A 139,097-nucleotide genomic window follows, 5' to 3' on the forward strand; every position below is an offset into this window, starting at 1 on the left:
CTTTTTGGAGATGATCGCCATATCTTTAGGGGTTGAAATGGACAAAGAAACTGCAAAATTGTCAGCAGGTCGTAATTATCGCCCGATCCTCACGCACATTTGAATGGGGGTTACCGGACATTACAAAAGCCAAGCAGTTTTGGATGGCCATCCAAAAATATTCAATGTGTGAAATAGTTTGCCAACTTTTTTAGACAAAATACGAAAATGTCCATTCCAGTGACTTTTTGGAGAATTCACAAACACAGGAAAGGTGCACTTCTGACTATTTCGTTAGCGCTGATTTCGTGGAAGAATATAGTCAAATGTCTGTATCTCATATAGATGCGTTTCAGTCAAAAACCAATAATAAATGTTAATTTTTTGCCACTTCTGAGAGATTTTAGGTCTTTGGGACCTATAAACATAATCTACCAATAAATTGGAAATGAGCAAATTCGTTTAAGTTGCAATTATTCGAAAATTAGAGAACGAAATCTGATGGTTTTCTTTTATTATTTGTCACAATATCTTGTGGAATTCTTTCGAGTATCTCGCCCATATAAAAAGTATCGTTTATTATAGTGTTGTAGGGTATTCAACGGTCGGCCCCGCTCGACTGTAGCCTTTGCTAACGAATTATTCTTCATAAAATTTCACTATAAGTCACCAAAAAAAGGAAACACTTAAAACACTAAAATATTGCCTAATTTCGTAATGTTTTTTTTTTTTTCTCCGGTACTTTTCGAGTTTACTCAAAAAAAAATTACATAGAACTTCGTTCTATACAGAAAGTCTCAAAGGAGATAATAATCTACACCAAATTTTAGTATAAGTCTCAGAAAAAACTCTACAACAAGGCACAATGCGTTTCTACGAAATTTATATTTTAACAAGTTAAGAAGAAGAAGTTCTTTTGGAAGGTACCGCCTCCACCATTTGGAAGGAACTTGAAAAATTAAAAAACAAAAAATTAAAAATAAAATCCGATAACTACCACTTAAATGAAAATCGTTATATCGGGACTATACAAAGACGTGGAATTGCTTACGAAATTTTTTTTCATAGGCTGTAGTACCCCTTACGAACTTCAAATAGGAAATTTGAAACAGTTCCCGTGAATAATGTAGCTAAAATCATGAAAATACCTAGTATCGGGAGGTACCGTCATATGGGTGATATACGAAGAAATGGACCTGCATGCGAAATTTTTTGCCAGAGGTTGTAGTACCCACTAACAACTTCCAATACGAAATTTGAAATAATTCTGGTGAATAATGTAGCTAAAATCATGAAAATACCTAGTATCGGGACGTACCGTCATATGGGGGCTATACGAAGACATGGACCTGCATGCGAAATTTTTTGCCAGAGGTTGTAGTATCCACTAAGATCTTCCAATACGAACTTTGAAATAATTATTTTGAATAATGTGGCTACAATCAGGAAAATACCGAAAATCGAGAGGCACCGTCATATGGGTGCTACACCAAAACGTGGACCTGTACAGACAATTTTCTGTCATAGGCTGTAGTATCCATTACAAAATTAAAATACCAAATTTAAAACAATTCCGGTGAATAGTGTCGCTAAAATCGTCAAAATGCAGAATATCGGGATGTACCGTTAATGGGGGCTATACCAAAATGTGGACCTGTACAGACAATTTTCTGTCGTACGCTGTAATATCCATTCCGAACTTCAAATACCACATTCGAAACAATTGCAGTGCATAATATCGTTAAAATCGTCAAAATACCTAATACCGTTTTATGCACAGACAATTTTCTTTATAGCTTGTAGTATCCATTGCGAACTTCAAATGACAAATTTGAAACGATTCCAGTGAATAGTGTCGCTGAAATCATCAAAATGCCGAATATCGGGAGGTGACGTTATATTGGGGTCTATACGATGGCGTGGACCTGAACAGACAATTTTCTCTCTTAGGCTGTAATATCAATTACGAACTTCAAATCCCAAATTTGAGACAATTACGGTGAATAATGTCGCATAAATTGCCAAAATACCGAAAATAGGGAGGTACCATTATATGGGGGCTATATGGCCCATTTTCAATACCAAAAGACCTGCAGACATAATATACATTTGAGTAAAATTCTATCAACCTACTTCCATTCGCTCGGAAGCTAGAGTTATTTCTGCAGACGGATAGACGGACAGATGGATGGACATTGTTGGGTCTAAAATGTACAGGGTGAGATGAAAAAATACAACAAAGTCAAAAGACATAATTTTCACTTTTTTTTTTTAATTTCTTTGAATGAAAGCAGAAAATGTCGGAAATAGCATAAAATTTTAGAATAAGTTTAGAATTGGTCAACTTTAGCACGAACTATGGCCTTCAAACGGTCAATGAAACCGTCACACGCTGCCCGAATGTTGCACTACGGTATTTTGCCCCATTCCGGGCGAAGCGCTTGTTTGAGGTATTCGACACTGTGGTATTTTTCAGTGCCAACCTTGCTTTCCAAAATATTGCAGACACAATAGTCCAACGGATTGGTATCCGTAGATTTTGGTGGCCATTGTGCGCTGGAAATGAAGCGAGGAACCTCATATTGTAACCATTCTTGGGTGGCGTGTGCTGAGTGTGACCAAGGCCCAAGGTCTGCGGCCAAAATTTTTGCCCAAAGCCTTAATACACCCTCCAGAATATTTTCGCGATAATATTCAGCATTTATTCTGATGCCACGGCCGATTAATACAAGCGGAGAGCGACCATCTGCTGTTATGGCGGCCCATACCATCACCATGGCCGGCTCTTGAGTTCTGGTGGCCAACCAAAGGTGCACATTTTCAACTGACCTCTTTGGCATGTAAACACGATCATTTTGTTTGTTTACAAACTGCTGGACAACGAATGTTTTCTCATCGGAGAAAACCAAATTCGGCAGTTCACCACTTCCGGCCAAGCGAAGCAACTCTTTAGCTCTTTTGAGGTGTAAGTTCTTTTGGAATTTCAATGACCTTAGCCCGAGCTCATTTTTTAATATTTGCCGAATAGAATACTGCGATATGTTCAGCTCATGAGCCATTTTTTCGGCCACTGCGACGTTGGTTTTGATCAAGTAGCTTTTTTACTTTTCGAACCATTTTCTTCCGTCCACTACCTTGACGTCGGGCTACCAGTATCACGGTAACGTAAATGCTGGAGTGCTCTAACAATAGCCACTTGTGTTTTCCCAGCCAAATATAAAGAAATCACACTATCACGCTTGAATTCCATCACGATCAACTTTTTTTCTGGAAAATGTTCACCTAAATGCTTTTGTACGCTTGTAAACAATATAATCAGCTGTCACTGGAATAATTTTAATAGATGTCGGACGAGTGGCTTAGAAGTGGCAGCTGTTTTTTCATCTCACCCTGTGCCAAATTTCAAAGCTCTAGATTGGATTAACCTGACTCTATCCTGATTTCAACAAGCAGACGGACATCGCTAAATCGTTTTATAATTTTATTATGATCAGGAATATGTATCCTTTTTGTCGTCTCCGACGAATATTTCGAAATGCGGCAAATGAAATGGCAAATTAAATTTATGGTGAACGGGTATACAAAGGTCGTAAATCACGATGAATATAGACAATATTGATCCATTCTTTGCTGTACCTCCCCACACAAGAAGTCAACATTTTAAATAATAATAACTCCCCTGAAGTGGAAATCAATATCCGATTTTCTTCACATTTTTCTCATCGCATTATTTCTGTCTATTTTGGAGATGTAAAAACGGGAAATAATGATCTTCGGTCTTTGTTGTTATCAATTTTACCACATTTTTAAAGTCATTTCCCTTTAATACTTATTTTATTGAGATTCCATTAATTAGATTTAATTTCATTTAAATATCATAATTTCGAATTAACTTAATCTCTTTGAATTAAAAAAAATACAATATTTATTTCATTTGTAACAATCAAATCAGTGAATGTAAATTTCCCCATCAAAACATTTGCATTGCAGAGTAGTAGCACCCCACACCCACACCGAATATTTACTCACCTAACACAAACCAGCCTATCACCACAAAATCAGTCATTCAGCCAGGCAGCCAGGCAGCCACTCAGTCAGTCAATAAATAAATATTTACACAATTCTCTCTATGATTACATTTATTTTTTTCTGTTTTCTATTTCCAATCTCAACTTGAGACTACTTACGCTGAATATGATTTCTTACGATTTCGAATTTTTTTTTCAATTTCCATATCATTCGTTGCAGGCGCAAGGACAGCAGTGCTCTACAACGTTCCGCTAGCATTGACTCCTTTGCCGAAGTGGTGTGGAGCGATTCGCCACGACCATCGCTGGAAATACCCCGACCCGTGGTGGCACCCTTCAGCAAGCGTCCCTCGGCCAGCAGTTTGTACAGCAATTGCAGTGCTTCGTCACAAAGTGCCCAATTGAATATCAATGAGCTGAGTGTGGGCGGAGGCATGATGGGTGGCAGTGGCGGTGGTGGTGCAGGGAGTTGTGGCATGACATCAGGTGCTGGGCTTGGGAGTAGTGGTAATATTGGTGTTGGTGGTGCCATGGTTGGCATCACCACCAGTGCCAATAATCGGCGTGAGAGTTTATTAAGTCCATCGTCGACCCGCCGCAACAAGCTGACAAGAATTATAAATGGTAAGTCAGAAGAAATGTTAGATTTAAATCGTAACCTTTGTGGGGAAAAGGTGTGTTCGTTGGTTATGAAAGGTAAGGAAAAATTCTATGGAAAGTGAAGGCGATGGAAAATGAAAAAAAAGAAGTCATATTTTAATAATAAGCTTACTAAACAAAGTAAGAAAGGGCTAAGGTCAACCACATCCGTTTAAGTGAGCTGTTATCTCAGTGGACAAAAATCCAAACGTACGAGGTTGACTATTATATATTTTTATACCTTCCACCATAGTATGGAGGGTATATTCAATTTGTCATTCCGTTTGTTATACCTCGAAATATACATTTTAGACCCCTCAAAGTATTTATATTCTTGATCAGCATAAAATCTTATGTCGATTTAGCGATGTCCGTCCGTCTGTGGAAATCACTCTAGCTTCCGAACGAAATGAAGTAGATTGATAAAATTTTACACAAATGTACATTATGTCTGCAGAACTTCTGGTATTGAAAATGGGCCAAGTAGGTCTACGTTTTGGTATAGCCCCCATATAACGATACCTCCCGATATTCGGTATTTCGATGATTTTAGCGACTTTATTTGCCAGAATTGATTCAAATTTGGTATTTGAAGTTCGTAATGGATACTACAGCCTAAGCTTGTCTGTGTAGGTCCACGTCTTCGTAAAGCCCCCCTATAACGGTACCTCCCGATATTCGGTACTTTGTCGATTTTAGCGACATTATTCACCAGAATTGTTTCAAATTGGTATTTGATATTCGTAATGGATGCTTCAGCCTATGAGGCCTTTTTAGTCCTCAAAATGCACAATTCATTCTGTTTGACAAATTTATTTAATCAAAACTTCAGACTTTTAAGGTTTTATAAATTGTTAAAACTTTTCCTCTTTTTTTAAGTTTACTGAGAAGGATAGAAATAAAACCATGCCATAATAGACCCACATCTTATTTTAATGTCCTAAACTATGTCAACGTCTCCATATGTAAACCCTAGAAGCCAACAGAGACCTCAATATCAAATTTCGGGATTCCAGGTCAATCCTCAATACTAAATTTCCAAAACCCCCTCTATATCTCAATTCCAGATGCCAAGAGAAATTTGAGGACTTCAGACCTATCCCTTCACCCCATACCAAATTTAGTACTACTTAGTACTTATCGTACAAATATAGAAGAATTTCTCAAGAAACAAGATATCTCAATCCCAGAAACCAACACCCAATCGCAAATTTCGAGATTTCAACTCTCTCCCTTCACCCAATAAATTTTAGTACTATTCAGTACTATTCGTACAAATATAGGACGCATTTCCAAATCACCAACAAATCTGAAACACAGATAATCTAAATATCAAATTTCAAAGTTTTATCTCTATCCCTTCACCCAATACCAAATGACCACAACATTAGTACATATTTTCAAAACAACCTCAACCATAACCCCAGACACCAATAGTGAAATCCATATCAAATTTCAGGATTTCACCTCTATTCCTTCACCCAATACCAAATTTAGTACTATTTAGTACTTTTCATACAGTTAAAGTACACATTTCCAAAACCACATCCATAAATCAATTCAAAGATACTAACAGAGACCAAATATCAAATTTGGGGATTCCAGCCCTATCTCTTAACCCAATACCAAATTTAGTACTATTTAGTAATTTAGGGCTGATATAATTTATATCTGCTCACCCAATACCAAATTGTACCAAATATAGTACTATTTAATACTTTTCATGCACTTATAGTACACATTTCCGAAACCATCTCCATATATCAATCACAGATGTTAACAGAGACCTCAAAATCAAATTTGGGATTCCAGCCCTTTATCTTAAGCCAATAACAAATTTTGTATCATTTAGTAATTTTCGTACAAATATAGGTCGCATTTCCAAATCACTACCAAATCTCAAAAACACATGAGATCAGTCGTCTAAATATCAAATTTCTGAATTTTATCTGTGTCCCTTCACCCAATACCAAATTTTGTACCATTTACACATTACAAAATTACAACCAGAGACACCAAATGTGACATTCATATCAAAATTCACAATTTCAGCTCCATTCCTTCACCTTATACCAAATATAGTACTATTCGTTTAGTTATAGCACAAATTTTCAAAACCCCAATATCAAATATGAGGCTTTCAGCCCTATCTCTTCACGAAGCAATAAATTTAGTACCATTTAGTACTTTTCGTACAAATAGGGTACGCATTTCCAAACCACTGCCAAATTTCACACACAGATACCATAGTTTTAATTTTTGAGTTTTATCTTTATCCCTTCAAACAACACCAAATATAGTACCATTCAGTTCAGTACAATTGTGGGACACATTTCCAAGACCACCTTCTTATTTCAATTCCAGATGCCAAGAGATATCTCGGTATCAAATTTGGGGACTCCAACTCTAATACCAAATTTAACACCATTTAGTACGATAATAGTACGCATATCCAAAACCAGCAGCTTCTCTTAACCAGAGACACCAACAATGACATTCATATCAAATTTTAGGATTTCAAATCTTTTATTTCCAAATTTAGTACTACTTGGTACTTTTCGTACAATTATAGTACACATTTCCAAAACCACCTCTTTATCTGGATACCTCAGTATAAAATTTGAGGATTTCAGCCGTATCACTTCATCCAACAAATAATTTAGTACCATTTAGTACTTTTCGTAGAAATATGGGACGCATTTCCAAACCACCTCCAAATCTAACACACACAGATACTATAGTAATCTCAATATCATATTTTAGAATTTTATCTCTATCCCTTCACGCAACACCAAATATAGTACCATTCAGTACTCTTCGTACAATTATAGTACACATTTAAAGCCTGACTACACATGAAGATCGACCCTAATACCAAATATCAAGTTTTACGCACAATCTGTTCACCCAATATCAAATAGTCCCAAATATAGTACTTTTCGTCCACTTGTAGTACACTTATCGAAGACCCCCCCCCCCCCTTTACCACAAGCTTACCACCAATAGATACCCCAATACAAATATCCATATTTCCAGCTTCATCCGTTCTCACTAAACCAAAATTTTCCAAATTTAGTACACCTTGATTCTGATATTAAAATTCAAGCTTTTAGATCTTTCCATTCCATTCCATATTTAATTCAAATTAGTGACTTTTAGTAGGAATTGGCAAAAACTCCCTCTGATCATACGCCTATTCCTTTAGAATCCATCTCTAAGGTTGTTTTTGTAAACAAGTAAAACAGCTGTAAGTTCGTCCGGGCAGAACTTTGAGTACCATCCACCATTTTGGTAGAAATTTGGCCATTTTCAAAACCTGGACCTGCACAGACAATTTTTTGACATAGGCTGTAGTATCCATTACGAACGTCTAATACAAAATTTAAAATAATTCCGGTAAATAATGTCGCTAAAATCATCAAAATACCGAATATCGGGGCGTACCGTTATATGGCGGCTATACGAAGACGTGGACCTGCACAGACAATTTTCTGTCATAGGCTGAAGTAATCATTACGAAATTCAAATACCAAATTTGAAATAGTTCCGTCAAATAATGTCTCTAAAATCTTCAAAATACCCAATATCGGGAGGTACCGTTATATGGGGGGGGGGGGGGGCTATAGGAAGACGTGGACCTACATTTTCTGTTTTATGCTGTAGTATCTATTACGAACTTAAAATACTTAATTTGAAACAATTCCGGTAAATAATATCGCTAAATTCATCAAAATACCGCATATCGAGAGGTACCGTTATATGGGGGCTATACGAAGACGTGGATCTACATGGCCCATTTTCAATACCAAAAGTCCTGCTGACATAATACACATTTGAGTAAAATTTTATCAACCTACTTCCTACTTTCGTTCGGAAGCTGGAGTGATTTCCACAGACGGATAGACGGACAGACGGACGGACATGGCTAAATCGACATAGAATTGTATGCTGATCAAGAATATATATACTTTGTGGTGTCTAAAATGTATATTTCGAGGTGTTACAAACGGAATGACAAACTTAATTTACCCTCCATATTATGGTGGAGGGTATAAAAAGGCAATCCTGTGATTCACCATTGCTCTTCACACTATCCATTGCCGTATATTGCTATATCTCTCTTTCTCTCTCTCGTCCATATCTGGGTCAATACTAATAAAATTAACTAGCAATTGAGCAACCAGAATGAAACTCTTTCGAAACTATGTCAACAAAATAAAAAAGTTGTCAAAGTAAGTTTCCCTATTTTTGTGGAAAATACTAAAGAAGGGGTGCAAACTAAAGTTCTTACAAAAGAAAATTCTGCATTCATCGATAATAAGTAGCTACGTGATGATTGCAAGAAAAGTGCATTGGCGTGGCAGAGAGTGGCTGATACCATCCATGAATATATCTATATTCCCCTTTAAAAAGTTCTTTAGATTCAAAAAAAAAAGACTAATTTGTTGTTATTATTATTTGATGTTAATGTATGTATGTGCTATTAGCCCCCTTCTCGCCACGCCTCTGTAGCCACGCAAATGATAAGACCACAGCTCAACGCATAATAAACATAAAACATAAGTAGTACCTAACAACTTTAGGTAAGTGGATGAATGAATGAATACCCAAAGTGTACTCTGTACAACATAAGCGTACTCACAAAGTATGAATAGAATATTTATTATTCTTGACTCTATCTTTCGTACTCCCCCCCCCCCTTCTTTCTTTTCGTTGTGCTCCTTGAATAGTTTATGAATAATTCAATTCACTTAATGTTAATATAACTTCTTCTCAATATTGGAACAAAACTTCTATACGATTATTGTGTGTTAATGTGTAGATATCGTTGCAGTTATGATTGATGTTTGGTCACATTGCTGAGGAAGGGGGCGGAGTGGGAAAAAGGATATGTGTATTACATGATTTCTGATTTTGTATTTGTATATCAATAATAATTCAGCTGTAATACAAATACTCTGCAACCCAAAAAATAATTACAGGAAAAATCCAGCAGATTACGAAAGTAGAGTTGAAAAAAAGAAAACACGTGTATCGGCCTTTTCAAGTTTACATCGCAAAGTAACCTAAATAGAGGGGGCAAGAAGTGTGGTCCCCACTTTTGGAAATTTTCCGATTATGATTTCTCGGAATCCGTAGATTTTAGCTACATATAGCCTGTTCAGCTAACTTATTTTTCTTCTAATTGCAAGGCAAATGGAAAATAGAAATTTTGGTTTCCATACGTAAATAAAACAAGTTAAAAAGCAATAAGTTCGGCCGGGCTGAACTTTGAATACCCTCCACCCTTTGAACGAATTTGGAAATTTTCAAAAAAAATCCGTTAAAAATTCTGTTAAAATCTTAAAAATACCGAATATAGCCGTTATATTGGGGTCTATACGACGTAGACCTACGTAGGCATTGTTGCCATAAGCCATTAGCATATTCAAATTCGAAACTTGAAATAAACGGTGAAGAATGTAGCTAAAATCATCAAAATACCGTACCCAGGTAGGTACCGTTATATCTGAGGTATACGGAAACCTGGACTTGCATAGACAATTATCTGATGCAGCCTGTAGCATCCATTACGAACTTCAAATACGACATCTCAAACAATTTCGGTGAGTATTGTACCTAAAATCGTCAAAATACCTACTATAGGGAAGTACTAATATATGTGGCCTATACGAAGACCTGGACCTGCATAGAAAACTTTCTGACATAGGCTGTAGTATCTACTACGAACTTTAAACAACAAATTTGAAACGATTCCGGTGAATAATGTCGCTAAAATCATCAAAGTACCAAAGATCGGGAGGTACCGTTATATGGGGGCTATACGAATACGTTAAATTGCACAAACAATTTTCTGTCTTAGGTTGTAGTATCCATTATCAACTTCAAATACTAAATGTGAAACAATTCCGGTGAATAAATTCGCTAAAATCAATAAAATACCGACTACATCTCATAAAACGCGAAATTAACATCCGATTCCATTCGGACTTGGTATATCTCAATATTTCCATCAACACAAAGTCTGTTTTAAAGATTTTAGAGATCAGACCATTATTATATATTATTATATTATATTATATATATATATATATATATATATATATATATATATATATATACAGATAACTGCCTGTAGTCGATGTTTTCACTTTCAAGTCTAAGTTTTTCATGGGAAAAACATTAAAAAATATTACACTTCAAAGCTCCAAAAACAATTTTCTTCCTTCTTCCTTCGGGGGGTGCCGTTATATACGTGGCTATACGAAGACGTGCACCTACACTGCTCATTTTCAATACCAAAAGTCCTGCAAACATAATAAACATTTGAGTAAAATGTTATCAATTGTTAATTTCGTTCGGAAGCTAGAGTTATTTCCACAGACGGACTGACGCACGGACATTGTTAAATCGACATAGAATTTTATGCTGATAAAGAATATACATATACTTTGTGGGGTCAAAAATGTATATTTCGAGGTATTACATGACAAACTTAATATACCCTCCATACTATGGTGGAGGGTATAAAAAAAATTTAACGGACCATCTAGGTTTTCGGGGAATAGGTACCATTTAACATAAACTTATTTTATTTATCGTGGTTGGGTAAAAAAGTGACCACCCACGACCTCTCTCCAGCAACTTTACTTTTATCTAATACCTACGACCAAAGTATGAACACGTCGCAGATACGAAAGATTTAACTTGACATTCTGTTTCACTTTTGTGATTCATAGACTACTTTTGTTTGGCTCCGCAATTAGGGGATGCGAACAACCCTTTCGGCGGCGAGAGATGAGCCACGTAGAATCGTGTTCTCACATTTGTATATAAGCTAGAAATGTAAAAAAAATGCTTATGTGAATTATTAGCATTTAGTCTTTTAGAAATAAACACCGAATGGTCAAACACTTCTTTAAATTTCAAACAAACTCATAAAAGCTTTTGCCAAACACGTTTTAAAATTCTCTTGCCACACATATGTATACATATTCCAATATTCGCTGCCTGCTCAGGATCATGATTTGAAGTTGTAAAAACTTTTTGAAAGAATACCCAAGGAAAGCTTTTTTGTTGATTGGTACGATTTAATTTAAGAGGGTTGCCAAATAAAATTCTACCCTTCTTCGCAATTGTGGATTTATGGTATTCAATGGCAAAGCAGAATTCCCTTTTAAATTGAAAGATGGATTGGAATGTTCAAGATTGTAGAGAAAAAAAACCTAACTCGTGCTCTTCAATAGTATTATTATAAAATCTATAATTGTATTACTGTAGCAAAAAAACAATGCATATGGTTCCAAAACAAAATAGGCATATCAAAATATATAAGGCATACAAGGAGATATCTTTAAAAAAATTAGATTTTGTATGCACATATCCATTAATCGGTTATAGATACAGTCTTCAAATTTGGAATGTTTAACGGAATTTGGTACCAAAAATTTGCTAAATTATAGTGAAATTGGTTAAGGTTTGGATATAGCTTTCGTATGTACGACCAATTAAGTCTGAAAATAAGTATGCCAAATTTGATCGAAATCGGTTCAGATATAGCTATAGCGTCCATATATATTGATCATCCAATTATTTAGTTTTGTCCTCCGCAGCTGTAATATGCACTCTGTAACAAGGATATTTGGCGAAATATATAAAATACATCTCAGAAATACTTTTGCCAAATTTTATCGAGACCTGTTCAGATCTGCATATAAATCTCATATATATCTTCGTCCGCCTTTTATTGTGCACCAAACGTGTAATATTAGCCCAAATGGAATGGAATTTGGCACATACAACCAAATTGAAACAAGTATGTAAAATTTGGTAAAAATCGGTTCAGATATAGCTATAGTTTCCATATATGTTGTTGACCCGAATTGTTATATTTGTTCTCCACAGCCGTAATATGCACTCCGTAAACACGATTTGCGGGGAAATATATCAAAGACAACTTAGAAATACCTTTGCCACATTTATCGAGTTCAGATTTGGATATAGCTCCCATATATATTTTTATCCGATTTCAATTTAATTGTGCCCGGATTTAAAAAGGCAGAAATGCCGCGGAAACTTCAGCAGAAATTGATTCAGAGGAGGATATTCCTCTCATATATTAGTTCCTTTGGACTTTAAATTATAATTATAGTCGGTAGTATGATTTAATTGTTATGTGAAGTTCTACTAAATATGCAAAGTAGTGTGGGGTAACATAAAGTCGGCCTCGCCCGACTTGAAGACTTTCCTTACTGGTTTAGATAATGGCTTAGTTCACCGTTCGGTTCATTTACAGAAATAGCGGTTTGGTTCAGAACCCGTTAAACTAAAACACCTAAAATCGGTTAAATATCAAAACGTCGAACATTTCAATACCAGCAAATAAAAACGCGTTAATATACTCAAAGATGAAGTAAACTTTAAAAATAAAAGAATCTGGTTTGAATATTAGGTTCACTTCCATTTTTGCCAGCGAAATCGGTTAGTAAAAAGTCTAAGTGGCTGTTATGAATTGCGAGCTTCAAATCCCAAATAAAAAAAAAAATCCGTTAAAAATGTGGCTAAAATCGCCAACATGCCAAATATTTGGAGGTACTGCCTTATGAGTGTTAAAAATATAGTGAGCCAGTTTTCAGCCACAGAAGAAAGAACCCATTACAAACTTTTCATACCGAAGTACCCATACCTTGAACCCATGTAGGCAATGCCCTGTCACAGGAGCTAGATCCCGTTAAAAACTTAAAAAAAAATCTGTTAGAAAATCATTTTCAAAATACTAATTGTCAGGAGGGAGGCTATAGGAAAACGAGAACTCACGAACTAAAACTTCCTAATGAAAACAAGTAAAAAGCAGAATACACTCCACCATTTGGAACGAATTTGGAAATTTTCCAAAAATAAAATCCTTAAAAAATTCTCATATAATTTTAAAGGCATTGTTTGTCATAAGCCATTACCATATTCAAATTCGAAACTTTAAATAATAATCGAAACTTTATATATATATATATATATATATATATATATATATATATATATATATATATATATATATATATATATATATATATATATATATATACATATATATATAGGAAAAAGTTATATGATACAAATGCCGATTATTTCGATTTTTTCCTGAAAAATTTATTATTTTCCTTGGGATTGTGTTGGCAGCCCTGGATATAACTCCAACACAGTAAGCTTTTGTTTACTTCTTCTTCAGACATTCATGTTGAGGATTGAAAGCTTTCCGTTTGCAATTTACTTTAAACAAAGCTCTGCATTGTGATCATGAGCAGGTTACTAACAATCAGCCTTTTAAAAACTTTTGTACATGAACTTTAAGTTCAAATACAAAAAGCTTTAACAATGCACATGAAATAATCTACTACCTCAGAAACAACAACAATTTTATAAAATCGAAATACAAAAAGGCAGCAACAAGAAAATATGCAGCGCAAGTTGTTAATGTTGTTGTTGGGCTCTCATTCTTTATGCAACTTCATACAAAGTCCGCGTGAAGTTTAATTATTCTCTAACTATACGGAAAGAATAAAGAAAAACAAAACAAATAGCGGGAGTTTTTTAATTATGCTTTTCTACTTCACACTCTTTTGCGAGTTGTGCATTCATGGATCGTTTATCATTAATGACATTTATTACTTGAATATTGTGGAACGTAGACGGGGACGGTTGGCAAACTGTGGCTGGCTTGACTCGGAGATTTTTTTCTTATAAAATAATAATGGAAATCAACACTTGCCGATACTTCTTCAAAATGCAAATGCCACAACAATAACAAAATTCAAATTGTATTTTAATAACCTTTCCACACAATTTTTTTTGGGAATGCCTACCTGCCTTCTTAAGCTCAGGGGTAAAAAGTTAAGGTGCGTCAGGTTTGTGTCCATAAAAATGCATTAATTGATTGAAATGTTTTCTTAAGTTTTCTTAGATTGCTGTTGTTGCTGATGTTCATTAACAAACATAATGCCTACGGTACCTGAGAAAATGTTGCAGACATTTTTTTATTAAACAATAAAAAAAGCGGCGAATACTTCCTAAACTTGCAATGAATGAATCAATTAGTATATTCATGGATGAATGAAAATTTAATCGGTTGAGGAGGAAACCAAATAACATTTCTGAATAGTGCATGATATGATGAATAAATCTATCAATTTTGGGCTGATATTACATATATGCAGGACAAAAACCGTAAAATTGGATGCAGATGTACAGGGTTGCCCATATTCGACGGACCCATCTGGCAACGCCATAACTTTTGACAGAGATGTCACATCGCTTAATGACATACCGCGTTTGAAGCGTCAGTCCAAGCAGATTTTTACCATGAACCAATAAACGCCACGCGAGCGCTCTGAAATAGTTGAAATTTACAAGAAGTCAATTGTGAAAACTCAACGTGCTTTTAAAACATTAAAAAATGTGAGAAGTGAGCCTTCTAAGAACACCATTGAGCGTTTATACGAAAAATTTTCGACTGGTAAGGCTCTTTCTAATCCGAAGAGGCCATATAAAAGTCGACCAAGGCGATCGGCCGAGAATATCGCTGCCGTACGAGCCAGTGTTGAGAGGTCCCCAAGAACATCCCAAAAACGCCGTTCTCAGCAGTTGGGCATGGCTCGATCCACTTTACAACGGATTATTCGCATTGATTTGCATTTGTTCCCGTACAAAATTCAATTGACGCAAAGAATGTTGCCTACGGGTCCGTCGAATATGGGCAACCCTGTATGTCCAAGGTATATACAAATCTGAACCGATCTCGGTAAAATTTGGTACAAAATATCATTCTTGTGGAGTGCATACTACGCATGTGAGGGACATATCGGATGAAACATATACAGGGTGAGCTGAAAAAATGCAACCAACTTCAGGCTGCTGTCATTTCTAAGCCACTCGTCCGACAGCTATTACAATTATTCCAGTGACAGTTCATTATATTGTTTACAAGCGTACAAAAGCATTTTGATGAGATTTTTCCAGAAAAAAGTTATTCGTGATGGAATTCAAGCGTGATAATGTGATTTCTTTATATTTGGCTGGAAAACGACAAGTGGCTATCGTTGGAGGACTCCAGCATTTAAATGTGAATAAATCTTCTGTGTCTCGTAATATCGCTCGTTACCGTGATACTTGTAGCGTAGCCTGACGTCAAGGAAGTGGACCGAAGAAAACAGCAACATCAGCAGAAATGGTTCGAAAATTAAAGGAGCGACTGGATCGAAACCCACGTCGCAGTGGCCAAAAAATGGCTCGTGAGCTGAACATATCGCAATATTCCATTCGGCAGATATTGAAAAATGAGCTCGCGGTAAAGCCATTGAAATTCCAAAAAGGGCAAGAACTTACACCGCAACAGAAAGAAAATAGACTCAAAAGAGCTAAAGAGTTGCTTCGCTTGGCCGAATGATGCTATTTCCGAAATTGTTTGCATCCATTCAATAAAATTAAAAAAAGAAATTAAAAAATTATGGCATTAGACTTTGCTGCAGTTTTTTTTTTTTATCTCTTGATCAGCTTAGAATTCTAAGTTTTTTTTAGCAATGTATGTACGAATAGAGATATACGGCTAAAATTTTGCACACATTTGCATTTTGTCAGTAAGCAGGTTAAGTAGGTAGGCCATGTTGGTCCAGGTTTTCGTATAGCCCCCACATAAGGATATCTCACTACATTAGGTATTTTAATGATTTTAGCGGAACTGTTTCAAATTTCGTATTTGAAAGTTCTAATGGAAACTACAGCCTATGTCAAACAAAATAACACATGCAGGTCCAGGTCTTCGTATAGCCCCTATGTTACGGTACCTCCCAATATTCGATATTTTGATGATTTTAGCGACATTATTAACCGAAATTGTTTCAAATTTGGTATTTGAAGTTCGTAATGGATACTACAGCCTGAGACAGAAAATTGTCTGTGCAGGTCCACGTACCTCCCGATATTCGGTATTTTGATGATTTTAGCGTCATTATTCACCAGAATTGTTTCAAATTTACGTATTTAGAGTTCCTAATAAGAACTACAGTCTGTGACAGAAAATTGTCTATGCAGGTCCAGGTCTTCGTATAGGCCCCATATATCAGTACCAACCTATATTCGGTATTTTGACGATTTTAGGTACAATACTCGCCTAAATTGTTTGGGATGTTGTATTTGAAGTTCGTAATGGGTGCTACAGCCTGTGACAGAAAATTGTCAAGGCTGGCCCAGGTCTTCGCACAGCTCCGATATAACGGTACCTCCCTATATACGATAATTTAATTATTTTAGCTACATTATTGACCGTTTATTTCAAGTTTCGAATTTGAATATGGTAATGGCTTATGACAAACAATGCCTTTAAAATTATAACAGAACTTTTTAAGGATTTTATTTTTTGATAATTTCTAAATTCGTTCCAAATGGCGGAGGGTATGCAAAGTTCGGCCTGGCCGAACTTACTGCTTTTTTACTTGTTTTCAATAGGAAGGTTTAGTTCGTGAGTTCTCGTTTTCCAATAGCCCCCCTCCTGACATTTAGTATTTTGAAAATGATTTTCTAACAGATTTTTTAAAAGTTTTTAACGTGTTCTAGCTCCTGTGACAGGCCATTGCCTATATGGGTTCACGGTATGGGTAAGGTATGAAAAGTTTGTAATGGGTTCTTTCTTCTGTGGCTGCAAACTGGCTCACTATATTTTTAACACTCATAAGGCAGTACCTCCAAATATTTGACATTTTAGCGATTTTAGCCACATTTTTAACGGATTTTTTTTTTAATTTGAGATTTGAAGCTCGCAATTCATAACAGCTACTTAGACTTTTTACCAACCAATTTCGCTGGCAAAAATGGAAGTGAACCTAATATTCAAACCAGATTCTTTTATTTTCAAAGTTTACATCATCTCGAAGTGTATTAACGCGTTTTTGTTTGCTGGTATTGAAATGTTCGACGTTTTGGTATTTAAACGATTTAAGGTGTTTTAGTTTAACCGGTTCCGAACAAAACCGCTATTTCTGTAAATGAACCGAACGGTGAACTAAGTCATTATCTAAACCAGTAAGGAAAGTCTTAAATTCGAGCGAGGCCGACTTTATGTTACCCTACACTTCTTTACATATTTAGTAGAACTTCACTAATAAATGAACTAACTAATATATGAGAGGAATATCCTCCTCTGAATCTCTGATTTCTGCTGAAGTTTCCGAGGCATTTCTGCCTTTTTAAATCCGGTCCCAATTAACTTGAAATCGGATAAAAATATATATGGGAACTATATCCAAATCTGAACCGATCTCGATAAAATGTGGCAAAGGTATTTCTAAGCTGATTTTGATATATTTCCCCGCAAATTGTGGTTACGGAGTGCATATTACGACTGTGGAGAACAAATATAACAAATCGGCTGAACAATATATATGGAAACTATAGCTATATCTAAACCGATTTTTACCAAATTTTACATACTTGTTTCAATTTGGTTGTATGTGCCAAATTCCAATTCATTTGGGCTAATATTACTCGTTTGGTGCACAATAAATGGCGGACGAAGATATATGTATGGGAGCTATATGCAGATCTGAACCGGTCTCGATAAAATTTAGCAAAAGTATTTCTGAGATGTATTTGATATATTTCCCCAAATATCCTTGTTACAGAGTGCATATTACGGCTGCGGAGGACAAAAAGAAAAAAATCGGATGATCAATATATATGGAAGCTATAGCAATATCTGAACCGATTTCGATCAAATTTGGAATACTTATTTCCAGGCCTAATTGGTCGTACATACGAAAGCTATATCTAAACCTTAACCAATTTCAACATAATTTGCCATTGAATCCCTTAAATCCCCAATTGCGAAGAAGGGTAGTATTTTATTTGCAAAGCATTTGGCAACCCTCTTAAATTAAATCATAACATTCAACAAAAAAAGCTTTTCTTGGGTATTCTTTCAAAAAGCTTTTTCAACTTCTAATCATGATCCTGAGCAGGCAGCGATTACTGGAATATGTATACATATGTGTGGCAAGAGAATTTTAAAACGTGTTTGGCAAAAGCTTTTATGAGTTTGTTTGAAACATAAAGAAGTGTTTGAACATTAGGTAAATGCTAATAATTCGCATAAGCATTTTTTTACATTTCAAGCTTATATACAAATGTGACAACACGGCACTCTGTGGCTCATCTCTCGCCGCCGAAAGGGTTGTTCGCATCCCCTAATTGCGAAGCCAAACAAAAGTAGTCTATGAATCACAAAAGTGAAACACAATGTCAAGTTAAATCTTTCGTATCTGCGACGTGTTCATACTTTGGTCGTAGGTATTAGATAAAAGTAAAGTTGCTGGAGAGAGGTCGTGAGTGGTCACTTTTTTACCCCACCCACAATGAATACAAATAGTTTATGTTAAATGGTACCTATTCCCCGAAAACCTTTATGGTCCGTTTAATTTTTTTTATACCCCCCACCATAGTATGGAGGTTATATTAAGTTTGTCATTCCGTTTGTAATACCTCGAAATATACATTTTTGACCCCACAAAGTATATGTATAGTCATGATTAGCATAAAATTCTATGTCGATTTAACAATGTCCGTGCGTCAGTCCGTCTGTGGAAATCACTCTAGCTTCCAAACGAAATGATAAAAATTTACTCAAATGTGTATTATGTCTGCAGGACTTTTGGTATTGAAAATGGGTCATGTAGGTCCACGTCTTCGTATAGTCCCCATATAACGGTACCTCCAGATATTCGGTATTTTCATGAATTTAGAGGCATTATTTACCGGAATTGTTTTAAATTTGGTATTTGAAGTTCGTAACAGATACTACAGCATAAAAGAGAAAATGGACCATATAGGTCCACTTCTTCGTATAGCCCCCATATAACGGCACCCCCCATATTCAGTATTCTGATGATTTTAGCGACATTATTTACCGGGATTATTTCAAATTTGATATTTGTAGGAATTGTCAAATTGTTTCAAATTTGATATTTGAAGTTCGTAATGGATACTACAGCATAAAACAGAAAATGGGCCATGTAGGTTCCCTTCTTCGTATAGCCCCCATATAACGGTACCCAACGATACTCGGTATTTTGTTGATTTTAGAGACATTATTTACAGGAATTGTTTCAATTTTTGTATTTGAAGTTCGTAATGGATACTACATCCTAAGACAGAAAATGGGCCATGTAGGTCTACGTCTTCGTATAGCCCCCATATAACGGTACCTCCCGATATTGGGTATTTTCATGAATTTAGAGGCATTATTTAACGGATCTATTTCAAATTTAGTGTTTGAAGTTCGTAATGAATACTACAGCCTATAACAGAAAATTGTCTGTGCAGGTCCACGTCTTCGTATAGCCCTCATATAGACGTTTTAGCGACATTATTCACAGGAATAGTTTTAAATTTGGTATTTGAAGATCGTAATGGATACTACAGCCAAGGACAGAAAATTTTTTTCTTACAGGTCCACGTTTTGGTATAGCCCCCATAATGGCTTATGACAAAACTTGGCTCTACAGGTCCACGTCGTCGTATAGACCCTAATATAACGGCAACATTCGGTAATTTTAAAATTTTAACGGATTTTTTTTTTTTTTTTTTTTTTTTTTGAAATAGCCTAATTTGTTAAAAATGGTGGAGGATATTCAAAGTTCGACCCAAGAAATATAAATTTCCAAATAAATTTGACCCTTTTATAAATAGAAGTTGGTACTATTTTGTAAAAAATTACTACATATCGGATTTTACCCTCATATGGGAATTATTGCAAAAAGCTTATCAACATGATCCATTTGTAAAACAAATGATTCCTGAAGTAATCTAAATCCCTCTATAATTTTTCAAAGTTCTATGTTAAATGGTGCGAAAAATATCCCAAAATATTTTTAGCCCTTTGTATATGGCCAAGGCTATATAAAGACTCTAAGAAATTGGGTCTTTTTTATGGCATTTTTTTGTATCAACTCGAAAAAAGGCCAAGGAAGAATTGATCAAAAAATCAAGAAATATTTTTGAGTTTTGCCTTGTTAAGGCGAAGATCATATGTTTTATGATTTATGTGTTTGTTTTCTCTTTCGAGACGAGCTTAATGATCTGAAATTTGCAGTGAAAAGGAAAGCCAGATAGACACTATCACACACTCACCACTATGCGACGCGTTTCGCCGTTGGTTAAGCGGCTCATCAGGCATATTTGGTGTGGATGATGGCTTACAAGGGCCGTTCTCTGGAAAGTAGTATATATTTCGAACATATTGCAAATTAGCATATGCGAATTATACACTAGAAACTCTCCAGGTTCGACTCAAGTTCTATTGGCAGATCTTTTTCACAGCAAAGTTTTTTTGTTTTTGTAGTGATGGATTTTTTGTCCACAACAACTACATTGCTTCCAATGCATACACTTGTTTTAGTGCTGCTTTAGGAAAACGGGTTAATGGCTCTGAACGTAGAGACGGCAACTTCTAGTTGGCTGCACACCGAGGTCCGCGGTTCAAATCCCACAGCCAGGCTCGGCTGAATTTTTGAGTTTTGCCTTGTTAAGGCGAAGATCAGGCATATTTGCCTGATGAGCCGCTTAACCAACGGCGAAACGCGTCGCATAGTGGTGAGTGTGTGATAGTGTCTATCTGGCTTTCCTTTTCACTGCAAATTTCAGATCATTAAGCTCGTCTCGAAAGAGAAAACAAACAAGAAATATTTTTTTTTTTTTTTTTTTTTGAATTTGACGGAAATAAATTTGTGTTCAACGTTTTCCTTCTAAAATGATGCTTTATAGGATAATTTTGCATAAACTCACATAAAGTACGGCCTCAAACCTAAAATGTATTTTATAATATTTATGAATTCCCGGCGATGAAAAATATCCCAAAATATTGTTAGCGCTTTCTATATGGCCAAGGCTATATAAAGACTCTAAGAAATTGGGTCTTTTTTATTGTTCTTTTTTGTATCAACTCGAAAAAAAAGGCCGAGGAAGAATTTATCAAAAAATCAAGAAATATTTTTTTTTTTTGAATTTGACGAAAATAAATTTGTGTTCAACGTTTTCCTTCTAAAATGATGCTTTTTAGGATAATTTTGCATAAACTCACATAAAGTACGGCCTTAACCCTAAAATGTATTTTATAATATTTATGAATTCCCGGCGACTAAAAACAGAATACCGTCTGTTTACTTTTCGCAATTTCCTTGCAAAAGAGAATAAAACTACATTACTTTCTCAGAAAGAAGTTGCTGGACAATTCTTGCTGGAAAAGTAACCAGACACACCTAATATTACTTCAATACTGTTATTCTTTTCATTTTCAAAAGTGGCTATGTTCCACATGTTACTAGTTACGCTATTAATATCTATGTATTTATTTATTCGGCATATAACTAATTAAATATATTCAGAGTTTTTTTTGCAAGGCAAAATATAATTTTCAAATAATTCTGGGGAATTGTAGTGAAGAACATTGTATCTCCGTGTACATCACATATTCCCCCAAGAGCCAAACTGATATTGTGCCTGTGTTACATTGTGATGCAACACAAAATAAGCTAGTTAGTCATTAAGTTAGTTCCATTGTCCAATGGGGATATCTTTTTTTCCAATATCTTGTTCTTCATTTGTAATGCACTCTTAAATATTTTATACAAATCTATTTTTTTTAATAATTCACATATGCATTTTTCTCTTCACGTTTAGTATATATAATGCATTTGAGCGCCGTCCTGCCAGCGGTCGGTCCAGTTCTCCCAGCTGGAAAGGTTGATCACATCCCTTCATTGTGGTGTCAAACGCCTTCTGCGTTATCGATGGCCGGCCATCTCATCCCCAAATGTCTAACAGCAAAGTGTTGTTCGTTCCAACGTTTGCGAGGCAGCTACGCTCCTCTTGTGTTAGCACATATCATCGGTAAAGAAAGGCCGCTTTCCCGACGCGTTAAGCCTCGGTTGGGATTGCATCTAGCGCTACCAAGCTGTTGGGGAGAACGGTGCAAATCTTTGTGATGGGTTTGTGCGTGATCGGCTGCGACTGTTTTTTTTCGCCAAAATGAAAAAGAAAATCCACACTTTTAAATTTGAGAATAAAATTTTTCTTAGCAATTTTTTTTTATTCTGAAAATATTAATTTCTTCACATTTATAGATATTATATTAAATTTCTGAAATGAAAAACCTTTTTTCAGAAATGTTATTATTTTTCTGAATTCTCCCTTTTATACATACCCATTTGCCATGGATTGAGAGGTTAATATAAATAAATTTCCGAGGTTGTGAGTTCAAATCCCGACAGTGTTAATTTTGATGAAATATTTTATTTTTTATTTTGATAAAATATGGATAATTCCCTTTTTGTTTAAAATTTTTATGAAAAAATAGGGGTTTCCGCCAAAGGGGAAAATATTTCAGAATGCGGCACAAGTAAAAAAAATACATAAGAAGAAATATTTCACAATGAAATGTATGTCTTAAAAGTTCTTTTGACAATTATTAAATACCAGCCCACCCGATTCGCTTTGTTGGCCTCTGGTTTTATCTTTTAATTCTTCGCTTTAAACTTTGCTAAAAAAACGGCTGGAGTCAATCAAATTGCCTGCTATCATGGTTTAAAGTTATTAATGATTTCCTTGTTTTGTGGGTTATTTATTTAGTCTTTTGATTCCATTTCTTTATGGGACTCATTATATATATATGGTAAATGAATGATAGTTTGAATGACACCTGTATAACACCATCTACATGCATTAAAGCTGCGAATCGGTAGTAATTTCTGAATAGAATACCTATCTCAAAAAATGTTGGTACCTGCCTCCTTAAATGCTTTGAAGAAACAAAACGCATTTTCTGGCCACAAAGCTGTTACTAAATCTATAATAAAATATATATAACCCCAACCATATGAAGGGAGCAAATTATTTTGCCATCAGTTTTTATACCCTCCACCATAGTATGGAGGAATATACATTTTACACGCCACAAAGTACATATATTGTTGAACAGCATAAAATTCTATGTCGATTTGGCGATTTCCGACCGTCTGTCCGTCTGTGGAAATCACTCTAACTTCCGAGCAAAATGAAGTAGATTGATAAAATTTTACTCAAATGTAAATAATTTCTGCAGAACTTTTGGTATTGAAAATGGGCCATGTAGGTCCACGGTTTGGTATAGCCCCCATTTAACGTTACCTCCCGATATTCGGTATTTTAATGATTTTTGCAACATTTTCACGGCTTTGTCTAAAAGTTTAAAGTGAAATTCGGATACTTTTATGTTAAAATGTTTTCTTTACCCTAAGGATACCTTAATGTGTGTCCGTCTGTTGTAATCACGCTACAGTCTAAACGAATTAAGGTAGGAAGCTAAAATTTTGCACAGATCTGTCTTTTGTCTGCAGGCAGGTCAAGTTCGAAGATGGGCTATATTGGTCCACGATATCGTATAGCCCCCATATAACGGTACCCCCGATATTCGGTATTTTGACGATGTTTGCCACATTTTTCAATGGATTTGTCTGAAAATCTACACAAGTAGTTCCTTGTGGGTACTTTATACCTCGCAGAGAATTATCTATATGGGTCCACAATATCGTATAGCCTCCATATAACGGTAACCCCGCGGTATTCGGTATTTTGATGATTTTAGCCACATTTTTCAATGGAATTGTCTGAAATTCCACAAAAGGAGTCCCTTGTGGGCATTTTACCCCCTCAAAAAGAATTGTCTATATAGGTCCACGATATCGTATATCTCCCATATAACTGTACCCCCCGATATTCGGTATTTTGATGATGTTAGCCACATTTTTCAATGGAATGGTCACAAGGGGTTCGTTGTGGGCACTTTACCCCCCGACAGAGAATTCTCTATATAGGTTAACGATAACGTATAGCTCCCATATGGGTACCCGCGATTTCCGGTATTTTGATGATTTTAGCCACATTTTCAATCGTATTGTCTGAAAGTCCACACACGGAGTTCTTTGTGAGCACTTTACCCCCTGAAACGGAATTGTCTATATAGGTCCACAATATCGTATATCCCCCATATAACGGTACTCCCCTATATTCGGTATTTTGATGATTCTAGCCACCTTTTTCCAATATGATTATCTGAAAATCCACACAAGGAATTCCTTGTGAGTACTTTACACCCAGACATAGATTTGTCTTTATAGGTCCACAATATCGTATATCCACCCATATATCGGCAACTTCCTATATTAGATATTTTAAAGATTTTAAAAGAATTTTTAATGGATTTTATTTTTTTGAAAATTTTCTAAAAATTTGGTTATAGGTGAAGGGATAGAGCTGGAATCCCGAAAGTTGATGTAGATGTAACTGTTTGTGTCTGTATTTAAGATATGATGGTGCTTTTCGAAATGTGTGCAATAATTGTGCGAATCCTCAAATTTAATATTAAGGTGTCTTTTGGTATCTGGAATTGAATGGTACTAAATTTGGTATTGGGTGAAGTAAAAGAGCTGAAATCCTGAGATTTGATACTGATGTAAATGTTTGTGTGTCTGTGTTTAAGACATGATGGTGGTTTTGGAAATGTGTATTATAGTTGCTCGAAAAGTACTAAGTGGTACTAAATTGGGTATTGGATGAAGGGATAAGACTGGAATCCCGAAATTTGGTAATGATGTCTCTGTTGGTATGTGGAATTGATATATGAAGGTCATTTTGGAAATGTGCACTAAAGTTTTACGAAAGTACTAAATGGTACTTTATTTGGTATTGGGTGAAGGAATAGGTCTCGCTTGTTATCTGGGATTGAGGTATGGAGGTAGTTATGGAAATGTGTACCATAATTGTTGGAAAAGTACTGAAGTGTACTATATTTTTTGTATTATGCGAAGGGATAGAGATAAAATTCTGAGATTTGATATTAGATTATTGATGGTATCCGATGGTTTGGAAATGTGTACTATAATTGTACGAAAAGTACTAAATCGTACTAAAATTGGTATCGGGTGAAGAGAATTCTGAAATTTGATTTGATTTAGATGCGGAGGTAGTTTTGGAAATGTGTACTATATTTGTACGAAAAGTACTACATAGTACTACATTTTGTATTGCGTGAAGGGGTAGATATGAAATCCTCATGATTTTGGAAATGCTTACCATATTTGCACGAAAAGTACTAACTAGTACTAAATTTGGTATTGGGTGAAGGGAAAGAACTGTTATGTCCGTGTGTAAGATGTGAAGGTGTTTGTGTCTGTGTTTAAGATATGAAGGTGGTTTTGGAAATGTGTATCACAGTTGCCCCAAAAATACTAATTGGTACTAAATTTGGTATCGGGTGAAGGGATAGGGTTGAAATCCCTAAATTTGTTGGAATCTTGGATTGAAATATGAAGGTGGTTTTGAAAATATATCCTACAATTGTATGATAAGTGGTATTGAGTGAAGGTATAGAGCTGAAATGCTGAGGAGAAGTTGAAATAGTTTTGAACAAAAAATTGTATGTAGGGCCATTGTGTAATTGTTTAACTAATATCCTCCTCGGTAAACTCCATCTTTCTATGAGCTTTTCCGTAAGAGGAACAACTTAATAATGTGTAAAACTTTGAAAGTCTGAAAACTTAAAGTCTGAATCAAAAAATTTCGTCAAACCGAACTTATTGCGCATTTTGAGTACTAACAAGTAAAAAAGATGTAAGTTCGGCCGGGCCGAACTCTAAATACCCTCCACCATTTGACACAAATTTGGCAATTTTCAAACAAATAAAATCCGTTAAAAATTCTGTTAAAATCTTAAAAATACCGAAAGTAGCCGTGTATTACGTACGACCACGTGGACCTGCATAGGTAACTTTTGTCATAAGCTATTACAATATTCAAATGCGAATCTTAAAAGAAAAATTTGTTCATAATGTAGCTGAAATCATCAAAATACGGAATATAGGGAGATACCATGTTGGTTATAAAAAGTGGACCTGCACACACAATTTTCTGTCATAGGCTGTAGTATCCATTACGAACTTCAAATGCGAAATTTGTAACATTTCCTTTAAATAATGTCGCTAAAAGCATCAAAATACTGAATATCGGGAGGTACCGTTGTATGGGGGCTATGCGAAGACGTGGGCCTGCACAGATAATTTTCTTTCATAGGTAGTAGTATCCATTACGAACTTCAAATACTAAATTTGAAACAATTCCGGTAAATAATGTCACTAAAATCATCAAAATACCGAATATCGGGAGGTACCGTAATGGGGGTATACGAAGACAAGGACCTGCACAGACAATTTTCCGTCGTAGGCTGTAGTAACCATTATGAACTTCAAATGCCAAATTTGAAACAATTCTGGTAAATAATATCGGTAAAATCGTCAAAATACCGAATATCGGGAGGTACCGTTATATGGGGGCTATGCGAAGACGTGGACCTGCACAGATAATTTTCTGTCATAGGCTGTAGTACTCATTACGAACTATCATATCGAAATTTGAAACAATTTCGGTGAACAATGTTGCCAAAAACATTAAAATACCGAATATAGGGAGGTGCAGTTATATGGCGTCTAAAGTTAAATGTGGACCTATGTAGCCCATTTTCAATTCCAAATAAACACACACTTGAGTAAAATTTTATCAACCTACTCCAATTCGTTCGAAAGCTGGAGTGATTTCCACAGACGGACGGACGGTCATCGTAAAATCGACATAGAATTGTATGCTGATTAAGAATATACATATACTATGTGGGAACTAAAATGTATATTTCGAGGTGTTAGAAACTGAATGAAAATTTAATATACCCTCTATACTATGGTGGAGGGTATAAAAAGGCCTATCACGAACTGTTAGACAAAATCTAAAATTTTTAAGTGGACTTTACGCTGAAGAAGTAGCGGGCACTTGCTAATAATAGATAAGGCCTAAAGTTGGAATATTTACTTTCAATTTTTATGGCACATCTGTATATATGTGGCGAAACACTGTCTGCCACTTTCAAACTTGTTAACTTGTTGATTTCATATATAGGTCACTTTCTCGATCTGCCTTTCCACCTTTGCGCAATGAAATTGACTTTACATTGTAAGAAGACAATCTTTTTTAATTCAGCCAGAAGTTACCCATTTTGTATAACCAGTTTTGTGAAAAATACAATAATTACAAGTAATTTAAAGTTCAACCATATGTTAAATTGGCCCCATCGACAAAGAATGATGGAGTATCCCATATGTTAGTAGCAATGTAAAATACAATTAAGACACCGAAAGATGGATAAATGACACCAGCAATAAAAAATGATACTTTTAGATATTAAATGGCAAAATTACCCCTCTGCCAAGACGCCGACCGGCAACGCCAACGCCGACGCCAACAACGTAAAGAGTGACGTCTCTCTCTCCAAAATAGAGCCCAGCCACAGTTGTGAATTTACTAACTGTTGTGTGGAGAGTGTCAGAGCATCTGCGTTGGCGTAGACATTGCCGTCAACGTCATGCCATAATGATCATACACTCTTGTGTGAGCCGTAGAACAACGACAGTTACGTTGCCGGACATCAAACTACTGCTGGATGGCTGACTTAACTGAGTGATCTCAACTTTGGTCGTTTAAACAAAAAGTCAGTTGACGAAAAATGTTGCTCGCAGCAACAACAAAAGGCGGTTAAGTGCGAGAAAATACGGAAAACACCTACCTAAAATTGAAAACCAAACAAAAAAATTTAAAACAAGAAATTGGCCAATTAATATTGGAGAGCAAAAAAAAATATCAACTACATAATGTATTTGTGAATTTCCTGGAATTGGTGAAAATTATGTGAAATTTCGTTCAAAGTGAATTTTCATTTTCAAAGAAAATCTGTAAATAATACCTACTTTGAAGTTAATGAATTAAAAAAGTGAATTTAAGCAACAAAATTGCATTAGTTTTTTTGAGTGGTAAATTTTAGTTTTTTTTGTTCTTCTTCTTCATTATTTCCAAGTTTTACTTAATTTTTTGTGTTATTGTTGTTGTTGGTGGTGGTAGCTGGCCGACAGGCGATCTTGTTTTTGTGTGTAAAAATTGCTATACTACAAATGCCGATTGTTTGACAGTTTTTGGCTTGCTACCTGTTTGAATTTAACTGCCAGTGTATGAGTGTGGTTTTACCTGTTCGCACCGTGCTCTCTGACTCTGTGGCAAAAAGAGATCCATGAGATACAAAACAAAAAAAAAAATAACTACCCACAAAACCATATGCTTTTCGTTCCCTACAAAGGGAGAGAGTTTAAAATCCACATCGGCGTTACTGTGTCTGTGTGATGCCATGAGAGAGCAAGAGAATGAGTATCAATTGATTTCAATTAACAAAACAGAGTTCAATTTCAATTAAAATGCATGAGTGCGAAAAAGGGAGAGAGAGATCGACTATAATTAAAGAGAACAAAAAAATAAATACAATTGTTGAATACAATTAGCACGTAGTGAGTGAGAGTGTTCAGTGAGTGTAATTTCTGTGTAAATTCAACGAATACAACAACTCCAGTTGATATTTAAAATGTTGTAGCTACAATGCAACAAGTATGGCAAGATCATAAAATGGCTTTAAAAAGGAGTAACAACGAATTAATAACACCCTACTATATGAACAAAAAAACCAAATGCTTCACAAACAAAGCGAAAAGGGTAGCTATTCAGAGGAATGGATTTTTTTGTACTAGGTTTTTGAATCCAAAAATGCGAAGAAAAGATTAATGAAAAAATACATTTTATGTTCTAAGCAACCACAAACAATACAAGTAAAAAATATTATGTTCGGCCGTGCCGAAATTTCGATACCATAAGGTTATAAATATTTTTAAATAAAAGCAACTGGATACAAACGTATTCCACTATTATCTGCAGTGAGATCGGTTGAAGGAAGCAGTTAAAGTTTTGAAATGGATTGGAGTGGACGGTTTATGGAGTCGGTGGGTCAGTTATATAGAAATCTTGGAATAACTCCAATTTAGGTAAAACCCTTGGGTATTTTTTTAGAATTTCTCCAGGGCTAGGCATTTGCATCCAGATTCCAGGAAAGTATTTTTTGCTTGGGCTAGGGATATTTGACTCAATAGTCTCGAACCAAAATAGATATATTTACCAAAATAGATATATAAATAGATAATATTAAAAATCAAACAGAACAGAACTGGGTCATCCAGGTTCAAAGACTCATATCTCTGGATCCAAGAAAGATAATAACAACAACATTGTAGCATTTTGGAAATGTTATAGTGTAAACTGTAATATGGCGGATATGTCTTTTGAGGGATTTTTTAAATATGGGTCCAAAAATCGATAATATTTAAACATTCCCCGAATAACGTTTTGAACAACCCCATCATGTGATCATTGTTGGAAAGGTATTTTAGCTTTTAAATGATGCCTACATCAGTTTAGTGGATCCGGGTCTCAAATATCAGGGCTTCCGGCTCCCGAAAAAAAAAAACTTTCTCGGAATCAGGGTACGAATAGTATTTTAGCTTTCAAATGATACCTATATTGACCATATCAGTTTAGTGGATCCGGATATAACCCATGTCTTAGATATCAGATCAGAAAAATATACTTTCCCGGAATTGGGGTATGAATACCTTCCTCTAGAAAATTAAAAAATAGATATGAGAGTTTTTATTAAACTAGAGTTAGATCTCGAAATCTTGGATCGATGTGGTCAATGCTTTGGCAACAGTTGTAGAAGCTATTATGATCTACAAATACAATATTTGGACAAATTCGTTAGAAAATTTGGCTTAAATCGTCAAAATAGTGCTAGTTTATGAGTGCTATAGTAAAAAGTGGACCTATACACACTATGTTCAGACGCTAGAGGTAGAATCTTCTACGAACTCTTAATATCAAATGTATAACAATTTCGTTGAAAAATGAGGCTAAAATGATTAAAATACTGAACATCACGAGGAACTGTTATATAAGCGCTGCAGGAAAACGTGGACCTGTTCTTCCTATTCATTTTCATTATTTCCAAGTTATACTTAATTTTTGTGTTATTGTTGTTGTTGATGGTGGTGGTAGCTGGCCGATATGCTATACTACAAATGCCGATTGTTTGATAGTTTTTGACTTGCTACCAGGAAAACGTGAACCTGTACAGACAATATTCTGTCACAGGAGGTAGGACCCGGTGCAAACTCTCAATACCAAATAAATACGTTGACCGATATTTATTTAGAGGTGCTACAAAGAGAATGACAAATTTAATATTCTCTTCTTTCCAAGGTGGAGGGTATACAAATGAGTGATGTTCGCTTATAAAGCTGCAGTTTGATCACCAGTGCAAGTGTCTTCAAAGTGCATGTTTTCGCATGAAGGATTATTTCATGTGTGAGCTCCGGTTATGAACCTGTCGGATATGCTTTACCAGCCTATATATTGGTTTATTATGTAAATAGATTCAAGGTGTAGTTATGAACAATCGTAGACGTGCCATTTTTACATACATGATCCTGGCTATGATGTTTTTAAAATAATTCCTTCTAATGTTTTGTAAATTGTCAAATTAACAAATGAAAAGGAAATACATTCGGCCAGGCAGAACTATGAAAAGTACTGCTTAAATTACAAAATACGTTCAGATTTGGATATAGCTCCCATATATATCTTCATCCGATTTCGGGGTAATTGACCACCAAATGGCCAATATCAGCCCAAATGGCCCGAATTTTGGCACATGTGACCGAAATTAGCCTTAAAGCAAATACAACAAATTTGGAGAAAATCGGATCAGAAACAGCTATAGCTCCAATATATATGTTTTATCCGATTTGGTGTTTAAGCCTCTCACATTCGTAATATGCACTCCACAAGAATGATATTTGGTACCAGATATAAGATACAGCCCAGAAATAGCTGTTTGTAATTTTATCGAAATCGGTTCAGATTTGAATATAGCTCCCATATATATCTTCATCCGATTTCGGGTTAATTGTGCATCAAATGGCCAATATCAGCCCAAATGGCATGAATTTTGGCAAATTCAACCGAAACCAGCCTATAGGCAAGTACACCAATTTTAGTAAAAATCGGTTCAGATATAGCTATAGCTCCCATATATATCTTTCATCCGATTTAGTCGTTAAGTCCCTCACATTCGTAATATGCACTCCACAGGAATGATATTTGGTACCAGAAATCAGATAAAGCCCAAAAATAGTTGATTTTAATTTTATTAAAATCTGTTTCGATTTGGATATGCCTCCCATATATATCTTCATCCGATTTCGTGTTAATTGTGCATCAAATGGCCAATATCAGCCCAAATCACCTGAATTTTCGTACATAAGACCGAATTCAGTCTGGAAGCCAATACGTCAAATTTGGAGAAACCCGGTTCAGAGATAGCTATAGTTCGTAAAATGCACGATAGAATTACATAGATTTTGATTTTGTACCAAATATCTCATAGAGCTCTGAAATGCCCTGTATAAACCTTTTTACGAGAGCTCTACTAAATATGCATAGTGGTGTAGGGTATCATATAGTCGGCCCCGCCCGACTTTTGAGCTTTCCTTACTGGTTTTTATTTGCAGTCAGGTCAAAATCGACGATTTAAGCTGATATCAAAAAACCGCCTCTGAAACTGACAACTGGTATTAAGTACCATTATTGGGTATTTATAGAATACTGTAATTGATTGAACTATTAATTAGATAGTTTGCAATTATTCATGGCATTCTTAACATTCAATACTCTTTTTTTCGAACCACAATTACTTGTAATATTCAATAAAAAAAAATCAAATTACACATTACCATGTGAATGAAATCCAATCCCAATTCTTAATGACTGCATTTTGTTTTGTTCAATGCTATGGCTTTGGATTGAATAACCTTGACTAACTAAGAATTCCTATCGATCTAAAAATGACAAAGATTTATTCTATAGAATTATTCAAGCCAGAATGAGAACTGAAACAATTTTTATTTCAAATACAAATAAACAATTTTTCACGTCAAATCAAACTTGAAATCTGAAACCGCCACACAAGTCAAGACTTGGTGGTGCTGCTGGTTTGGTGTCTGTCCAAGGGAATGTTGTTTATCTTTTGGATACTGAGCTTTGTTTCTGTTTCAATTTTAATGTTGTTTGCAATTACTATTTTGCTGATTACATTTTAAATGTTTGTTGTTGTCGTTGGTTTTTTTTTTTTGTTTTTGATTTGCGGATGTGCAGAGTTTCACTCCCGCCCAGAGCAGTCAATTGTTGTATAGATGGTAAATCTTGAAGTTTCGCTTTTTGTTTCAAAGACATCTCAGATTGAGAGATCTCGAAGATGTGTGACCTCCATACGGTCAGTTCGTCCGTCCGTCCGTCCGTCCGTCCGTCAGTCGGTTGCATAAACAATGACTTGGAGCTTAACATTTAAAATTGCAGCGTACAAATGTTATCACTTTGTGGTTGCTGGAGCGGCGGCGAGAGCTCATCAAAACAAAAACAAAAAAAAAAAACATCAATAAACCGCAAAGTTCTCAGATTGTTATGGAGTATTGTTATTAAGCTTATTACTGTCGTTGTTGTTGTTGCTGCTGCTGTTGGCCTGTACCCGAATCTATTGTCAAATGGTGTTTTTTGTTTAGCTGTGAGAATAATAAGCTACCGCCACTTTTGTTGTTGGAAACGTAATTCATCGTCATGCTTACCACCAGCACCTTGCATAGTACCCTCTGCTCTCTACCACAAAGCAAAAGCGTATATAAAGTTTCGCCGTTGCCATTGTAATCATTCGAAATTAAAAAAAAAGATCGCTGTACAAAGTTTACGAAAAAAGTGACGTGCGAGAAATTTAATCTCTGTTGATTCAATCTGGTAACCTTAGTCGTAAATAAGCACCTCTGCTGTCATTAATTGACATACAGTGGTTTGGATGGTGCGAAATCATGACATTTCATGTTCTATGAGAAAAAAAGGGATATTTTTGGGAGATCTATTTTTTGAACGACTTTTAAGAAGTTTTGTAAGCGACTCTTCATAAATGACTTTTAAGGAGTCTCCATAGACGACTCAACAGAGTATTTGTTGACGACTTTTTAAAGAGCCTTTATGGACAACAGTTGAGGCTTTTTATACCCTCCACCATACTATGGAGGGTATATTAACTTTGTCATTGCGTTTGTAACTCCTCGAAATACTCATGTCAGACCCAACAAAGAATATATATTCTTGATCAGCGTAAAATTCTAAGTCGATTTAGCCATGTCCGTCTGCCTGTCTGTCCGTCTGTCTGTCTGTCTGTCTGTCTGTCTGTCTGTCCGTCTGGCTGTCTGTTGTAATCACGTTATCTTTCGAACGAATTGAGATAGAAGGCTAAAATTTTGCACACCTGTTTATTTTTCTAGTAGGCAGGTTAAGTTCGTAAATGGACCATGTAGGTCCACGTTTTCATATAGCCCCCATATAACGGTACCTCCCGATATTCGGTATTTTGATGATTTTAGCGACATTATTCACCGGAATTGTTTCCAAATTGGTATTTGAAGTTCGAAATGGATACTACAGCCTATGACAGAAAATTATCTGGGCAGGTCTACGTCTTCGTATAGCCGCCATATAACGGTATCTCCCTATATTCGGTATTTTGATGGTTTTAGCGACATTATTCACCGAAATTGTTTCAAATTTGGTGTTTGAGATTCGTAATGAATAATACAGCCTATGACAGAAAATTGTCTGTGCAGGTCCACGTCTTCGTATAGCTCCCATATAACTGTACCTCCCAAAATTCGGTATTTTGATGATTTTAGCGTCATTATTCACCAGAATTGTTTCAAATTACGTATTTGGCGTTCGTTATGGGAACTACAGTCTATGACAGAAAATTGTCTATGCAGGTCCAGGTCTTCGTATAGGCCCCATATATCAGTACCTCCATATATTCGGTATTTTGACGATTTTAGGTACAATACCCATCGAAATTGCTTGAGATGTGATATTTGAAGTTCGTAATGGATGCTACAGCCTGTGACAGAAAATTGTCAATGCTGGCCCAGGTCTTCGCACAGCTCCGATATAATGGTACCTCCCTATATACGATAATTTGATGATTTTAGCTACATTATTAACCGTTTATTTCAAGTTTCGAATTTGAATATGGTAATGGCTTAAGACAAACAATGCCTATGTAGACCCACGTCGTATAGACCCCATTATAATGGCTATATTTGGTATTTTTAAAATTTTAACAGAATGTTTTAATGATTTTATTTTTTGAAAATTTCCAAATTCGTTCCAAATGGTGGAGGGTTTTCAAAGTTCGACCCGGTCGAACTTACTGCTTTTTTAACTTGTTTAATCTCATATCGGGAGGTAATATACGCTTTTTTACAGTAGAAGCCACATTTGCCAACGAATCTCTCTGAAGTCGGTGTTTGTAGTTCCTAATGGGTTCCAGATCCGGCGGCAGAACATATATAGCACTACGTTTTCCTATACCGATCTTATAACGGTACCGGTTGATATTCGGTATATTGGTAATGTAGCTAATTTTTTAAGACTTTTTTAATTTGGGCCCACATGTCCTATCTAACGGAACCTGTTGAACTTTTACCTAATGGTGGAGGGTATGGTAAGTGTAAGGGAAAGTCTCGGCCGAACTTTATGTGTTTTTTTTACTTGGTGCTTATATTAGAGAGGTGTGGAAATGAAATATGTCGGTCCACTCTTTCTTGTACATCCTCACAAAACCTCCTCAATAAAGTTTGCAATACAGACATCTTAATCTCACAGCGATGTAGTTCAAAGACGGTATATCATAACATTTAGGCAGGGGCTTTGGGCGGGTATGAAAATAGACAATATTAGCCAAACCATCATGCACCTCTCCACAAAAGGGTAACATTTTTATACCCTCCTGTCTGTCTGTTGAATTCACGATACAGCCCACATTTTTTGACATAGAGCGACAAAATTTAGCCGAACAATTGTGTATAGGATGGTTGGTATGGAAAATGAGATATATCGGTCAACGTTTTGGTATAGTCCCCATGTAACGGTACCTCTTGGTATTAGGTTATTCTGATGATTTTTGGCACATTTTTTACGGATTTGCCTGAAAATTGGTATTTGTAGGTCATAGTGGGTCCTAGTTCTTGCGGCGAGACATTATGTATAGGTCCACTTTTTGGTATAGCCCCCATATAACGGTACCTCCCGATATTCGGTATTTTGAGGATTTTTGCCACATTTCTTCGTTGATTTTTCAAAAAATTGGTACTTGTAGGTCCTAATGGGTTCTAGTTCCGTTGGCGAAACCTTGTATGAATGGGTACACGTTTTTGTATAGCCCATATAGCGGTACCTATCGATATTTGGTATTTTAATCATTTTCGCCATATTTCTCCACGAAGATGTCTAAAAATTGGTATTTGTGGGCCATAATGGGTTCTAATGTTTCCTCTACTCTAAGGTGGAGGGTATTATAAGATCGAACTTAATGTTTATACCCTACACCACAAGGTGGTCAGGATATTATGTCTTTGTGCATTTGTTTGTAACAGGCAAAAGGAAACGAGATAGACCCATAGTTCCTTTTGATGATCTGCATAGAATCACATTCTGAGTCGATTTATGCATGTCCGTCCGTTCGTCCGTCTGTCCATGTATTTTTGTAAACAAAGTACAGGTCGCATTTATTGCCCGATCCAGATGAAATTTTGCACATATCATTTGTTTGGTCCAAGGACGAACCCTATTGAAATTGGAGATAATCGGTCAAAATTTAGATATAGCTCCCATATATATCTTCGTCCGATTTGCCTCTTATTATGCACCAAACGTGTAATATCAGCCTGAATTGTATGGAATTTTGCATATACACCCAAATTAGGCCTGAAAATAAGTATGCCAAATTCGATCGAAATCGGTTCAGGTATAGCCATAGCTCCCATATATATTGTTCATCCGATTTGTTATTTTTGCCCTCCGCAGCCATAATATGCACTCTGCAACAACAATATTTGGGGAAATTCATCAAATACATCTCAGAAAAACATTTGCTAAATTTTATCGAGATCGGTTCAGATTTGGATATAGCTCCATATATAACTTCGTCCGATTTACCTTGGATTGTGCACCAAACGTCTAATATTTGTCTAAATGATACGGAATTTGGCACTTACGACCGAATTGAGTGTAGAAGCTAGTATGTCAAATTTGGTGAAGATCGGTTCAGATATAGCTATAGCTTCCATATATATTATACATCCGATTTGTTATATTTGTTACCCACAACCGTAATATGCACTCCGTAACATATATTTCCCGTCAGGGAAATATATCAAATACAGCTCAGAAATATCTTTGCCAAATTTTATCGAGATCGGTTCAGATTTGGATATAGCTCCTATATATATCTTTTTCCGATTTCAAATTAATTGTGCACCAAATGGACAATACATTTCCGAATTTAAAAGATACAAATGCCTCGGCATATTTAGTCCTATGAACTTTAAATTATAGTTATAATCATAGCATGTATGATTGAATACTCCCATAAAAACTTTTAATTGTTATGCGGAGCTCTTCTAAATTAGCAAAGTGGTGTAGGGTATCATAAAGTCGGCCCCGCCCTACTTTAAGACTTTCTTTACTGGTTTTTACTTGTTAATGATAATATAGCTCCAATAAGTTGGAAAACAATGTCTGACTTTCTTGAAATTTTTCACATCCCAATATCTTTGCATATATTTTGGAGCTAGTGTGAAATTGGAATATATCGGTCCCCTCTTCTGGGCACATTCTACACAAAAGTTCGAAAAAAATAACATCAGGCATATATCTCAATACATATATATATTTATAACGTAATGCCCGAATATGTCGAAACTTAGTCCGTGGTAATATTCATATCAAACTTACTTATTGGCGATCAAGGTATAGATTCTTGATTCCCATTATTCTTCTGATATCTTACCGAAAAAGTATACTCATAAGGTGTGTCCAAATAAGGGTATGTATCTATCGAAACACCCACTGAAAGTTGCTAACTTGTTTAGACGTGTTTTGGACATTTATTTTATATATATTTATATATATATATATATATATATATATATATATATATATATATATATATATATATATATATATATATATATATATATATATATATATATATATATATATATATATATATATATATATATATATATAAAAATACTCATACAAATACAAAATAAAAAATTTCGTCTCAAAAATTAAAAAAAAAACTATAGTTTCTAAAATTTTTTGATGAGAGCGTGACGAATGTTTTTATTTTTGTCCATTCCATTCAAATCAATATCGTTTCACTTTCATTTTTTTCTCGGTTGTTATGTAGTTTCCTCAGAGTCGATATTGTTCTTTGATTTATTGAAAAATTGAATAGACGACAGCCGCGTCAATGGTTTGTCATTTTGTATTGTCTTGATTAAATTGCTTTCATTTGGTTTTATGATTTATTTTGATATTTTTGTTTTCGGCATTGATGATTTGTAGAAATGATTTCTGGGATGGGACAATACATTGTGAATTTGCAGATATGAGCTAAACATACATACATATGTAAATAAACAAAATTATAATAAAAAAATAGCAAGCTGATAAACAAAATAACATTTTGATGTTCTCCAGCATGTGAAAAACTCTAAATTTCAAAAATTTAGGGATAACGTTATAGGATCCATATGTCGATCCCTGTAAATACAGACTTTTTTGAGAAGGTACTTTTCTACTTGTTACTAACCCAAAGTATCGGATTTAAGTCGAAAGGAAAACTCCCAGTTTTGTTTAAGACTAGATGGTCCTGCAATTTTTTATACCCTCCCATGATTGTTTTTAGCGACATTATTCACCGAAATTGTTTCAAATTTGGTATTCGAAGTTCGAAATGTATTCTACACGCTGAGACAGAAAATTCTCTGTGAAGGTCCACGTCTTCGTATAGCCCCCATATAACGGTACCTCCCTATATTCGGTATTTTGACGATTTTAGCGTCATTATTCACCAGAATTGTTTCAAATTATGGATTTAGAGTGAAGTACCCATACAGTCTGTGACAGAAATTGTCTATACAGGTCTAGGTCTTCGTATAGGCCCCATATATCTGTACCTCCCTATATTCGGTATTTTGACGATTGTAGGTACAATACCCAGCGAAAAAGTTTGAGATGTGGTATTTGAAGCTCATATTGAATACTACAGCCTAAGGCAGAAAATTTTCTATGCAGGTCCTCGTCTTCGTATAGCCCCCATATAACGGTATCTCCCAATATTCGGTATTTTAACGATTTAAGATACAAGAAATTGTTTGAGAAGTCGTATTTGAAGTTAGTAATAGAAGCTACAGCATGTGACAGAAAGTTATCTATGCAGCTCCAGGAATAGCCCCGATATAACTTTACATCCCTATATACGGTATTTTGATGATCTTGACTACATTATTCACTGTTTATTTTAAGTTTCGAATTTGAATATGGTAATGGCTTATGACAAACAATGCCTACGTCGATAGACCACAATATGACGGCTATATTTTGTATTTATAAAATTTTAACAGAATTTTTTAAGGATCTTTTTTTTGAAAATTTCCAGATTCGTTCCAAATGGTGGTGGGTATTCAAAGTTCGGCCCGGCCGAACTTACTGCTTTTCCACTTGTTTCTTGATAAAGCGCCCAATTTTGCTTGCTTCAGGGTGAGATAAAAGAACTGCAACAAAGTCAAACCCCATAATTTTTACATTTTTTTTTTTTTAATTCGGATGAAGGCAAAAAATGTCGGAAAAGGCATCAAATTTTAGAATATGTTTAGATTTGCTCGAATTGGTCATCTTTGGCACGAATTATGTCCTTCAAACGGCCAATGAAACCGTCACTCGCTGCCCGAATGTTGCTCTGCGGTATTTTGGCCCATTCCCGGCGAAGCGCTTGCTTGAGGTGATCGAAACTTTGGTATTTTTTAGTGCCAACCTTGCTTTCCAAAATACTTCAGATACAATAGTCCAACGGATTGGTATCCGGAGATTTTGGTGGTCATTGTGAGCTGGAAATGAAGCGAGGAACATCATTTTGTAACCATTCTTGGGTGGCGCGTGCTGAGTGCGATGGTGCTGAGTCCTGTTGCAATGTCCAAGGCCAAATGTCTGCGGCCAAAATGTTTGCGTGCCCTAGGCTTTAATACACCCTCCAGAATATTTTCGCGATAATATTCGGCATTTATTCTGATGCCACGTTCGATTAATACGAGCAGAGAGCGATCATCGGCTGTTATGGCGGCCACACCATCACCATGGCCGGCGCTTGAGTTCTGGTGGCCAACCGAAGGTGCACATTTTCAGCTGACCTCTTGGCAAGAAAACACGATCATTTTGTTTGCTTACAAATTGCTGGACAACGAATGTTTTCTCATCGGAGAAAACCAAATTCGGCAGTTTACCACTTTCGCCCAAGCGAAGGAACTCTTTAGGTCTTTTGAGTCTTTTTTCTTTCTGTTGCGGTATAAGTTCTTGCACTTTTTGGAATTTCAATGGCTTTACCCAGATCTCATTTTTCAATATTTGGCGAATGGAATATTGGGATATGTTCAGCTCACGAGCCATTTTTCGGCCACTGGGGCGTTGATTTCGATCAAGTCGCTTCTTTACTTTTCGAACCATTTCTGCTGATGTTGCTGTTTTCTTCCGTCCACTTCCTTGACGTCGGGATACGCTACCAGTACCACGGTAACGAGCGATGGTACGAGACACAAAAAATTTATTCACATTTAAACGCTGGAGTGCTCTAACGATAGCCAGCCAAATATAAAGAAATCACACTGCCACGCTTAAATTCCATCACGAATAACTTTTCTTCTGGAAAATTCTCACCAAAATGCTTTTGTACGTTTGCAAACAATACAATGAGCTGTAACTGGAATAATTTTAACAGCTGTCGGCCGAGTGGCTTAGAAATGACAGCAGTCTGAAGTTGGTTGCAGTTTTTTTTATCTCACCCTGTATATCTTAAGTCAGATTTGAATCTCATACCATTGAGAATGCCGAATTTTCCCTATAAGCCACTGTGCAAACTCGATCTACCCGACAACTTATTTAAGGCACTCATGCATGGAGCATATGCACCTCGGTTTTCAGAAGTGAAGTTGAATATAATCTTTTATTATTTAATGTTTTGGTTTTATTATTCGTTATTATGTTTTGCTATTCTTACGAAATGAAAGTAAAATTTGTTGTTGTTTTTAAAGTTTCTTTTTTTGTTTCGAAAAAAAAAGAAGAAATAAGTCACAACACCCCCTCCCTACCTCTCTCTCGCACTCTCTCACGGCGTCACACTTAAGAAAATTTGAAAATTTTCCACATTACCATGAAAAAATTTTCTCCATAGAAAACAAAAGGAAAAACAGCAATGAATGACAAGATAATTTGTATGTAAAGAAGAAAAGCTTAAGAAAACATGAAAAAATCCCAAAAACACACAACAAATGAAAACAAGAGTTTTTGTGCCAAAGATTACAACGATGTGTAGGAGATGTGTAGCCGCCAAAACGCCGATGAAGCAGTAGTAAACAAACGAGTACATTAACCATACAACTATAGTAATTAACTTGGCTAAAAAGCGCCAACGCAAGCGGAGAAACAAAGTAATAAAATACAAAAAAAAAAAAAATAAATAAATAAATAAAAGAAAATAAAATAAAACAACAACACAATAAGAAAAAAGAAAACAAAACAGCTCAACCATAATACAACAAAAAAAAAATAAATAACAACAACATTTGTTCAATTGCCCGCTGCATGGCCATATACATAACTACATACATCAGTAACATTTATGGCTAAAACAATTGGCACCTTAAGCTACTTAGGTAACAAGGGGAACCGCCACTTTACAGTGAATGAAAGCTAACAACACACTATAGAAAACTTGTGCCGGATTTTCTCGACATCAACCCCCGCTCGCCCCCTCCCTCTTTTGCTATTGCCTGTGCGTATTGCCATGGCCTTAGTTCAATAGAGAGACGAGCGCCAGCGACTTCACGGATCAAGCTTCCGTTTTCCATTCCACTCCATTGTTGTTAAGTTTTTCCATCGCAGAGCCCATTATTGTCCGACATGAACAGGTAAGCGTAGATGCACCATCATCCGCTAGTAATGCTACAACAAACAACAACACCAACAAACATTTGCTCATCAAAACAATTTTTTTATTATTATTTTTATTTTTCTTTTTTCATTCACATCATTTCAATGTTTTTTTTTTAAGTTTTCCCCCGCTCCATTAAGTGGGCTATGAGGGGGACTTTCAAATATATGTTATGTGTAATTTTATTATTATTTATTTTAGTTTTTAATTTATAAAGTTTATTGACCGGCATAAGCTTAGCAATAAATTGAAAATGGAATCTTGTGGTTATTTACAAGATCCGGGTTCAACCAATAAAGAAAGTCCTAAAGTCGGGCGGGGTCGATTTTATGATACCCTACACCACTTTGCTAATTTAGTTGAGCTCCACTTAATAATTAAAAGTATTTATGGGAGAATTCAATCATACACGCTATGATTATAATTATAATTTAAAATTCAAAGGACTAAATATGCCGAAGCATTTGTATCTATAACTATATCTGAACCGATCTTCACCAAATTTGGCCTACTACCTTTTAGACTAAATTCGGTCGTGTGTGCCAAATTCCATTCCATTTGGACAAATATTAGACGTTTGGTGCACAATAAATGGTAAATCGGACGAAGTTATATATGGGAGCTATATCCAAATCTGAACCGATCTCGATAAAATTTAGCAAAGGTATATCTGAGCTGCATTTCCCCAAATATTGTTGTTACAGAGTGCATATTACGGCTGCGGAGGACAAAAATAACAAATCGGATGAACAATATATATGGGAGCTATAGCTATTTCTGAACCGATTTCGATAAAATTTGGCATACTTATTTTCAGGCCTAATTTGGTTGTATGTGCAAAATTCCATACTATTCGGGCTGATATTACACGTTTGGTGCACAATAAAAGGCAAATCGGACGAAGATATATATGGGAGCTATATCTAAATTTTTACCGATTATCTCCAATTTCAATAGGGTTCGTCCTTGGGCCAAACAAATGTTGTTTGCATAATTTCATCTCAATCGGATAATAAATGCGACCTGCAATTTGTTCGCAAGAATACATGGACAGACGGACGGACGGACGGACTGACATGCATAAATCAACTCAGAAAGTGATTCTATGCAGATCATCAAAAGGAACTATGGGTCTACCTCGTTTCCCTTTGCCTGTTACAAACAAATGCACAAAGATAAATACCCTGACCACCTTGTGGTGTAGGGTATAAAATGACCACCTTGTGGTGTAGGGTATAAAAAAACACATTAGCAAAATATTTGAACACTTTAAACAAGTAAGCAAAGGCTATAGTCGTGCGGGGGGAGGCGACCATGTGATACCCTACAACACTACAATATGTTAGAAGTCCCCTTATGTCCACATCCATTTTGGAAGATTTCGCTTTTGAAATTATGTCACAGAGCACTGCCCAGATATTACCCTCAGGATTTTGGCCAGGGACATTTGCCCAATATTTACGCACTCCGTCGTGCTATTAGTTGTTGTGGTCCATTTCGCAGTTAAATATAATCCAATGGTCATCCTAAATTCTGGAATTCTTCCCTCTCCTTAACTCTCTTCTCAGGAGTGTCGATTGGCTTCAATTGTGTAATCAGGATTTTTTTTCTTTTTTTGGTTCATTTGAATCCCTAAATATTTTGCGATCATCTTCAAATGCAGGAGGACCCTCTGTATCTCTATATTTATACGCATCTATATGCTTTATCTTGTCTACGATACTTGGCTATATTCGTCAACGAAATCAGCATAAAAAGCCAGAAGTTCGCCTTTTTTGCATTTTGTATATCGCCTGTAATTTATGTTTAGCATTTCGGTAGAATAGTACTGGTCCATTCTACCCGCTGTCCTAAACTCCAACTTCATGCGAGATTTCGTGTCCTTTGGTTTCTATTTGAGACTTTTATAATGACTGCAAAAACAGGATTTTTTTTCATTTTTTTTTTTTTTTTGTCCATTTCAACACCTAAATATGTTGCGGACATCTTTGAAAACAATAGGCTTTTATTATGACCATACCACTCCATGCAAAATTTCATGAGGATCGGGCCATAATTGCGACCTGTAGCGTGATTATAAATTAACATGGAAAAAGTTCGAAAAGTAAAGAAGCACCTTGATGGAAACCCGCGTCGCAGTGGCCGAAAAATGGCTCGTGAGCTGCACATATCACAATATTCCATTCGACAAATATTGAAAAATGAGCTCGGGTAAAGCCATTGAAATTCCAAAAAGTGCCAGAACTTACACCGCAACAGAAAGAAAATAGACTCAAAAGAGCTAAAGAGTTTCTTCGCTTGGCCGAAAGTGTTGAACTGCCGAATTTGGTTTTCTCCGATGAGAAAACATTCGTTGTCCAACAGTTTGTAAACAAAGAGGTCAGCTGAAAATGTGCACCTTCGGTTGGCCAACAGAACTCAAGCACCGGCCATGGTGATGGCGTGGGCCGTCATAACAACCGATGGACGCTCTCCGCTCGTATTAATCGACCGTGGCATCAAAATAAATGTCGAATACTATCGCGAAAATATTCTGGAGGGTGTATTAAAGTCTTGGGCACGCTAACATTTTGGCCGCAGACCTTGGACATTCCAACAGGACTCATCACCATCGTACTCAGCACGCGCCACCCAAGAATGGTTACAAAATGAGGTTCCTCGCTTCATATGCCACAATGGCCACCAAAATCTGCGGATACCAATCCGTTGGACTATTGTGTCTGGAGTATTTTAAAAAAGCAAGGTTGGCACTAAAAAATACCAAAGTGTCGATCACCTCAAGCAAGCGCTTCGCCGGGAATGGGGCAAAATACCGCAGAGCAACATTCGGGCAGCGTGTGACGGTTTAATTGGCCGTTTGAAGGCCATAACTCGTGCCAAATGTGACGAACTCAAACAAATCTAAATTTATTCTAAAATTTGATGCTATTTCCGACATTTCCGCTTTGATTTAATAAAATTAAAAAAATATAGGGTAAGTGTACCAGTAGTCGGCACTTTTAGGATTTTCGCGTTTTTAATCGCTCACCATTCTGAGTAAAACGTTCCAATTATTACAAAGATAATTTATTCAGATTCGAAATTTTGTATAGTTTTTGCAATAATAAATAAAGTTTTAATAAGTTTTTATTAAATTTCATAAATTTGTAGTTTTATTAAAACAATGCTTTTGTGCCAGTAGTCGGCACCACTTGCGAATTGTCGGTATGGCATGCTCCAACAGTGGGCATACCAATTTTTTTGTAAGAATAATTAATAATAATAATAAATTAATTCATTAAAATATAATATTATTGTTTAGTTAAACTGATTCGACGTCTTTATTGTACTTTTCTTAAGAATATGGATTGTTGAGGACCTTCACAGACAAAAATTTAATTTTTATTAGAATAAATCATCTTTTCTTAGCGAAATTGTACACAAAGATAGCTGACAATATATTTGAAGTATACAAAATACATTTAGTTATAATAGTTTCATTTATATGGGCTTAAACATAAAAAGTGCCGACTACTGGGAAATGCCGAACTTAGGCACACTTACCCTATACGGCGTTTTTTGACTTTGTTGCAGTTTTTTTATTCCACCCTGTATATACCCTCTGTAGCCATATGGTTGAGGGTATAATTATTTATCGTGATTGTTAAATAATATTTTTTAAGGACCAGCAATAATCGCAGTTTTTTTTAATATTTTTAAGGACCTTATTGTGGATTTAATTTTCTTTTAGACCAACCATGATCCTGAAAGTTTTCCTTCCACAAAATCCAGCATGATGTTTTTTTCATATTTTCTAAAAAGTCTTGTGATATTAGTTGGAAAAATATTCGCAAGCCAATCCAGCAATCATTTCCAATTACGATCCCCATAAATTACAACCCACGTTCTATTTTGTCATATCTTCATCTATTTTCTTTTTATGACACTGTGTTCCAAATTATGATAGTTTCGGTAAAAATGCTGTTAAAACGCATTAATGACCATTCGTTATTATCTTATTCTTTCACACCAAAAAATATATCTTCTTTAATTTCTTGTTTTTTTTTTTTTAATTTATCATTTCGCTTTGGTTATCTATTTAGATGGTGACACGTCGTTGGACGCTTTGAATTTAATAAAAAAAAATGTACTGGGTGGGTGCGTGCTTTCGTGTGTATGTGAGTGAAGGTGATTTCAAATTTTTTGCTTGCCTCAGAATTTCACTATCTATGATTGTCGGGCTTTTGGTTTGTTTTTCAGTTTTATATTTTTTCGAACTGCTGTTATTCGAACGTGATTTTCACATTTTCAACGAATTTGGATTTTTTTTTGTCAAAACAACTAAGTAACAAACATTTTAACGTACATAATGGCCGTATGAATGTGTACTGTTATTTATGCGTACGAAGGTGTGTGTGGTACACAGAGAACTTTTACTTTTATTCCATGGTTTGTTTGCACCAGATCCAGATTTATATGAACGTAGTCGATAATCATAATCGTCGAACACAAACTGTGGTTTTTTACTATGAGGGAATTTATTAGTCAGACCTCAAAATGAGTGTGATTTCTTTTATTAAAATTTTCATTAAAGGAAATTTAATTTTAAAGCTCTACAAGAATGAATATATAAAATTTGAGTAGAACTAAACAAAAGCTTCCCATTTCTGTTACAAAATAATATGAAATTTAGGGCTAGAATTTTAATATGAAGCACATTAATAGTTCTGTGTGGGTGATGATGTGCGGATTTTGAAACTTTGTATAAAAAGGTACAAAAAATATTATAACTTTGTTTGTTGGGCAAAAATTCTAAATTTTTAGGCATTACCATGCCAGACATCAGATTGGTGGGGTTTTTGAAGATTTCTGCTAAAAATTATTTGAAAACTTAAACTTGTGCTTTTGACTAGAATTCTATGCTTGCACATAGAGCAAGAATTTTCAAATTTTGCTTGTTGATCACCATTAATGTGAATATTATACAACATGATGTTTTTGGAAAGAACGTGCAAAAAAAAATTCTTAGCCATATCCATATCTCAATTTCAGATATCAAAAGGGACCTTAATATCAAATTTTGGGATTCCTGCTCTATCCTTGACTGTCGCAATTCCAAACCACCGCCAAATCTCAAATACCATCAGTACTATCAATAATTGCAATATCAATTTTCAGAAATTTGTCTCTATTCCTTCGCGCAATACAAATATAGTACCATTCAGTACTTTCCGTATAACAGTAATACACATTTCCGAAACCACCTCCATATGTCAAGGCTACACATTACAGTGACCCTAATACCAAATTTCAGATTATCTGTTCACCCGATACCAAATTGTAACAAAGATAGAACTATTTAGTCCCTTTCGTGCTCTTTTAGCACACATTTCAAAAACCACCACTTTATCACAAACCTACCACAAACAGGGACTGCTGTACAAAATTCCAAGTCTTTTCCTTCACCCGGTACCAAATTTAGTACTTTTCGTACCATTTTCAAATAAAAAAAAATCATTTCCAAAACCTCCTTATTTCTATCACAGACAGACACCAACTGAGACCTCTATACCAAATTTAAGAAGATTTAAGAATTCCAGCCCTATTCCTTCACCCAATACCAAATTTAGTACCATCTAATACTTTTTGTATAAAAAAATAGAACACAATTCCTAACCACCGCCAAATCTCAAACACAGATACCAATAATAACTAAATATCAAACTTCAGAATTGTATCTTCATTCTTTATTTTATCTCTTCACCCAATACCAATTATTGTACCATTCAGCACTTTTCGTACAATTACAGTACACATTTCCGAAATCACATGCATATGTCCAGGCTGCACATGAACAGCGACCGAAATTTTAGATCTTAACCACTAGCTTAACCACTAGCCAATATCAAATTGTACTAAATATGGTACTATTTAGTACTTTTCGTGCGCGTGTAGTACAGTACACATTTTCAAAAATCATCTTCATATCTCGATTCCAGATACCAAATGAGACCTCAATATCAAATTTGAGTATTTCAGCACTATCCCTTCACCCAATAAACAATTTAGTAATATTTAGTACTCACAATTATGGAACACATTTCTAAATCCACCACTATATCCTAAACACAGACACCGACAGTGACATTTATATTCAATTTCAGGATTTCGACTCTTATCCTTCACCCAATACCAAATTTAGTACCATTAAGTACTTTTCGTACAAATATAGAAAGCATTTCAAACCACCGCCAAATCTCAAACACAGATACAATCAGTAATCCCTTAATATTTAGTACTATTTAGTACCTTCCGCACAACTATAGTAATACATTTCTGAAACTATATCCATATGACTAGGCTACATATGTACAGCGACCCTAATACCAAATTTCAGATTTTAAGCACTATATTTTCACCAAATACCAAATTGTACCAAATATAGTACTAGTTTACTATATTTCGTGTACTTTTAGTACACGTTACATACCTCTTTATGTCAAACCTACCATCAACTGGGATCGCTATATAATTTTTTTAAATTCCAACTTAATTCGTTCACCCTAAGCCTAATAGTTCTATATTTAGTACCATTAAGTACAATTTTCCCACTTAGTACACATTTCCAAAATCACTTCATAAATATCAGATTCACTTTCCAACCTTGATTCTCATACCAGTTTCAAGTTTTTGGCTCTTTCCGTTCAAATAATAGGCAATGGTACGATTTTAGAAGTTTAGTACCATTTTGGAACTTTTACCCTTTGGTACATTTATCCAACACTCTATCAATAACTCTCATTCGAAATTTCAGAATTCTAGCTCATTCCGTTCGTCCAATACAAAAAAAATACATTTTTAGTACTTTTCGTACCCTTTTAGGTGGAATTTAAATAAATCCTGCCTTAAGATCTTTTTTTTTAATGTATATTTTTATACCCTACACCACAAGGTGGTCAGGGTATTATGCCTTTGTGCATTTGTTTGTAACAGGCAGAAGGAAACGAGATAGACCCATAATTCCTTTTGATGATCTGCATAGAATCACATTCTGAGCCGATTTATGCATGTCCGTCCGTCCGTCCGTCCGTCCGTCTGTCCATGTATTTTTGTAAACAAAGTACAGGTCGCATTTATTGCCGTTTCCAGATGAAATTTTGCAAAGATCTTTTGTTTGGCCCAAGGACGAACGAATTTAGATATAGCTCCCATATATATCTTCGTCCGATTTGCCTTTTATTGTGCACCAAACGTGTAATATCAGCCCGAATTGTATGGAATTTTGCATATACACCCTAATTAGGCCTGAAAATATGTATGCCAAATTTAATCAAAATCGGTTCAGATATAGCTATAGCTCCCATATATATTGTCCATCCGATTTGTTATTTTTGTCCTCAGCAGCCGTAATATGCACTCTGTAACAACAATATTTGGGGAAATATATCAAATACAGCTCAGAAATACATTTGCTAAATTTTATCGAGATCGGTTCAGGTTTGGATATAGCTCCCATATATAACTTCGTCCGATTTACCTTTTATTGTGCACCAAACGTCTAATATTTGTCCAAATGGGATGGAATTTGGCACTTACGACCGAATTGAGTCTAGAAGCTAGTATGTGTATATGTGATGTATTTGGTGATGATCGGTTCAGATATAGCTATAGCTCCCATATATACTGTTCATCCGATTTGTCATATTTGTTACCCACAGCCGTAATATGCACTCCGTAACAACGTTATTCAGGGAAATATATCAAATAAAGCTCAGAAATATCTTCGCCAAATTTTATCGAGATCCGTTCCGATTTGGATATAGCTCCTATATATATTTTTATCCGATTTCAAATTAATTGTGCAACAAATGGACAATACAAATCCGAATTTAAAATATACAAATGCATCGGCATATTTAGTCCTTTGAACTTTAAATTATAATTATAATCATAGCGTGTATGATTGAATTCTTCCATAAAAACTTTTAATTGTTATGCGCAGCTCTACTAAATAAGCAAAATGGTGTAGGGTATCATAAAGTCGGCCCCGCCTACCTTTGAGACTTTCTTTACTGTTTTTCACTGGGTTTTTTACTCAATACCCTATTAATATTGTGATTCGGTTGGAGTCATTAATATTTTTCTTAGAAAAGTTGCCAGTAAGTTCTTTAATTTCAAACCACTGTGCAAATTAAATTATTTATCTTGCATCGCAGATTTCCGTCTATGCTTTGTTTTCTTTTTTTTTTTTTTGCAACACATTTCTTCTTTTCTCCGTTTGGGGATTTTCCGCTTACTGAAGGTTAAGCGATTTTTCGTATCATTTAGCAAAAAATAGCTGATGGTACGCATATTTTATGTTTTTGTTTTTCTACCCACATTTTTTTTTTTTGGTTGGGATCCCACGCAAACTCAATTATCCACATCGTTGACATAATCCAATACACCGTTCCGGGGTGTCAAACCCTTTATGACTTATTCAGGTTTGTAAACTCCTGAGAAAAAACACCAGGTTTATTATTAATATTTCATTTTGCTACCATAAGTATTTTTTAATATGTGTGTCGTTATTTTTTTTGTGGTTTGAAGATTTGAAAACCTCGTCAAATCACGCGCTCATAAATGAAATGTGAATGCGGTAGAATGTTGTTTTGTGGAACATGTGTTGTTGTTGTTACATTATGGCGAAAAACAAAAACTCCTGCAGACATATTTTTGCAGACTTTAGAGATTATCATAGACGGGAATTGCTAATAAACTTTAACGGATGAAATGATTTATGGCGCATTAATGGAGGGAGTGAGGAAGAGTGATGGAAGTTGTAGTAATTGTTTTTTTAATGATGAGCTATATAAAGTTTATTTTCATAAACGGTAAAGTAATGGGAAATTTTGGGAAAACAAAACCTTTTCCTATGAGAAAAACATTAAATGTCAAAAATGTGTCAAATCGAATGGTTGCTTTACATAAAGTGGCGGTTTCAAAATAGAAATCAAGCGGTTAGGTCTACTTTGGAACGTTTAACTCTTTGGGTATTTGACTTGAATTTTTTCAAAAATTAAGACTTCTCATCTTTACAGAGCTGGTCATAGTCAATATAATTGCTCCCTATTTAGAAGTTATTAGGCTATAGGGATATTGGATTGGTCCATATGTAAAGTGACTTATATAACATTAATCTAAAGGATGTTGAAAACCAGTAAAGAAAGTCTTAAAGTCGGGCGGGGCCGAATTTTTGATACCATACACCAATTTGCTAATTTAGTAGAGCTCCGTATGACAATTAAACGTTTTAATGGGAGAATTCAACATACACGCTATAATTAATTATAATTATAAATAATTAATTGTAATTATAATTATATATAAATATAATTATAATTTAAAGTTCAAAGGACTATATATGCCGAAACATTTGTATCTTTTAAATTCGGACTTGTATTGCCCATTTGGTGCATAATTAATTTGAATCGAATAAAAATATATATGAGAGCTATATCCAAATCTGAACCGATCTCGATAAAATATGGCAATGATATTTCTGAGCTGTATTTCATATATTTCCCTGAATATCGTCGTTACGGAGTGCATTTTACGGCTGTGGGTAACAAATATAACAAATCGGATGAACAGTATATATGGGAGCTTCACCAAATTTGACTAGCTTCTAGACTCAATTCGGTCGTATGTGCCAAATTCCATCCCATTTGGACCAAGATTAGACGTTTGGTGCACAATAAAACGTAAATCGGTCGAAGTTTTATATGGGAGCTATATCCAAATCTGAACCGATCTCGATAAATTTCGGCATACTTATTTTCAGGCCTAATTTGGTTGTATATGCAAAATTTCATACTATTCGGGCTGATATTACACGTTTGGTGCACAAAAAAAGGAAATCGGACGAAGATATATATGGGAGCTATATCTAAATTTTGACCGATTATCTCCAATTTCAATAGGGTTCGTCTTTGGGCCAAACAAATGATTTGCGCAAAATTTCATCTGGATCGGGCAATAAATGCGAACTGTATGGTATCTATGTTTGTGATTTAACGATTGTTTGTAAATGTGTACCATAATTATATGAAAAGTACTAAATGGTACAAAATGTGGAATTGTGTGAACGGATAGGGCTAGAATCCTCATATTTGATATTGAGGTCTCTGTTGGTATCTGGAATTGAAATATAGGGTTGGTATGGGAAATGGGTACTATTATTGTTCGAAAAGCACTAAATATTACTAACTTTGGTATTGGGTGAAAGAATAGAGCTTATAGAGCTCGTGAAATTGGATATAGATGTCAACGTTGGTGTTTGTGTTTGTGGTTAAGGTTGGAGCTGGTTTTGCAAATGTGCACTATAATTGTTCGAAAAGTACTAAATTTTGGTATTGGGTAAATGTTTAGAGCTATAGTCCTGAAATTTGATATTGAGGTCTCTATTGGTATCTGGTTAATATATGGGTGGTAGTTTTGCAAAAAAAATTGATAACGGGTGAAAGAAAACAGCTGAAATCCACAAAATTGATATTGAGTTCTCTATTGGTATCTGAAATTGAGATCCGAGGTGGTTTTGGTACTAAAATGGTGCGAAAAGCACTGAAAGATACTATATTTGATTTGGGGTGAACCGATAGTGCTTGCAGTTTGAAATTTTGTATTAGGGTCGCTGTCCATGTGAAGCCTTGACACATGGAGGTTTGCAAACGAACAGTACAGTACAGTTATACGAAAAGTACCAAATGGTACCAAAATTTTGGTTTTGGGGAAAGTGATGGAGTTGGAATCCCGAAATTGAATATTAAGCTCACTATTGGTATCTAGAATTGCGATACGGATGTGATTTTGAAAATTTGTACTATAATTGTACGAAAAGTACTAAGTAGTACTTATGTGAATGTATAGAACTGGAATCCCGAAATTTGGTATTGAGGTCCCTTTTGGTGGCTTTGTTACTAAATGGTTGTTACTAAATGGTCAAACAGAAGAAATTGTGCATTTTGAGTACTAAAACCAGTAAAGAAAGTCCTAAAGTCGGGCGGGGCCGATTTTATGATACCCTACACAACTTTGCTAATTAAGCTGAGCTCCACTTAATAATTAAAAGTTTTTATTGGAGAATTCAATCATACACGCTATGATTATAATTATAACTTAAAGTTCAAAGGACTAAATATGCCGAAGCATTTGTATCTTTTAAATTCGGACTTGTATTGCCCATTTGGTGCGAAAATTATTTAAAATCGGATAAAAATATATATGGGAACTATATCCAAATCTGAACCGATCTCGATAAAATTTGGAAAATATATTTCTGAGCTGTATTTGATATATTTCCCTGAATATCATTGTTACGGAGTGCATATTACGGCTGTGGGTAACAAATACAATAAATCGGATGAACAATATATATGGGAGCTATAACTATATCTGAACCGATCTTCACCAAATTTGGCATACTACCTTCTAGACTAAATTCGGTCGTATGTGCCAAATTCCATCCCATTTGGACAAATATTAGACGTTTGGTGCACAATAAATGGTAAATCGGACAAAGTTATATATGGGAGCTATATCCAAATCTGAACCGATCTTGATAAAATTTAGCAAATGTATTTCTGAGCTGCATTTGATATATTTCCCCAAATATTGTTGTTACAGAGTGCATATTACGGCTGCGGAGGACAAAAATAACAAATCGGATGAACAATATATATGGGAGCTATAGCTATATCTGAACCGATTTCGATAAAATTTGGCATACTTATTTTCAGGCCTAATTTGGTTTTATGTGCAAAATTCCATACTATTCGGGCTGATATTACACATTTGGTGCTCAATAAAAGGCAAATCGGACGTAGATATATATGGGAGCTATATCTAAATTTTTACCGATTTTCTCCAATTTCAATAGGGTTCGTCCTTGGGCCAAACAAATGTTGTTTGCAAAATTTCATCTCAATCGGATAATAAATGCGACCTGCATATTGTTCACAAGAATACATGGACAGACGGACGGACAGACGGACTGACATGCATAAATCAACTCAGAAAGTTATTCTATGCAGATCATCAAAACCAACTATGGGTCTATCTCGTTTCCTTTTGCCTGTTACAAACAAATGCACAAAGACATAATACCCTGACCACCTTGTGGTGTAGGGTATAAATACCTAACACAAACAGTTGGAATGAATCTAAAATTTTAAAATGGACTTTTCGCTGACGAAGTAGCTGACACTTGTTAGTCTTTAATAAAATTCCTTGAGCGTAATTCAAATATAAGGTCCAGTAACCAATTCGCCTTTGAATTTTTCGCCGAACCCATTATGACAAACAAAATAAAAGCTTTGCATAAAATATTTTCATTCATTTTTCATTTCATGCGGAAAAGCATAAAAAGTGTCGAAAAAACGAAGACGCACAGCATGTCTTTGGTACTTAAACTCAATTGGCGTTTCCGTTTCTTACAACCAGAACAGCATTTATTTTACATACTCTGTCATTGGCGACATTTGTTGGGCGGTCGTTTAAGAAACCGGGAGACCTACTCCACCCCCGCAATGGTTGTCTTATACTTTGTTCACCTTATTGTGTGCGCGACAAGTCTATGCGATTTAATGGCATACTGACTGCCTATCAGTTCATCTATTTTCAACTGGCATGAGCAATAAAGCATACGTTTGCCGCTCGTTCGTTCGTTCATTCGGTTGGACGATAACTTAAGACCCGTACTTGTAAAAATTTACAAACATTGAGTAAATATGTAAATATGTTTATCGTCGCCGCAGTGCCAGTACATACCTACGAACCCATGTTGAAACAAATCGCAATGGTCGTACAAATTTTAGGAATGGCAAATACCCATAAAATATGTTTTACTTAAAGCAGCGACACACGGCATGGGACAGTTTAGTTTAATATCCGCCACTAAGATATACGTATGTGGGTATGTATGAATGTAGATACATTTGTCATTTATTGTAAATTCACACTTAAAGCGTTTGTCATATGCAAAAGAAAATTGGCACATGTAGAGGGCACATGTTTTAGCTTAAGATGACAATTGTATATTAGAGGTGGTCGTAAAGGAACGGGAAATCATTTTTTATTTATTTTTATTAACTTTGTCATTCCGTTTGTAACTCCTCGAAATACTCATATCAGACCCAACAAAGTATATATATTCTTGATCAGCGTAAAATTCTAAGTCGATTTAGCGATGTCCGTCTGTCTGTCTGTCTGTTGTAATCACGCTATCTTTCGAATGAATTGAGTTAGATTTGCACACATGTTTATTTTTCCAGTAGGCAGGTTAAGTTCGTAAATGGGCCATATAGGTCCACGTTTTCATATAGCCCCCATATAACCTCCCGATATTCGGTATTTTGATGATTTTAGCGACATTATTCACGGGAATTGTTTCAAATTTGGTATTTGAAGTTCGTAAAGGATACTACACCCTAAGACAGAAAATTGTCTGTGCAGGTCCACGTCTTCATATAGCCCCCATATAACGGTACCTCCCTATATTCGATATTTTGATGATTTTAGCGACATTATTCACCGGAATTGTTTCAAAATTGGTATTTGAAGTTCGTTATGGGAACTACAGTCTGTGACAGAAAATTGTCTGTGCGGGTCCAGGTCTTCGTATAGGCCCCATATATCAGTACCTCCCTATATTCGGTATTTTGACGATTTTAGGTACAATACCCACCGAAGTTGTTTGAGATGTGGTATTTGAAGTTCGTAATAGATGCTACAGCCTGTGACAGAAAATTGTCTATGCTGGTCCAGATCTTCGCACAGCTCCAATTTAACGGCATCTCCTTATATACGATATTTTGATGATTTTAGCTACATTATTCACCGTTTATTTAAAGTTTCGAATTTGAATATGGTAATGGCTTATGATAAACAATGCCTATGTATGTCCACGTCGTATAGACCCCAATATAACGGCTACATTTTGTATGTTAACAGAATTTTTTAATGGATTTTATTTTTTTGAAAATTTTCTAATTCGTTCCAATAGTGGAGGGTATTCAAAGTTCGGCCCGGTCGAACTTACTGCTTTTTTACTTGTTTTTCTCTAAAAATGATGAGATTTTTCAAGCCAAATGTTGTAAAAAAACTTCTAAAAATCTACCATGTCAGAGGGGACAGGGCTTACCGGGCCATCCCTGGCTACTCAGATGTTGGATACGATGATGTTTGACATCTAAATATATGAAATTGCGGTGAAATAACTGACTGGTCAAGAAACTACGCCCAGACGAAACGGCTGAAGCTAGAATCTTGAAATTTTTTACGAATGCCAGGTTTTCCTAAATTCGTAGTAAAAGTGTACGAAAAGTACTAAAATGTACTAAAAATTAAATACCTTTCATTGGACAAATGGAATGAGCTAAATTTCCGGAATTTGGAATGAGAATCCCCGGGATAGGGGATTTTGAAAATTCGCACTTTTTGGTCACGAAAAGTTCTAAAATGGTGCTAAACTTCTAAAATCGTAACATTTAGTATTATGGGAGCAGATAGAACTGAAAACTTGACATTTTGGAATAAGAATCAATTTCAGAAAGTAAGTTTGATAGTGGTCCTGAGTACTAAATGGTACTAAATTTTAAATAGTTTTGTCTAGGGTGAATCTGAAATTTTGTTTTGGGGACCCTATTGATGGTAGGCTTGTGATAAAGATGTGATTTTGGAAGTGTGTAATACATATGCACGAATAGTACGAAATAGTACTATATTTGGTACAAATTGGTGAATAGATATTGCTTGAAGGTTGACATTTTATATTATAGTCGCTACTTATGTGTAGTCTTGACATACGGAGGTGGCTTCGAAAAGTACAAAATAGTACTGCATTTGGTATTGGGTGAAAGGATAGAGATACAATTTGATACAAATTTGATATGGATATCACTGTTAGTATCAGAGGTTGAGATTTGGAGGTAGGTTTGGAAATGTGTACTATATGTGTACGAAAAGTACGTAATAGTACTGAAGCTGAATTCCCCCAAATTCGATATTAGGGTCTCTGTTGGTATCTGGAATTGAGATATATAGGTAGTTTAGAAATTGTGTACTATAATTGTACGAATAGTAGTAAATAGTACTAAATTTGGTATAAGGTGAAGAGATGGGACTGGAATTCTCTCTCTGCTAGTTTTTGGAACTGAGATATGGAGGTGGTTTTGGAAAATTAATTTTCAAATATGGGAAGTCATTTCCAATAAGCATATCCATTTTTGCAATTTCTGAAATTTTCTTTGTCAAATTTCACTGCATATAAAACTGCCATAATATTTACATTTTTTTTTTTCATTTTATTGAATGAAAGAAAAAATGTCGGAAATAGCATCACATTTTAGAATAAGCTTAGATTTGTTCGAATTGGTCACCTTTGGCACGAATTATGGCCTTCAAACGGCCAATGGAACCGTCACACGCTGCCCGAATGTTGCTCTGCTATATTTTGGCACATTCCCGGCGAAGCGCTTTCTTGAGGTGATCGACACTTTGGTTATTTTTAGTGCCAACCTTACTTTCCAAAATACTTCAGACATAATAGTCCAACGGATTGGTATCCGGAGATTTCGGTGGCCATTGTCCGCTGGAAATGAAGCGATGAACCTCATTTTGTAACCCTTCTTGGGTGGCGCGTGCTGAGTGCGATGATGCTGAGTCCTTTTGGAATATCCAAGGTCTGCGGTCTGTTGGCGTACGAAAGGCTTTAATACACCCTCCAGAATATTTTCGCGATAATATTCGGCATTTATTCTGATTCCACGGTCTATTAATATGAGCGGAGATCGACCATCGGCTGTTATGGCGGCCAATACCATCACCATGGCCGGCGCTTGAGTTCTGTTGGCCAACCGAAGGTGCATATTTTCAGCTGACTGACCTCTTTGGCAAGTAAGCACGATCATTTTGTTTGTTTACAAACTGCTGGACAACGAATGTTTTCTCATCGGAGAAAACCAAATTCGGTAGTTTACCACTTTCGGCCAAGCGAAGCAACTTATTAGCTCTTGTGAATCGATTTTCTTTCCGTTGCGGTGTAAGTTCTTGCACTTTTCGGAATTTCTATGGTTTTACTCCGAGCTCATTTTTCAATATTTGCCGAATGGAATATTGCGATATGTTCAGTTCACGAGCCATTTTTCGGCAACGCGGGTTTCGATCAAGTCGCTTCTTTACTTTTCGAACCATTTCTGCTGATGTTGCTGTTTTCTTTCGTCCACTTTCTTGACGTCAGGCTACGCTACCAGTATCACGGTAACGAGCGATGGTACAAGACACAAAAGATTTATTCACGTTTAAATGCTGGAGTGCTCTAACGATAGCCACTTGTGTTTTTCCAGCCAAATATAAAGGAATCACACTATCCCGCTTGAATTCCATCACGAATAACTTTTTTTCTGGAAAATTCTCACCAAAATGCTTTTGTACGCTTGTAAACAATATAATAAGCTGTCACTGCAATAATTTTAACAGCTGTCGGACGAGTGGCTTATAAATGACAGCAGTCTGAAGTTGGTTGCAGTTTTTTTATTTCACCGTGTACTGTGCATTTTGAGTATTATGAAGGCTTGACTCCAAATGTTGAAACGAATCTTTAATTTTAATGTGGACTTTTCGCTGACGAAAGACCTCTAATTCGTGCTAGTTTTTTTAATTGTATTCCGCTAAGTGATTCTAGTATTTTTCGCGCCTAAAAGTATGCACAGTCGATTTATTTTTCCCCAACAACTACATGTTTGCCCAATAACTATATAAAGATGGCGCTAAGTTTAAGTACCTTTTTGGAGTTTTTTTAAAAACCTTCTTAGGCGATATTCCAAAAATCTGTGTATATCCCGCATTATTGCCTCAATGTAGATCTTCTCACCAATTTCCAAGGTCATAGCTTTTTTAATTCGCCCTGAGTGTTAATGATATTTATCGCACAATACACGACCCCCTCTAGAGCACAATAATCTTGGAAATTATTTCATTGTTCCTGGGCATTATTTGTTCGTTTCTTTCTTTCACTCTTGATTCTGGTCTTGATCTGTAAACACATACACAAGTATTCATTTGTTTGTTCACAATCAAAAGATCACTTTTGAAAAGTTTCAGTTTTTTTCGCGGGTCGTAATTGTTTGTCGTCGTCGTCGTTGTTGTCGCTTAAATGTACAAGGAAATTGCAATTAACTTAAATAAATACACTCACTCACACATGTGTATGTAAAAATAAATAAATATTATTATTATTAGTATTTGTTAAGAACTTGCTAAATTGGGCTTAAACAATAGCAAATGTCTTGAGAAATGATTGCCGACAGTGTTGATGTCATCATTGTCTTTTTCTTCTGTCTCTCTTTCTCTTTCTCTCTCTCTCTTTCTGTCTTGAAAATGATCGTAGCTGTTTTTTTTTTTTGCGAAAATGAAAATTTTCCCCAAGATTTAATTACAACTTTTGTAAATAGAGGAGGAGGAAAAGAAAGAGAAAAATTGTTATAATTAAGCATAAAAAACGCAATTTTTTTTGTTCCTCTTTGTAGAAGGGGTAGAGCACGACAATGGTAGTGGGAGGAGAGTCATAAATGAATTATAATCATTTTAATTGGCTGCGTAGTTAAATGTTATAGAGATTTTTAGGAGTTAAACAATTTTCAAAGCAAAGCAAAGACTGTTGAGATTTATTTGTGAGATAATTTCACTATGTACACAGTGCGTGAGAAAGAACAAAATCGACTTTCAATGGCTCACATTTTTGTGATAAATTAATCATTGTTTTATGAGCCCTTTAGCGTTTGACAGATTTTTTGAGTCCGTCATAAAATATAGATTGCTTATCTTGGGACTGCCATTTCTAGTTGCATTATTGAAAACCGCAACTTAATGACGTTTGCAATTTTTTACCTCCTTAAAATATACCCTTAAATGTACAGGGTTGCCCATATTCGACGGACTCATCTGGCAACGCCATAACTTTTGACAGAGATGTCACATCGCTTAATGACATTCCGCGTTTGAAGCGTCAGTCCAAGCAGATTTTACCGTGAACCAATACACGCCACGCGAGGCTCTGAAATAGTTGAAATTTACTTTCAACAGAAGAAGTCAATTGTGAAAACTCAACGTGCTTTTAAAACATGAAAAAATGTGAGAAGTGCGCCTTCGAAGAACACCATTAAGCGTTTATACGAAAAAAATTTCGACTGGTAAGGCTCTTTCTAATCCGAAGAGGCCATATAAAAGTCGACCAAGGCGATCGGCCGAGAATATCGCTGCCGTACGAGCCAGTGTTGAGAGTTCCCCAAGAACATCCCAAAAACGCCGTTCTCAGCAGTTGGGCATGGCTCGGTCCACTTTACAACGGATTATTCGCATTGATTTGCATTTGTTCCCGTACAAAATTCAATTGACGCAAAGAATGTTGCCTGCGAACAAGCCTCGTCGATTGGAATGGGCCCAAAGGTCCGTCGAATATGGGCAACCCTGTACATAAATATAGCTGGCAACTACGTTGTCATACAATGTTGATATCTAGATGGCGCTCGTTATGGCAAATAATACCTTAAGGGATCCTTTTGATATTTCGCCAATTTTAGAGAACATTTTCCCTTATACTAAATGTAAAGTTTAGGGGATTTAGAAAACCCAAGATTAAAAGTGTCGCGTCCATTACATATACGTCAAATAAACCCTTATACATAATATTAGGATTATTTCCAATATGAGTATTTCTAATTTATGCTTATTATTTTTATAGCACATTTTTAAGAGCTCATAAATTTTGAACCTAAAAGATTCTCTCCCATACACTGCATAATCTTAATTCTATAGAAATATAGTGACATATGAATAAAACATTGTAAATTCATATGTAGATGGACTAATTAATTTTTATATTTAGTGCATCTATAGCCTACATTTTAGCGTTCCTAAAAAATATTTAAATTTAAAGCAAAAAAAAAAAATAATTATAAATATAAAAATAAGTCACATGACCCTAAAATTATGTGTTAGCTATCATTTAATTGATATTTATATATGTACCTCGACATAAAACCTTTTTTATACACACAGACGGTCCACGTAGTCCCGAGGACAACACTGGGACTCCAAACCCTAACTTTGTTGCAACTTTTACACTTTACTTATATTTTATCCCATGGAATAAAAAACTCATTTTAAAACCCATTCCATATTAATATTTATCTAAAATTATTACTATTTGGTTTGCTGGCAGACCACATGAAACCTCTGATCACATAATTCGCTGATTTCAGGTTTATGTCTTGATACTAGGTACTTATTGTACGGTTTGATGGAGTTCGAAACATTCATGACGAAATTTTATTGAGGCATAGATGGTGTTCGTCATAACAGATTTATCAAAGTCTAAAGGTATTGAACAAGAAATATATCAATCCAAGTTTAATTCCAAAGACATTTTTATAGGTGTGATCTCTAAAATCGACTAAATATCTATATCAGGAGGTCTCCTTTAAGTAAGCCAGAAATACTACATGCTGTGAAAAAAAATTTACTTTAAAGGGCCCCATCTAGATTTCATACTACTGGTAAATGCATCATTACATTGGTTCACAAAATGTTTAGGTCTTTTATTATTTTATAGTAGCAACCAATTGCTAGTCTATATTTTTTTAAAGTGTGAGGTGGAGACTGACTGAGACTGAATTTATGACAACTACATACCTTCTATATTATCAGTAGGCAAAAAATATTGATATCAACATATTTACTACATTACCATTGTGTAAAAAAATAATTAGTTATACCTGTCAAATCTGTAAGGCAAGTAATAATTTTTGATTTTTAAATCTAAAATCTCCGGCTCAAATCTCAGCGCTGACCGACGCTAATACAGGGTGAGATAAAACCAGTGAAGAAAGTCTTAAATTCGGGCGGGGCCGACTTTATGATACCCTACACCACTTTGCATATTTAGTAGAGCTTCAAAGATATTTCTGAGTTCTATTTGATATATGTCCCTGAATATCGTTGTTACGGTGTGTATATTACGGCTGTGGGGAACAAATATAACAAATCGGATGGACAATATATATGGAAGCTATAGCTATATCTGAACGAACTTCACGAATTTCACAAATTTGACATACTAGCCTCTAGACCAATTCCCATTTGGTATAATATTACATGTTTGGTGCACAATAAAAGGCAAATCGGACGGGGTTATATATAGGGGCTATATCCAAATCTGTCTCGATACGATAAAATTTAGCAAAGTTAGTTCTGAGCTGTATTTGATATATTTCCCCAAATATTGTTGTTACATAGTGCATATTACGGCTGCGGAGGACAAAAAAATATGGGAGCTATAGCTATATCTGAACCGATTTCGATCAATTTTGGCATACCTTTTATTAGGCCTATTTTGATTGTTTGTGCAAAATTCCATACTATTTGGGCTGATATCACACGTTTGGTGCACAAAAAAGGCAAATCGGACGAATATATATATGGGAGTTATATCCAAATTTTGACCGCTTATCTCCAATTTCAATAGGGTTCGTCCTTGAGCCAAACAAATGACTTGTGCAAAACGAAAGCAAAAAATGCCGAAAATAGCATCAAATTTATGAATAAGTTTAGATTTGTTCGTATTGGTCACCTTTGACACGAATTATGACCTTCAAACGGGCAATGAAACCGTGACACGCTGCTCGAATGTTGCTTTGCGGTATTTTGGCTCATTCCCGGCGAGGTGATCGACACTTTGGTATTTTTTAGTACCAACCTTGCTTGACCATTGTGCGCTAGAAATGAAGCGAGAAACCTCATTTTGTAACCATTCTTGGGTGGCGAGTGCTGAGTGCGATGGTGCTGAGTCCTGTTGGAATGTCAAAGATCTGCGGCCAAAGTGTTTCCATGTCCAAGACTTTAATACATCCTCCAGAATATTTTTGCGATAATATTCAGCATTTATTCTGATGCCACGGTCGATTAATATGAGCGGAGAGCGACCATCGGCTGATATGGCCACCCACACCATCATCATGGCCGGCGCTTGAGTTCTGGTGGCCAACCGAAGGTGCACATTTTCAGCTGACCTCTTTGGCAAGTAAACACGATCAATTTGTTTGTTTACAAACCGCTGGACAACGAATGTTTTCTCATCAAAGAAACCCAAATTCGGCATGTCACCACTTTTGGCCAAGCGAATCAATTCTTTAGCTCTATTGAGTCTATTTTTTTCTGTTGCAGTGTGATTTCTTGCACTTTTTGGCATTTTAATGGCTCTAACCCGAGCTCTTTTTTCAATATTTGCCGAATTGAATATTGCGATATGTTCAGCTCACGAGCCATTTTTCGGCCACTGCGACGCTGGTTTAGATCAAGTCGCTTCTTTACTTTTCGAACCATTTCTGCTGATGTTTCGGTTTCCTTCCGTTCACTTCCTTGACGTCGGGCTACGCTACCAGTATCACGATAACGAGCGATGGTATGAGTCACAAAAGATTTATTCACATTTAAATGCTAGAGTGCTCTAACCCGCTTGAATTCCATCACGAATAACTTTTTTTCTGGAAAATTCTCACCAAAATGCTTTTGTACGTTTGTAAACAATATAATGAGCTGTCACTGGATTAATTTTAACAGCTGTCGGACGAGTGGTTTAGAAATGACAGCAGTCTGAATTTGGTTGCAGGTTTGTTACCCTGTATTTTCTTGATATACAATGGAAATAGAGTTTTCTTTTCTTCGAGGACTTGTAGTGAAATTTGATGAGAAATATATTTATCTTTGACGTCATTCTTCCAAAATTATGCTTTGAATGAGAATTTAGCATAAACTCGCATAAAGTGCGACCTTAACCCCAAAATTTGTTTTTAATGTATATTCATTTCTTGCGTATAGCCAAGATTAAGACTTCTGATATCTTCTGGGATCTACAGTAGAATTTTATGGCAAATAATTTTTCTGGAATATTTTGACTTGCTCGGATCCTGTTAAAATGGAGTTTTTAGACACATGTTAAAAAAGGACCAAAAATAAAACTTTGGTGTCTCGCTCGAGGATTTGACCAAAATATTTCTCGTATTGGCGAATATATCTATTTACACCTATAAAAATAATATACTCGGATTTCGAGGCATCTTAGTCCAAAGATGCCAAAGAGTGGGGAGGGGAATGAACTTTTACCCTCTAATGTTGTAACTTTGGCATGTAAACTTAAAAAACTCCCATACATATGTCTTTTTTCTTAGCTCTACTTTCATAATTAGCTAAAGTTTTTCCGTAAATATTGTAAAAATTAAATTTAGTCGTACAGTGTGATTATGCAGAATATTTTGATTTTTTACGATTCCGTTTAAAGGGAGTTTTTAAACACGGTATAAACAAGTAAAATAGTATCAGTCGGTTTTGCCGACAGATGTATACCCTCAGCCTTGAGTTACGAACGTGACAGATTTGAACTATATCGACTAATTCTTGTACTTTATATGAGGTATGTGCACCTTTTCGGAAAATGGAAATATGCGTCAGGTAACAGATACAGCGGACCGAAGTATTTCATTTTCACACTTCATCTAATACAGATAAAATACATCATCCTAGTCTGAATAGAATCGGATGATAATTTTGCGTTTTATGAGCTTCATGGATACTCATAATTTTGACCTTTTGTGGGGGAGGACCAGAAGGAGTGGGCCGATATTGTCCATTTTTACACTTGACCTAGCACTTTCGCAAATATTGAGATTTGCAAAGTTTGAGCAAAATCGGATTATCGTTTCCCTTTCTGTTCAAAAAATATATATTTGTTAAAATTTCGACCATTTGTGGGGGAGGTACCAGAAGGAATGGACCGATATATTCCATCTTAACATCAGACCTTGGGCTAACATAAATATTGGCATGTGTGAAATTTGAAGACAATCGGACTCTTACATCACATATTATGAGAGTTGTAATTATTCAAAATTTTGACCATTTGTGGGGGAGGTACCTGATGGAGTGGGCCGATATTGTCCATTTTCATACTTGAACTAACACTGACGCAAATATTAAGATTTGCAAAGTTGGGGCAAAATCGGTTTATCGCTTCTCTTCCTGTGCAAAAAATAAATTTTTTGAAAATTTCGACCTTTTGTGGGGGAGGTACCAGAAGGAATGGACCGATATATTCCGTCTTAACATCAGACCATGGGCTACCATAAATATTGGCATGTGTGAAATTTGAAGACAATCGGACTCTTACATCACATATTATGAGAGTTATAATTATTCAAAATTTTGACCATTTGTGGGGGAGGTACTTGATGGAGTGGACCGATATTGTCCATTTTCACACTTGACCTAACACTGACGCAAATATTAAGATTTGCAAAGTTGGGGCAAAATCGGTTTATAGCTTCTCTTTCTGTGCAAAAAAAAATTTTTTTGAAAATTTCGACCTTTTGTGGGGGAGGTACCAGAAGGAGTGAACCGATATTGCCCATCTCCGAACTCGACAAAAATATTATGATGTATCAAGTTTGGACCAAATCGGATACTCCCTTCAAGAGTTATAGTGCGCACCAGCCAGCCAGACAGACAGACAGACGGACGGACGGACATCGCTAGATCGACTCCAAATGTTCTGAAACGGATTTGGTCCAAAGAGACCTTGGGTCTAAAACCGTTATTTTGACTAGGCACGTTTTGACCGTATCAAATGATATATACCCTCTGTAGCCATATGGCTGAGGGTGTAAAAAGGATCAAAATAACCCCTATTGTGACTCCCTTAAAGATTTTATTTTTCGATCAACAGAATCCTCGTTTTGTTATCGATTAAATAGTCGAATTCTGAATCCGAAAATTTCAAAAAAGTCGAAGAAGGGGGAATTATTTATACCCTAATTTTAAGTTATTTTGCTATGTAAACATTCAAAACGCCAATGCATCTGACTTCTAGCTTTAGTCCTACTTTCTTAATAATACTGAGTTTTTCATGTTATTATGGGAAACAAGTAAAAAAGCCTTGAGGCCAGGCGATTTTTGAATACCCTCAACCATTTGGAATTTGGTAATTTTCCAAAAAATAAAACCGTTAAAATTCTAATAAATTCTTAAAAATACCGAATCAAAATACCGAATATAGGGAGGTACCATTATATGGAGGCTATACCAAAACGTGGGATAGACAATTTTCTGTCATAAGCTGTAGTATCCATTACGAACTTCAAATACCAAATTTGAAACATTTCCGGTGAATAATGTCGCTAAGTAGGCTGTAGTATCCATTACGAACTTCAAATACCAAATTTGAAACAATTCCGGTGAATAATGTCGCTTAAATCACCAAAATACCGAATATAGGGAGGTACCATTATATGGGGCCTAAACCATCCATTTTCAATACCAAAAATCCTGCAGACATAATACATATTTCAGTAAAATTTTATCAACCTACTTCGTAGGTTTCCACAGTCGGACGGACATCGCTAAATCGACATACAATTTTGTGCTGATCAAAAATATGTGGGGTCTAAAATGTATATTTCGAGGTGTTACAAACGGAATGACAAACTTAATATACCCTCTTTACTATGGTGGAGGGTATAAAAATTATATTTTTCGGGTTATATTGTAGTTATTTCTAATTCATTTTTGGGTGAAATATTCTCAAACGAAAATATACTTTCGGTGACATGAAAAATATTCCCAAAACCAAATCTCTCGTTTTGCCTCCCACCCCTAAATTTGGGGCCCATTCAACACTAAGTTAGAAAATATTCCTGTCATTATGGCTATTATTTTGTGATTACATGCAAGTTTTTTATGCAAATTTCGATTTCATTTTTAGGCAGCACACGCCGCCGCCATGGATTTGTATGAAATAATCGCACACAGCTGAAGGTTCATAAACAGTTTTGCATAAATAATGAGTGAAGAACTGGCGAAATAACAACAAATTCTTAGCGCCACTGTCAATATCCCACAGGGCTATGCCCACACGCCAACTGTTTTGGGTGGCTTTAACTTCTTATTCCACCAGCTGTACCTCCCAACCTCCTTCCCATCCGGCAAATGTGGGGGTGTGTTGTTTTTTGCCATGTCGCTTTGTTGTCTATCGTTTCGGTTGTTTTGTTGTTTTTTTCCAACGTTATTTTTTGTCTGCCCCTCCACTTGCTATGCCCTGCTTTGTTACATTTGTTTTTATCGAAAAATTTATCAATAACATTTTATGTGTCTCAGATATTTATCTTGATTTCATTTCACTCTCATTCTCCATGGAAGGTTTTTTTTGCTGAGGTTGTATTGTTGTTGTTGTTTCTAGGGGGAATCGTCAATGTTGGTCAATGGGTCGTACGTTTATTTTTTGTGATTTCATAAAAGAAGAAACATATTCATGGCATAATGCTATGTAAATTTCTCTTTTTCATATTGTTGGCCTCTCCGACATTTACCACAAAGTTTTACAATAACAACTATTGTCACAGGACCTTTTAAGGGACAATAAATTCAAATGAGGTAACACTAAATATAAAATCGAAAAGTTTGAAAACGGATAGTGATTTTTTTCCTTTTGTTTGACATATTTGAGTTGGGGAGGGAAAGGGGTTTTCATGTCTGTCATCAACAAAGTTAGGGTTCGCTTGATATTGGCTAATGTTTTCTTTTTCACCCACCCCCTTTCTCCCACAAAACAATAGCGCAAACAAATCAAATAAAATAAAACAAAAGCCCATCCATCGATTCCCATAGAAGGCAGTTCGACAGCTAAACAAATGACCCAAAGAAAGCGAAAGTCGGTAGACAGCCATAGAAAAAATTCGTAACAATTGGCGGTATACGCTTTGAAAAAAAGACAATTGACAAATTAGTCAAAAGGCAAAATAATTGGAAATGGCCAAACTTAAGTGAATATTTTATGGCAACTAATTAATTTGCGAAACTTAAAATGGAAACAAATTCAAATTATTATCTTTCGAGTTGAACTTAAAGTGAAAATTATCAAATATCCATCAACAATTGACCTTCGCCTTTATAAAAGGGCAAAAATTTCAAATTTAAATTATATTTCAATACTTTACTAAAAAACACATTGTAAAAATAATTTCTAAGCCGTATTTAAAGAATGCAGAATATATATTCGTTCAATAAAAAAGGATTACAAGTACTCTACAAATGCCTACATTTCAAAAATTGACAACAGCTTTATTATAAAAGAAAATATTTAAAAAAAAAAAACTCCTGGGGAGAATATAAAAGAATGTCATTTAAAAACAAGTAAGCAAAGGGTACAGTCGAGCGAGGCCGATCGTTGAATACCCTACAACACTATAATAAACCATACAGTTTATATAGGCGAAATACTCGACAGAAGTCCACAAGATATTGTGACAAATAATAAAAGAAAACCATCAGGTTTCGTTCTCTAATTTTCGAATAATAGCAACTTAAACTAATTTGCTCATTTCCAATTTATTGGTAGATGTTGCACTTAAATGGTCTTCCTAGATCTGGAACAAATATTTCCCAAAGACCTATAATCTCTCAGAAGTGGCAAAAGATTAACATTTATTATTGGTTTTTGACTGAAACGCATCTATATGAGATACAGACATTTGACTATATTCTTCCACGAAATCAGCGTTAACGAAATAGTCAGAAGTGCGTCTTTCCTGTATTTGTGAATTCTCCAAAAAGTCACTGAAATGGACATTTTCGTATTTTGTCTACAAAAGTTGGCAAACTATTTCACATATTGAATATTTTTGGATGACCATCCAAAACTGCTTGGCTTTTGCAATGTCCAGTAACCCCCATTCAAATGTGCGTGAGGATCGAGCGATAATTACGACCTGCTGACAATTTTGCAGTTTTTTGGTCCATTTCAACCCCTAAGTATATGGCGATCATCTCCAAAAAGAGTAGGCTTCTATTCAGACCCTCATCTTATCCCCATGCAAACTTTCGTAAGGAGCGGGCTATAAATGCGATCTGTATATGATATCCTGATATTCTAACTACTTAGTTTTGTAAGCTGTAGAAATATTACCAAATGTTTAATTCAAAATAAAAATTTGCCAAAAATATGACAAAATTGAAAAAAAGAAAATTTTACAAAATCAAATTGGTAGGCTTCAAAATCACCCAAATTGGTAGGCTTCTTCCCCGCCCTAAACTCTAGCTACATGCAAAATTCCGCGTCGATTGGTCTATAATTGCGACCTGTATAACTACTGCTAAATACGACATTTTTTTCAGTATTTGGTCCATTTCAACCCCTAAACATTTGGCGATCATCTCCAAAAGAAATAGGCTTCTATTCTGGCCCTAACCCCACCTTCGTGCAAAATTTCGGGCCAAAATTGCGACCTGTAGCGTGATTACAAATTAACATGGACAGACGGTCGGACGGACGGACATACATAGCTAGATCGGCTCAGCTCAGCGAGCTAGGAAGATCCATATATACTTTCCTATATGGGAAACCAATATTTCGAGGTGTTACATAAATTCTGTCCCAACCAAACTTATAATACCCCCAACACATAGTGTTGTAGGGTATAAGAACTCCCGGAGAAAAAGTCCCAGACAAAAAACAAGGGAGCTGATAAGGATTGGTGGCTCTTTCCAAAACCTGGAAATTCCCTGCCATACCACCTGGTAAACATTACCATCATTCTCCACAAAAAAAAAACAAACGTTGTTTTTATAAAAACAAAAAGAATAGCTGACTATTTTACAACAACAAAATAAAAGAAATCATTAACTGTTCTGCGGAGAAAACTAAATTCCGCAGTTTACCACTTTTGACCAAACGAAGCAACTCTTAAGCTCTTTTGATTCTATTTTCTTTCCGTTGGGGTGTAAGTTTTTGCATTTTTTGGGATTTCAATGGCTTTACCCCCAGCTCATTTTTCAATATTTGCCGAATGGAATATTGCGATAAGCTCAGCTCACGGCCACTGCGACGCGGGGTTCGATCAAGTCGCTTCTTTCCTTTTCGAACCATTTCTGCTGATGTTGCTGTAGTCTTCCGTCCACGTTGGGCTACGCTACCAGTATCAAAAGATTTATTCACATTCAAATGCTGGAGTGCTCTAACGATAGCCACTTGCTGTTTTCCAGCCAAATATAAATAAATCACACGATCACGCTTGAATTCCATAACGAATAACTTTTGTTCTGGAAAGTTCTCATCAAAATATTTTTTTACGCTTGTAAACAATATAATGAGCTGTCACTGGAATAATTTTAACAGCTGTCGGACGAGTGCTTTAGAGATGTCCGTAGTCTGAAGAAGTAGACCCTGCTCATAGATACCAAGTACCAAATTTGGTACTCTTCGTTCACGTAATTATTAATTTCCTAAACTACTTCCTATTTCTACCCCACACCACAATATTGATCCTATTGAAATTTTAGTACCATTTAGTACCTATTGAACATTTACGGTACGTATTACCGAATCCAACTACATATCTCAATACTACACAAAAGTTCTGAACCCAACACTAAAATTAAGAAATCTGACTCTAACCGTAAAATTAATACTAAAGTTTGTACCATGTATTACGTATTGTACTCTTGTAGTATTTGTTTACAAAAACAATTACATATTGCTGGATACCAGATCTATAGGTTCAAATTTATCCAATTTGTACCAAATTTAGTACCACGCATCCAAGCAACTTGCACCAAATTTATTACCATTTAGTATTTTTCGTGCACAAAAGATCGAAACTACCTTCATATTTTAATTCTACACTCCGCCAGTATTTTTAATTCCAAATTTCAGGATTCAAGCTCCAATCGTTCATTCAAATTCAAATTGCATCAATTTTAGTACCGTTTAGTACCTTTTGTACACATGCAATTTACTACTTTTCGTGCACAAAAGATCAAGTTTTGAAAACTGCCTCCATATTCCAATTCTACACTCCGCCAGTATTTTTTATTCCAAATTTCCAGCTCCAACCGTTCCTTTAAATTCAAATTGTACCAAATTTAGTACCGTTGAGTATTTCGTATACATGAGTACACACTTCCAAAACTACCTCCATACATCGACTCTACTCATAAACCTTGATTCCCATTCCGAATTTCAAGTTCTTAACTCTAACCGTCCCCATGGTATGAAATGGTACCAAATGTAGTACATTTTAGTATTTTTCGTACTATAATAGTGCGAATTTTCAAAAACCCTTTGGTACATCCATCATACCTCCATTAGTGATCTTCAATCTACTGATTCGTCAAATACAAAGGATAAAATATTTAATGCCTTTTAATACTTTTCGTACCGTCCAAAAATCCTGCCCTTTTCTGACACCTTCGGACCAAGGTTGACCCTCACCCCACATTTCAAAAGTCTAACTTCTCCCGTTTCTTTCGGGGCGTAGATAAATTATTAAGTCAGCCAGTCAATCACTTTACTCTCTATTTTTGCACCGAAAGTTAAAGCCAAACTTCCCGTCGGACATAGTACTACAAATCATAATAAAAGAAAACAAAGGATTACGTCAGCCAACTGCAACTCCCAACAATATTAATTGTTTCAGAGTTGGGAAAATCCAATTGCTGTCACAATTGACAAATTATTTCATTTTATTTCATTTTGTCAAGCTTCGACAGGGAGCAGCGGCATCGAAGCCATAATCATTTCCATTTCTAAATGATGTGGGTTATAATATTACCGAAAATCTCTGTTGATCATCAATGTTGACAAAAACCTCTGCTTATCAAATCACTACCAGTTCCTTAATACCATCCTCCCACCATCCTACAGTTAGACAATAACATAATTGTGTTTACACAAAAAAAAAAGGACAAAAAAATTAAGACTTGTCACAAAATCCTTGTTGACTTCTTTGAAATCTCTCTTTTCCCCCCAAGACTTTGTCTCACACATCTACGCACGCACACACTTCCGTTTTGCTTATCATCTGTAAGTTCATCATTCGCCAGAGACCAAACAGTGATGGGTCTCTCCTTATCAGTTGTCTTTTTTACTTTGACATTAGACGGAAAATTACAAGGATGTCAGTGGCTGGGTGTTGTCTTCGCCTGGTCTTCTTTCAATAAATGCCCATGTAAAATTTATACACTTGCCTTCATTTACATAATTTATGTTTTCATTTTATTTTTCAGGAATATTTCAATTAAGGACAATACATAGCAAACGACATGTTTTCCTTATTCACATGTCGGATGATATTATGGGGACTGGTTGTGGGGTGGTTGGAGAGACGCCTCCCGATAATATCTATCTTTAGGCATCGTTTCAGTCTTTTGGCGGGGGAAAATATAGGGGAGATTTGAGAAGAACAGTCAGTGATTAACTGGGAATTTGTTACCAAGGCCCACGTTTCCACGTTTTCGCCATACATAATTTATCTTGTTCTTCTTTTTCCACTTTGTTTGTCAAGGGAAGAAAAAAATTATGATAGACAACGTTCAAAAATTTAAGATTGTTTGTTGGGGGGGGCTTAAATGATGCTGACGCAGTATTGACATGCCGTGGAATTATTAATAGCAGGTTTCTTTTTAAAGAAATTTGTAATGTTCCAAAAGAACGAAAATTTCCCAGTCAACTACGAAAGCAGTATTCTGCTTTCAAAGACATGAAGTCCCAAAATTTGAAATTAGATCAAGTCAACATTGAGGATTGTTTTTAAAAATATTTTTTATATCGTAGATTACTCTATGCAACAAAGTTCAATTTGTTTCCAAAATAACAGGAAAACCCCAGTAGATTATAATAAATACTGCAGGTTATTCTCGCTTTCATACAAATTTTTGATATGTTCAGTTTAAGGTCTCTTGAGATGCTTACATTTTAGGTGTACAGAGTGAGAAAAAAACAAGTAAAAAAGCTGTAAGTTCGGCCGGGCCGAACTTTTAATACCCTCCACCATTTGGTACGAATTTGATAATTTTCAAAAAAAAAATTAAAATTAAATCTGTTAAAAATTCTGTTAAAATCATAAAAACACCGAATGCCTATACGACGACGTGGACCTGCATAGGCAACTTTTGTCATAAGTTATTACAATATTTAAATGCGAAACTTGAAGAAAAATCTGTTTATAAAGAAACTAAAATCATCAAAACACCGAATATAGGGGGTACCGTTATATGGGGGTTATACGAAGACGTGGACCTGCACAGACAATTTTCTGGCATGGACTGAAGTATCCATTACGAACTTCACATGCGAAATTTGAAACAATCCCGGTAAATAATGTCGCTAAAATCATCAAAATACCGAATATCGGAGGGTATGGTTTATGGGGGCTATACGAAGACGTGGACCTACACAGATTATTTTCTCGTTTAGGCTGTAGTATCCATTACGAACTGCAAATGCCAAATTTGAAACGATTCCGGTGAATAATGTCGCTAAAATCATCAAAATACCGAATATCGGGAGGTACCGTTATATGGGGGCTATATGATAACTTGGACCTACATGGCCCATTTACGAACTTAACCTGCCTACTGGCAAGATATACATGTATGCAAAATTTTAGCCTTATATCTCAATTTGTTCGAAAGATAGCGTGATTACAACAGACAGACAGACAGACAGACGGACATGGCTAAATCGTCTTAGAATTTTACGCTGATCAAGAATATATATACTTTGTTGGGTCTGACATGAGTATTTCGAGGAGTTACAAACGGAATGACAAAATTAATATACCCTCCATAGTATGGTGGAGGGTATAAAATGCAACAAAATCAAACGCCCTAATTTTTACATTTTTTTTTAATTTTCTTGAATGAAAGCAAAAAATGTCGGAAATATCATCAAATGAAGCCGTCACACGCTGCCCGAATGTTGTTTTGCGGTATTTTGGCCCATTCCCGGCGAAGCGCTTGCTTGGGGTAATCGACACTTGGGTGTTGTTTAGTGCCAAACTTGCTTTCCAAAATACTCCAGACACAATAGTTCAACGGATTGGTATCCGTAGATTTTGGTAGCCATTGTGGGCTGGAAAAGAAGCGAAGAACCTCATTTTGTAAACATTCTTGGGTGGCGCGTGCTAAGATGGTTCTGTGTCCTGTTGGAATTTCCAAGGTCTGCGGCCAAAATGTTTGCGTGCCCAAGTCTTTAATACACCCTTCAGAATATTTTCGCCATAATTTTCGGCGGAGAGCGCATTATCAGCTGACCTCTTTGGCAAGTAAACACGATCATTTTTTTATACCCTACACCACAAGGTGGTCAGGGTATTATGTCTTTGTGCATTTGTTTGTAACAGGCAAAAGGAAACGAGATAGGCCCATAGTTCCTTTTGATGATCTGCATAGAATCACATTCTGAGTCGATTTATGCATCCCGTCCGTCCTGACCGTCTGTCCGTCCGTCTGTCCGTCCGTCTGTCCATGTATTTTTGTAAACAAAGTACAGTTCGCATTTATTGCCCTATCCAGATGAAATTTTGCACAAATCATTTTTTTGGCCCAAGGACGAACTCTATTGAAATTGGAGATAATCGGTAAAAATTTAGATATAGCTCCCATATATATCTTCGTCCGATTTGCCTTTTATTGTGCACCAAACGTGTAAAATCAGTCCGAATAGTATGGAATTTTGCACGTACGATCAGATTGGACCTGAAAATAAGTATAAGTACGAAATCGGTTCAGATATAGCTATAGCTCCCATATATATTGTTCATCCGATTTGTTATTTTTGTCCTCCGCAGCCGTAATATGCACTCTGCAACAACAATATTTGGGGAAATATATCAAATACAGCTCAGAAATACATTTACTAAATTTTATCGAGATCGGTTCAAATTTGGATATGGCTCCCATATATAACTTCGTCCGATGTACCTTTTATTGTGCACCAAACGTCTAATATTTGCCTAAATTGGATGAAATTTGGCACTTACGACCGAATTGAGTCAAGAAGCTGGTATGTTAAATTTGGTGAAGATCGGTTCAGATATAGCTATAGCTCCCATATATACTCTTCATCCGATTTGTCATATTTGTTACCCACAGCCGTAATATGCACTCCGTAACAACGATATTCAGCGAAATATATCAAATACAGCTCAGAAATATCTTTGCCAAATTTTATCGATATCGGTTCAGATTTGGTTATAGCTCCCATATATATTTTTATCCGATTTCAAATTAATTGTGCACCAAATGGGCAATACAAGTCCGAATTTAAAAGATACAAGTGCTTCGGCATATTTAGTCCCTTGAACTTTAAAATATAATTATAATCATAGCGTGTATGATTGAGTTCTCCCATAAAAACTTTTAATTGTTATGCGCAGCTCTACTAAATTAGCAAAGTGGTGTAGGGTATCATAAAATCGGCCCGCCCGACTTTAAGACTTTCTTTACTGGTTTTTCTTTACAAAATGCCGGACAACGAATGTTTTCTCATCGGAGGAAACCAAATTCTGCAGTTCACCACTTTCGGCCAAGCGAAACAACTCTTTAGCTGTTTTGAGTCCATTTTTTTCTGCTGCGGTGTAAGTTCTTGCACATTTTGGTTTATCAAGGACTTTACCCCGAGCTCATTTTTCAATAATTGCCGAATGGAATATTGCGATATGTACAGCTCACGAGCCATTTATCGGCCAGTGTGACGCGGATTTCGATCAAGTCGCTTCTTTACTTTTCGAACCATTTCTGCTGATGTTGCTGTTTTCTTCCGTTCACTTCCTTGACGTCGGGCTACGCTACCAGCATCCAGTATCACGATAACGAGCGATGGTACGAGACACAAAAGATTTATTCACTGTTAAATGCTGGAGTGCTCTAACGATAGCCACTTGAGGTTTTCCAGCCAAATATAAAGAAATCACACTATCACGCTTGAATTCCATCACGAAAAACTTTTTTTCTATAAAATTCTCACCAAAATGCTTTTGTACGCTTGTAAACCATATAATGAGCTGTCACTAGAATAATTTTAACAGCTGTCGGACGAGTGGCTTAGAAATGACAACAGTCTGAAGTCTGTATAAAGAAGATTCTTCTAGACATTTTTAAATGTCCCACAGAGGCTTTAAACACATTTATAGGGATCTTTAGAATTTTGTTAAATAAGCCTAGTATTTAAGAAAATTCTAAAGATCCCTATAAATGTGTTTAAAGCTTGTTTCTTAAAATTCCATATCATTCCTCCTTAACTTTTTGAGGAATAAAAAATTTCGCTAAACATTTTTAGGGATTATTGAATGGCCTTATAAATTCTCTGTATTCCTCACACAACCATAAACATATAACCAAACCAAACAAACCCTCACTCGTTACCCAACATTAAATCTCAACAAAGAAAGGTCACATGTAGGTCATTGTGATTAGTCAAGAATTTTGTAGAAATGGAAAACAAATCTAATTGGATTCTTGTTGGTATGCATAATTACCAAAACACCAACCAACCAATACTTTAGTAAATACACAAACCATTTATCAAAATTTTCCAACAACACCACCGTCGGCTCTGATATGGCAATTTAGAGTTTCGAGAAGAGGTAAACAACTCAAAATCATGTTGAACAATAAACGACAAATAATTTATTCCCGTTTTTATGGTACACAAGAAATTTATTTAATTTGAATATATTTATGGAACGCACACACACACATACATACTACCCGGCATCGGTCTTTAAGCGGCCATGTAACATTTCTTGGAAATCCCTTAATGTGTTAAAGCAACCAGGGGCAAGCAAGCAAGCGAGTATGTAGGTATGTAGTTGTAAAATGGCACATCATAAAGGACTTGATAAACAAGGATTTAATACCCGAGCCGACAATTTAAGACATTCACACAAACGCACATGAGACTACAACAAAATACTAACAAATCGTTCGTTTGTTTTATGACTTCCCTTCGGAGCAAAAAATCTGAAACATTTCAAAGTCGTTAATGATTTTACGACTTAGTTGAGCATCCTGTTTGAATGACTATCTCCTGTCTTTAACACGGTTTAAGTGATTTTGTTTTTGTTGTTGTTGTTGTTCAAAGACTAGTAGTTGTAGTCTCTGACAAGTAGGCCGCTTGAGGATCCTGTATGCAGGACACATAAATCTAATAGCAATTACAAGAAAAAAATCTCACGAATTTGTCTATTGCTACAGAGCTGTGTAAATGGTTGAAGAAGAATTCCTAAGAACAATTTATATACAATTTTCTTCTGATGAATACTTGAATTGAAGGTAAATACCTTCCGAAGGATATTTGTCTGTTTTTTTTTACATTTACAGCTTCCTACAGATATTTATCTTATGAAAATGTTTTCTTTGTCGTCTTGTGTTATTGTTTTTTTTGGTTGGTTGGTTGGTTAAAAGGCATCAAACTGCTTCCAAACCACAATTAACGCCGGATTTCCCCGGGAGGGTTGTTATTGTTAAATTTACATATGGATATTTACAGTTACATACTTACCATTGAACTCAGATGTGTGTGACCTTTTGTCCTTGCTGTCTTAGAAATAAAAGAAAAAGAAATTTAAATTAAGGCAGTAGAGTTTCAAAAGAAATTATTTTCGGAACATAAATTGGGACACAAACTTAACTGGATACAGAGAGTTTTCCCTCTCTCTCTTTCTCATCGAGAAGCAACAGTGCCACTTAGCCTTATCTGGTCATCTATTTTCAATCTGCGTGAGATTTCAAATCGATTAACAATTGATATAATACACATAACTGAACAATTTGTAATAAATTATAGAAATTATTGTTTACTGAGTGTTTGCAAATTCTTACCGGGAAAACTGCCTCAGAAGGAATTATTAAAAATCCGTTTTTTGTGGCCCATTTAAAAATGTTCCAAGATTTCATGCAATAATTTAAACATTTTATAATTTTTACAAATCTTTTTATAAACTGGACAGTCATTGTGTCCAATAACATGGAACTGGGGCACGGTGAAATTGTATCGTTTTAAGATTTCTTGAGGTTTATTTTAGGTGTAAAGTATCTTCTTCAATATTACCGACAACTATATGATTATTGGATTGAACATTTTAACCCACAAGCGTCAAGTCAAAAAAGGCGCATTTTTAGGCCTTTTTTCCAAAAAAAATTAAAAACTTAAAATTACTTTACAAAACAAGTAAGCAAAGGCTACAGTCGAGCGGGGCCGACCGTTGAATACCCTACAACACTATAATAAACCATACAGTTTATATAGGCGAAATACTCGAAAGAATTCCACAAAATATTGTGACAAATAATAAAAGAAAACCATCAGGTTTCGTTCTCTAATTTTCGAACAATAGCAACTTAAACTAATTTGCTCATTTCCAATTTATTGGTAGATGTTGCACGTAAATGGTCTTCCTAGATCTGGAACCAATATTTCCCAGAGACCTATAATTTCTCAGAAGTGGCAAAAGATTAACATTTATTGTTGGTTTTTGACTGAAACGCATCTATATGAGATACAGACATTTGACTATATTCTTCAACGAAATCAGCGTTAACGAAATAGTCAGAAGTGCGTCTTTCTTGTATTTGTGAATTCTCCAAAATGTCACTGGAATGGACATTTTCGTATTTTGTCTAAAAAAAGTTGGCAAACTATTTCACACATTGAATATTTTTGGATGGCCATCCAAAACTGCTTGGCTTTTGTAATGTCCGGTAACCCCCATTCAAATGTGCGTGAGGATCGGGCGATAATTACGACCTGCTGACAATTTTGCAGTTTTTTGGTCCATTTCAACCCCTAAATATATGGCGATCATCTCCAAAAAGAATAGGCTTTTATTCTGACCCTCATCTTATCTCCATGCAAAATTTCGTAAGGATCGGGCCATAAAGGCGATCTGTATATGATATTTGTTAGCTGTAGAAATATAACCAAATGTTTAATTCAAAATGAAAATATGCCAAAAATATGACAAAATTGAAAAAATATGAGAAAATGTTACAAAATCAATATTTTCAGCTTTAGAGAGATGTTTTTATGTGATTTTTTAAGACGTTTTTTCTTTCCTGCCAAGAGGCCATTCTGAATTAATGAGAACTGTCGAAATCAGTTCAGGCGTTCTCGACATATCAGAGATCTTTCAAGCATATCTTCTTTGATAGACAAATATATCGCACATATTTCGCTATATATCCGATTTATTGGATGTTATCATCAATGTAAAGATCAAAAGTAACCTTGTCATAGCTTTGTGATTTCGCCAGGATTTAAAATATTCGCGGTTTAATGAAAAATTTTGAATTTTTTCAACACAAAAGATATGGTCTTTTTTACCCGCTAAATATTATCCGATGACCACCCAAATTGGTAGGCTTCTTCCCCGCCCTAAACTCTAGCTACATGCGAAATTCCGTCGATTGGTCTATAATTGCGACCTGTATAGCTACTACAAAATCCGACATTTTTTAAGTATTTGGTCCATTCCAACCCCTAAACATTTGGCGATCATCTCTAAAATAAATAGGCTTCTATTCGACCTGTAGCGTGATTACAATTTAACATGGACAGACGGACGGACGGACATACATAGCTAGATCGACTCAGCTCGGCGAGCTAGGAAGATCCATATATACTTTCCTATATGGGAAACCAATATCCCGAGGTGTTACATAAATTCTGGCCCAATCAAACTTATAATACCCCCAACATATAGTGTTGTAGGGTATAATGATAGGTCAAAATCTATCAAAAGTCTAATCTATCAAAGCATTAAAAACAGCTGTATTTCATATGAGTTTATGCAAAATTCTCCTGCACAATTTTAGAAGCATGGTGCCAAGGATAAAAATATTCTTAATCATATTTCACATTAAGTCACCAAAAAAATAAATCTTCATTCCATTATATGCCAGGAAATTATTTGCATCTTTGTTGCCAACAAAAGCGAAAATATTTTCAATGCTTTTATTATTTTTCCCTAGGGCTTCTTTCGAGTTCTTGCATAAAAGTAAAAGAGAATTTTATTTTAGGCGATAAGTGTCAAAAAAAATATTTGAAACAAAATTTTACTATACATCTCAAAATAATATCTAGGAATAATTGTTTTTAAGAAAATTATATTTGATATTTGTGTATATTAAGTATAGCCCCCATATAATTGAACCTCCCCATATTTGGTATTTTTACGATTATAGCAAAATTTTCTAACTGAATAATTTAAAATTCGCTATTTAGATGTCAGAACGGGTTTTACCTCCTGTGGCAGAATATTGTCTATGTAGGTCCACATTTTGGTATAGCCTCCACATAATTTTCCTCCCCATATTCGGTATTTTGACAATTTTAGCCACATTTTCATAAGCAATGATTTAAAATTCGACATTTAGAGTTCATAACGGGTCTAACTCCAATGGTGGAATAATACAATACTTCACGATATTCCATATTTTTACGATTTTAGCCACATTTTCTTAGGGACTTACTTAAAATTCGATATTTGGATATCGTAAAGGGTTTATTACTGTAACAGATCAATTTATATATAGGTCAACGTTTTTCAATTGCCCCTATCCTTACTTTTCAAAGTATAAAAGTGTATAAAAAATCAGTCCGGCCGAACATAACTCCTTTTTTACTGTGAATATAACAACATTCTATGTCAAAATCTCCTTTAATGCGTGATTTTTTAGTAAAGTGCCAAAGGAAGAGATATTCGAGATCAAATTTCAATCCCATACTGGCTAGTTTTTTGGAAAATTCCAAGTGGTTTGTAGATGAAACCCCAGAAGAGTTTGGGTCTCTTAGGTCATACTTTTGTTTAAGCCGTTATATATGGTCTTGGCCATATACAAAGGGGGCTTAATATTTTGGGATATATTTTGAGTGTTTTGGATTACTGCAAGAATCATTGGTTTAAAAATGGTTAAATGTTACGAAATACAGCTCAAAATCTTGGGGTTTCGTTGTGTATGGTCAAGACATATAATGTGTCCTAAACAAAGTTTAGGCTGAGAACACAAAACTTTTTTGGAGTTTTCATCTACAAGCCAAATATCATAAAATTCACGTTGGATTTCTCCAGATTGGCTGTTACAGAGCAAATTTCAAAAGATTTCTAAATTTGTCGTAACTTAATAACAAATACGGCGTTTTTATAAACCAGAGTTGATGATACTTTTTTATGTCTCATAGTAAATATACAAATTTTATTTGGTCAGAAACTCATTATGAAATGTGATCTAGAATATTTCTTCATTCGACACTTTCCCCAAAAAAATAATAATGGTAAATGTAATTGCAATTTTCTTAACAGCTTTTATATCTAGATAAAAAGTATAGGGTAAGGCTTTTTAGGCTTTTTCAATATTTCAATTTTTCGACATTCTGAGTGAAATCTTTCAATTGCAGAAAAATAAAGTTGTTCAGATTCCATATTTTGTTTAGTTTTCGAAATAATAAACAACAATTGAATTTGTTTTCATTAAATTGGCAAAATTTGCAATTTTACCACAATAGTAGTTTTTTGCCAGTAGTCGGCACCATTTTCCAATGCTCGGCATGTCTATTTGCCAGTAGTCGTCATATGCTACTTCATTAAAAAAAAATATTATTTTGTATATTTTTTTTATTTCAAATAGTATAAAACAATGCTCTAATACTAATTCACAGTTTAATTAACTAATTTCGTTTTTAAATAGTGTTTTATTTAATTATCATTCTAAACCAAATATAGGTAGAAAAACAAGAATAGTATGGATTTTCAATTAAAATAAAAATGAGATTAAATAAAAAGTACATTTCTTATATTTGGAATTTGTGAATTGATCTTTTTCCTTAAGATAACCAACATTTTTTTAAATGCCACCACTATCTAAAACGTCAAATAGCTGATTTAAAAAAAAACCTACTTAATTTAGAAAAGTTGGTCAAAAAGCACAAATAAAAGCAACTGCCGACTCAAACTATTTTTTATTTGAGTAGTTTTTGTATTATTTTTTAATACTTTTCTCAAGTTTTGGTGAAATAGGTCAAAAAAGATATTTTTCTCGTAATCGGCACCCCCTGCCGACTACTGGCAAATCTCTTTTTTTTCTGTTCCTAATGTCGGCATTAAATAATATAAGAGAAAAATGCTTGATTATGTATGTTTTTTAAGTTATAAAATGATCTTTAGACTGTTATTTACATTAATAAAATATTTCTGATTCCAAAAGTATTAAATTTAATTTACTTAAATCGATTATTAAGTTGACGCCACCACTTATTTTTTCTTTACAAACAAGCACTATCGCTAACGAAAACCGTTATTCTCTCGTAATAAATGATCGGAGCTCATTGTTTTTTTTTTTTTTTTTTTTTTTTTTTTTTTTTTTTTTTTTACAGAAAGAGAGCTGAGCACACTGCTGACGTTTTTTTGCAATTATTTCATTATTTGGTCGATTCCATTTTTAGTTATTTAAGTTTAAAGTTCAAAACTACCGACTACTGGGACATGCCGAACTTAGGCGCACTTACCCTATTCTGAGAATTAAAAATTCTGTGTAGAATGTTTCCTCTTTTTAAACTTTCTGTCTGAAACGATTTTTTATGTTACTCTTGGGCTTGAGTTCAATAAAGCAGAATAAAAATCAATAAAAACCACAAGGAAATATTTTCCATTAAGAATTTCAGCAGAACTTTTTCCGGAAATTCCAAAAAAATGTTAAAGGGATGGAGTACCCCTCCATTTTCTTCCTTTATTTAGGTTACTTTGCGATGTAAATTTTCTCTTCTTTTTAGATATTTTTATAAAGACCTGGTCCTTTAATGTAATTATTTTTCATTGATGTGTAGTTTTGTTAACAGATGGATGATAAGATTATTGGCTGATATTTAAATGATAAATTAAAGACCGCAGTCCTAAAATATCCAAAACTCGAACTTCATAAAAAAGTCCATGTGTGTTGTTGTTACTTAGTTGAGAACTATACGACAACTACAAAATCTAGACAATTTGTAGTTTTTTGATCCATTTGAAATCCTAAATATGTTTTGCGAACATCTTCAAAAACAATAGACTTCTATACTTATCTTAAACCTACCTCATTTCGTGAACATGGGACAATAATTGCGACCTGAATGTAATACCCTCAACACATAATGTTGTAGGAAAAAAAAAACATTACAAAATGTTCAATTCAATATAGCAAGTCAAATTGAAAAAAAAAATCTCATGCAATAAAAAATATGAAAAAATTAAAAAAATATTACAGAAAAACCTTCACATTTTTTTTCTTTACTGTCAAAGTTTATTCTGAATTGCTGAGAATTGTTAAAATCGGTCCAGCCGTTAATGTTAAAATTTTTGTGATTTGGACACGGGAAGGATATGACCAGTATTGTTGATTTTCGAAATTAACCTAATTCCTATCTAATTTTTACAGTGTGCTGTTAAGCTGGTATTGAAGGGTTGTCATATTTTTTTCTTTGTTTGCCGGCGCCGAGTCACTAAGTCCAAATCTTCGGTTTTTTTATTCGGTGGTACACACACGAATGAATAAAACATTATTTTCAACCGGCTGGTAATGTGGGGTGTAGTTTGTTTACATTATATCTCTTTTATAGATCATTCGGATTATATGGCGCCCAATTTTTTCCAGGATATCTTGGGCATGCATAACAAAAGGTCAACATTTTCCTAGAAATTATTAATTTTCTCAATTGATGTTAATGTAGTATAATGGAAGAGTAGATAGAATCGTGGGCTCGATACTTTCCTGTGCCTACCAAATTTTACAACCAAACCAAAATAGCATTCCCAAAACACAAACAATGTGGGTACCTCTATCTCAAAAAAATCCTGAATATAGAAGGTTACAAGTCATTCTCAGATTAGCAGTAATCTGTGGAGATTAGAAAAATCACCCGCATACGAAAATCACATTTGAAAGAATTCGTTATATTGTTTACAGCGAAAAAGTGACCTTGGATAAACAGTTTGCAATCTATGAAATTTCATCACTTTTAAATGCCTATCTGCTGGCCAGATGTTATCTAACCATGTCACGTATTTGAAGAAGTAAATTATCTAGCTTCGTGTATGTCAATTTCATGAAATTGCTGGAAAATACCTCTCGGTATCAGATCGTTTTCTTTTATCCTTATCACGATAACAAATTTACGTTGGTGAAATATTAAATTTTTTGCAAATACTCACCACCCATAAAATAATTTTCCCACCCAAAATTACAACAGAAAATATCCATTTTCTTTCACGGGAGGCATATCGATTTTCAGTGTCAGTGAAAAGGGTCTTTTTACTGTCTCGACATTTTTTTATTCGGAATGTAACAAAACAAACTTTTGTTTCGTTACTTTTAGAAAAAAAAGTTAATTTCATTTCGTTTTCATATTTTAGATATTCAAATAAATCTGTTATTGACTTGCTTGTGTTATTTGTCTTTTTGTTTTCATTTGTATTTTTCTTGTGGTGTGTCTGTGTGTGTGTGTGTGGTTAACTAACAAATAAAAACAATAACCCGAACTCAACAATTATTTAACCATCAACAACAAGAATTGTTATCCTTGTTAATGTCGGCGTTTGTTTAAACGAAACAAAATACGTATTTTGTAAAATTGGAAAATTTCTTTGTTGTTGTCTGGCTGGTTGTCTGACTGGTAGGCTCGCTGGTTGGAATTTCCAAAACAACAAGCCCCGACACAAACACACGAAACTCCACACATCATTCTTCATGTGCACAGACAAACAAGAGACAGACAGACGGGAGGATAACCTGGAATTGTGTTCAGGGATTTGTAAACATTCACAGGGGAAATTTGCTTTTATTATTATTTTCTAAAGAAAAACACGCACCAACACATACATACACGCACACGTACATCGAATACAAATTAACACAGACTTAGTTGAGTAAAGAGATCTTAGGCCGGGAGTGATTGGTAGGCAGAAAAGGCCTTTAAGAACTTCATAGCCTTAGGGCATTGCTCAGAAAGAGGAGTGAAGAATAATTCTCATTCACTCAAAATAAAAAGTCTTCAAGAGGTGAAATACCTCTCATGGATATATGCATAATTATGACACATCAAGACTGGCCCTCTTGGAAAAATTCAAGATTCTAGCTTCAGCCGTTTCGCCTGGGCTTGTTTTTTTTTTTGGGAAATTCGAACTAAAAGGGTACGAAAAGTACTAAAATTTACTAAAAACAAGTAAAAATACCCTCCGCCATTTGGAACGAATTTGGCAATATTCAAAAAAATAAAATCCGTTATAAATTCTGTTAAAATCTTAAAAATGCCGAATGCAGCGGTTTTATTAGGGTCTATACGACGACATGGACCAGCATATTCAGCTTTCATCATAAGCCATTACAATATTCAAATGCGAAACTTGAAAAGAATAATTCGACGAGCTAAAATCATCAAAACACCGAATATAAGGAGGTACTATTATATGGAGGCTATACCAAAACGTGGACCTGCACAGACAATTTTCGATCATAGGTTGTAGTATCCATTACGAACGTCAAATACCAAATTTGAAACAATTCCGGTCAATAATGTCGCTAAAATCATCAAAGAACCGAATATCGGGAGGTACCATTAAATGGGGACCTACATGACCCATTTTCAATACCATATCTCCCGCAGACATAATACACATTCGAGTAACATTTTATCAACCTTCTTCCTTTCGTTCGGAAGCTAGAGTGATTTCCACAGACGGACGGACATCGCTAAATCGACACAGAATTTCATGCTGATTAGGAATATATATACTTTGTGGGGTCTAAAATGTATATTTCGGGGTGGTACAAACGGAATGACAAACTTAATATACCCTCCATACTATGGTGGGGGTTATAAAAATTGACAACTTTGTATTGTGCAGACGTAATGCACTAGAATTCTAAAATTTAGGAATTTTTGGAAATTTAAAATTTAAGGTAACGAGAAGTTTGAAAATGCTGCTAAACCTCTAAAATGGTACCACTGGGTATTATGTGAACGGAGAGAGCTAAACTTGAAATTTAGTATGAGAATCAAGTTTTGAAAATAATTTTAATGTATGAAGGAGGTTTTGGAAATGTGTACTAAATGATACTAGATTTGGCATTTGGTGAAGGGATCTGGTATTGAGATATGGAGGTGGTTTTGGAAATATGGACTATAAATTAACGAAGAGTACTAAATAGTACTAAATTTGGAATTGGGTGGAGGAATAGAGCTGAAATCCTAAAATTTGATATGCGCGTCACTGTTGGTGTCTGTGGTTACGATGAGGGTGTGGTTTTTGCAATTGTGTACTATAATTGTTCGACAAGTACTAAATGGTACTAAATTTGGCATTGAGTGAAAAAATAGGGTTGGATACCTCAAAATTAATATTGAGGTCTCTGTTGGTATGTGGGATTGAGGTGGTTTTGGAAATGTGTACTATAAATGTACGAAAAGTACTAAGTGGTACTAAATTGGGTACTGGGTGAAGGGATAGTGCTGGAAATGTGTACTAAAATTGTATGAAAAGTACTGAATGGTACTAAATTTGGTATTGGGTGAAGGGATTAGAGAAAAATATTCAAATTTGATATTAAAGTCTCTCTTGGTATCTGAAATCGGGATATGAAGGTGGTTTTGGAAATGTGTACTATATTCGTACAAAAGGTACTAAGTGGTATTAAACATTAAACTTTGGTATTAAACATTTTCCTATTATTCTTTCCAAAAAAAGGAAAAACTTAAATAATATTTAAAAAGTTGAAAATCTGAAAATTTAGTATTGATTTAAAAGTGTCTTCAAACTGAAGAAAATATGGATTTAGGGTACTAAAAAGGCCTAACAGGAACTTTTAGAAAAACTCTAAAATTTTAAGTTGGACTTTTCGCTGACGAAGTATTGAGCAATTGCTAATCTCATATAAAGAGAAAGAGAAAATGCGTATAAAGAACCCAATCTTTCATTCTCAAAAATGCATTACTGCAGCCTAAGCAAAGATATGCTGCGGTTGTGTTCTTATAGGTCAATTTCAAATTTTAAAGGACAAGAATTTCCAAAATCCAAAAGAGATTTTACTAAAAGATAATAAGATAATGATTGTTTCATTCTGCAGTATCCCTCCACTGGATTAACTTCATATTACTCTCTGTTAAAGAGAGCAATGTTTTTAAAAACGAAACTGACAGCCTTATCATATTTGCTTATCGCGACTAATATAATGATTTCATACCGGCGAATGGAATAGTCACTTGGCTATTTTATAGCGATGTCCGTCCGTCTGTCCGTCTCTGGAAATCACTCTAGCTTCCAAACGAAATGAAGTAGACTGATAAAATTTTACTCAAATATATATATATATTATGTCTGCAGGACTTTTGGTATTGAAAATGGGTCATGTAGGTCTACTTTTTGGAATAGCCCCCATATAATGGTACCTCCCGATATTCGGTATTTTGGCCATTTAACAGGCATTATTCATTCCGGAAATATTTCAAATTTGATATTTGAAATTCGTAATAGATACTACAGCCTATGACAGAAAATTGTCCGTGCACGCCTTCGTATAGCCCCTATATTTGGTATTTTGCTGATTTCAGCGACATTATTTACCGGAATTGTTTCAAATTTGGTATTTGAAGTTCGTAAAGGATACTACACCCTAAGACAGAAAATTGTCTGTGCAGGTCCACGTCATCGTATAGCCCACATATAACGCTACCTCCCAGTATTCGGTATTTTGATGATTTTAGCGTCATCACTCACCAGAATTGCTTCAAATTACGTATTTAGAGTTCGTTATGGGTACTACAGTCTGTGACTGAAAATTGTCTATGCAAGTCCAGGTCTTCGTATAGGCCCCATGTATCAGTACCTCCCTATATACGGTATTTTGACGATTTTAGGTACAATACCCACCGAAATTGTTTGAGATGTGGTAATTGAAGTTCGTAATGGATGCTACAGTCTGTGGCAGAAAATTGTCTATGCAGGTCCAGGTCTTCGCACAGCTCCGATATAACGATACCTCCGTATATAGGATGTTTTGACGATTTTAGCTACACTATTCACCGTTTATTTCAAGTTTCGAATGAATATGACAAACAATGCCTATGTAGGCCCACGTCGTATAGACCCCAATATAACGGTTATATTTGGTATTTTAAAAATTTTAACAGAATGTTTTAAGGATTTTATTTTTTGAAAATTTCCAAATTCGTTCCAAATGGTGGAGGGTATTCAAAGTTCGGCCCGGCCGAACTTACTGCTTTTTAACTTGTTTTGTTCAAGTTTCGCATTTGAATATTATAATGGCTTATGACAAAAGTGGCCTATGCAGGTCCACGTTGTAGTATAGACCCTATTATAACGGATATATTCGGTATTTTTTAAGATTTTTACAGAATTTTGTAAGGGTTTTATTTTATTTATTTATTTATTTATTTTTTTTTTTTTTTGAGAATTGACAAATTCGTTCCAAATGGTAGAGGGTATCCGAATTTCTCTTCTTTGATTTTGAAAAACATTTCATTCGAAAAAGGCCCGAGGTCCATAAATCCTGTGACGTTTCCCCGCTGGTCAGGTTCGAACAAATACCAAGGCATAGCCTTGTTACACGCACGTACAGCAATTCAGGCAGCCGGCTTTTTGAATTGTTAACCTACAAGAAAAACAACATTGATCGTCAACAATAACAACAAAAAAGAGGGGTAGGTTAGGATAAGGATGGATGTGCCTCTATTTAGTATGAATGAGTAAATGTGTGTGTGTATATGCGATTTGATGGTGAGGTAGTCTGGCAAATTAAACGCACACACACACACACACACCAACAAACATTTACCAAAGATAAATATTACCCGTGCCACAAAGGCATACACGGACACGGACGGGGTGGAAAATAAACAATCACGTTTGACACTGAAAATCAGTTGAATTCGGTGAAGTAACGGGGAATGTTCGTTTGCCCAGCGGTACAGGAGAGACAAAAACGAAGAAAAATACATTTTTGAACGAAAATAAAACAGAGAAATGCCTATCATTCGTAAAAATAGAAACGTGGAAATATTCAAGTGTCGTTACAGCAGCCTTGCATCCCTTTGAGGGTCTAATTTACATCTTTAAGATGTTAATTTTATGTAAATTTACAAGATGAGAGCATGAGTGAGAGGGAGAAAGAGATAGAAAGTGAAAAGAATTTAACCCTTTACAAGATGCATATGCATGCTTAAACATGTGTGTCCTCCATGAAGTGTAAAAGTGGAAATAAAAAATCAAAAAATTAAAAACGAAACCCTTGAGAACCAAAAAAAAAAAAAAAAAACAACAACAACAACAGAAAAAAATCGTCGCCATGGAACGACGTAAATCGAATCGTCATTCATACATCAAACTAGTGGCAAGCACCAAGGATACAACGCGCACGGTACCGGTAGCGGCGGGTACAACATTACGACGTTCACGTTCCATGCGCGATTCGATACGTAAACTTCGTGTTCGCCTAAATAATCAACACCATTCGATTGTGGCAAATTCTCCGTTCAAATTTAATCTCGCCGTGCACAATCGCCAAAGACACTATGAAAAATTTACAGAGTATTCGGAATCGGATATTGAATTGGATCAAAAAGATATAGAAACGCCGATATTGAAACGAAAAGAAAAATATCACTGCAATCCGACGTTGAATATGGATCTCATGATGTCTTGTGATACAATTGAGGATTTAATGTCCAACTTACTGGTACCGCGTAAAGCTTGTAAATTGCTGCAAATACCGGAAACGTATTGTGCCAAATATCTTCAGGAGCAGCAGCAGCAACTGAAACAACAACAACAACAAATTCAGCAACGCAAAATGTCCAATAAATGTGATTCTGAAAATTACAACGATTTGGAGGAGAGCGACATGCTGCTGCTCACTAATCACAATCGGAAAAATCAAATTTTCGATGACTTATCGAAAAGTTTAAGCCAAGGCATTTATGGCACCACCCGTCATCGTACAGCCACCATACGTAAACCAATGCCGTACCTGAATAGTAGTAGGTGTCCTTTTCGTTGTCTTCTTCTTCGTCTACACTTTTATTATTATCTTTAATACCGGTTTGTTGCTATTGTATTTATATGAAGTGTTTTATAAGGGTTGTAAAAGAGAGAATATAAATATCTTCCCAGGTGCCAGACAGGATTTTTATTTTTGCTGTGATTATTTGTGGCTGGCTATGTGTGTGTGTGTGCGTGAGTTGAATCTCTAATTCCAAGTATTTTGTCTTAAATTCATGGCTAAGTGGAATTTTGTTAGAAGCTTTAAAAACGACTTTGTCACATAATTCTAGAAATGTGTTTTTTTGGAAAGAAATGTAATGTCCGATTTGGTTGGCATTGGATTATTTGAAATCTTAAGGATGGATTTGCTTTTACCAAAAAGCCATGTGATTATATTTTTAAGGCAAACCGTTTCACTTAAAAAGGAAAATGTAGAAATGACGTTAAATTTGGTCGGGTCCAATTTTTTTACCATTTACTGTTTGAAATCTTATTTTTTGGCAAATCGGCTATGCAAAAACCACTAAAACAAATAACGCGAAATATCAATTTGAAGCTGATTTGCTTAGAAATTGGCAGCAAATCCCTTCAAAATACCAAAAATCAGGAATCAAAAAAAATTATATAGGGACCACAAACAGTATTTTTGGGTAATGAATTAATCAATCCACTGAAAAAAAAAAACAAAATATCAAATTACAAATGATTTAGTTCCAAAAATAGGGCTATGCTAAAAATTGGATGAAACCCGAAATGTCAAATGACCTGTTTAAAATAGTTGAAAAAATTTCAAAACCAACCTTCGAGTGACCAAATAGCGCGTTATTTTATTGGGACCGCCAAGTATTTTAATACCCTTATCCATATGACTACAGACAGTATATATCATATGATACGGCCAAAACGTACCTCATTGAAATAACCGGTTTTCGACCCCCCCCCCCCCCCTCTTTATCTGGCTGGCCGGTACGGAAGATGACTCTCGCAGGGAGTATCCGATTTTGTCGAAACTTGGTACATTTTTATTGTTAGATCGAGTTCAGAGATGAACAACATCGGTCCACTCCTCCTGGTATCTTCCCCACAAAAGGTCAAAATTTTCAAAGAAAAAAATTTACCTTATAGAATTAGATTTCGTGCAAACTTTGAAAACCCCAAGCTTTGAAAATGGACAATATCCGCCTATCCATCAAATATCCCCCTCAAAAAGGCTCAACATTTGGAACAATTATGACTCTTGACAAATGAGTAACAAAAGTCCGATTGTTTTCAAATTTCACACATCCAAATATTTTTGTACTAACATAAGAGCTAATGCGAAGATTAAATATATCGGACCACTCTTTCTGGCATCTCGCCTACAACGGGTCAAAATTTTAAATAACCACGAAGCTTATAAAACGCGAAATTACTATTCGATCATTTTTAAACTCGGCACATCTTAATATTTCTACTAACGCAAGATCAGATGTGAAGAATGAATATATCGAACCACTCCTTCTGATACCGCAAAAGGATTCAAAATTTTGAATAGCCGAAACGCTCATAAAATGCAAAATAAAATTCCGATTCTCTTTCCTTTATAGTACATCCCCCACAGAGGGTCATAATTTTAACTACTTATATCTCTCATAAGTTGCGAAACAAGTGAGCGATTCTATTCAAACGTGGTTTTTTCTCCACCAGACATCTGATGTGAATATGGAATTTATTGCCTCATTCCTTCTCACCCATAAAAGGTTAACATTATTAACAGGGTGAGATAAAAAAATTGCAACATTGTCAAACGCCATAGTTTTTACATTTTTTAAAACTTTTATTGAATAAATTGTCCGCTGGAAATGAAGCGAGGAACCTCATCTTGTAACCATTCTTAGGTGTCACGTGCTGAGTGCGATGGTGCTGAGTCTTGTTGGAATGTCCAAGGTCTGCGGCCAAAATGTTTGCGTGCCCAAGGCTTTAATACACCCTCCAGAACATTTTCGTGATAATATTCGACATTTATTTTGATGCCAAGGTTGATTAATACGAGCTGAGAGCGACCATAGGCTGTTATGGCGGCCCACACCATCACCATGGTCGGCGCTTGAGTTCTGGTGGTCAACCGAACGGTGAACATTTTCAGCTGACCTATTTGGCAAGTAAACACGATCATTTGTTTGTTTGTTTACAAACTGCTGGACAATGAATGTTTTCTCATAGGAGAAAACCAAATTCGGCAATTCACCCCTTTCAGCCAAGCGAAACAACTCTTTAGCTATTTTGAGTCTATTTTCTTTCTGTTGCGGTGTAAGTTCTTGCACCTTTTGGAATTTCAATGGCTTCACCGCGAGCTTATTTTCCAATATTTACCGAATGGAATATTGCGATATGTTCAGCTCACGAGCCATTTTTCGGCCACTGCGACGCGGGTTTCGATCAAATCGCTTCTTTACTTTTCGAACTATTTCTGCTGATGTTGCAATTTAATTCAATTTAGTTAATTTAGTCGCGTATTGCGTCCCTTTCTTTGAAGTTCTCTGAGATCTGAGATTTAGACCTCCAGTAGGCCATGTTTATATTGAAGTCTTGTCAGAGGTCTGCTGTACACAGAAATCTCCTAAAGGTATTCTCAATGGAAAAAGCGTCCTGAAAAACTTTTAGGCATAGAAAAAAAAATTAATATATAGCAGAACCTTTGAGAGACTTTTATATATTTTCATCTAGAGATTTGAATACCTTTCTATCTATCTTTTTTGCCAAGAAATCCCAATTTGGGACTCAGCTCTTACCTTTACTTTTATATGATCCCAAAATTGTTACATCATAAATATTTTAGTTATGAAAATGTTGGCTATAAAAAACCTCGGACCGCCTGGAAGTCTTCTATATATAGAAGACCGCCCAAAAGTCTTCTATACTTAAGAAACCCTTTGGAAAAATTTCTCCTCCGGCTCTTTCTATTTATTTAAAAATCTATAATATTAAAATAATCCATAAAAATCATCAATATTGCCCATTTTTGTGGGAACAGAAGCTTCTTTTCTTTTTCGTTCTTTTCATGAAAATAATTAAGTTCTAATTTCAAACAAGATTTTAATAAAAAAAAACAAACATTTTCATCAATAATAAAATTTCAAATCAATCATATGCTTATTAATTTATATTCAAATTTTAAGAAGAAATTTAAAACAAAAACCGAAAAAACAATTCTCATAATTATATTGATTTAAGAAATTGTTTTCAATATCTGTTAAAAAAAATGCCATTTTGGATAACTATTCTTTGGAATGAGCTTAAAATCATCAACCAGTTTGAGATCGAAGACCAGACTTATAAGATCATTTCAATGTTGGTTTTGTTTCTTTTTGTTTTTTTTTGGATATTACGAAAGCATAACAGTCCATATGTCACGAAACGGACTGGTTGTCGTTATCGTGTTTTCTTCATTTTTTTTTTCTCCATACAGGGTCATTTGATGATTAATCGATTGTTGGATATTGAATTCAGTGGTCACCTCAAGGAAAGATGATTAAACGAAAGAAAGAAAGACATAACATAAAATGAGAAAAAAATTAATATTCTTTTGTCTAGGCCTTTTTTGTCACAAAAATATTTTTCTATGGAATTTCAAATACAAAATGATTTTATTGGCAAAAAATAGAATTTTTACAGTTTTAATGATTATAAAACACAAAAAGTAATGACTTAACAGCTCATTTGGTTAATATTTTGTTTAGGAACAACAATATTTTTATGTGGAAATTATACGGCGGGGGTCTTCCCATGTGTTCTATTACATATCTAAGAATTGTTGGTTTCGTTATAATAATAATGAAATCTATCTTTACCCACATACATATATCATTAACATCAGCATCTGACAATGAGAATAACTTGCGTAATTCATGGAATTCATGTCAAAATTCATTAAAAGTCAGAATTGAAAATGAAATGTGAACGGAATATGAGGAAAGAGGAATACAAAATGTTTTTTGTCATATCATTCATCAAAAAAATATGCAGGCACACGTAGACATTCTGGAATGCATCATGAGATTTTCATTCGTACATTCACATTTGGGCGATTCCACGCTATGAATGCTTATAATATATGTCTAGAGGTTTCATATACATAGAAGAACGTCTAGAGGTCTCCTATACATAGAAGACCGCCTGGAGTTCTTCTATACATAGAAGACAGCCTGGAGTTCTTCTATACATAGAAGACCGCCTAGAGGTCTTCTATACATAGAAGACCGCCTAGAGGTCTTCTATACATAGAAGACCGACTAGAGGTCTTCTATACATAGAAGACCGCCTAGAGGTCTTCTATACATAGAAGACCGCCTAGAGGTCTTCTATACATAGAAGACCGCCTAGAGGTCTTCTATACATAAAAACCTTAGAGGTCTTTTATACATAGAAGGCCGCCTAGAGGTCTTCTGTACATAGAAGACCGCCTAGAAGTCTTACATTGGGTCTTCTACACATAGAAGACCGCCTAGAGGTCTTCTATATATAGAAGACCACCTAGAGGTCTTCCAGACATAGAAGACCCTCTTAAAGTTTTCTACAAATAGAAGACCCTGTGCAGGCACTTTTGATCCAGAAGACCCTTTAGGTCTTCTAGACCTAGAGGTCCCCCTAGATGTCTTATACACATATAAATCCCTCTACCGGTCTTCTACATATGGTATACCCTCCACAGGTCTTCGAGACCTACAAGAACCTCGACAGGTCTTGTAGACATATAAGGCCCTGTGGAGATCTCCTGAACTAAGAAACCACCTATATTGCATTCAGAGAACCTTCTATTGAACCAATTTATAAGTCTTCTAGAACTAAAAGATCCTTTGCAGGTCTTCTGGACCTTCTAGCTCTCCCATAAGTCCACTGGACCTTGAAGACCCTCTACTGGTCTTTTACACATAGAAGACCTTCTGCAACATGTCTTCTAAACCTGAAGAGAACAAAAAAAACTTCCTACAATTTTTCTTGACATTGAGGACATTTTACAGGTCCTATAGATATTTTCCTACAAATAGAAAAGTATCTCAAGTGCCCCCTACAAGATAACTGGATCTAAAAGACCTTCTACAAGTTTTCTGGACCTGGAAGACCCTCAACCTGTCTTCTAAATCTGAAAGGCCCTCTACAGGTTATGTAAGCATAGAAGGTCCTGAAAAGCCTCCTACAGGCTTTCACAGGTCCTATAGATACTTTCCTACATATAGAAAATAATCTATAGATATTCTACACATGGAAAACCCTGTACAGGGTTTCTGCACATAGGTGAATCTCTAAGAATATTCTACAAAAAGAAGAATTCATATTTAACTTCCACTTTCGAAATCTGGGTACAATTGTCTCAATTTTTGATCCTCTCAAATTTCACAAAAAAAAAAAATCATTAACTTCCCCATATAGGCATTATATCACCCCCACACTGTTCATAAATCTACATACAAGTACACATATCATATATCCAGAACTACATTCACATATATAAGACCCAATTTTTGTTGTTGTTTTATATTCTGCTTCCTCTTATTTCTCTTGATAATTCTGTGTATTGATTCAAAAAAAAAAAAAAAAAACAAAACGAAAAACCTCAAAACTTTTCCAGGTGCTATAGCAGCAGCAACAATAATGAAACCAAATCTCCAACAACGAAAAATTTACTGCCAATTGGCAATTGTTTGCGAACACCGGCCGCTCTGATAAGGCAGAAATCATTTCATACCCTCAGTGAATTGACCAAATTTTGCCAATTCAAAAATGCACAGCAGCAACAACAACAGCAACATGATCAACGACATCATGCAACAAAATATGCCAGTGCAGTTGATGGTAAGACAATGATGATGAAAAGAGGGAGGGGAGAGGTGGGGGTAATATGGCCGAAAATTATTCATGCAAATCACCCAAAAAGAGACCCATGCCGACCCAACACGAACATCTATTAAATGCCTATTAAAAAGAGCTTTGGGAAAAATTAATAATTACGCCCTTTGACTGCTTTAAATTTTGGGAAGTTGCCCTTCATGGACCCCATTGACCTTATCTTTAACTATGCTATTATATTTGTTCATTAATTTAAATATATCACATATTTGTTGAGGGGAAATATAGCAAACGGACACATTCACAAAAATAATTAACCACAAGTTTTCACATGTGTACATCAAAAAATACGTTTTTTTTTTTTTGGCCAAAAACACCCGCAAAATTCAGACACACCATCACCAACTGCAACAAACAAAAATAACCAACCCACCAAACAATCACCCATAAAACCATTTTGACCTTTTCGTAAAAAAGAGTAGATGTTTTATGAAGTTTTGTATTCTTCGTGTTTTTGTTTTTAACCCATTTTGTAGAGGGTTGTTGTTTTTGTTTTTGTTTTTTTTTAACAAATTCATTTAACGAACATCTGCTTTTTATTATTGCCGTTTAAAGTTGGATGAGGGCCATAGCTTGTATCTTACTCAGAGACAAAGTATGCCTCTGGTCATCTGGGCATCTACATACATACATACATGCGTGCGTACAATCATACATACACTTCATACATGCAGCCAATCATTAAGTTAACCAACAAAAGAAGTATTGGAGAGAGGAGAGTTTATTTCCTCTCTCGCTGTTTTTATTGGTTGCTTGGTCACTTGTGAACAACAAAACACAATATTTTTAATATTTATTTATTTATTAATTAAATTGTGGTTAAGGTTCCGCTCCAACAACAGCAATTATCATAAATACATTCAATACAATAATACGTATATTTTTAAACATATTTATTTATTTACATATCATTTATGATTATATATATATCTCATTATTTTACAGTGGTAAAATAAGTTTGGTAGCTTATTTTTTATTTATTTTTTTTTTTTTTCATTATCGTATAAAAGATTTTGAAAATTTATTATTGAAATACCATTAGAAAATTCTTAAAATCATTTCAAAATAAGAAAAGTTTTTGTTTAATGAGGGAAGGAAGCCACTCTCCCAGGAGGGAGAGCGGGAAAAAATGCGGAAGAAAGGGTTGTGTTTTCCATAAAATGTCCAAAAAATTTAATGAAGTGTTATCTACTCCAATATAGACTCTTATTTGTAATTTGATAATTACATTTGTTAGTCGATAAGCCCTTTTGTAATTTGTAGCATTTCACTTGTAATTCGTAAAATTTCAATTCTAATTCCAATTATTAAATTTGAAATTCGAAAAAAATAAAATTTCGAATTACAAATAGAATTTTAAAATTCATATTTGTAATTCGCTACATTTCGATTGCAATTCGAAAATTGCTTTTGTAATTCGTTAGGTTTTTTATTTATTTCTAATGTTCTTTTTTCAGATTTAATTCGAAAAATTTCAAATGTAATTCGTAACAATTAACTTGTAATTTGAAAATCCATTTGTAACTCAAAACATTTCAATTGTAATTCGAATTATTTTTTTTAATTTCAATTCAAAAATGAATTCGATTTGTAATTCATAAAGTTTCGATTGTAATTCGTAGTATTTCAATTGTAATTCAAAAATTCCATTAGTAACTCGCAATTGCAATTCGAATTATACATAATTCGAATTAATTCAGATGATAGACCTTAGATACGTCTTCTTTAGATAGCTTAACTACACCGCTCCTTCTTCCTCTATCTATTTCACAAAAAATATATCCTTTTTAAGGAGAAGATCTAAAATACAGGGTGAGGTAAAAAACTGTAACAAAGTCAAACGCCATAATTTTTACATATTTCTTTTTAAATTTTATTGAATAAAAGCAAAAAATGGCGGAAATAGCATCAAATTTTAGAATAAGTTTAGATTTGTGTGAATTGGTCACCTTTGACACGTATTATGGCCTTCAAACGGCCAATGAAACCGTCACACGCTGTTGCTCTGCACTATTTTGGCCCATTCCCGGCGAACCTCAAGCTAGCGTGAGGTGATCGACACTTTGGTATTTTTAGTGCCAACCTTGCTTTTCAAAATACTCCAGACACAATAGTCCAACGGATTGGTATCCGGAGATTTTGGTGGCCATTGGCGCTGGAAATGAAGCGAGGAACCTCATTTTGTAACCATTCTTGGGTGGCGCGTGCTGAGTCCTGTTAGAATGTCCAAGGTCTGCGGCCAAAATATTTGCGTGACCAAGGCTTTAATACACCCCCAGAATATTTTCACGATAATATTCGGCATTTATTCTGGTGCCACGGTCGAGCGGAGAGCGGCTATCGGCTATTATAGCGGCCCACACAATCATCATGGCCTGTGCTTGAGTTCTGAAGGCTAACCGAAGGTGCACATTTTCAGCTGACATCTTTGGCAAGTAAACAAGATCATTTAGTTTGTTTATAAACTGCTGGACAACGAATGTTTTCTCATCGGAGAAAACCAAATTCGACAGTTCACCACTTTCGGTCAAGCGAAGCAACTCTTTAGCTCTATTGAGTCTATTTTCTTTCTATTGCGGTGTAAGTTCTTGCACTTTTTGGAATTTTAATGGCTTCACCACGAGCTCATTTTTCAATATTTGCCGAATGGAATATTGCGATATGTTCAGCTCACGAGCCATTTTTCGGCCATTGCGACGCGGGTTTCGATCAAGTTGCTTATTTACTTTTCGAACCATTTCTGCTGATGTTGTTGCTTTCTTCCGTCCACTTCCTTGATGTCGGGCTACGTACGCTACCAGTATCACGGTAACGAGCGATGGTACGAGACACAAAAGATTTATTCACATTTAAATGCTGGAGTGCTCTAACGATAGCCACTTGTGATTTTCCAGCCAAATTTAAAGAAATCACACTATCACGCTTGAATTCCAATACGAATACCTTTTTTGTTCTGGAAAATTCTCACCAAAATGCTTTTGTACGCTTGTAAACAATATAATGAGCTGTCACTGGAATAATTTTAACAGCTGTCGGACGAGTGGCTTGGATATGACAGCAGTCTGAAGTTGGTTGCAGTTTTTTTCATCTCGCCCTGTAGTGCTTATTTATATAAGAAACCCAATAGGATTTCTTCAGTGCTCTTAGATATACAACCTTCAATAGAAATGGCTTTCTTTGGCCCACAATAGGCCTTCCATTGACGGTGGGCCTCCAGCTGGTATTATATGGGCAGTATAAATAGGCCTTCAAATATAAGTTCTGTTATAAGCTAAGCCTTTTATAAAAAGAGCATTTTGATATTGAAAACATCTTTTTTATATAGGAATCTTTGAAAGGGTACAGAGGAAAGAGTATATATAACCTCATTTTTTCTGCAGCTAGAAATCCTTACACAGGTTTTTTTTAGTTAAGACCTCTTGTAAGATTTCTATAGATGGAAGGCCTTCTATGGGTCTGCTATAAAGAAAACAAAAGAATTTCTGTAGGTATAAAAGATACTTTCATAGACCCTCAACAGACCTCCCATTGATTTGTGACCCTCCAGCTGGTCTTATATGGATAGCACAAATAGGTCTTTAGATAGAAGAGCTTTTATAATTCTACTATATATAGACATATTATCTTAGAGAAAGTTAAAAAGTCTTCTTTAAATAAAGGCCATTCAAAAAGTCCTGAATAAATATCCTTATTAGATCTTTTATATATAAAGAACTTGGAAAATTTCTTCCACAATTAGGAACCTTGAAGAAGCCCTTAAAGTCATTAATTGATAAATTGCCTTTAATAGTCCTTCCGCAGATAGACGTTTGTTCTTCTGTAGTAGTAAAATCTTCCTTGGGGTTTCGATAGATGAGAGTCCTTTTATATGTCTTCTAAGGAATAAAGGAGCATAGATCTTTAACATATGAAACAACTTCAATCAGTACTCTACAGATTGCTTTAGCAGACCAGGCTTCTGTTAGAAGATGAACTGCAAGTAGACTTCTTTATTAGTAGAACTTAACAAGTTTTCTTAACGGTTACAAAAGATTGATCCTTTTTGGAATCCATCCCCTGAAATGCTACCAAACTTATTAACAAACTCAAAAAAATAATAAATTTTCGATTTTCATTATTTTTAATATTAACAAATATTTTTTTTATAATTTAAGCTTTTTTTAATTATTATTTTTTGATTTATTAATTTTTATTTTTTCCTTTTTTTTTTCTTTTCAATTTTTCCCCTCTCAAGATAATGTCCTACCCAGTAATTTAAGTCCAATAAAAAGTGCAACATTGCGATCAGATCGCTCATCATCATCCAGCATAAATTCACATAAATATAATGTACACAACAATAACATTAGTCACAGCACCGATGATGAAGAGGGATTTGTGATATTACGCCGACGACCGGCATCATCGACATCATCACTATCATCGGTTGCATCGGTATCGACAACAACAACAGCATCAATTTGTCAAAACTCAACAAAGAACCAGCAGCATTTAGCAAATCATTTAAATAAATTCAATAATAATTTGGATTATACAAATGCCGAGTGTGAAGAGCTCTTGGTGAATGAGCCCCCGGCACAATATTCATCAAACACCCCACATTATCATTCACAAACCGAATATTCATCATTGCACCCACAGCAATACACGGAGAAATCAGGAGCACCATCGTCGGCACCACCATTTCGTTGGTCTGAACAGTTGCCGCCTCAGAATGTCGTATCGGTAGCCAAGATACGTTCGGCTGTGTCTTGCACCAATCAAGATCTAAAAGAAATGGAATATTTATTGCCGCAACGACAACAACAACATCATCTTAAATTACCAACAGCACTGCCTTCATCATCATCATCGACACTTTCGATATCATCCTCTACGTCGTCCTTATCATCCACGAACAGTGGAAAAATGCTGGCTGAAATATCGGCCTCGACAACGCCAGCAGGAAGCAACAGCAACACTCACAATGGTGCTAGTAATTTAAGTATTTCACGTCACTCGCAAAACGGTCACAAAAATCTACAAAAACTACAACAGCATTCATCAACACATCACAATCATATAAATCATCATCATCACCACCATCATCATCAGCAGCAGCAGCAGCAGCAGAAACAGCAACATCCTTCGCAGCTTCATCATCAACATCCTCAAAAACAGCAATCAATGAAAATCACTGCATCAAATGGAGGTGGTGGGGCAGGCGAAGTAGGCGGTGGTGGCAGCACTCCACCTTATGTTGATGAAAACAATGCAGACAATCACCAAAACCTGGCCATCTATCGAGTACCGGCCAACAGCCGTGCCCACAATCCCAATAATAACAAGGGTGGCAATACTCCGCATCGTTCGAAAATGTCGAAAAAACAATTGAAATTGGCCCAAGCCCAATTGGACAAGTTGACACAGTGCAATCTACATTTACACGGTAATAATCGAAATCATTCACAATGCACTTAAAGAAATTTTTCAAAATTGGGGAATAAAACTCAGACATTAGTTACACGTCTTTTTTAAATCACTACCTAATAACTGTAAATAATCAGATAACCTTTAAAGTGTTGTGGTACATTATTTCCATTGTTATCCATGTTGCCTAGATGATATAGATACATTATCCGCATTGTCTAGATGGAGTAGATATATTATCCCGCTGTCTAAATAATATAGATACGTTATCCACGGAGTCTACATGGTGTAGATACATAATCCACACTGTTGTAATGATGTAGATACATTATCCATGTTGTCTAGATCATGTCGATACATTTTCCCCGTGGTCCGTGGTCCCCGTACAGAGTCTAGATAATGTAGATACATTACCCTCGCTATTTTAATGATGTAGATACATTTTTTCCGTGGTCTAGATGATGTAGATACATTATCCACATTGTCTATATGGCGTAAATACATTATCCACGTTGTCTAGATAATGTAGATACATTATCCACGTTTTCTGGATTATTAGATATATTATCCGCGTTGTCTACGTGGGGTATCTACGGAGTCTACATGGTGTAGCTACATAATCCACACTGTTGAAATGATGAAGATACATTATCCGCAATGTCTTGATGGAGTAGATACATTATCCGCGCTGTCTAAATGATGTAGATACGTTATTTACAGAGTCTAGATAATGTAGATACATTATCTACGAAATTTTAATGATGTAGATACATTTTTCCGTGGTCTAGATGATGTATATACATTATCCGCATTGTATAGACGGCGTAGATACATTATCTACGTTGTCTAGATGGAGTAGATACATTATCCACGTTTTCTGGATTATTAGATATATTATCCGCTTTGTCTACATGGGGTATCTACGGAGTCTACATGGGGTATCTACGGAGTCTACATGGTGTAGATACATAATCCACATTGTTGAAATGATGAAGATACATTATCCGTAATGTCTTGATGGAGTAGATACATTATCCGCATTGTCTTGATGGAGTAGATACATTATCCGCGCTGTCTAAATGAGGTAGATACGTTATTTACAGAGTCTAGATAATGTAGATACATTATCTACGATATTTTAATGATGTAGATACATTTTTCCGCATTGTATAGACGGCGTAGATACATTATCCACGTTTTCTAGATTATTAGATACATTATCCGCGTTGTCTACATAGGGTAGATACGTTATATACGGTATCTACATCGCGTAGATACTTTATCCACGGAGTCTACATGGTATATATACATTATCTACGATGTCTACATGATGTCGATATATTATCGATGTTGTCTAGATGATGCAGATACAAAATTTTCCCTCTATCAAGATGGTGATGATGTTTTAATGATGTAGATACATTATCCGCATTGTCTAGATGGAGTAGATACATTTTCCGCGCTATCTTGATAGTGTAGATACATAATCCACACTGCTGTAATGATGTAGATACATTATCCACGTTGTCTATATTATGTCGATATATTATCCCCGATATCAAGATGACCTAAAAAATTATCCATGCTGCCTCAATGCTGTAGATACATTATCCACATTATCCACGTTATTGTAATGATACAGATGTATTATTCTCCCTGTGTAGATGATGGAGATACAGTATCCACGTTGTCTAGATGATGATGATGTATATGCATCGTTATTTTTATCGTAATCGTTATCGTATCGTAATCAATGTGGCTAAAAGATGTAGATACATTATTCACTTTCTCCAGATAACTTAGAAAAATTTGTACCTGCTTTTAATATTTGTGAGATACAATATCCATTTTTTTCTCTGTGTACTAACTTATTTACCGTTTTATCGCTAATGATTTTTTCCACCATTAACCTAGTTATAAACCATCTATGCGCTGTGGATGGTATATACACAACAATACATTCTTCTTGTTTTTCTCTTTCCCATTCTTCCCAGAAAAAGAAGAAAAGTAAAAAAAAAAACTATAAATGGGACTTTGACAACTTTCCAAAGTATTTGCGGATAGAAGGAATTCAATTTTAATTAAAACTCCCTTTCTAATCAATTTGCAGTTCAATATTCTACTTTTTTGCAATTCATTTCGTTGTAAGACGATTTTAATTAATTCTAGTCATTTATTTTCTTTTTGCGTATTTTACAGCTCTCTTTTCTGCGGTCGAACATGGTCACTTGGATAAAGCTCGTACAATTTTGGAATCTACGGATGTTGATGTCAACAGGTAAGCAGAGAGAAAAAAAAAAGAATGTCACTTGGCTTAAATTGTTGACACACTTTTTCTTTAATCTATTACTTTTCCACTTTCGTTGTAGTATTAACACCGATGGTCTATCACCGCTGGATGTGGCAGTGTTGAGTAATAATCGTTCAATGACAAAAATGCTGTTACAACATGGAGCCTTGGAGGGTTCACAGTGTAAGTATGAAAAAAAAAAAAACGATAGTTTCGAAAAAGAATGATTTGGGGTTTTGATCGGGAATGATAGAGATTTGGCAGTTGTTTCAATATTATTTGAGTAAATTTATAGTTTTGGTAGTGTATATATATTACCCGCGTTGTAAAAATGGTGTAGATACATTATACACGTTTTAAAGATAGATACATTATGGATATGATGAAGATACAGAATCCATGTTGTGGTTATGATGTAAACATGATGGACACGTTGAGATAAAAAAAAAAGCTGCAACTAAGTCAAACGTCATAATTTTTACATTTTTTTAAAGTTTATTGAATGAAAGCAAAACATATCGGAAATAGCATTAAATTTTACAATATGTTTAGATTTGTTCGAATTGGTCGCCTTTGGCACGAATTATAGACTTCAAACGGCCAATGAAACCGTCACACGCTGCCCGAATATTGCTCTACGGTATTTTGGCCCATTCCCGGCGAAGCGCTTGCTTGAGGTGATCGAACTTTGCTATTTTTTAGTGCCAACCTTGCTTTCCAAAATATTCCAGACACAATAGTCCAACAGATTTGTATCCGGAGATTGTGCGCTGGAAATGAAGCGAGGCACCTAATTTTGTAACCATTCTTGGGTGCTGCATGCTGAGTGCGATGGTGCTGAGTCCTGTTGGAATGTCCAAGGTCTGCGGCCAAAATGTTTGCACGCCTAAGGCTTTAATACACCTTCCAGAATATTATCGCAATAATATTCGGCATTTATTCTGATACCATGGTCGATTAATTCGAGCGGAGAGCGACCATCGGCTGTTTTGGCAGCCCACACCATCACCTTGGCCGGCGCTTGAGTTCTGGTGGTCAACCGAAGATGCACAATTTTAGCTGACCTCTTTGGCAAGTAAACATTTCATTTCATTTTGTTTGTTTACAAACCGCTGTACAACGAATGTTTTCTCATCGGAGAAAACCAAACTCGGCAGTTCCCAACTTTCGGCCAAGCGAAGCAATTCTTTAGCTCTTTTGAGTATATTTGCATTCTTTTGCGGTGTAAGTTCTCGCACTTTTTGGAATTTCAATGGCTTTACCCCCGAGCTCATTTTTCAATATTTGCCGAATGGAATATTGCGATATATTCCAGCCATTTTTCGGCCACTGCGACGCGGGTTTCGATCAAGTCACTTCTTTAATTTTCGAACCATTTCTGCTAATGTCGCTGTTTTCTACCGACCACTTGCTGTTTTCTTCCGTCCACGTTGGGCTACGCGTAAAGAGCGATGATACGAGACACAAAAGATTTATTCACATTTTAATGCTGTAGTGCTCTCACGGTAGCCACTTGTGGTTTTCCAGACAAATATAAAGAAATCACACTATCGCGCTTGCATTCCATCACGAATAACTTTTTTTTCTGGAAAAGTCTCACCAAAATGCTTTTGTACGCTTGTAAACAATATAATGAGCTGTCACTGGAATAATTTTATCAGCTGTCGGACGAATGGCTTAGAAATGACAGCAGTCTGAAGTTGGTTGCAGTTTTTTCATCTCACTCTATATTATCACCTTTGTAGATAAGTGTAGATACACATTATTGATATAGTGGATATCTTGAAGATACATTATCTACACGATGTAGATACATTTTCGAAGTAACTGAGGTGGTATAGATAAATCATCCCGCTTGTTGATTGGTGTAGATATATCATACGTATTATTGATATGATGCAGGTACATTTTCCCCATTGTGGAGATGTTGCAGATAAATTATCCACGTTATAGAGATGTTGCAGATACATTGTCCACATTTTGAATATAGAGTAGATAGTTTAATCTATATGACGTTGTAAATTTGTTGTTCCTATTGCGGATATAATCTAAATACATTATTCATATTGAGGTTATGGATTCATAATAATCTACGTTGTTGACATGACGTAGATATACTATAAAGGTTATATATGTGGTGCAGATACCTTAACCATGCTATGTATATAGTATAGATACATTATCTAGATTAAAGATATATCCATATATCCACGTTGCGAATAACGTGTGAATACGTAATCCTTGAAGATATTGTGGTGATACATTATCCAAATTGAAAAAATTGTGTAGATACATACTCCAGATTGTGAATATGGTACAGATACATACGTTTTGGATATTGTGTAGATACATTATTCACATAGTACATAAGGAAATGGTGTAGATATTTATTTACAATTGAAATTTGGTGTAGATACTTCATTCTCTTTGTGAAGATGATCTAGATACGTTATTCACCTTGTGGATAAGATCTAGATGCATTCCTTGTTGCGAATATTGTGTAGCTATCTTATCCATAAAATTAAAGAATTCTCTGAACCCAATTAAAAACTAATTTCATTTTTACTATTATTTCAGTTTCTGTTGACAGCATTGGCACCAAATTAAATGGCCTACTGAAAGATGCCGAAATACGGATACACGATTTAAGCGGCTTAGAGGGAACTTGCCAGCCCTCGTTTTCATCACGTCCCTCTATCTCAAGCATCATCATCGGTAAGTGATAGCAATTAATTGTAGGAACCCATAAATAGTTAAAAAAAAATGGGCCACCAACAAAAATGAAAAAAAAACAACAACATAGTTTCTTAAATTGTTTAAACAATTCTCTGAACTATAACTTTTTTTGTGTAAACGATTTAAGACCACATGGGGAAATAAATCTTTCAATCGGCCAGCATTGTTTGTAATGTCTAACTAACATCGATGGATGTTTACTCTTTTGTTGGTGTCTTTTTTTCGGAAACTGCTTTATTTTATTTTTCGCTTTATTTTTTTCGTGCTTGTCAGCTCAACTTGAAATACGTCAATGTTCTTAATTGATGGCACTTAATTCAATGTTCAGCCTATCGAATAAAGCGCCCAACATTCAAATGGTGGAGAATGCAGTTTATTTGAGTTTCTCGTGGGCATTTGCCATATTGGGCGGTGGTTAAGAAACTTGTATAGTTTATTTTTTATTGCGTTTGGGCATCAAATGAAATTTACTGGGAATTCTGAATTTTTAATTAAAGCGAATCTTTATGTAATAGTTGGGAATTTAAAGAATTAATAAAAAAACTAGATAAAATTAACCAATAGTCTTTCAGATTTCAAATATTTCAATTCAAATTCTTGAACCACATAACTCGTTTTATGCCATTTAAAATTCGTATTATTTAATTTCGAATTCGAATCATTTTATAAAAAACAACGAATTATTTAATATCAATGAGAAAAAATTAAAGCAACGGATTAACACCTCAACTTAAGTTTCTATTAATTTCATGACCTTGGATTTTTTCAAAACTATTTTTTAAATAAAATAAAACGAATTTTTTAAAGTCGACTAAAATCGAACCCAACGACTGTTTTTACGTTCATATAAAAAATTTAAAAAAAAAATGTGAAAATAGATGAAATGGATTTCCAAAAGTCAAAACTGCGATTACCAAAAGTCGAATTTCAGATACTTTAATTAAAAAATTTTGTCAGTTCAAATTCGGTGTTCATCGATTATTTAAACTTTAACGAAAATTTATTCTCCTAATCAAATTCATGGCAAATTCAATCTATTCAAATAGACACACAAGCTATACAAAGCCCTATTCCATATTTACCTACCTACCTACCTACCTAGGACTTTAAATGCCTTTCCAAAATCAAATATTTTCTTGTTCTTCTTCTTCTTCGAAACCCTTTTCGCCCAAATTACAAATGTAATTTGCAATTAAACACACATAAGTAGATTGTGCATGGTATTCTCGGATCATGTCCAAACTTCACTCCAATTCCGATACGTGTTTAATACCACCAGTCAAGTCTATTTACCGAGTGTTTAGTAGCAATGGCAAGAGTTTTTCGATAAATTGCCAAATGACATAAGTCACAAGAAATTTCAAAACTATTATACAATCCACAACATGGCAACAGAGGGTATATATCAGATCAAGAAGGTCAAGGTATGGCTTATCGAAAAAAATGATTTTAGTTCATAAAACTCTTTGAACGAAATCTGCTTCGAATATTGGAAGTCGATTTTGCCTTCTTCGTCAATTCGTTGCGTAATAATTATTGGAAGCGCTTAAAAGTATGCTATATAAATACAGACAAATGCTAAGAGTCTACTCTAACATGAGAAGTAAACCAGCCTTTAATAGTTATTAGGCCTTCGATCTGCGATTTTTGGTTCAAAGATTTTAAAGTCTTAAGATTTTTGGCCAAGAAGTTCTTGAAATACATAATTTAAAAATACACGATTTTTTTGTGAACACATCGCTGAAATAATTTTTTTTTTAAAACTCGAAGATTTTTTTTCTGGAGATCGAAATTTTTTCTTTGTTCCTAAACACCACTATTTTCGATCGGGGGTCTTGGTAAGCTTCTCATAACCATGAACTTTTTTGGATCAGAATTTGCTTAAGAAAGTCGACGTTTTTAGTTAAGCAAGTCTGGGAATCCAGGATTTTTGGTCCGGAAGACCATAAATATATAATATATTATAAATCTAATAGTTTTTGAGTTGGAGATCTCAACATAAAATTTTCGTAAGAAAATCCATGATTTTTGTTTAGGAGGTCCCTAATTACATTTTCTTTAAAGTCATGGATCTTTACTCAGGAGGTCATTGAATAATATTTTGTAAAAAAAAATCCAGAATTGTTTATAGAAGGTCCTTGAATAAAACTTTTTTAACAATTAATTATTTCGGTCAGGATTTGATCAAGAAATTCCACAATTTTTGACAAATTAGGTCTTTTTACCAAATTTTCTGATAAGTAGGACCTCAAATTAATCTGTTTTAAATATTGCAATTTTTAGTAAGGAGGTCCTCCAAAAAACAAAAAAAATATAAATCCATGATTTTTAGTCGGCTGACTTTAGATTAAATAGAATACAGTTTGAGAACTTTGGCACGAATTATGATCTTCAAAGGGCCAATGAAACCGTCACACGCTACCCGAATGTGGCTCTGCTCTATTTTGGTCCATTACCGGCGAAGCGCTTGCTTGAGGTGATCGACACCTGGTATTTTTTAATGCCAACCTTGCTTTCCAAAATACTCCAGACACAATACTCCAACGGATTGGTATCCGGAGATTTTGGTGGCCATTGTGCGCTGGAAATGAAGCTAGGAAGCTCATTTTGTCGCTGTTGGAATGTCCAAGGTCTGCGGCCAAAATGTTTGCATGCCTAAGGCTTTAATACATCCTCCAGAATATTTTCGCGATAATATTCGGCTCAAAAATCCACCAACCATAAACACGACTTTCTGAAATAAATTTTCAAAATATGCACGACTTTTGATCAAGAAATCTTTGAAAAATATTCTAAAAATCCGAAAATCTTCCATAAAAACTATTTTAATAAATACACGATTCTTTATTAAGCAGCGATCGAAATCATTTTTATTTTTATAAATTTTGACCAAAAAGTTCCTGAGAAATTATTTTAAAGAATTGGAAATCCTTAAAAAAATTGGAAAACTCGACGATTGTTGGCTTCCAAAACATATTTTTGAAAAATCCACGATGTTTTACAGAAAAACTTCTTTGAAAATCATTTTTTCAACCATCCACGATTCTTGAACAAGAAGTCCTGGAAAATATTTTTAAAAACTCAACGATTCTCAATTAAGTAGTTCTAATATTATTTTTAAGTTTGGCATTCGCGAGAAAGAGTTCTATGCAAAATCCAGAATTTTGTCCCAAAAACCTCTTGTTTTTTATGAGAAATATTTTTATTTTAAATAAATAAAATTTTTTTTTGGAAATTATTTTTACAATAGTCCCGGATTCTTGGACAAAAATTCCTTGAAAAATTTTCTTTCAAATATTTTATTTTTGAAAAATTTTTTGCTAATATTTACATACTTATAAATATTTTAAAAATCCCATATTTTTAAACGTTTCTTTTCAAGAATTTCTTAAAAGTATTTAAATTTTGATAAATAAGTCATTAAAAAATAGCCTGTATTTTTGTTAACTCCCTAAAATATAAATTCCCTTTATGGACTTATACCACTTTTGCTCAATAACCGCTCACCTCAAGAGTCCTTAAGTCTTACTAATTCTCTGTGTTTTCCCTTTTTCCCACCATATTGTGTGTTTCTTTTGTAGGTAATACTGGTTCCTCGGTCACTGGCTGTACCGGCAATGAGGTCGATAAGCAAATTGGCATTTGGGAAAGACGTGTCAAAGGTTTGCGTCGTTTGCTCCTGGGCTGGGATCAGGCACGGCCACCAGATGCCCCAGCATCGGTTACAGTTGATGTTACGGGTGAAAATTCGATACAAGTGCAAATACTGGAACCATTCGATGGAGCGATTGGTACTAAATTTAAAGGTAAATATACACACCAACATTCATACACAGGCACACACTTACACAAATACACACACATACTAAATACATTGTGTATGTGTGTGTGTTTGAACAAAACGGCAAGAGGATTAAAATGAACATCGTTGGCAGCTATGGTCAGCAATTGATAGCTTGATTTGTAAGTATGTACCCGGGTGAGGAAGAACGTTTGGCCATGGGCAAGAGGATATTGCAAATAAATAGTGTGATACTTGAATATCATCACTGTTCATCATCGGCATCTCATGGAATACGTTTATTTAAGCTTTCCCCATGTACGTGAAGATTTCTGAAGCATTGTGCCATGGGTCTGTTTTAAATTCTGCAGTGTGTGTGTTACACTCTGAAGGACTTCTGGTCATCATTGTCTGTATTTTATTATTACCATCGTCATCCTTTTCACAATCCAAACAAAATACGAACGAAACGAAAAACAAAGAAGTAAATCAGTATCAGTGTGCCTGAATGCCAGAGTAATTTACTTAACGTATAGGTTTGATTGTGGATTGAGTTTTGTTGGAATTGCTTGTGGGTCGTAAAGGACACTGACTGGACTACTTTCGAATGAGGCCAATAAAGGATAATCTTAATAAGTTGTTGAAATGAGCCCCAAAAAAATGAGACGAAATACACTTGGGGAATATTAATAAATATTGGGAGTGTTGTAAGAATCAATACAAAAAACATGGAGAACTGATTATTATTTGCAATTTTTTTCGATATCATAAAGGAAAAATCGGGTAACGTAGTAAAAACTTTTACATTCTTGCAGTTCTGTAACAGAGCATATATTTTTAGGAGTGTCCAATAACTAGGGTCCAATTTTATTAAAAAACGAAGGGGGTTTTTTGGCTTTGAAAAGGGACTAGGAATTTTTCATCCATATATAGAATAGAAATAGATTGTGTTATACCTAGGAGCCTAGTAAAAGGTCTTCTTTTTATAAGGGACCTATAGAAATTTGTCAATGTAAAGAAGGCCTATATAAGCTTTTCTACGCATAGAAATTCTGAAGGAGGTCTCCTACACATATATCGAGGAGGTCTCCTCTATATATCGAAAATCAATAGCCCTCTATGTACAAAGGTTTTTTTATGTGTGGATAACCTTTCAAAGAATTTCCAAGTGCAGAAGGCTTATAGTAGGACCTATTTACATGAAACCGAAACATATGATCTTTTTTAAAGAGAAGAATGATGGGAAAATTTTCGAACAAAAAAAAACACAAAAAATAGAAAATTTCATGGAATCTTTATTTGAATTGACTGTACTGTCCATATAACGTATTAGCCATATGGCTAAAGAGGGTATATATTATTTGAAACGGCCAAAGCACGCCTCATCTCTTTGGACCAAATCTGTTTCAAGACATTTGGAGTCGTTCTAGGAGTGTCAGTCCGTCTGTGTTTGTCAGTGTTTTTGTCAGTGCTAGACGAGGCGCGAAAATGAACAATATCGACCCACTCCATCAAGTACCTCCCCCACAAAGGGTCAACATTTTGAGTGTTTATAACTCTTGTAAAATACGAAATAAGCATTCGATTTGCTTCAAATTCTACACATTCCAATACTTTTATTAAGACAAGATATGGTGTGATTATGGTATCTATCGATCCACTCCTTCTGGTACCTTTCTCACAAAGGGATCAACATTTTGAATAGCTATGAATAGCTCGTAGAACGCAAAATTAGCAACGCAAACCTTTCAAACTCGACACATCCCAATATTTCTATTAACACAAGATCTGTTGTAAAGATTGTAGATATCGGCCCACTTCTTCTGATACCTCCCCCACAAAGGGTTCAATATTTTGTATAATTTCCGAAATAAGAATGGATTCCTCCTTACACTTCCCAATATTTTTATGAACACAAGATCTGTTGTGAAGATGGGATATATCGGTCCACTCCTTCTGAAACTTTTCCCACAAAGGGGTCAAGGTTTTGAATAACAAAACGCTGATAAAATGCGAAATGAGAATCCGATTATTTTCAAACCCGACATATGTCAATATTTCTATCAGTTGTGGGGAACCATTTTCAATATTTGTATCTCTCATAACTTGCAAAAATTTGTCATAACTACAGGGTGAGATAAAAAAAAACTGCAACAAAAAAATTTATACATTTTTTTTAAATTTTATTAAATAAAAGCACATCATGTCGAAAATAGCATCAAATTTTAGAATAAGTTTAGATTTGTTAGAATTGGTCACCTTTGGCACGAAACCGCCAATGAAACCGTCACACGCAGCCCGAATGTTGCTCTGCGCTATTTTGGCCCTTTCCCGACGAAGCGCTTGCTTGAGGTGATCGACACTTTGGTGATGTTTAGTGCCAAACTTGCTTTCCAAAATACTCCAGACACAATAGTCCAACGGATTGGTATCCGTAGATTTTGGTAGCCATTGTGGGCGGGAAATGAAGCGAGGAACCTCATTTTGATACCATTCTTGGGTGTAGCGTGCTGAGTGCGATGGTGCTGAGTCCTGTTGGAATGTCCAAGGTCTGCGGCCAAAATGTTTAATACACCTTTCATAATATTTTCGCTATAATATTCGGCATTTATTCTGATGCCACGGTCGATTAATACGAGCGGAGAGCGACCATCGGCTGAGTTCTGGTGACCAACCGAAGGTGCACATTTTCAGCTGACCTCTTTGGCAAGTAAACACGATAATTTTGTTTGTTTACAAACTGCTGGACAACGAATGTTTTCTCATCGGAGAAAACCAAATTCGGCAGTTCACCACTTTCGGCCAAGCGAAGCAACTCTTTAGCTCTTCTGAGTCTATTTTCTTTCTGTTGCGGTGTAAGTTCTTGCACTTTTTGGAATATCAATGGCTTTACCCCGAGCTCATTTTTCAATATTTGCCGAATATGTTCTGGTCACGAACCATTTTTTGGCCGCTGCGACGGTGGTTTCGATCAAGTTGCTTCCTTACTTTTCGAACCATTTCTGCTGATGTTGTGGTTTTTTCCGTCCACTTCCTCGTCGGGCTACGCTACCAGTATTACGGTAACGAGCTATGGTACGGGATACAAAATGTTTTTTCACATTTAAATGCTGGAGTCCTCTAACGATAGCCACCTGTGGTTTTCCAGCCAAATATAAAGGAATCACACTATGACTCTTGTATTCCATCACGAATAACTTTTTTTCTGGAAAATTCTCACCCAAATGCTTTTTTACGCTTGTAAACAATATAAGAAGCTGTCACTGGAATAATTTTAAGGGCTGTCGGACGGGTGGCTTAGAAATTACAGAGATCTGATGTGAACATGGAATTTATCGGTTCACTCCTTTTGGGACCTTCCCCACAAAAGGTTAAAAATTTGATTAACAATTCTTAGCACAAAATTGAAAAACATATTTGTTTTTTTTTTGTAATTTTGCACATCCCAATGTCTATATCATTATTAAATAATATCTTCGGTCCACTTTATTTGATAGTTCCCTCTCATTTCAAAATTTTCCAAAAATGATCACATATCTCATATAAACTGAAGGAAGTCGTGCCAAATCTGAAACGTTGTAATGTTTATATCAGACTTATGTCAGATACGAAATGAACAACATTGGCCCACTCCTTCAGAAGCTCCCCCATAAAGGGTCAACAGTTTAAATAATCATAACGCAAGCTAAAATATATTTAAATAATCAAAATTTGGCTGAGCTGAATCCGGCTGATACTCTTTAACTTGTTTTAATCAAATTCAATTAATTGATTTCATTTGTTTCCTAAATAGAAAATAGTTTTCTTCACTTCTTCAAACCACAACCCATACTGTCAAACAGTATTTTCATTTAACAAACAATACCACAACGAACAATTCAAACCACAAAAGCCTTTATATTTCTTACCTCCCTCTCTCTATCTCTCTCTCTCTCTCTCTCTCTCTGTCGCTCAATGTTACTCTTTCATAACCCAATAACAGGTGAAATTGAAAGATGAAACTTCAACAAATACAAACAATATGAAATTTCATAATTTGAATTGTGTTATTGTTTACTCGGAAACAATGTCTGTCCATGGCTGCAATTGTGAGTCCTTTTTGTTCGCCACATTGTTTACTTGCTGTGTTCAGGATAATTGTCACACAAACACACTCGCACCTCAATCACCGTGTCACAATGTCAACACTATACAGATTTTAACAAACAAAGCATTTGATTTTATTCCTCCCTCGCTTGCTCCCTTCCATTCACATACTATCTTCTTTTTGGATTTCCAGTGCAATGGTCAACTCGTGCAGATTTCAGCAATGTCGTGGGTGAACGCGAACTCATGGACTGGCGTAGCTTTCACGGTACCATGGGTACACAGTGTCAGATTACGGGATTGACACAGGGTCGACGTTATTTTATACGCGCAGCCAGTGGCAATGTCAAAGGATGGGGACCATACAAGTGTTCGGTGCCGGCCAGTGTTATACCGTCAAGTGAGTAGAACGAAAGAATAAAATAAGCGATAAAATGAAATGTTCTCACTTTCATCCACGGGCGATGAAAGGTGAATGAATAAATAATGCAAAACAATTTAATTGAATATTTGTTTTCTCCCTCTCTTTCTTAATTGTTTGCCACAAAATAGGCTGGCGCGATTTAAATAATCGCGAAGATCGTTATACGGGTCGCCAACGTATGCTGGACAATCTGTTTACGGCCGTACGTTTGGCCCGACCATCCGATGTCTCCGAACTGACTTTGGACACCAATAGCGCTCAACGGAGAAATCCCAAAAAGAAGACAACCATAAAGCAGCTGTTCTCGGTGGCTTCCAAGTTTCAAAAACATTTGAGGAGGTAAGTGGATGCCCTCTCTTGAGAATTTGTTAATGGATTGCAAAATTATTGATTTTTTGTTTTTTCAGGGGTATTTATTTGGCCAGTATTGTGTATTGTGAGGATAAAATTTTGGTGACCAGTGAAGATTTCCTACCGGTTATCGAAATCGATGAATCCTTCCCAAGCACCTTGAACAGTGATTATCATTGGTTAATGAAGGTATGTGTCTAGTGTTTCCCAAAAATAATAAAAGATTAGAAGGCCTTCTATCAACAGGAGACCTTCGATATAGCTTCTAACCAGAAAAGTCCTGTTGAGGAAGGAATTCCATCCCCAAAATTTCTGAAAGAGCTTTTTCATCCAGTGTAGGTTCGTGGTGGGTCTTTATATATTCACAGAAGATCTGGGCAGAAAAAATTGCAAAGGTCTGCAATATACGGAATGCATAAAATACCTGTAGAAGGTCTTGTATCCATAAAATCCCATAGGAGACCTGTCGTAGACCTTCTATCTACATAAATCCTGTGAATGACCTTTATTCAGAAGAAATGCTTTTCACCCATAGAGGTCCTTTAATCCAGAGAAGTCTCGTTGTTGGCCTTTATCTATAGTAGATCCAAAAAGAAATGAGCGACCTTCTTTAAAAAAGAAGGTCTGAGAAGTCCTTTTTTATCATTTTAAGATCTGCGAAATAGATCTGAAACCCTCTAAAATCATGTCTATCCATAGTAGGCGTGTGGGAGAACTTTCCATATAAGCCCATAGGGGCCTTTGGAACACCTTTCACCTATAGAAAGCTTGTTGAAATAAATGGAAGTCTTGTGAACATTTTTATATCCGTTGAAGGACTATGGAAGGTTTAATATCCACAGAAGACCCACCAAAGTACCTTAGGGCGACCCACTATTCATAGACCAATGGAGAACCTTCTAATCCAAAATGGCTTGCGAGGCATAGCATACCCATAGATTGTCCTCCATCAGGAGGCCTATATTTATAAACGTTATATATTCTAAGAACAATCCATGAACTGTTCCCAAAATTCCCATTACGGAATAATGAGTTTCTTTACCAATTTTTGACATGTGCTGTAGGGTCATTGGTATTCTGTGAATTGAAAATAAATTAAAAATGTATTTTATTTTTTACAAATAAAAATTAAATATCTCCTCACTTTTTAAAACCATGCTCTTTTCAGGTCGCCTGCACTTGGGACGATGTCAAATCGTTACGCACCGACATGGAACGTAATCTTACCTCCGCCAATCATTTTCGTACAAAACTTCTCTCGGCCGTTTGTCAAATGCAATCGGCATTGGGTTTCAATGATCTCGGTCAGTTGTATTATAAGCCCCTGAAGGATGCCCATGGTACGGTTGTGCTAACCGCCATCCAATCGGTGAAGAGTCAAAAACAAGTTTCCATTCTAAATTCTCGTTGGCTTCCGGTCAATAAACTGCAAAAGAAAATCGGAGCACTACATGAGGAGTACAATATCAATGAGATTTTGATATCTTCATTAGCCGAACAGGTCCAGTATCATCAGATGGCCCATCAACGTCTGAGTCCCGGTCTCTATTTGGGCTATTTGAAAATGCAATGTTCAATGGATCAGATCCAAGTAGTGGTGCCGGCGAAAACTCCCAACGTTCTGCCGCATTGTAAGGTACGCGATAATAGTCATATCTCAGCCGAGGAGTGGCAGGTATTGAAACGTGGCAACGGTAGTGGCGCCCAAGATGGCAAGTCAGATGATGGACGTCGTAGTACTAGTCCGCTGCGTTTAGCTTTGGAATTCAATACAAATCCGGAAGCAACAACAGAAGTTCAAAGGTTGTTCCTCTACGATCTGACCACAGCCACAAATAAGCTATTTTCCTACATGAATATAAAACCTCAAGATGCTGTTACCCATAGGCTATACGATGTAGAAGTTATCGAACATAGCAGAGATATAAGTTTCCTCATCATTTGCCCCTCGGTGGAGCTAAGTTGTGCAGTGCCGGGCCAGTCGGAACTGTTACTGCAACGCGAAGATTTGGCCTGTCTCAGTATACAGGCCTTTGAGATGATCCATTTGTCTACCTATCAACCGGGTATTATACAAAAATATGCCAGACTTTCGTGTATTTTAGAGCTGGACACCACCTTGGCCAATCACTCGCAACGGGAGGCCTTCTCCACCAGCGAATTGCAGACAGCCAAGGAACGTTTGGCCAAATTACAGGAATTGACAGCCAGTCTCAATGCCGTCTGGAAGGCAGTGCGTTGGCTTATGGATGTCATAGCATTCGCCCGTGATAAAAATGCCCCACCCTCAGCAGCGATGAGAGAGATTTTGGATTTCGCCCAGAACTCTGAGACAGATTCCCATTCCAACAATGCCCAATTACTGCAGCCACCCATGAGAGGTGATATGAAGTTTAGTAAATCTGGTTCGGGACGTGGCAGTTGGCCTGGCCCCGGGTCAGGTCATAGCAGCTCCAATTTGGGACCAGAACATTCCAAATCTGAACAAAATTTGGGATTATCTGCAGCCACGACGCCAACTGCAACCACATCTACAGGGAATCAAAAATCAACGACGACGACGAATCAAATGGGAATCACAACATCCTCCTGCGCCATGACCACAACACCCACCACTACCACCAGCTTCTTGCAGGTCCAAAATGAGGCCATGTCCACAGAGGTGCCATCGTTGCGTAAGAATTCCGGGGATTCGGTGACCTCCCACTGTACAACCCACAGCTACTATTCGGCCAATGATTCTGTGCTGACGAGCAACAGTGATTTTGGCCAAGTCTTTAGTGTACCACCCTCACGGTCGGATGACACGCTCAGCGAAACAGCCAAACAAAATCAAAAACACATTCAGGGACTTCAACGTAAGCGAACATCGTCGAACATCACACCGACCTCAACGACACCGGTCACGCCCATGATAACGGTGCACTCTTCCAGTTCGGCACCGTATCTGGTGAGTCAGGACCCAGCCACTCTGGGTTCCAGCCAATCGCTGAAAGTCAACTACAACGGCGAATATGAGTGCAAACAAATTAAGACAGCCGAAAAGGTTAAATCCGCGTCCAGTGCTAATCTACGTGATAATGGTCTGTACCTGAAATCCACTCTCAGTGCCCTGCAATCGGACACAAAGACATCCACATCCTCAAGTTTGGGTGAGAATATGCCCGCCTTGGCTAAGCCATCGACTAGCCGTCATATACAACGTCTGAACAGCACCGAAGAGTATACGGCCAGCAGTTGCCCCACCCTTGTGTCTGAAAATCAATCGGACAATACTCCATCGGGTATCATACAAGTGTACACAGCCTATAACACCGGCCTGGCATCGGGTACAAGTTTAAAGCTACACGTCACGGCGAAAACTTCGGCTCGAGAGGTAATAAATTTGGTGGTGAAACAATTGAATATGGCGGCCGTTCTGAAGGGCAGCAATGGTCCCATCTACTCGAATGAGGCATTGGATAACTTTTGTTTGGTTGCCGTTATTGGGGCCCGCGAACGGTGTCTGCGCGATGACTTTAAACCGTTGTTGCTGCAAAATCCGTGGAAAAAGGGTAGACTATATGTGAGGCAAAAACATGAACTGTTGGCCGCCATTGAACATTCGAATCGTAAATCGCATTTGATTTAAAGAGGTTAGAATGGAAGTGGCATGATGCGGGGGGGCATGGCAGTGTGGTGGCTATGGCAATGGTCTCTAATGTTAGAGTGTGTTATATGTGGGGCAAGGGTTTGTTTTTCTGATGGTTTAATAGATGGCAGTTTAGATTTGGAAACAAAAGTTTTCGAAATTATATTATTTTGGCTTGTCAAGTTTAGAAACATAAATATTTTTTGTGCTTACTGGTAATGAAGAAGGTATGTAAATGTCATTATTTCGGACCTACTGGTGAAGTATGCAGTCATAGGTTGAGGTTATTTATTTTATTATTTTCTATACCCTCAGTCATATGGGTATGGGTACAGAGGGAACGACCAAGACGTGTCTCATTGAAAACCCCATTTCTTATATCCTAGGTCTCTTTGAACAAAATTCGTTTCAAGTCATTTGAACTCGATCATTTCGTCCATCTGGCTGCACCAGCGATAATTCTCGAAGGGAGTCCAAACTTTCGATTTTGTGCAAACGATGCAAATTCCAATATTTTTATCAGAGCTATGTCAGGTACGATAATGGATAATATCGGATCAATCCCTCAAGTACCTCCCCCACGAAGGGTAAAAATTTGGAAATTGTGGTACCTCCCCCCACAACGGGTCAAAATTTTTGAATAACTGAAACTCTCATAAAGTACAAAATATATACCTCCGATTCTCTTCAAATTTCACACATCACAATATTTTTACCAACACAAGATTTGGTATGAAGAACGGATAGAACGTACCCCTGCTTCTGGTACTTCCCCCATAACGGGTCAAAATATTCAATTATCATGAATCGCATAAAATGCAAAATATACTTCCGACTTTCTTCAACATTTCACACAGCCCTATATTTCTATCAATGCAAGATTTGATGTGAAGGTAGGATATATCGGTACACTCCTTCGCGTATCTCCCCCAGACAGGGTCAAAATTTTGAATAACTAAAACATCCATAAAATGCGAGATATGCATCCCATTCTCTTCGAATTTTACTCGTCTCAAGATTTTTATTAACACAAGATTTGGTGTGAATATGGGTTAAATCGGCCCACTCCTTTTGTTACCTCCCCCCACAAAGTGTCAGAATTTTGAATAACCATGAAACTCATAAAGCGCGATATATGCGCACGTTTCCCTTCAAATTTCAAGCATCCCAATTTTTCTATCAATTTAAATTTCGATGTGAAGGTGGGATATATCGGTCCACTCCATCGAGTACATACCCAAAAAGGGTCAACATTTTGAATAATCCTGAAGGTCATAAAATGCGAAATCAGCATCTGATTCCTTTCTAACTCGATCCAAGCCAATACTTTTATTAAAACAGGATTTAGTGTGAGGATGGGATATATCGGTCCATTCCTTTTGGTACCTCCCCAACAAGGGGTCAAAATTTGAAATTATTATAACTCTTATAAAATGTGAAATATGTATCCGATTCTCTTCAACATTCGCACAACCCAATATTTTTGCCAACACAAGATCTGGTATGAAAAACGGATAGAACGGGCCACCACTTCATGTACCTCAACCACAACGGTCCCAAATTTTGAATAACCAATAATTTCATAAACGCGATATAAGCACCCAATACCTTTCAAACCCGACATATCCCAATACAGACAATATAAACACAGTGTGCGATCTCAAAAGATTTTGACTTCCGATCCCTGCTTTGGGGAATAGAGTTCCGTAATAGACATTTCTACTTTTTAATATATTTTTAGGAACATCCTGCCATCAAGAAATCTGAAAAAAAACAACAACCCTAAAACCACTACTGCTGCTCCACTAGGACCACCAACAGCCAAACAAAATTACGTTCAGCATACGATTACCACATTAAAAAAAAAGCTTTACAAAAAAAGTTCAACTTATTTATCAACAACAACAACAAGAAAATTTAAACAAAACAAAAAAACGACCATTTTTAAATGCAACAAAAATCTGATATTTCAAAGATTTTCAAATCTAGTTTTCATTTTTAAGGTTATGTTTGATAAAATTTAAATAGAAAAACTATGTGTTTTCTTAGAAGTTAATGACCAATTTCAGAATTTAGACTGAGTTTAAAAAAGGAATTTATGTATTACAAGAACAACAACTACAGCAAAAACGAAAACAACAATTTTAAAGAGAATGAGAAAAATGCAATTAATTTAGAAGAAAAAAGAAATTATACGTTTTAGCAAATAAAAATCTAATTAAAAAAAAACAAATTAAAAAAATAAATATATACAATTTAAAAAAAATATTAATACGTAACTCAAAAGTGTTATCTTTAAAGTAATAATACAAAATATTAGCACAATATATTGACAAATGGGCTGGAAAATTGTGGGCTTGGTAAATGAAGGCAAACACGTTTTCTGAAATTTCACAATTTTGTTAAAATGAAAATAAATTTTCTCAAATATTGATACTTCTCAAGAAATGTGGTGGGGAATAGAAACCCCTCCTACCATTTTTCAATTATGCCCATACCCTTTCAACACATTTGTTTTTATATTGTTTATACATATATTACTAGAATAGTAAGTAATATATACATACAATATGTTTTTTTTCTAAGTGTGTAAAAAATATAAGAAGAACAAAATCAATAAATTAAATAAAAATCGAAATAGACATAATAAATTAAGATTTTAGCACTTTATATTTTGTCCACTAGTTGTTGTAGTATTAAACATACAAAAAAAAAAAACAATAAAATATATTTGTATTAATTTAAAAGTGATTATAATAACAAAAAATAAATATATTTTTAAATGTATTGTTAGATGTGTATGTATTTCAAACAAAAAACAAAAAGACGAGATTTTTACCCAAAAACAAATTATATTTTCTTTAAGAAAACTAAAAAATACCCAACTTCCTATGCTTTCATTAATTTTAACATTTAGTGGCAATTACAAAAACAAAAAAAAAACAATTTATTATTTAAGAATGCAAATCAATTTATTTTATTTTCTAAGAATTCTCTATAATTGGTACAAACACTTTCATTAAGTTCACATTTGTGTTTGTTGTTTATTTTGTTAAACTCAATGATATTGTTTTTTTTTATTTTTCTCTCGTAAAATGTAATATTAGTTTTAACAACCAACAACAAAATCCCCACACGGTGTTTTTTTAAATAAAAATATATATTTTAAAAATTACAATATTTTTTTTTATTTTAATATTTTTAAGTTTTTTTAGTTTTTTTTTTTTTTTTTTGAAAAAAAAAAAACTGCAACAAAGTCAAACGCCATAATTTTTACATTTTTTTTTTTCAAATTTTATTGAATGAAAAAAAAAATGTATCGGAAAAAATTGGAAATAGCATCAAATTTAAGAATAAGTCTACGAATTAGGGCCTTCAAACGGCAAATGAAACCGCCACACGCTGCCCGAATGTTGCTTTGGTCATTCCCGGCGAAGCGCTTGCTTGAGGAGATCGACGCTTTGGTATTTTTTAGTGCCAACCTTACTTTCCAAAACACTCCAGACACAATAGTCCAACGGATTGGTATCCGGAGATTTTGGTGGCCATTGTGAGCTGAAAATGAAGCGAGATGGCGCGATGGTGCTGAGTTCTGTTGGATGCGGCCAAAATGTTTGCGTGCCCAAGGCTTCAATACACCCTCCAGAATATTTTCTCTATAATATTCGGCATTTAGTTTGATGCCACGGTCGATTAATACGAGCGGAGAGCGACCATCGACTGTTATGGCGGCCCACACCATCACCATGGCGCTTGAGTTCTGGTGGCCAACAGAAAGTGCACGTTTTCAGCTGACCTCTTTGGCAAGTAAACACGATACTTTTTTATATTTTTTTCTGCTGGACAACGAATGTTTTCTCATCGGAGAAAACCAAATTCGGCAGTTCATCACTTTCGGCCAATCGAAACAACTCTTTAGCTCTTCTAAGTCTATTCCCGCTAGCAATGTGGACTAGTTCGGCACCGTATACTCGTCGATTCTTAGGATTACAGTAACTAGTTCCACTTAACACCCCTCACAGTGCAAACAACTGTAAACTTTAACATGGGGATGTCATACGAGGTAACCAATTGACTCCTTTTGCATTACCTGTAGATGGTATTGTACTAGTTCCAGGTTTACAGTCATATACCAGAGACAAAAGACTAACCCCTAACTATTCAAAGTGATTCTTGTTCGTAGAGATCTCATTCAAATGTTCGTTTAACTTGTCTGTTGGTTGGTTTTTTGGTGGTGGTTTTTTATTTATGCACAACTGTCGCTTCTTCGTTTACTTGGGGACGAAAAGGTGTCAATTGGTTCCATTCGCATTACTTGGGGACACATTTGGTACTAGTACGGCTTATAACTAGTACAAGACTGACCACTTGTGGTTTTCCACCCAAAAAATAAAGAAATCACACTATCAGGCTTGAACTCAATCACGAATAACTTTTTTTCTGGAAAATTCTCACCAAAAGCTTTTGTACGCTTGTAGACAATATAATGAGCTGTCACTGGAATAATTTGTACAGCTGTCGAACGAGTGGCTTAGAAATGACAGTAGTCTGAAGTTGGTTGCAGTTTTTTCATCTCACCCTGTATACTCTTGATCAGCGTAAAATTCTAAGACGATTTAGCCCTGTCCGTCCGTCTGTCTATTGTAATCATGTTAGAGTCAAAACGAATAACGATAGGAAGCTAAAATTTTGCACAGATCGGTCACCTGCAAGCAGGTGAAGTTCTAATAAGGGCAATATCGGTCAACGATGTCATATAGCCCCCATATAACGGTACCCCCCGATATGCGGTATTTTGATGATTGTAGCCGAACTTTTCAATGAAAATATTCTTCACCAGAGTTGTTTTCACCTTTAGATCGTATTTAGAATTCGTAATAAGTACTACAGCCTATGACAAAAAACTACGTATGCCGGCCCACGTCTTCGTATATCCTCCATATAACGGTACCTCCCAATATTCGGTATTTGGATAATTTTAGCGACCTTATTCACCGGAGTTATTTCAAATTTCGTATTTAGGGTTCGTAATGGGAACTAAAGTCTTTGACAGAAAATCCAGGTCTTCGTATAGGCCCCATACCTCAGTACCTCTCCATATTTGGTATTTTGATTTTAGGTACAATATTTATCAAAATTTTTTGAAATATCGTATTTGAAGTTCCTAATAGGTACTACAGCCTGTGACAGAAAATTGTCTAAACTCTAAATTCTAATTACTTCTTGACAAATGTTTTCAATTAATTCATGTATAATTAGTCAGTTGTCCTCCACCTTCTCTTAGAATTCCTTTTTTTTGACTCAAGATTTCTTTTGTAACGTTGAAGACACGCGATTTTTATACCCTCCACCATACTATGGAGGGTATATTAACTTAGTCATTCCGTTTGTTACTCCTCGAAACACTCATGTCAGACCCAACAAAGTATATATATTCTTGATCAGCGTAAAATTCTAAGTCGATATAGCTATTCCCTTATGTCTGTCTGTCCGTCTGTTGTAATCACGCTATCTTTCGAACGAATTGAGATACAAGGCTAAAATTTTGCACACATGTTTATTTTTTCAGTAGGCAGGTTAGGTTCGCAAATGGGCCATGTTGGTCCACGTTTTCATATAGCCCCCATATAACGATACCTCCCGATATTCGATATTTTGATGATTTTAGCGACATTATTTACCGGAATTGTTTCAAATTTGGTATTTGAAGATCGCAATGGATACTACAGCCTATGACAGAAAATTGTCTGTGCAGGTCCACGTCTTCGTACAGCCCCCATATAACGGTACCTCCCGATATTCGGTATTTTGATGATTTTAGCGACATTATTAACCGGAATTTTTTAAAATTTGGTATTGAAGATCGCAATGGATACTACAGCCTAAGACAGAAAATTGTCTGTGCAGGTCCAAGTCTTCGTACTGCCCTAATATAACGGTACTTCCCTATATTCGGTATTTTGGTGATTTTAGCGTCTTTATTCACCAATTTTTTTAAAATTACGCATTTAGACTTCGTAATGGAAACTACAGTCTGTGACAGAAAATTGTCTATGCAGGTCCAGGTCTTCGTATAGGCCCCATATACCAGTACCTCCCTATATTCGGTATTTTGACGAGTTTAGGTACAATACTCACCGAAATTGTTTGAAAAATGTCGTATTTGAAGTTCGTAATGGATGCTACAGCCTACAACAAAAAATTGTCTACGCAGGTTCAGGTCTTCGCACAGCTCCGATATAACGGTACCTCCCTATACTCGATATTTTGGTGATTTTAGCTACAATATTCGCCGTTTATTTCAAGTTCCGAATTTGAATTTGGTAATGACTTATGGCAAACTATGCCTGTTTGGGTCCACGTCGTATAGGCACCAATATAACGGCTATATTCGGTATTTTTAAAATTTTAACAACATATTTTCAGGGTTTTATTTCCGAATTCTTTCCAAATGGTGCAGGGTATTCAATGTTCGGCCCGGCTAAACTTACTGCTTTTTAACTTGTTAATTATAGCCTCCATCTTGAAATGAAGAGTATATTAACTTTGTCATTCCGGTAGTAACATCCCTAAATATTCACCCCATAAAGTATATACATATATTCATGATCAGCATAAAATTCTAAGTCGATTTAACAATGTCCGGCTGTCTGTTGAAATCACGATACAGCAGCCCACATTATTAGATGTAAAACTTAGGGCAACATTTGGCACAACAATTTGTATTGTGTCTAGGATGGTTGGTTGCTTTTTTCACAGTTTTATATAAAATTGTTATTTGTAGGTCGTAATGTGTTCTAGCTCTGGTGACGAAAAATTGTATGCATAGGTCCACGTCGTTGTGTAGTCCCCATATAACAGTACTTCCCGATATTCGGCATTTTTTGATGATTTTTGCCTCATTTTTCCACGGATTTGTCTAATAATTGGCATTTTTAGTTCGTAATGGGTTCTAGCTTCTGTGGCGGAACATAGTATGTATAGGTCTACGCTATAGTATAGCCCCCATACAACGGTATCTAGTCTATATTCGGTATTTTGATGATTTTTGGTCATATTTTCCACGGATAGCTTCGGTGGCAAAACATTGTATGCATAGAACCCCCCATATAACGGTAGCTCCGATATTCGGCATTTTTTGATGATTTTTACCTCATTTTTCCACGGATTTGTCTAAAAATTTTATTTGTAGTTTATAATGGGTTAAATGGGTTGGTAGATGACAATCCTTAAACTGTAAAATTATCTAAAGAGGTTCCCATTTTGGTATGGCTCCCATACAACGGCTTCACCTACTTTATTGTTTTTTGAAAAGTTTAACAGCATTATCCGCAATGGTATTTGTAGTTTAAAGTGGAACAAGTTTGAATTCAGATAGGTTAAGTGTACCAGTAGTCGGCACTTTTAGAATTTTTAATGTTTCAATCTTTCAACATTCTGAGTGAAATCGTTCAATTGCAGAAAAATAAAGTTGTTCAGATTCCAAATTTTGTTTAGTTTTCGAAATAATAAACAACGATTGAATTTGTTTTTATTAAATTGGCAAAATTTGCAATTTTACTAAAATAGTAGTTTTTTTTGCCAGTAGTCGGCACCATTTTCCAATGCTCGGCATGTCTTTTTGCCAGTAGTCGGCATATAGTATTTCAGTAAAAAAAATATAATTTTATATATTTTTTTTATTTCTAATAGTATAAAACAATGCTATATTACTAATTCACAGTTCAATTAATTAATTTCGTTTTTAAATAGTGTTTTATTTAATTATTTATTTAATTATGTTTTATTTAATTATCATTCAAACCAAATAAATATCATGAATAGTATGCTTACCTTCGGTAACGTATGGATTTTCAATTAAAATAAAAATGAGATTAAATAAAAAAGAAAAAAGTACCTTTCTTACATTTGGAATTTGTGAATTGATCTCTTTTCTTTCTTCAAAAATGCCATCGCTATCTAAAACGTCAAATAGCTGATTTAAAAAAGCCCACTTAATTTAGAAAATTGGTCAAAAAGCACAAATAAAAACAACTGCCGACACAAAAATATTTATTTATTTGTGTAGTTTTTGGATAATTTTTTAATAGTTTTTTCAAGGTTTGGTGAAATGGGTCAAAAATTATATTTTTTCTGTTCCTAATGTCGGCATTAAATAATATAACAGAAAAATGCTTGATTTGTAAATTTTTTAAGTTATAAAATGATCTTTAGACTTTAATAAAATATTTCTGATTCCAAAAGTATTAAATTAAATTTAATTTACTTAAATCGATTATTAATTTGACACCACCACTAATTTTTTCTTTAGAAACAAGCACTATGGCACGCGTTGGAAGACACTCACTGACGAAAACCGTTATTCTCTCGTAATAAATGATCGGAGCTCATTGTTGTTTTTTTTAAAAGAAAGAGAGCAGAGAACACTGATGACGTTTTTTTTTGCAATTATTTCATTATTTGGTCATTTCTATTCTTACTTATTTATGTTTAAATTTCAAAACTGCCGACTACTGGGACATGCCGACCTTAGGCGCACTTACCCTACTTTATATAAAAATGTAACTAAATTTTTATTCTTCAAAATTTGTAAGAATTGACGCTTATTATTTATACATTTCAATTAACTGGTATTTTTATCAAAATTCACAAATCCCGACAGACCTTTTATATTTGTTTTTTTTTATCATTTTTAATTAGCTTTCTTTTAAGTAAAACGTTGAATCTTATGAAAATATGAAAACAAATAATTTTCTTGCAAAAACAAAACAAAAATAGAAATCCATTAATTAAAACCTGAAAAATGGAATGCTTTAAAAATAATACCAAAGAATAATAGAATAAAAACTTTTAAATCCTTAGATTTAAGAATATTTACAATAAATATAAATGTTTATCTGTATGTATGTAATTGTTAATAAAAAGGAAATCAAAAGCACAGATGTAATACTTACGTTAAAATTATCATTTTTTATTGTTAAATTGAAGCGTTTTTTTTTAATTACATTGACTTTAAATCATAAATTTGAAATATTTTGAAAATTATGTTCAGAAATCAAAAATCTTAAAATCGTCTCCCTATACTAGATATTGTAACAACGAAAAAAAAAAACTAATTGAAAGTGGTATAAATTAAAAAATATATATTTATTTAAAAAGAATGTCCGTCCCATAATAAATATACGAGCATACATTTACACCTATACATTTCAAAATTATTGTTACATACACATGTATTATTCTGCAATAAGTACTCAATGCCAGTTTAAATTCTTTAAATAATATCTTCTTTAAAGGAAAACGTATTGGTCTTCTACACAAGAAGAGTTTTAGTTATTTCAGATAAGAAGATCTACTTTGAGAAAATTTTTACTAGAATCCATTTCTGTATTCGAATAAACTAATAACATTTGTAGACAAATGCAAAAGAAACCCAGAAAAGGGCTTGGTGACCAATAGGTAGGATTAAAGAAATGATATCTTCTTGTGGTCCGACATTACAGGTTGAGATAAAAAAAAATTGCAACAAAATCAAACACCATATTTTTTATTTATTTTATTTTTTTTTAATTTTATTAAATGAAAGCAAAAAAATATCGGAAATAGCATCAAATTTTAGAATAAGTTTAGATTTGTTCGAATTGGTCACCTTTGGTACGAATTATGGCCTTCAAACGGCCAATGAAACCGTCGAACGCTGTCCGAATGTTGCTCTGCGGTATTTTGGCCCATTCTCGGCGAAGTGGTTGCTTCAGGTGATAGACACTTTGGTATTTTTTAGAGCCAACCTCCAGACACAATAGTCCAACGGATTGGTATCCGGAGAGTTTGATGTTCATTGTATGCTGGAAATGAAGCGAGGAACCTCATTTTGTAACCATTTTTGGGTGGCGCGTGCTGAGTGCGATGGTGCTGAGTCCTGTTAGAATGTCCAAGGTCTGCGGCCAAAATGTTTGTGTGCCCAAGGCTTAATACACCCTCCAGAATATTTTCGCGATAATATTCGGCATTTATTCTGATGCCATGGTCGATTAATACGAGCAGACAGCGATAATCGGCTGTTATGGCGGCCCAACGCCATCATCATGGCCGGCGCTTGAGTTTTGGTGGCCAACCGAAGGTGCACATTTTCAGCTGACCTCTTTGGCAAGTAAACACGATCATTTTGTTTGTTGACAATCTGCTGGACAACGAATGTTTTCTCATCGGAGAAACCCATATTCGGCAGTTCACTACTTTCGGCCAAGCGACGCAACTCTTTAGCTCTTTTGAGTCTATTTTCTTTCTGTTGCGGTGTAAATTCTTGCTCGTTTTTGAAATTTCAATGGCTTACCCCGAACTCATTTTTCAATATTTGCCGAATGAAATATTGCGATATTTCCAGCTCACGAGCCTTTTTTCGGCCACAGCGAAGCGGGTTGCGATCAAGTCGCTTCTTTAATGTTCGAACCATTTCTGTTTATGTAGCTGTTTTCTTCCGTCGACTTCCTTGACGTCGGGCTACTCTACCAGTATCACGGTAACGGGCGATGGTATGAGACACAAAAGATTTATTCACAGTTAAATGCTGGAGTGCTCTAACGATAGCCACTTGTGGTTTTCCAGCCAAACATAAACACGCTTGAATTCCATCAAGAATAATTATTTTTCTGGAAAATTCTCACCAAAATGCTTATGTACGCTTGTAAACAATATAATGTTCTCTCACTGGAATAATTTTAACAGCTGTCGTACGAGTGGCATAGAAATGACAGCAGTCTTAAGTTTGTTGTAGTTTCTTTATCTCACCTTGTAAATAATATTGAAAAAGTACATTCTCTTTACTATTTTGGTATTGAGTAGAAAAAAATACCATAAACGATTCAAAACTGAATGCAGAAATTTTATAAATGTACATTTCGATTTGAATTCCATATATTCCCATTAAAATAAATTTTATAATGATTTACTTTTCCGTTATCCCATTACGAATATATGTACGTGCATGTATTCATGTCCTGTGTATAGCAAATGCATTCTATATTTATATATGTCTGCGTCAATGTTCATAAATGCACATCCCAATACCATAAATTTATATATTCATACGAAAAACCTAAAGGAGACTGGTTCTCGTATCCTATTGCAACATTATATATTTATAGAGAAAATCCTAAGATATATGTGCATATGTGTAGTATTTCACAAATAATTGTTATTTATTTTTTTTCAGTGTTAAGAAAAACAACAAAACGAGAATGCTCAAAATGTTGATCTTATTTTCTAATAATTTATGTAAATAGAATTTAGGCAAAGAACAAACAAACTAAAAAAAGATAAATTATAAAGACAATTAAAACGAATGTCATAGCGAAAAAAAAATAGTATATGATATACATAAATATTTAATAAAGACTCAAAACAAATGGTTATGTGTATTTTCAGAAATTGAAAGAAGAAACTGCATTTTTATTTTAAAGGGGAAGAAGCAGAGAGGGTTTAATTATGGCCTATATAAGGTCAGCCAAGAATACTATTTTTGACAACAATTTAACAATAAATGTAGTAGTAGTTGCAGCACTATTTTAATTTGGCTCTCTTTGAATTTCAATTCACAATATGTCTTGTGACAACAAACTTCGTTGCCAGATGGGCCTTCTGGCCGACCTTATATAGGTCATGGATTCAATCATGGTATAATTAGAGATATATAGAACATGATTTTGAAAAGAAATTTTAACCTTTCATTCATTTTCGCGGTTTTCAATTGTTTATTCAAAATCAATACAATAAGCTGTTTGGTTCTTTTTCTTCTGTTTTGATAGTAATTGGATGTAAGGATGGAGGATGCCAAGCTGCTTATATACCGTCACCTTTAGTGTTTCAATTGTAAGTCGAATTCAAAAAAATCGCATGCGATAAAAAATGTGGCAAAAATTGAAAAAATGTAGCAAACAATATTCACTTTTTATACCCTCCACCATACATATTATAGAGGGTATATTAAGTTCATCATTACGTTTGTAAATCAACGAAATAATAATTTTAGACCCATCAAAGTATACATATTCTTGATCAGCGTAAAATTCTAAGACTATTTAGCCCTTTCCGTCAGTTAGTCTGTTGTAATCAGGCTGCAGTCAAAACGAATTAAGATAGGAAGCTAAAATTTTGCACAGATCTGTCTTTTGTCTGCAGGCAGGTCAAGTTCGAAGATGGGTTATATCGGTCCACGACATCGTATAGCCCCCATACAACGGTACCCCCCGATATTCGGTATTTTGATTATTGTAACCACATTTTTCAATCGAATTATCTGAAATTGTACACAAGGAGTTCTTTATGAGTACTTCACCCCCACACAGAGAATTGTCTATATAGATCCACGATATCGTATATCCCCCATACAACGGTACCCCCCCCCATTTTCGGTGTATTGAATATATATATATATATATATATATATATATATATATATATATATGTTTTGAATACCCTCCACCATTTAGAACGAATTTGGAAATTTTCAGAAAAATAAAATAGGGACGTACCATTATATGGGGGCTATACCTGCACAAACAAATTTCTGTCATAGGCTGTAGTATCCATTACGAACTTCAAAAAGTACCGAATATCGGGAGGTGCCGATATATGGTGGCTATATGAAAACGTGGACTTGCACAGACAATTTTCTATCATAGGCTGCAGCATCCGTTACAAACTTCAACTACCAAATTTTAAACAATTCCGGTAAATAATGTCTCTAAAACAATCAAAATACCGAATATCAGGAGGTACCGTTACATGGGAGCTATACCAAAACGTGGACCTACATGGCGCATTTTCAATACCAAAAGTCCTGCAGACAAAATATACACTTGAATAAAATTTTATCAACCTACTTCATTTGTTCAAAAGCTAGAGTGATTTCCACAGACGGCGGACTGACATCGCTAAATCGACATTTTATGCTCATCAAGAATATGTATACTTTGTGGGGTCTAAAATGTATATGTCGAGGTATTACAAACGGAAATACAAAACAAGTAAGCAAAGGCTATAGTCGCGCGGGGCCGACCATGTGATACCCTACAACACTACAGAGGTTACCCTTAGTTTTTTGACCCGTAGAATTTAACAAATATTTACGCACTCCGTACAATTTCACGCGAAAGTTGTGGTCCATTTTGCAGTCATCCAAAATTCTAGACTTCTTCCCTGTCGGAAGAGAGTTATTCCGATGCGAAATTCCGTGTCGATTAGTTTTCAATTGTGGCCTATAGAGCGACTACAAATTAGAAAAAATTAAATTTTTTAGTCCATTTGCACCTCAAAATGTACATCTTAAGAACAATAGGCTTTAATTCTGACCCTAACCGTACCCCCATGCAAAATTTCATAAGGATCGGACGATAATTGCGATATGTATATCATAACCTCAAAACGTAGTGTTGGGGGGTGTAAAAATTTAAAAAATTTACAATTCAAAATTGTAGTCGAATTGAAAAAATCGCATGCGATAAAAAATATGACAAAAATTGAAAAAAAAAATCGACAAAAGATATTCCCTTTTTTAATTGATATATTTTCCTGCGATTTTCTTAGATATTATCGTTTTCTGACAAGAGACTATTCCGAATTGATGGGTATTGTGAAAATCGGCTCAGCGGTTCTTGATTTATAAGCAGTATAAATATGATAAATTCTTTTACATATATGTTGTACCTATATTGCTATATTTCCGATTTCTTGGCTATTAGCATCACTGAAGTAATCTTTTAATTTAGAAGTGATCTTTTAATGTATTTGTGATTTGGCTGGGATTGAAAATATTCGCGGTTTAGTGGAAATTTTCATATTTTCTTACATAAAAGTTGGGGTCTTTTTAACCCGCTAATTGTTGGCCGATGGCCGATTGGTAGGTTTCTGCCCACTCCTAAACTCTAACTCCATGTAAATTTTCGCGTCGATTGCTTCATATTTGTGGCCTATAGAGCAACTGCAAAATCAGGAAATTATTCTGTTTTTGGTCCACTTCAACCCCTAAATATTGTGCATCCGTCTCCAAAAACAATAGGGTTCTATTCTGACCATAACCCCACCTCCATTTTCAATTTCGTGAGGATCGGTTCATAATTGCGACCTGTAGCTTGATTACAAATTAACATGGACAGACGGACATACATAGCTACATCGACTCAGTTCGGCGAGATAGGAAGACCCATATATACTTTCCTGTGTGGGAAATCAATATTTCGTGGTGTTACATAATTTTTGGCCCAATCAAACTTATAATACCCCCAACACATAGTGTTGTAGGGTATAATTAATATACCCTCTATACTATATATGTTCAGGATATACAAATGCAAGTCAACGTGGTGTACTGCCATCTACCGACGACTAGTAAAACAGCAAATGAATTGTCAACCCTAAAATACACATAAAGATGGCGCTAGTTTTGATATAAGATATCTCAATCGATTTGGTAGTTTTTTAATTATTCTTAAACAATTAAAGTAAAATCTCAATCGATTTGGTAGTTTTTTAATTATTCTTAAACAATTAAAGTAAAATTAAGTTCGAAACACTCCAGTCAGAAACACTCCAATAATCCCACCACTTTAATCTGCAAATACCAGTGAGATCGGATAAATACAGACTATGTTTAGTCAGCAGAGGTAGACCCCGGTATAAACTCTTAATGCAAAATTTGAAACAATTCCGTTGAAAAAAATATCGAATATTCGAAGGTACCGTTATAGTAGCCATTTTAAGATAAGTCCGTGGAAAAATGTGGCAAAAATAATTAAAATACCGAATATCGTAAGGGCTATACAAATCGTGGACGTATACATACAATTTTTCGCCACCGGAACTAGGACCCATTACGGACTACAAATACCAATTTTTAGACAAATCCGACAAAAATGTGGCAAAAATCATCAAAATTCCGAATATTGGGAGGGCTATGCAAAACCTGGACCTATAAATGCAAATGGCAATGAGAAGATAGCATAAGTCGAACATTAGACTATGAATAGTCGAGTACTCGGTTTTTATCCTAGTCCATAGTAGAGTTCGAGTTTCAGAACTTCGAGTACTAAAAGTCGATTATTCGGTTAATCGGAAGTCGACTTACCTATCCCTATTTTTGTTTTGATTTTTAACTTTATTGGGTCAAGATATTTTTCATTTCATATTTGCATAGAACAAGAATCCAGCCCCTGGACACAATAGTTTAACAGGAATTTGAAATCGAATATGAATAGTCGAGTACTCGGTTTTCACCCAAGCCCATAGTCGAGTTCTGCAAACGATAGTAGCAACTAGTTCCGCGTTCTTTAGTGAAGATTTTCAATTTTTTCATGTCTCATTCGTAAACAAAAAAAGTACCCCGAGTCTTTGCTTTCTGTTTATTTTTTATCGGGTATTCCTTTGTGGCCTCCATATTCGTTTCGATGGGACGTTTTTCATTTTTTTCCAACGAACAACCAACCACGCTTGAAGCAGAGACGACAATCAACTCCTGAACACCTTGGAATTGGATAAGAATTGGACATTATTGGGCAATTGGACAGAATTATTAAAACAGGTAAGAGTTGGACAGTATAGCCCAATGGAAGTCTAATTTAGAATGTAGACATTGCCGGAAAACCTTTGACACATATACATATACCATTTCAGAGAACGACTGACCAAGACAATCTTGGAAAAGTATACGGTTTCTGAGCAGAACTTTGTGGCGTACATGAAACTCTTCAATTAACAATTCTAATTTTCACTATGGAAGAGGAGATCATTACAAACATAACCTGCACAGTTTGTGGTGAAACAGACTTCGAACAGCGTGAGGGTTTTTACTATTGCCGAGAATGTGGTACCAAACAGGAGCAAGTGCGTCAAGTAGAGGTGGAAAATGATGATGATGCTTTCAATGAAACAACGACCACAAAACATACAAAAACCTTGAAAATCAATGTGGTCAAGGCAGAGAAACGTATGTCATTTTTAAATCTCCTGAGTAGCTCTAACTTTAAATATCATCCTATTACAGCTCAACTTACCTCCTGGGAATGTTACAATTACATTTTACGAGGCTATGTCGAGGAATTACTTTCGTATGGTGCAAAAGAGGAACTCAAACTTATGGCCCTACAGGTATGGGCAGCCTATCTAAGGCGCATGGAAGTGGCCTTCTTTAATAAGAAACATGCCGATTTGCCCCGGCTGGGAGTACGTTATCTTGCAAAGTATGATATCTAATATTGTTACACTTTAAGGGAGAATATTAATTCTGTTTTAAAAATTTAGTGATGCAGAGACAATTTACAATCATGCCAAGCAGCGTAAGAAACGGAAACGTAGCAGTACAAAAAAAACGATACGAGTGTTACCAGTGGCGGTGAAGAAATGAGCACAAGGAGTTGGAGACAAACAAAGGTAATCCATATTTAAGTCTAATCATGCCAAGAAGTTTTTTTAAGGGATTTGGGTTTGATATGAGAACACTTGGAAAACAATAAAATGAAGCAGCAAGACTGAATTAATAAAGACCTTAGCACCGGAATGCATTTCAACGGTAAACCCAAATTATCCAGCTTTGTCAGCAAGGATTCCGAACGGAACGAAAAACAATTGCTGCTGTACACACAATAACCTTACATAGTTTTAAAGACCAACAAATAGGATTTTTTCATGTGTCTTTAAAGGTTAAGAGACACCAACTATTTCAAGTCAGGGCTAAGAAATTTAGGATTTCAGTTCATTCAAGAACAGAGAAAAAATACAAACAGTAAAAGAGATGTGTGTAATAGATACTAAAACCCCTTGATTGGTGATAATATCGATGGTCTATAAAAAAGGAGCAAAATTGTTGATTGCCTTTTGAAGTATATATTAAAGGGCTGCAAGTGTGACATATTTCTCTATTTATGCCATGGAGAGAAAACGCTCGTCATGTTGTGCCCTGTTTGATCAAACGCATAACAGTACGTGACATCCAACCAAATGCTCGATGTCTCGTCATGTCGGTCAGGCTCAAACCCATCGTCATAACATGTAATGACCAATAAAAGGGGATGTTGAATAGTGCGTCATACAAAAATGTTCTACCACAAAAATTACAACAATAATGGAACAATTGCCAACGAGAAATACACACACGTAATGAAGGCAAATGCGCAAACGCTACCTGTTTTTCCGATATGTGAAAAATACAATTTTTGTAATAAAGTATTTCTTGGCGAATAATAACATATTTCAGGTACTTCTAATTGGTCCACACAAAATTTTCACATTTCGGCTATTGACGAAACAATCCAAAATGGCAATCATTATTAAAAAGAACTGATACATTTTCTTAATATTTCTGCCCTCAACTACGTCATAAAGAATATTTTTAATTATTGATTTCGTACTCACTTTTATATGTATGCCGTGTTTGTTACTTCCAATTACAGCACACACAAAAACACATCCTCACCGTCGAAAGTAACACACACACACTCTCTCAATTTAAGCACACGTACACAAATGACACACAATTTGACGATGACACGGTTCGATGTTATCGTTGACACCCTGCATTTATGGAGAACACCATGCAAATATTCGAGTCAGCCATGCCACGATCGAACCTTAGACAATGGCACACATGAATCAAAATGGGGGATGTTGTTGGTTGTCATTGCCTATCAAATACATAGCGCATGATTGAGTAGACAAAGTCAGTGTGTCGAAAAAAGCATAATTCATACAATTCGTCTTGTGCAGGCCTTTAGTATATATTGCCATAATTAGTCTCTCTTTTCGTCCTCACAAGGCCTGTTGCATTCGATGTAAGAATTGTTCTAAAACTTTTCTTTTAGTATTTGACTAAACATTTGGCTAGATTTTTTTTCTTTTATACCACCAACGGCATTTTGAATCAAAGCATGAATCTGTTGCTCTGAAATTGTGGCAACGTGTCTGTGACATAGAGTTTGGAGGCTGGGAAACTAATATTAGAGCTAAATTACACTCTATGGTGACATATCACATTTTATACCCTCTGTGCACCAGAAGGCTAATATCAGCCCAAATGAATTTCGGCATTTACGACTGAATTTATCCTAGAAAGTATCACTTCAAATTTGGTGTAAATCGGTTCAGGTATAGCTATAGCTCCCATATATATGTTTTATCCGATTTGGGGTTTAAAGTCCCTCACGCGCGTAATATGCATTCCACAACAATGATCTTTGGTACCAGTTATCAGATACAGCTCTGAAATAAGTGTATCAAATTTTATATATCTTCAACCGATTTCGGGTTAATTGTGCACCAAATGGTCAATATCAGTCCAAATGACCTGAATTTTGGCACATCTGACCGAATTCAGTCTAGAAGCAAGTACATTTAAATTTCAGATATAGCTATAGCTCCCATATATGTTCCATCCAATTGGTGTTTAAGTCCCTCATATTCGTAATATGCATTCTACAAAATGACATTTGAGACCTGATGTGTTAAAGAGGTCGAAAATACCTCTGCCAAATTTTATCGAGATTAGATCAAATCTGGATATAGCTCCCATATATATCTTCAACCGATTTCGGGTTAATTGTTCAGCAAATGGCCGATATATGTCAAAAATTTTTGGTATATCCAATCGAATTCAGTCTAGAAGCAACTACATGAAATTTGGAGAAAATCGGTCCAGATATAGCTATAGCTCCCATATATGTGTTTCATCCGATTTGGTGTTTAAGTCCCTCATATTCGTAAAATGCATTCGACAACAATGATATTTGGTACCAGATATTTTATAGAGCTCAGAAATACCTTTGCCAAATTTTATCAAGAACGGCTAAAATTTAAATATAGCTCCACATATATCCTTAATCCGATTTCAGGTTTATTGTGCAAATAATGACTAATATGAGCCCAAATGGAGAAACTTGGGGACGTACCTTTCCATTTGTGGAACCCGGCTCCGATATATATTTAATATAATCATTCTCGAAGTGATATAATGCACTCTATAGCAATGTTATTTGCTATAAAATTTAGTGAAAATCGATTCAGAATAGGATATGCCTCCTATATATTAGTTCTCACTGAGACCAAACTAAACTGCTCTAAAGCCAAGTATTGATAGGTGCAATGATCTACTTCAATTAAATTGTTTTGTTACGGGAGCTCTACTAAATATGCATAGTGGTGTAGGGTATCATATAGCCGGTCCCGCCCAACTTTTGACTGGTTTATTTTGATATATAACAAAAAATCGATCCACTTAGTATCCGATAATTATTTCAGGCAATAAAATGCTTTTGCATACAAATCATTTATATATTTTTAAACGTTTGTGTTAGGCTTGAGCCCACAATTAATTAGAAATAAAATTGATCGGGGAATAACAAAGGCAAAAGCAAGAATTTCGTACGAGCTTCGGTACAGTTTTGGGGCCCATTGTGTTCGGGGACATTTCCAATTACACCTGAAAAAGAAGAGCATGAATTGTAGTAATATAAGAACAATCTGGATATTGAAAATACCATTATTAGGTGCTTCCTGCACTGGTCCATCTACGTTGGGTTCAGGAACCACTTTTGAAATGGAAAAAAAAATATGTTGTTATTATACAAGGAAAGAAATGAATAATAAATAAATACCATTGTCTTGGGAATCCTGTACTGGCCCATCTACATCATTTGGAGTTGCAGGCAATGCAGCGGCATTGGCGTAAACTGCGAAACAACAGATCGCTACGAACAATACAAAAATGTACGAACGCATTTTTTGGTTTCTGTTATTTGAAGTGAATAATGCTTCTTAAAAAAAACCGAACAAATGTAACAATGTTTGGTTTAGCTTGGTATTTATATTCTATTCATTTATTAAAAAACCAATATCTACGTGTTTATCCCACAACTCATCAATCATTTTGCAATGTCAAGTTTAAATCGTAACCAAACAAGTAATTACAAAGACATAGAAGTATATAGATGGGACAAGACAGAGCCAAGACATGGCAACCCTGTGAAAATACTTCTGTTGTTATGATATCGTAACAACATAATAGTTAGCAATGTTATGCGATTTAAGCCGCTTAGGCAATATGCAATTAATTTGGAAAGTCTATGGAATAGAATTTTGAAACACAATTTTTGGATTTTTTCAAACTTTTGTTTGTCATATTTTTCTATAAATGTATTTTTGATATTAACATTTTCCTGTCATGAACTGTTATATAGATAGTATAGACACAAACCATTTGCTCAAAATGCATTTTGTCTAGTCTTTACCATTTTAGGTCTTTGGTAATTATTACAAAACTGAAGTTATTACATTGCGTCACAAATCCAGTTCAATTTCCTATTTTAAAAGTTATGTTATTGCCAGAAGAATTTCCACAATTCTTCAATTTGTCTTCCATACAATAACGTCTATGTGTCTTAATTCATAGAATATCGTCCCGCAATTTTTATTTTAATGAATATTCGTTATATTTTTTCACTTATGGGAGGGCCAATGTAGATTTTTATTGAGACTACTCATAAACTTTACAGATGAAAACCTTTGTTATATGACCATTCATGCTTTTATAGACGATCTTCTATGATTCTTTAAAAGTGCTTTTATGCGTAGAAGTTTTTTTTTTGATGGATTTTATAGAGAAGTTAAGGTTTGGTCAATATTCTTAGATACGAAACTATTACACACAAGAGTAGAGATAGTTTAAAAATTAGAAATATTGATAATATGAGCGACTCATCCTCGTTCGTTAGGGTAAGAACAATAACGTTCTTCCCTTGCTATTT

At 35.3% G+C, this 139,097-nt stretch overlaps 3 protein-coding genes across 7 annotated transcripts in view; all 3 read left to right on the forward strand.

Annotated features, from left to right (window-relative positions):
• Positions 1-4,729, forward strand: part of LOC109612564 (uncharacterized protein DDB_G0271670-like) — an 81,272-nt gene extending 76,543 nt beyond the window's left edge. The window contains exon 3 of the mRNA XM_059127922.1: positions 4,228-4,729. Coding sequence (XP_058983905.1) covers positions 4,228-4,729 — 502 coding nt within the window. The remainder of the gene's footprint in view (positions 1-4,227) is intronic.
• A 23,427-nt stretch (positions 4,730-28,156) lies between these two features.
• On the forward strand, positions 28,157-121,215 carry LOC101890185 (uncharacterized). 5 transcript variants are annotated; one of them, XM_059127951.1, is made up of 12 exons: positions 28,157-28,257; positions 41,032-41,767; positions 95,326-95,549; positions 99,838-101,031; positions 103,212-103,290; positions 103,382-103,485; positions 105,880-106,017; positions 109,620-109,844; positions 114,099-114,305; positions 114,458-114,668; positions 114,737-114,869; positions 115,849-121,215. In XM_059127951.1, exons 2-12 carry the CDS (start codon positions 41,760-41,762, stop codon positions 118,309-118,311), a joined length of 4,986 nt encoding a protein of 1,661 aa, XP_058983934.1. In that variant the 5' UTR covers positions 28,157-28,257; positions 41,032-41,759; the 3' UTR covers positions 118,312-121,215. The 5 variants fall into 5 exon arrangements, with proteins under 5 accessions (XP_058983934.1, XP_058983933.1, XP_058983935.1 ...); XM_059127950.1 differs by lacking the exon at positions 28,157-28,257 and adding an exon at positions 28,264-28,576; XM_059127952.1 differs by lacking the exon at positions 28,157-28,257 and adding an exon at positions 28,715-28,964.
• Positions 121,216-133,980: 12,765 nt separating this feature from the next.
• Positions 133,981-134,724, forward strand: LOC131804756 (TATA box-binding protein-associated factor RNA polymerase I subunit B-like). Its single transcript, XM_059127917.1, has 3 exons — positions 133,981-134,290; positions 134,348-134,543; positions 134,605-134,724. The coding sequence occupies exons 1-3, from the start codon at positions 134,077-134,079 to the stop codon at positions 134,705-134,707; spliced, it is 513 nt and encodes a 170-aa protein (XP_058983900.1). The 5' UTR covers positions 133,981-134,076; the 3' UTR covers positions 134,708-134,724.
• Positions 134,725-139,097: the final 4,373 nt, after the last annotated feature.

The sequence above is a fragment of the Musca domestica genome, unplaced genomic scaffold (genome assembly GCF_030504385.1).
Source record: "Musca domestica strain aabys unplaced genomic scaffold, Musca_domestica.polishedcontigs.V.1.1 49, whole genome shotgun sequence".
NCBI lineage: Eukaryota > Metazoa > Arthropoda > Insecta > Diptera > Muscidae > Musca > Musca domestica.

Excerpts from the sequence above, each read along its gene's own strand:
- LOC101890185 (XM_059127949.1), top strand. The coding sequence starts at position 89,023 with ATGGAACGACGTAAATCGAATCGTCATTCATACATCAAACTAGTGGCA. Across the intron at positions 103,291-103,381 it reads ACGGATGTTGATGTCAACAG|TATTAACACCGATGGTCTAT; the intron begins GTAAGCAGAGAG and ends CTTTCGTTGTAG. Across the intron at positions 109,845-114,098 it reads GATTGGTACTAAATTTAAAG|TGCAATGGTCAACTCGTGCA; the intron begins GTAAATATACAC and ends TTGGATTTCCAG.
- LOC131804756 (XM_059127917.1), top strand. The coding sequence starts at position 134,077 with ATGGAAGAGGAGATCATTACAAACATAACCTGCACAGTTTGTGGTGAA. Across the intron at positions 134,291-134,347 it reads TGTGGTCAAGGCAGAGAAAC|CTCAACTTACCTCCTGGGAA; the intron begins GTATGTCATTTT and ends ATCCTATTACAG. Across the intron at positions 134,544-134,604 it reads GGAGTACGTTATCTTGCAAA|TGATGCAGAGACAATTTACA; the intron begins GTATGATATCTA and ends TTAAAAATTTAG.